This window comes from Lepisma saccharinum, chromosome 9, assembly GCF_977018435.1.
Source record: "Lepisma saccharinum chromosome 9, izLepSacc3.1, whole genome shotgun sequence".
In the NCBI taxonomy this organism is placed as follows: Eukaryota; Metazoa; Arthropoda; class Insecta; order Zygentoma; family Lepismatidae; genus Lepisma; species Lepisma saccharinum.
In genome coordinates this window covers 65,920,758-66,064,936 of record NC_139237.1, presented here as the reverse complement: position 1 = coordinate 66,064,936, position 144,179 = coordinate 65,920,758, and the positions used below count along the sequence as shown (strand labels likewise).

The window sequence follows — 144,179 nt, the reverse complement described above, 5'->3', positions numbered from 1 at the left end:
TTTTGCGGATAGTTGCTCCCCATTTTTTTGCCTTCACACTATGACCTCTTTATCCTAACCCTTGTATACCAAGGGAAGAGAAAGTAAACTTTTCTTGCACCCTCCACTCCCGTTCTGAACCTAATTACCACCAATGGCCTTAAACATACAATTGTGAGGTTCTATCTATACCCCTTAAAATATGGTGTTTAGCCCCCTACGAAAGGAATTCCTGGATACGTGCCTGACTCGCAGAGAAAACCTATGCCCATGCTGGGACTTGAACCGGGAACTTCGGAGGCGAAATCGAAAGTCGACCACTTAACGCCCTCGGCTACCGAGCCGGAGAATGAATTAGATGATGGCTATTGTATAAAGGGTGTCTTTTCGGGAAACATTCAAATAGCAATATTTCTTCCAGGTAATATATCCTAGGAACTTCATTCTTGCGGGCTTATTAGGTTCTGGCATATGGGCCAACAATCTGTGTAGTACTCTGTACTGTTTGTGATCCACATGGATTTGTGATCATCCATTTCATCTACTCACCATTCATTTTCATCTTTGCGATTAGCCAAGGGGTAAATTATACTTGAAATAAAACAAAAGCAATACAAATACAAAACAAAAATAATAGTAATAATAATAACATTAATAATGGCATTATTATTACTAGTGGTAGTAGTGGTAGTATCAAAGACGTTATTATCCTCATAAATTACGCAAAAGGTAGGTAGTCTGTGCTAAAGCATTTATTTGGAACAAACGATTTGAAATATTTTTTCATCACCAGAAATTTTACATTAGCTAATAATTGAAAACAAGCACACAAACTGTATTTTTGAATGGCAGAAAATGAATGATAAATGCATGCCGAAGATATTTTTTTGTACATATAACATGTATAACTTTCATATGTTTTACACATATGCAACATGGAGCGACATAAAATAAGAAAATACATATGCAAGATGCTAACACTAAATTATGTACGTATTCAAAGTTTTTCTTCATTACACATATACAAGACATATTATTTAAATACATCACATTACAAAAAACAATTATATTCCGAGCGAAGCGAGAAAGTAAATTTTTTGATCCAATTTTTGCAATTTAAGACAATATTGATTTAATAAGGAACAAATAATATCACATGGCGCCAAGGCATTCTCTCTTTCACATTTTTTAAAAATTAGATTATTTGGCGCCCATGGCCGACTCCCGACGTCCCCTAGCTACGTCTCTGAACTTGACGAGACTGAGAAAAGCTGGCACTGCAAGCAAAGCGAGCAAGAAAATTTTACGAAATGTATTTTTATTTGTATAAAATTTGAAATAGAAGGGGACAATTTCTCCTCTGTGCCCCCTGCAGGTGCCTTTGGCCATCAATGTTTGCCCCCCCCCTTAGAATTGACTTCCGTCGAAGGTTGGGGGACAATGCCCCTGCCCTCCCCTGAGGTTGCACCACTGAGTAAGTCCGAAATTTGGAGGAACAAATTGAATCAATCCTGCTGCAGCAACTTTTTGGGAAGCGATGATCGCTTTATTCCAGGCGATTTTTTTCTATTATTATTGCACGTGGCAAGAGCACAAACAGGTTGATTTGTTCTCATTCTACCGGCATTCAAGAAAAAGTGTGTATAAGTAAATAATCGACCCATTTATCTCAAGCTTCCGTATACGATAACGAAGTAAGTTCCATTCTGTCCTCTTAATGACGTCATAGCGCGCACAGAATCATGGGAGAAAATCTCGGAACCGCGGGAATGGCATACCTTATAAAGGTACCTTGGTCATGGACTACGAGAGAAGTAGCGACTCGGGGAACTCAGTGCTTCTCTCTCTCGTCGATCGTAATTTGTAGGACGACACAAACTAAGTTCTTCGAACATTACGAGGAATCGTTGCTTTGTTCACGTATGGTGCTAGTACGTCTGAGAAGTGTTGGGATCTTTTGGAAAGCGAATGTCAAAAATGGAAGGATGGCAAATTGGAGCTTACTTGACCATAGACCATTTTGACCGAACGTGACTTTCCTTGGTTCACCTGACGGAATTCGAAATATGAAGGACGGATGGATTGATCGCTGAGAAGGAAGGACACGAGTGAATAGAGAACAATACCATTCACGTGCGTGAAAACGACCAATTTGATGACGTTCCCGTTTTCCCTTGATCCAGTGGATTTTTGCCCCCGCTTGATGGAGATGAACAGTTGTCCAACGAACTGAGGTATGTACACCATGACTACTTTTTATAAGTGAACAGTGAATGCGTGTTTTTGGACAAGAACGTCACTCCCTCTTCCTTTTTTTGTTCTTTTGCGACGGGGTATTAATTTGAATCAAGAAAGTAACGCGTGACGGACAAGAACGAATTGTACGTAAAACAATTAATCGATTCAGTTTTGGAAGATTGGACGTTGTAATGTTGTGATCGGCATAGTGGAGAAAGAAAGTGACGCTTTGACACGTCCCCTTGCGCCCCCCCCCCTTTTTGCATAAAAGAGAAAAAAGACGAATCACTCGATTAGAATCACGTGAGCACAACCTGGGAATACGATTAACATGATTGCAAACTAGTCCATGAGCCGAGATAACTTTCACAAAAAATAGTATCTGACGTGTTTAAATAAGAGCACCAAAACAATTTAATATGTCAAATGGGCGGTTTCTTTATGAGTAACTTGAATTAACAAAAGAGTTGTGTTAAAACGCAATTGTACATTGACCTTAACGTATTTTTATTAATTGCAATATTATGTCATTGTAGTTGCCGGATGTGTTCTAAGTTTATTATCTTGTTATTTGCCGGAAACAAAGAATTGTTGATCTACCTTCAAGTCACTTACAGTTATATGTTGAAGGAAATAATTTGTTACGATTAATATTATGTGGCCGCGGTGGCTCAGTCGGTAACGCGTCTGACTACCATGCTCAAGGTCCCGGGTTCGATCCCCGGCCGGTTCAAATCCGGGAAATTTTCTAACGGTGGAAGCGGCCCCGGCGCCTACCCAGCGTCGAATAGCATGGGTACCTGGGGGAAACCCTGGGGGGGTAAAGGCGGTCAGGGGCGTGATGCTGATCACATCACCCCCACTCACGACCGGATCAAGAAAGTGTGGGGCGTTACCCCCACACCCCCTATACGCCTTCATGGCGTGGTGCTATGCACAGGGGAACACTTTACCTTTTTTTAATATTATGTACATGTTGTTCTTGAAAAAAACGCCAGCCATTCTTCGCTGCGAGGTTTGGCGTAATAAATTTCGACTACAGTCGCAAAATTAAACTAGTGTACGTAATTATCCCTGATAACACAAAACTAGAGTATTAGTTTAATTTTGACAATACGGGAAGAGAAATCATGCTTAGAAGGACGAGAGGTTACATTCATTGAGTGAGAAAAGAGTTAATTTGACTTCTGCCTTTTTTACGTGCATCGTTTCGACCACGTTTACTTTTGTCAAGTTGGTTCTCAGTAGAGACTGAGGTGACAGTCCAAAATACTGTCATTAGCCTCAACAAAATCCCTGACTATTGTAACTGATTGGTTTGCTTTTCTTTGTTTATCGTGCGAGTAATTGAATTTTTCCACGGACCTCTGCACCTTTCTTTCAAATCTTGACCTTATTGTCACGCACGCGACTATCACGTTACAGGAACAACACTATTTTTGGTGAAAATTTGCCTTCGTTTGCCCCCCCTGAAAAAAATACCTTCCTTGCCCCTCCCTGGAAAAAATCCTGCGGACGTCCATGATCGTTACTATTATCCGAAGGTATAGAAAAGCGATGTACTTAACAGAAATATAAATAGATGCAGGCTATATTCAAGGGAGCAGGAAAAAGAACAGAAAAAATGAAAATGTGAATATGAAACTGGAACGTAACATATACTGTAATAATGTAGTCAGATGTCTTAAAATTGGCCGAGTCTGCTGCCACGCACGTGTCAGCAGTAAGAATAAGCATCAAATTTGCTGCTGCCACGTAAGAGGATGTTACAAATCTTAAGAACAGATTAAGACGAGAGAAATGCAAGTTTATGATTAGTGGGAATGAATGTACAGGTAATTTAGAACCTTTTTCTTTAGAAAGCATTTAGCGATATTATTTTAATGCTAATGGAACTTAACCTAACTACGAGAGCATTTAGGTTTATTGTTAGAAGAATGCTGAGGGACCTAATCTTAAAACATTTTTGTGGAAATAATCGCTACAACTTTACAGTATGTGTTACAGACGTAATTGCATACATAGCATGATGAAATCACGATAAAACAAAGACCGAGTCTACTGTCACGCGCATCTTTTTGAGGTTCCAGCAGAAAAAGAACGTGGCAGCAGACACTGCCCTTAAAATTTCCCTGAAATTGTGATATTTTTCATAGAAATTCCCTTTTCCCTTATGGCTTAAATTTCGGTCCAAATTTCCCTGCAAAAAGGTTGTCACAATTTCCCTTTGCAAGGGGCGAAATTTGCCTTCTCGCACTGACTCGGCTAGTGTGCATGCTCGTTCGTAGCGGGCTGTGTCATGTTGCAAGTTACAATTTCTGCCGCTACTCACCTAATGGCGTTAATGCCAGCAGGTGATAACCAGTAATTCTTTGTAAGGGGGGGGGCGAAGTCAATCCTAGAGGGGGCAAATTTTTAGTGTCGCATTGGCAGATATAGCAGGGTATACATTTACTATCCATAAACAGATTTCTTCATTTTTACAGAAGAAACTACTTACGGTAATAACGGCTAGCTATAGCATTGTCTAACATCTGGAAGGTGTTTTCTGTCATGTGGGAATGTATCATAGCGGAAATTCATGTTTTTTGTTGAAAATTAAGTCTCCGACGCACAATAGCCTTTGGCGCGTACACCTTCGTACATCGTCGTGCTTGTGCTTTGTCGTTGTTCATTGGTATGCAGTGTTTCCAACTTTCTGTGTTTCCAACCAAAAATACAAATATAGTTAAAATCCGTTGAACCATTCACGATAGCCCCAAGAAACATTACGTAAGGTTAGGTTAGGTTGAGTTAAGTTAGGCAAACATAGTTAAACGAATTTTAGCTATGTTTGCCTATCCTAACTAAACCTAACCTAACTAGTTACACGAATTTTAACTATGTTTGCCTAACCTAACTAAACCTAACCTAACCTTACGTAATGTGTATTGGGGCTATCGTCAATGGTTCAACGCATTTTAACTATGTTTGTATTTTTTCGGTTAAGAAGGTTGGAAACACTGAAAATCAACAAAACACAAGCACGACGCGCGATGATTTACGAAGGTGTACGCGCCATATTGTGTCTTCCGGAAACGAAAAAACTAAAAAAAAGAAGTACTCGTAATGTGAAAAATTGAAATTACTTTGTTAAAAAAAAACGTTAATACACCTTAAAGAATGTTCCGCGAAGCAGATACTAAGGCTCTGTCCGAAAGGTACAAAGTGCAGACTTAAAGTATGGTCTTGGCGGAAGTGACGTCACCTAGTAGGCTACAGTCAAGACCATCTTGAGGTTCAGGCCGCAGCGCTCAGTCAAGACGTCATCAACTGGAGGCGATCGTCTTAACGTTGTAAACTCATTGTCGTATTTTTATTGTAGAGAATTAAGGTATATTTATTTCTTTTATTAAGTTAAATTTTCACATTTACCCTCCCGACGAATATAGTTAGAAGAAAATGTAGAATATTGAATATTTACACCAACATTTTAATTCAGGAAGTCACTATGGCCAGCACAAAAATTCCTATCATAGCACAAAGAAAGAGTTGCGCGGAAAAAATAAACATTGTATTTCTTCAGAAAGTATTATCCGGCATCTTTGTCAGGTACAGTAAAACTCGTTACAGCTTTTACATGAACATTTGTATGTAAAAATCAATGGATTAAATCAAAACCCCGCATGTTAGGTTGACCGTAAACTTGCCAAGATACTTAATCAAATTAAATTTTATTTAACTTTACCCTAAATTAATCAACCAGATAATGCAGATATTCTGTATAGCTACACAATCTCAATACAAAAACTTAATTTATATAACCTTTCAACAAATGTGAAAGAAATTTGTACAAGGGCAATGTTACATTTCTGTGAATAAGGACTAAACCTAAATCACTTGCACATTGTAATATCAATCGTTTTGACTTTATTGAACGAAAGATAAGCAAATTGAATCTTTTCATTGTCGTTAGTAAGATCTGTGACCATAACTTAAGAGTTAAAAAAAGAAAGCAGATTAATATTTCGATCTTAGCGTTCATTTGGAAAATAAACATTTCGAATATTTCCTCACACTGTGTTTACACTCTGTTAAAAAATCGTGAAGAATGTTAGTGAATTATGAAACAATAAACATTATCAATGATTTAATAAGCAAAATTACGAACATCGAAGCTTCACAAAAAACAAAAATAAAATAACAGTTCACTTGAAACAATTTTATAAAATTTACTACATTTGTAGTTTATATTAACATAACTAGGTAATAGAATGCTTTTTGTGTAAATAAAATTTGTGTTTGAAACATATGTAATGTATTCTTGGATAATTTTACACTCGAATATTTCATCGAAATTCTTGTTACACATAGTACCCTTGTATTTGAATGCATAACATATCTTCTATTCGTTCGCCTCCGATTAGCCTAAAGAAGCATAAAAGCGTGGTAAAATAAGAATGTCAGTGTACACATGTATCAATTTGGATCAGTTGTATAGCTTTATCTCATTAAGCATATTTCGAAACTGAAAATTTGTGTAAATTATATGAATATGTTATCGAATGCTTGCATAACATTTAAACTAACAGACTGCTTTGGTAGACATAACCATAATATTTTAAACGTTGATTAAATCTTGAAACAAATTATTTTGCAATCATAAGCAACAAGGCATCTTAACATTAATCTTAACGTTGTAATTCAGGGTAAATTATTTGATATTCCTTAAACAATTGTTGACAAATGATAAAACTTGACCGAATCTAAGATTATATTAGATGCCTATTCCGGATACATGAAATCTTTTGATGTAGAGATTTCATGTGTCCGGAATAGGCATCTAATAAAATCTTGAACTATTTCTGATATTTATTTATGAGTATAAAACATTTGTTACTTAACTTGTATTTTTTCGTAGGGACCGAATCACATGGAATTGCGCTAAAAAATTTCTCATTTTCAGCAACATCTTGAAGAATTGTCAACGTTACTCTTACCTTTTTCATCATAATTACCTCTGCAATTGAGCACACAACACTTACACAATACCTTTTGTACATTTACGCATATTTACACGTCATGTAAACTTGAATACAGTTCTTAAATTTTCATTATAATTCCATATTCACTAAAAAGGTCCAACATTGATTCCCAAGAAGCAAATCGAACATGGCGGCTATCTCGCCTCCAGTTGCTGACGCTTAGTCACGTGACCAGAGCAAGCCATTAGGCTTTCAGATAGAGAAGGTAATGCTACAGTTCGAAAGCGCCAAGAACAGAAGGACGCAAGTACACAGCGTGCAGTACAGGTGGTTGGTGACTAGGTCACGTGGTTTCCACACTCGTTGTTCATTTGTTTAAAATCACGGAGGTAGAAAGCGAGCAGCACAGGTAGATAGATGTACGTTATTGGCCAGCAAGTTGTTGGTTATAGTTCTTCTAATGTGTGGAAATGTGTGTGTACGAGCATTTGAAAATGCTATGTGATTACTATTGTGAAAAACAAGTGTTTAAATGGCGAGGAAAACAACGAGTACTCAGTTTTATCTCCTGATCGTATTTCGCGCTGCAGTCGAAGTGCAATTCGAAAGACAACACTTCCAGTCCACGACTTAAAGACCATACTCGGAGGATGCTCGCTTCAAGTACGGTCTTGTACCTTTCGGACATGGCCGTAAGTACGAATGTTAAAAATAACGAAACAAAGAAGTTACACGTGTTTGTGGATACAGTAAATTTTTATCGCTTCTTCTTTCATTTCTTTCCTGTACGTTAAGCGGATGTTGCGTTCGCTTGATGACGTAGGCTCCTGTAACTTTCCAACCACGCCATTGTTTTCCGAAAAATGACGTGTCGTGGATGCGTGGTAAAATTCATACCGGTGTGGAAGATCCAGTGGATTTTGTAATTGAACACGGGATCGTGAAGAAAGGAAAGGAATGTCCAAAATGTGGGAGTGAATGTAAGCTACACATAAGAACGAATGGGATGTCTTAACCCAAAAAATACAAACAAAGTTCGTTAAAGAAGCTGATGTAACAAAATTTTAACTATGCTTGCCTAAAATAACCTTGCCGGAAATGGTTCGTGGGGCTAGTAAATTTTTACCACCAAAAACCATTCACGGATAGCCCCAAAAACCATTCACGGATAACCCCACAAACCATTTCCGGCAAGGTTTGGTTAGGTTAGGTTAGGCAAGCATAGTCAAAATTTTGTTCGTACTACGCACGGGTAGCCCCACAAACAATTGACGGATAGCCCCACAAACCATTGACGGATAGCCTCAAAAACCATTCACGGATAGCCCCAAAAGCCATTCACGGATAGCCCCACGAACCATTTCCGGCAAGGTTATTTTAGGTAAGCATAGTTAAAATTTTGTTCGTAAAACAATGCGATAGTGCTAAAAAAGAATAATAATAACATCAGCTTCTTTAACGAACTTTGTATTTTTTGGGTTAAGTTAATATTTTGTTCCTAAAACAATGCGAAAAAGCTTAAGAAAAAATAAATTGAAATTACATCAGCTTTTTTTCACAAACTTTTTTGTATTTTTTGGGTTACGAAGGTTGGAAACACTGCATAACGAATGAAAATCGACAAAACACAAGTACGACGCGCGATCATCTACGAAGATGTACGCGCCATATTGTGTCTTACGCAAGCGAGAAAAGGAAAAGAAAGAAGTACTCGTAATGTGAAAAATTGAAATTACTTTCATCGAAAAAACGTTAATACACCTTAAAGAATGTTCAGATTGGTAAGTAGGAATGTTAGAAATGACGAAAGGAAGAATTTAGACGTGTTTGTGCTATAGTAATTTTTTTTACCAAATCATGCTTCATAATGATTCCCTCTAGTTTCGAGTATCCAAGATTTTTACGCACAAAGGAATCTAATGAGAATCCAATAACAGCATTGTGTTGTTATGCAAGAAAAATCGAATTAATTAAATAATAATGGACGGTTACATATTATCTACACTTTGATGAATTGTGGAAAATTTTGTAATACATTTTTTTGCACTTGCTAAAACATTAAAACATGGGTCCCTTAGTCCACCACGGACTCTATTTCCTTCAAAAGGGAGACTCTTGCATCACTACAGACCATAGGCGTAGCTACGGGGTGTGCCGGGTGTGCCTAGGCACACCCTAATGGGCTGCTTTATCAAAGAGAATTAAAGACAGATATTTCAATAAGAGAGAAAATAAGCGGCAGTTTGTAAGAAGTTAAAAATGTCATTACTTGGTACAAACTTGTGCATTGTTGCTGATGAAACGAGTGTCTATAGATTTTCGATTTTTTGATGTCATTGGAGAAAGAAGATATTTACTGCATTCTACTCTGTACTGTAGCGCCTTTCTTCTATACCTGTCACAAGCTGCACGTGTGAGAGACAGCTTTCTCCAAGGTTTCCCAAGTTAAAACTAAATTAAGAGCAACTCAGAAGCAGGATAGATTGGAAGCCCTGCTCTTGCTATTTGAGAACAGGAAAAAGCTTAGTCTATTGATGTAAATGAAGTTATTGATGAGTTTAAGAACATTGTACCTTTTGACAGACGTCTCTTGTTATAGATGACGTGTATTTTGATGTATTTGTTTGTAACATTTATGAACATTTTGTGTGTGTGTAATTTCTATGCAATTTTTTTTTTTTCTATTACATATATTCAGAAATTTTCAACACTGTCATTTAGTGAATTTATATTCCTTTACAAACATCAGTGCAGTTAAAGAGCCAAGTGATTGTGTTGCAAAATATGCTATTAAAAAGGTACAAGACCTCATTTTTTTTTCTTTGTGCACACCCAAATATAATGTTCTAGCTACGCTTATGCTACAGACAATGTTTGTGCGAAGGCAGGCGAAATCACCCCAAACCCAAAGGATAATATCCAAACCTGCCGGAAGAACGCACTTTACCTAAGTCTCGAATACGAAATGATAAGAACTTCTGGTGAGTTGATTTTAAAAAAATGTGTCCGAGATAAAGAATGGCGTGCCCAGGATTATCAGTAGGTAGACGGGTTACGAATAATATTTTTGGTAGTCAGTCCTCATTTTGCCATCTTTTCCTGTCTTTCACGTTCCTTTTTTAAGGAATACCGGATCAAATGGGGTTATGACCCCACCAATCCTCCCTTGGGCACGTCACTAGAAATTGATCATATTGGGAGACGAAACATTAGATGTGTTGGGAACGGAAGGGTTTTCAGAGGCCTGAATATGAACAATTTAGTGGGTTTCGGCTTTTATAAGAGCTGCAAACATGGGAGGACAAGACACATTAGTGGTGTTCAGGCTCGAATCAGAGAAATATTCGAGAACTGTCTGCGTCCACCTCACAGCCCACAGTTTGAATCTCGCGATGTCGAGTGGATTGTCCATCCCGTGCATGTGTAAACACTCAGACACCATAGATGTGTTGATGCCTGATGAGAAGAAATGGACTAACACACATATTCAGATAGTTCCGACACACAATGTTAATGCATGGAAACAGGGGAGTCTAATGGTAAAAAACGTTCCGATTTCACGTTCTGATTAAAATGGCAGCCTTAAACAATGGCAACGATTTAGGGGATAGTTGCTCCCCATTTTTTTTGCCTCTTAATCCTAAGCCTGTCTACCAAGAGAAAGTAAACTTTCCTTGGATTCCCCCCCCCCCCCCGTTTTGGAACCCAATCTCCACCACAGGCCTTAAACATACAATTGTGAGGTTCTATCTATACCCCTTAAAAATATGATGTTCAGCCCCCCCCCCCCGAAAGGAATTCCTTGATACGTGCCTGGTTCCTCAGTTCCTACAATCCCAAAACGTAGCTATAGTTTTGTGTTAGAGATCACACAACATAAACTTTGAATAAAATTTCCCATAACTTTTAAGGTCTCTTTTTTGACAAGGTGTGTAAAGTTAATAACAAAATACAATAACTATGAATTTCATTACAGTAACTGTATGAAATGTAAATGTATAATGGAATACAGTTGTGTTGAAAATTCATGAGGCCGAGTAGTAAAGTTTTCCCATTTATATAATTATAATAATAATGATAAATTTGGTTAATTTTATTATTTTGAAATAGTTATTATTTTAAAATAACAATCAAAAGCGTGGTAATTATTATTATTATTATTAGTATTATAATTATTTCTACTGATCAAGTTTTGACCCCCTACAAAAATTTCTGGCGACGACCCTGTATGGTTGTGATAACTACTTTACAATAAGTAGTGCATGATCTCTCTCTCTGCAGGGCGAGTTTTTTTCCCTAATAACGAAATAAGTATTGAATGTACGAAAATATGGTTAAGAGTGCTAAAACCATACAGGGCCTCCCTGATGGTGTAGAGAACCTCCTCGATGGCGTATTGGTAACGTCGTCGCATTGTAATCTGGGGGTCCTGGGTTCGATTCCCGGTGGAGACAGAAATTGGTTCGGATCCCACTTTAAACTGTAGGTTCAGTCCCGATTAGCCTATGCACAAAATGGACTTTTAAAAAAACAATCCAATGGCGTACTTCTAACGTCGTCGCTATTAAATCAAGTTGTTCCGGGTTTGATGCCCTGTGAAGGCACATAATGGTTCGGATCCCACTTTAAACTGTAGATCCAGTCCCGATCAGCCTGTGTGCACACATAGTAGTCTTAAAACAAAAAACTGAGGCTAAAAAACTGTTACGTCAAACTGTAGCAAAACATAATCTGCTGAAGGCAGAGCTGGCCCTAGTCGGGAGCAACTCGGACACTCTCCCGAGGCCCAGCGGTTCAGTGAGTCCAGCGTCAGATAATAACACTAGGGAACATGATTTTTGCCCCCGTGAAAGTAATGACTGTTTCTAATGTGTTTTGTAGTGTAGTAAGCGAAACTAATCCTCAAAATTCTCCTACTGAAGGAAGCAGGGAGTTCCATATTCATCACGGAGTCCCTCACAGCCGTACGCCAAGAGATCTTGCGTGCGGCCAAAGACAAGTTCGGCCGACGATACTGCTACACCGAGGACGGAAGGATCGTCGTCCGTACGGAGAACGGCAGAAAGAACACCATCACGTGCATGAGAGAACTGGATCAACTGTGATCGTACCCCCCCCCCCCCTTTCATGAACAGTTTGTGTTGGTGCTTAAGTGTAAATGTGTATTAAATATAGTGCATCTTCATCTTTATCTACCGACCTGAAATCGTATCAATCCGTAGCCGCTAAAGAATGAAAATACTTTAAAAACATTATTTAACAACTATCTGTGTGTGTGTATATCTTTTTTTTCTCACATTTTTACTCTTTTTTTCTTTATTATTATTTTTTATTATTATAATTTCATTTTTTTTTCATTTTTATTCCCCCCCCCTCCAATAGCAAAAGTGTGTAACCAAAGTTTAATCGGTGATCATAGTGTTAAGTGTTATGTGTCAGTGATGCTAGAAATCCGTAAAACTACGTTTGGTATGGTGTCGCATCTGCTGTATGCTCTTGGCAGAGGTAAGTCTTTGCTAACTTGTCAATCTTTTTTTTTTTTTTTTTCACTCAATAGTTGGTAGCACTGAATAGCATGAAGACAACCTGCATTCCTTGCAATTCCAAAACTGTAAACAAGGCACCCCTCTTGTCGCTCAACCCTCCAGGCGACACTGACCCATCGCCAGCGCAGACGTTGCCAATGCCAAATGTCTCCTTCTTCCGTGCGGGAGTCGCTAACGTGAGATCATTGCTTCCGAAATTGGATGAATTAAATTATGTAATACGTAAGTTGGATTTAGACGTATGTGTAATCACGGAAGGTTGGATAAGCGATTCCACACCACAGTCTGCATTTAGCTTGCCGGGCTACGAAGTAATCACACAAAGCAGAAGTAACAAGAGGGGAGGTGGAATTCTTGTGTATTACAAATATGGGTTAAAGATACAGAAAATAGAGATCGGAGTGAACAACGATGATGTCGAAACGCTAAGTTTCATATTATACTACAAAAATGTGCGACTTGGCATGTGCGCTGTTTATCGGCCACCCAATGTAGCGTACTCTAAACTGTCGGTACTCGAGGAGGTGATGTCTGAAATATACCCGTCCGTCGATAGATTCTTGTTGCTCGGTGATTTAAATTGCGATTTTTTACAACCAAATAAATCAGAAACGCGGTTTCTAAAATCGATAATATCTTCTTTCGGGCTAACACAAGTTGTAACAAAACCAACGCGCATAACTGAAACTAGCGAAACGCTGTTAGATATTATAGTAATAGATGACGTTACCAGAATGCATGCAACCGACGTCACAGTGCCTATCGGTAAATCGGATCATTGTGTCACGTACATCGACTTAGTTTACGAGAAACCCGCTAATGAGAGAAAATATTTGAGTTACAGAAGCTTCTCCTCTTTCGATATAGACAATTTTGCCGAAGACATAACAAACGTTCAGTGGGAAACACTGCAATCACTTGATACCGTTGACGAAAAAGTAGACTTTTTTAGCTCCAATATTGTACGAATATTTGATTGCCATGCACCTATGAAAACCGCCCGAGTTAAGAGGAAGCGCGTTCCGTGGATAACTCCTAATGTCAAGTTATTAATGCGTATTCGAGACAACGCTCTGAGGAAATTCAAACGGACGAACAACGTTGCCGATTGCAACCACTACAAAGAACTCCGAAATTTTACGACTACCGTTATCCGACAGGAAAAGAAGTCATACTTCTCTTTTAAATTTGGCGCTATTCAATTAAATAAGAAGGAAACGTGGCGTGAACTAAAACAGTGGGGCGTGCTGGATAATAAAAATGTCAATGATAACTTATCCTCACTTGTGAACACAGCACACGAGCTCGATGCTCTCAATAATCATTTTGGGCAAATTAGCAATCTATCTAGTATTCCCACTCAACTAAAAACCCAACAAATTGAGTACTTTGAAAGCCGTAGCTTTACCGATGAAAATAAATTATTTTGTTTTAACACAGTAGCCAAAATTGATGTGCACAAAGCAGTGCATAAAATTAAATCAAACAGTGTTGGAGCAGATGGCATAAACACTAAGATGTTAAAGATTGCACTACCATATGTACTGACTCCATTAACTCATATAATCAATTATTCTTTGTCTAAAGACGTGTTTCCAGAAACATGGAAAGAAGCACGAGTCTTGCCTCTTCAAAAGAAAAAAGAGATCAGTTCTTTCGATGACTTAAGGCCCATAAGCCTATTGCCAGTACTCTCTAAAGTACTAGAGAAAATTGTATTTTCGCAACTAATATGTTATGTTGACGCGAACAACTTGTTACCTATGGTTCAGTCTGGGTTCCGTGCACGGCATAGCACAGCAACAGCTTTAACAAAAGTTACAGACGATATTCTTTGCGAAATTGACAACCGTTGCTCCACACTTCTCGTATTACTGGATTTTAGTAAAGCTTTCAACACAGTCCAACACGATTTGTTAATATCTAAACTCAAATACTATAAATTTGACTCTGTAGCCGTAAGGTGGTTTGAATCCTACTTACTTAATAGAAAACAGAGAACATTACTTCAAAATTCACCCTCGCAGATCTCCGAAGCTGTAGTTTTAAAAGCAGGGGTTCCGCAGGGATCAATTTTAGGGCCTCTCCTTTTCACCCTCTACACCGCAGACTTAAATAAAGTTATAAAATTTTTCACACCACATTTCTATGCAGATGATACACAACTGTATTTTTCGACTAGACGTACAGCGCTAGAAAGTAGTATTTCCTCACTCAACACCGATTTAAATAATATTTACACATGGTGTACATCAAACGGACTTAAGATAAACCCTGAAAAATCACTTTATATGCTAATTGGAACGAAACAATCGCAAAAAAATTCTATTGTTGAGCCAATTGAACTTAAAATTAATAATGAAACCATTCCATGTAAAAATTCAGCAAAAAATCTTGGCTTGATTGTTAACGATACGTTGGACTGGACGGATCACATCAATGCACAATGTAAAAAAGCATATTTTATTCTGAGAAACCTCTACCGTTTCCAAGATCAACTACCTTCAGAATGTAAACTTAGACTAGTTCAATCTTTAATTTTTCCACTATTTGATTATTGTGACACTGTGTATGGGTCCAAACTTGCGAAAAAACTCACCAGAAAAATTCAAATCGCACAAAATGCATGCATCAGATATACTTTTGGCCTGGATAAACGCGATCACATCCTTCCCATCTTAAACAGACATAATATTTTAACAATGGCCAACAGGAGGCTACTACACTATCTATCCTTCATTCATGATCTGCAAACTGAACGTAAACCCGCGTACTTATTTGAAAAATTATGTAATCGCAACACAATTCACAGACACGGAACACGTCGTCACAACGAATTTGACATTCCTCACCATTCGACTACGCTATATACCTCATCCTTTTCTATATCTGCCCCGAAAGCATGGAATGCACTACCAACAAATGTTAAATCCATAAAACTCAATAAGAGTTTCAAAACTAAATTGAAAGAAATGCTTCTACAGGAACAGCAGCAGAACAGTAGCACATACTAGAAATGAACTGGCACTCAACAAACGACAAAACACTCATATTCTATAACTGTAACTATTGGAATTTTATTATTTATTAATATCTTCAAATTATTATTATTATTATTTACTTAAATGCAACCTTATGTTAACATTTACATTTATATATTTTTTTCTTTTCACATTTGTATTTTTATTTTCTTTTTTAATATTTTCTTGTTCTTTCACATTTATATAATCCTATGACTAATATTACTGAAATGAGAATATTCGTAATTGTAGGTAATGTGATTTTTTTTTATTTCTCTTTAGTGTAATCAAGCTTTTTTCCATCTGTACTCATATATTATCATATTATATTATATATACTTATATTTGTTATGTAGCTCATGACAAGGGTTAGGTGGTAGAGCAGCCTACGGCTGAACCTCGCCCGCTAAATAAAGGAATTATTATTATTATTATTATTATTATTACACGTAAACATTTTTCATAATGTCAATTTTTAATAAAATAAAATTTAAGGTATAAGGTATACGAACATTGGAAAATAAGGCTAGATGTTTACCTGGAAAAGAAAGGGAAAGAATTACTTCATTCGAAAAGTTGTTATGTAAATTTATATATAAGACACCGGTACACCACAGCGAGGAACTACCAGTTCCACCCCCCACCCCCTCCACACGCACATAGGTTGTGCAAGCACCAGATGAAGATACCGCAGACGAGCCGTCAACATCAATCGACGTAGAATACCATTGTGACGAACAAGATGATGGTGTGCACCTCATTATGCATGATGGGCTAAGTGATCTTATACGCGATTTAAATTTGGGAAAAAATGAAGCAGAGATTCTTGGTTCAAGGCTTCAGCAGTGGAAACTCCTTGCGAAAGACACAAAAATTTCCATTTATCGAAACCGTCACGAACAGTTTTCCAAGTATTTCACAATGAGAGAAAATATGTGCTTCTGTGTAGATATCGTTTTCTTAATGAATGAGTTCGGTGTTCGACATTCAGTACCCGATTGGAGACTATTCATAGACTCCTCAAAATTAAGTATGAAAGCTGTATTGCTGCATTATGGCAATGTTTTACCATCAATTCCATTATTCCATGCTCTAAATACGAAGGAAACATACGAAACAATGTCTGCTTTGTTAGCAGCTGTAAATTATAATAAATATGAATGCAAAATCTGTGCTGATCTCAAGGTTATTGCCTTGCTCACAGGATTACAGGGAGTTTTTACGAAACATTGCTGCTTTTTGTGCCTGTGGGACAGTCGCGATACAAGTCGTCATTTTGTAGTTAAAGATTGGGGAATGAAGGATGAATACCAAATTGGAGAAAAAAATGTGGAATATGTGGCACTTGTTGATCCAAAGAAGATTCTTCTCCCACCACTACATATTAAATTAGGATTGATGAAGAACATCGTGAAAGCCTTGAATAAAGATGGCAGTGGATTTCGTTACCTCCAAGACCTTTTCTCGAACTAGACAACAAGCAAAATTGAAGGAAAGTATTTTTGTGGGACCACAAATTAGAAAACTCCTGAAAGACAATTTTTTTTAATCAAAGCTGTCGAGCTGGCAGCGTGGAGTTTCTTCATAGCTGTGATGAATGGATTCCTGGGAAACAAAAAAGAAGAGAACTATGAATTTCTAGTTTCCGAGCTACTGAGGTGTTACAAAGAAATGGGTTGCCGAATGTCTTTAAAAATTCATCTTCTACATTCTCATCTTGAATATTTTCCACAGAATTTAGGTGATGTAAGTGATAAACAGGGGGAAAGGTTCCATCAGGACATATCTGACATGGAACGTCGTTACCAAGGACGATGGGACCCAGCCATGTTAGGGGATTACTGTTGGAATAGGAAACGAGAAAGTAGCATTGAATATAAGAGACGTTCATTGAAAGGTAGACATTTTTTTACCTATTCTCAAGTAAACGTATGCTTTTGTATTGTTCAAATTTCCTTATCTGAAACAAGCTAATTACTTCTGACTAGTGGTTGATTACTAATTTCCTTATAAAATGATACTTTATATTATTTACATGTACTTACATGATGTACAATTCATGGCTCTGTACATTTGTTACGCATATTTCCATGTATACTAAAATCTACCTGTAAAAATAAAATCTTGCGTGTTAGAGCATTTTTTTTGTTATTTTTGAATTCAGCACACTTGTTTCAATAAGAGGCAACTTATTTCGCTCTGGAGGCAAACAAAAAAATATTTCATTTGTTCCCTAGTGTAATTGTTGGTGTGTGCCTTATAGCCCAGTAAATGAAGGACCGAAAATGGTGTCGAGCTGAAATAATTTATAAGAAGCTATTTTTTTCAGGGTTTGTTCTTTGTTAATTCCCATATTTAATAACTTTCGATAATTTAAAGCTAAGTCATTCCTGTTTTCACTATTTTACACAAGAAATGTTGGAGAATCAGATTATGTATTAAAATATCCGGAAAATACGTATTTATCGATACTAACAACAAAAATGTTACTTTATTATTTCCATACAATTTAATTTCTCCACCTTTAAATACAAATATGTATAAAATTGAGAGAATAATGAAAAATATTCGAAATGGAATCCGTAGAGATTTTATCTGACTGCAAGACGATGCTCTTGAAAATAAAATTTAGCTTACGATAAAGTGATAAGAGACTATTTAACGAGACACGAGTGAAGCTGTTTGTTGTTCACCCAGCTATACATATTCCTCACGTAGGAGGAAGTTCTTAAAGGTTATTCTCTCCAATAATATTGCTTGGTAGGCTTAATATGTATAGTTTGTTGTATCATATCATTCACATCATTTATACTACTGCAAGATAACCCGCTTTCATTAACATGCATTAGCTCTTAAAGAGCAATTAACGAAAAATGTTCGTTCTAATCACATTCGGAAAACAAACACTAGGATTCTTGGTGCATGAGAAAATGAACTCATAAACTCTGTCGAAAGCTGTGTCTAAAAATAGAAGCATATGGAAGCATCAAACTCAGTACGATTTATACTTCTCTTCTCTTTGCTTGCGAAGAAAGTAAGAAAACGGGACAGGGTTCCTGTATTGTTACCTTTGACCAGCCTCTTTATTGGAAGGCTGTAGGAATTGTCGCATCAGCTGACCCAGACAGTGATTTAGCTAAAGTAGTAGTCAAAATGGGAGGATTTCACCTATTAATGTCATATTTAGTTACCATTGGACACATTATGTCAGGTAGTGTCCTTGAAGAATTTTGGGCTTTGTTGTATGCGCAAAATACTATTGTTCACATGTTAAATGGAACTGCAAACGCAAGAGCACTGAGAGCACATTTTTTGACGTACATAGCAGTCTACCAGCGGCTATGGAAGTATTGTAATTTAGGTGGTGAGGTAAGGAAAGTAGAATAAGTTCTAGTTGTGAAGATTTTATATCAGGCATTAAGACTTTAAATGACCTCAAGGATCATCCAGAAATGAAAAAAACTAATAGCATATCTAGCCGAGATAAAGGCACAAATTAAGGATAAAAGCTGAACAGAAAAATTGTGGCTCCAGTACCTAGAACAAGTAAGACTGAAAATGCCGAGCAGAGCGTACTGGAGACTGGGATCTTTACGTTTATACTCTTAAGTGCATGCTTCCATACTTTCACGCAGCTGGACATCTGAACTATGCAAAATCTGTACAATTTTATTTGCAACAGATGGAGGAATTGGGAAATAAAATGAAACCAGAATAACTTGGCAAACTTTTTCACCACGGATATTTTACTGTTCGAAGGAAAGACTGTTTTTGGAGTGGAACTGCAGCATATGTGGTAATTGAGCAAAGTTTGATGAGGGCGATGAAAGTTTCAGGAGGCTTGAGTCATGGCCGAGGTAATACGGATTCCACATTGGCTCGCTGGATTTTGTGATTTCCTATAACCATGGAGGTGAGTGAAACCTTAGAAAACTTCTGTAGAAAACGGTTGTCATCATCGGAACAGCATGTAGAACTTAGACCTTCCCGCCAAGCTAGAGATGATGAAGACATCAGAAAGCTTTCTGATTGGTTCAGTTTTCACAACCCCTTTGAACAGACCAACCAAAAGGAGCACCTCATCAATATTGCAACCGGGTTAGCAGCTGGCGTCAAAGTGAATTGTGATAGGGCGGAAGAGATTGGGTCAAAATCATTGTCTCAAATGACGGGTAAAACATTTGGAAGTATAGTTTTGAGGAGAAAAGATACAGTCGTGCCAATATCTGCAACACACAATACAATTAACATTCGGAATGAAGCTATTAGCATCAACTCACTTCAGCTATTCACTCGGATTGCTGCTGTGCTATAGTCACATCAAGAACTGCCGGAATATTTTAAATATGAACTAGCGCCTTACCTTCCATCTTTATTTGATGACATTTCAATGAGGAAAACCAGAAAATCTGTAGTTATGGATATTGTAGAGGCTATCGAACACTGTGTACAACCACCATCAGAATTAACTTATATTGTAGATGGTGGCTTCCTACTTCACACTGTCATTTGGTCTGATGTTGACACATACGCGGAAATTTGTAAAAAATACGTTACATATGTACAGAATCATTTTTCGCCCTGTGAAGAAGTTGTTTTTGATGGGTATGGGACAGGCAATAATACCAAAGATGTTGAACGGCAGAGGAGAACGATGTCAAAGATGTCTGCTACGATTGCATTCGAGGAAAATATGAATGTAGCAACTGATCAAGCCCACTTTTTACGTAACTCCGAAAATAAGTTTCGCTTGATTGACATGCTTCCACATTTGCAATATTCAGAGAAGCCTAGAGTCACTTAAAGACAGTTTTCTGTTCTTCCATGCCGTCACAGGATGTGACGCGACATCTGGTTTATTCAACAAAGGAAAGCAGACTACATTCAAGATTCTTCAGAAAGACCCAGAACTCTCTAAAGTAGTTACAGTGTTCAACAACTCTGATCTAGATCCTCAAACAGCAATTGAAGTAGGAGAAATATTTATTGTGAAGTTATAAGGAGGAAAGAACAATGTTTCTTTAGATGAACTCAGGTATAATTTGCACAACAAAACAGTGGCTAGGAAACTATTTTCATCATTTAATTTAGCAATGTTACCTCCAACAAGTGCAGCTGTTTCCCAACACAGTCTCCGTGTTTATCTTCAAGTACAGCAATGGTTAGGAAATAATTTGGAACCAACAGAATGGGGGGTGGCACTCAAGAGAAGGTAAATTGTTTCCAGTTACAAGAAACTTACCAGCTGTTCCTGACAACCTGCTCAACCTGATATCGTGCCAGTGCAAGATCACAACATAGAAAGGCTGTGATGATAGGTGTGAATGCAGAAAGGTCGGACTGGTATGTTCGAAATTTTGTTACTGCTGTCAAGGAAATTCTTGTTCCAACATGTCAGTTGCTGATGATTCTGAAGATGATGAAGGTTTTTATAACAAAGGAAATCTGGAGGTTGATCATTCTCAAGATTATTACATGTAAGTTTTAATATTTCAGTATAAATAATATTAAGTTACTTTTATGTAGTATGCATGTATAGTGCTTTATCGTACGAAATTTTATTTTCAAGAGCATCGTTTTGCAGTCAGATAAAATCTACGGATTCAATTTCGAATATTTTTCATTATTCTCTCAATTTTATAGATATTTATATTTAAAGGTGGAGAAATGAAATTGTATGGAAATAATAAAGTAACATTTTTGTTGTTAGTATCATTAAATACGTATTTTCCGGATATTTTAATACATAATCTGATTCTTCAACATTTCTTGTGTAAAATAGTGAAAATAGGAATGACTTAGCTTTAAATTATCGAAAGTTATTGAAGAAAAAGGACAACATGTGTTGCGAGCCCGGCCGCCATCTTTGTCCTCTATTTTAGAGGTGATGCTTAAATGGGATTTACGGGACTTTTGGGATTTCATTTGGGAAGTAACAAAGAGCAAACCCTGAAAAAAAAATAGCTTTTTATAAATTATTTCAGCTCGCAACCCCATATTTACTCGGCTATTATTGCGAGTTTATATGATGCTGGTTCATTAATTAAGCAACTGGTTTGATCTTTACTTACTTGATTGATTGTTTTCACATACTTCAAAATATCTAAAAATACTGAAACTATATTCTGAATAAAGTGTTACATAAAAACCATGTCCAAATATTTAATTCCAAAATCGTCGATATGCACTCTTCGTTTAATTGTATTAGAATGAAATCATAAAGTGAAAATATCATTTTATATGAAATAATTTAAATTCACTGCAGTGTCAAAATTCAATGAAACGTAAAGAGGAGATAATTATGATAGGAAAGTTAGCATTGGACATGATAAAAATTTGCACCCTCATAGATAAAATAGAATTTTGATATTGATTTTTTAGTTTGTTGTTATTAAGCGTCGGTTTTCTGCCACTTTTAGCTAATCATGACAATGAGGAGGATGGTGATATGGTGATATGATGAAATTGCTGAAGGGACACTCACAAAGAACATCCATACCCAGGTAGGTCGAAAACCCGTGACCAAGGAGCTCTCTGGCGTGACGCCTGGAGTCGTATCGCGCTGTCCTAATCACTAACCACCTAGAGCCTTTGGTGACGTCAGTTTTTGACCTAGACAGCGGCGAAATTCAGCAGCGCCATCTCTTATTCTGTTTGGTAGAAGAAGTGGAAGCAAAAGTGCGAGTGGTGCTCTCAGCGCCTCTTAGCGGACTATTGCAAAACTTCTTGCGAATGGCGATTCCCAGTGGGAGGTCCGTGCACCGGTTTTCCTGCCTTAGTTGAAGATCTGCTTATATACCCTAATCTGTGATCCTTTTGTGCGCCCATGCCATATGCATGTGTTTGTAAATAAAATACACAGGACTTCTGGGAAAATAAAATCGTTATGCATTATATTCATTTATTGTGTTTAAAAAAGTGACACACTCTTGAAATTTCAATGTTGATCCTCCTTCTTGGATCTCTCTTCCTTTATCCAAGCTTTCATTTTGGCAATTTGGTCTAGGACACTTGCTCTACTTGTTCCACCTGTGGATTGATATTGTTCAATGCTCTTCTCGTAGTTCCAAATGCTGGAGACATCTTCATGGAAATTGTCGCTGCAATGGATTTTAAACAAGAAATCAAGATAAAAGATAAAACAAGGTATCGACACAAGCCTATACAACATTACATAGAAAAAAGGTGGGAATAGGCACTGCTGAAGAGGCTCGGATTTATACATGTGGAAACCCGAATCTAATAACATAGTTATAACGATCAAATCTTGCCAACTATCAGGTAAAAAGATTAATCACCGTAATAAGCAATAAAAAGAATTGGGCTGTGGCTGTTCCCCGAGAGTTGCATTGTGAAATACAGAGGACAAGCCGGTTTCCCGAGCGAAGAGGCCGATCCTCGGATAAAAAAAACAACATAAAAAAACATAAAAATACAACTTTGGAGTCAATGAACGGATTCGATTGAAATTTAAGACAGCCCAGTATCAAATTCTGACCGGCAAAATCCCAAAAACACAACATGATAGGAGATTAATTAAGGGAGATATTAAAGGTTAAAGAGCGAGAGTTGATGACAATACGTACAGACTCCCCGTCGCTCTCTACGGAGCGACCGTGCAGAATATAATGGATCCGGCGAGAGGGTAGCCTCCCTTCGAGGAGTCGCTGGAGATAGGTCAAGGAACTCAAATTACACGGGCAAAGATAGAAGGGTAAGATGCCACGGTTTGAGTACGATTTAACAAGGCTTAGACCGAGAGGATATCTAACTAACTAACTAACTCACTAGCCTTCTTAAACCCGAAGGTTCATGGCTGCAGCAACACAGACCTTCCATCTGTCCCTATCTTGAGCAAGATCTATATACTGTTTTCCATCCCTACCGATTTCCTTTAGGTCCATCTCAACGTTGTCCCTCCATCTTCGTCTTGGCCTTCCTACAGGTCTCTTATCATCTGGTTTCCCAACAAGAATCCTGTAAACTCCTCTTTCCTCTCCCATTCGTGCCACATGGCCTGCCCACCTAAGTCTTCTTGATTTAATTATTCTAATAATATCTGGACATGAGTACAAATTATGTAGTTCTAAATTATATAACCTTCTCCACTCACCTGTCTCCTCATCCCTTTTAGGTCCAAATATTTTCCTAAGGATCCCATTTTCGAATACTCTCAATTTATGTTCCTCTTTCAATGTAAGGGACCAAGTTTCACATCCATATAGTAATTACAGGCAAAATTACTGTTTTGTATATTTTAACTTTTAGTTTCTTAGATATTAAACGAGAAGACAAAAGTTTATGAAGAGAGAAGTAACATGCATTTCCTGAATTAACCCTACTTTTTGTGGCCGCGGTGGCTCAGTCGGTAACGCGTCTGACTACCATTCTCAAGGTCCCGGGTTCGATTCCCGGCCGGTTCAAATCCGGGAACTTTTCTAACGGTGGAAGCGGCCCCGGCGCCCACCCAGCGTCGAATAACATGGGTACCTGGGGGAAACCCTGAGGGGTAAAGGCGGTCAGGGGCGTGATGCTGATCACATCACCCCCACTCACGACCGGATCAAGAAAGTGTGGGGCGTTACCCCCACACCCCCTATACGCCTTCATGGCGTGGTGCTATACACAGGGGAACACTTTACTTTTTTACTTTTTTTACTTTTTTTACCCTACTTTTTATTTCCTCTTTAATATAATTTTCATTTGTTAATATTACTCCTAAGTATTTGAATTTGGAAACTGTTTCAAACGAGTTGTTATCAATAATTAGATTTTGATTATTACCTAACACTTGGTTTCGGCCTGTAAGCATATATTTAGTTTTCTCTTTGTTAACTTCCAAACCTATCTCTTTAGCAGTTTTGAAAAATATTTTAGCATTATTCTTAATTGTATTCACATCATCCCCCAGTAAGTCTACATCATCTGCATATGCTAACAACTGAGTCACACCATTTAATTTTAGTCCTTCTTTAGTTTCTTTTACCTTCCTTACAGCATATTCTAAGGCAAAATTAAAGAGCAATGGAGATAATGCATCTCCTTGTTTTAACCCATCATGAATTGTAAATTTGTCAGACATATTAATACCCACACGAATTTTACTTTCTGTTTCACTGGTGCATATTTTTATCATACTAACAAGCTTCTTAGGCATTCCAAACTCTACTAATATATTATATAATTTATCTCTTTTGACCGAATCATATGCTTTTTTTTAAATCAATGAATAGCTGATGGACATTTTGATTATATTCCCACTTTTTTTCAAGTGTCTGTCTGATGTGAAAAATTTGATCTGTAGTTGATCTGTTACGTTTAAATCCACATTGATAATCACCTATAATTTCATTAGCAAATGGGGTTAGTCTTGTTAAAAGAATGTTAGACAATATTTTGTATGTTGTTGAGAGTAAAGAAATTCCACGGTAATTACTGCAGTTCATTTTATCACCTTTTTTAAACACAGGAACAATTATGGATTCTTTCCACTGTTGAGGGATTTCTTCTTTATTCCATATTAAACAAATTAATTTATGAATTTGACATATTAATGAATTTCCACCATATTTAATTAACTCAGCTGGTATTAAATCTATGCCAGGTGCTTTGTTATTCTTTAGCCTTTTAATAGCATCTTTAACTTCAGTCAAGTTAGGTTCTGGAACTAAAGGTTCTGCTGTGTGGACTTCATTTACTTCTGATTTATCTCCTACATGAACATTTAAAAGGTCATTAAAGTAGTTCTTCCATCTATTTAGAATATCGCTTGGGTCAGCTAGAAAATCACCGTCTTTATCTTTTATCAAGTTTACTTTAAGTTGCCACCCCTTTCTAAATTCATTTACACTTTTATATAAATCTCTGATATTTTTATTTTTGCTGTTTGTTTCAATTTCGTTAATTTTGCTTTTCAAGTAATCTCTTTTTTTACTTCTAAACGTGCGGTTAACTTCTCGCTTTATTCTATTATAATTACTTAGATTTGTATCATCCGAGTTATTTAACCACCTAAGTCTAGCCTGATTTCTTATTTCTATTAGATTATGACATTCATTATCAAACCATGGCTTACTTTTTCTTGATTTATGGTATCCTATACTTTCTTTAGCTGCTGATTCTATTGCATCACGTATGTGCTCCCAATTCTTATTTACGTATGTTTCATTTATACTTTCATCATCATTTAAATCCTGCAAAACATCAAATCTATTTGACAGTTTAATTTGGTAATCTTTCTTAATTCTTTCATCAGGAAACTTTCTTGTATCAAATTTTAGAACTTTTAGATTTTGTTGCTTATGATTTATCACTGAGAGTCTTTCTCTTAATTTAGCAATTACTAAATAATGGTCACTGGCACAGTCAGCACCTCTATGTGTACGAACGTCAATTATCCTAGTATGCCTTCTCTTATCAATGAGAATATGATCTCTCTGATTATGAGTTTTACCATCTGGAGAAGACCAGGTATATTTATGGATATCTTTATGTTTAAAAGTAGTACTTTTCACAATTAAATTCTTTGAGGTTGCAAAAGTAATCAATCTTATACCATTATCATTACTTAATTCATGAAGACTTTCTTTACCAATCGTGGGTTTAAATGTCTCTTCTTTGCCAATCTGTGCATTACAGTCACCTAACAGAATTTTCATATCATACTGAGAAAATTTATCAAAGACCTGTTCTGTAACTCTGCATAAAAATCATCTTTAGTATTATCATCTTTATCTGCCTTTGGTGCATGTATGTTTATTAAAATAATTTTACACCACCTACCCTGTAAAACTGCATATGATATCCTATCATTAATAAATTCTACTGTTTTAAGAGCCGAGATAATTCTATTATTTACGAAAAAGCCTGTTCCAAAATTATGATTTTCAGTACCACCATAGAAAAAAGTATAATTTTTAGTTTTACAATTCCCTTCTCCTGGCCACCTAACTTCCTGGACAGCTACTACATCTAATTTATACTTAACGATCTCATTAACTGTACATTGAAATGCCCCAGGCCGGTAAAGGCTCAGAACATTCCAGGTGCCTAATTTAATATCCTTATTCCTAACGTAGATCTTATCCTTAGTCCAGGGACCTCCCAAAGTAGTCCCCACCCGGAGATCCGAACGGGGGATATCATAACGAACATTTGGAATAGTACATAAATAGACAAGCAGAGATGCGGAAAACACAGTTTATCTTACACAACCTCTCGGGAACCTTCCGCGCTTGCAAGTACTCGCCTCTTGTGTCTAACCAAACAGTGTTGTGTTTAGTTCGCCCGGGATTGTTTACAATCACGATGGAGTAGAGAGCGGGAAAGAGCCCACGTGGGAGCGTTCAACCCCTTGCCTCCCTCGAAGATGCTGAGATCCAGAAGTGTGAAATCTTACCGTCTAGAAGCCATCTCATTCATCACGCCGCCAGGAGTATAAACATCTCCAAGAGGATTGCATCGAACAGATCCGGCAAGGTAAGCCGAGTGAAAAGTGTAAATTGAGAAGCTTCGTTCGCCCCGTCGTAACTATAAACGCCCAATGAACTCGCATATTTACGTATAAATTACTCATTGGCATTGCTTATTATGGTGATTAGATCATACCAGCGATAATTTTACCATGTAAATCAGAGTACAACTTTCAGTCATTCAATTAGGCAAAGAACTTAACCTTCAGATTGTCCGACACTATAAATTGTCCATGTAACTATATAACGGTGATCCAAGTTAACCTCAAAAGTAACAATATAAATATAAACTTAATAACATTAAAATATACCTACATAAAGGAGTAGTTTTTTCGTCCATGCTTAAGCTCCTACCTGAACATAAGATACCCGGAAACGGAAACGTGAATGTAAAAATAAGAAAAGATGTAATCAATACTACTGCTTTTTAAACATCACCCAAAACTAAATTTGTATTAATTAATGATGTCCTTTGAAATGCCGAAGTATGCGTGAGAGAGTGAATGTAGGAATGAAAGGGGCATTAATGTAAATGTTTTATGCATGTTCTCTTATCTAGCAATTATACCATATAAAGTAAACTAACCCTGTGGTGTGTAATTTGCAATTTTACATCTATTCTACCCTATACAATCTCTTGGGCTCCAACTGATGGCACTTACCCTGGCACAAAAGGTAAATATTGTATAAAACATTGCCTTTTGTTTATTTGTTCCTTGTTGGTTTACATTACCCATGTAATGTACCGCCTAAACGTCGTCAGGCACACAATAAGGTAGACGCCGTTACATAGTGCAGCAGGGATTTATGCAAAATTTTCCACATGGGGTGTGTAACGGGATGTTCGGTTTTAGATAAGTACCTTAACCTATAAATATTATACAGGGTGTATCATAAGTAATAGCGCAAACTGACACAGTTGAAAGTACACGATAATAGAAGCAAAATAGTCTTAGTAAACATGGGTCTGTAAACGAGCCGTTTTCTACATAATTGCGACTGTGTGGTTACAAGCCGCCACTGACTTCATTGTTTGGAAACGTCGTCCTAGTTGGTAAAAATGCTAATAACGTGTGCGAATGTCTGGTTAGAAGCAGTCACTGATTGCATTTTGTAAACACTGAGTGCTTTACTCCTTGCACGTTCCGAGGTTTGTTCTTGGTAACAAAACAGAACATTTCCGAGAGGTGGCGTTGTAATCAAACAGGATGGATACAATCAGTACAGAGAATTGTACATGCTTGTGACCAACTCCGAAATGAACCGGTGGTGTTCTAGAGAATCCGAAACTCAATGCGGTATCGCGCACAGTATTGCATCCAGATGAAAGGACGACACTTTGAACACCTCCTTTAACAGGTACGAGTGTACAGTAATTGCAACATGTCACATAGGTCTACTAACGTTTGTTAAAGTAAGTAGAATGTTCAATAAAAGCAAGAGATCTCCAATGACTTTTGTTACTGTATTATTAACATTTTACCAACTAGCACAAAGTTTACAAACAATGAAGTCAGTGGCGGCTTGTAATCACACATTCGCAATTATCTCGAAAGCGGCTCGTTTGCAGACCCATGTTTTCTGAGATATTTTTGCTTCTATTATCGTGTACTTTCAACTGTGTCAGTTTGCGCTATAACTTATGATACACCCTGTATAAACTTTGCTAAGAAATGAGTAGTAGAAAGGTATTGTTTCACCGACCATCCTTGTAGGTATGCCTAGTATTTAGCCTCAGTTGTGACATATTTTGATGATTTTGATGATTTTTTATGGATTTTATTGCGTTCAACGATGTTCTAGCCCTATTTTTTGCCCAATCTCATTTTTGGAGCCTCATCTTTGTAGGTATGCCATGATCTTACGTGATATAACTTAACCTATTCACTTTTTTACAGCCTTTTACGGGTTAAAATAACCTACAAAGTGTAAAATGATTGTTTCTACGCAACTCTTGTAGGTGGACTTAGTACATAACCTCAGTTGTGACATATTTTGATGATTTTGATGATTTTTTTTATGGATTTTATACCATTTGACGATGTTCTAGCCCTATTTTTTTGCTCAATCTTATTTTGGGACCTTTTTGGTAAGGTGGTTCAACGTAAACGCCTACGGGCTTTTTTGTAGGTAGGGTGGGCCCTCAGTGTAAACGGTTACGATGTGTGAGCCCCCCTTTTCACGATGTATGTCAGGTTCAATGCCCCCACTACTACTTTTGGAGGGTGGGAGGGTCTCGCAGTGTTGTCAAATTACTACACAAACATTTCACCACATGATATTTCACAGGCGAAGCTAACCTACAAATAGAAGTTGGCAACACAGACTAGTACCAAGAAATTTGCTTCACAGCCCCCCCTTTTTTTAAAACATTTTGGCATATGATATTTCACAGGCGAGGCTAATCTACAAATAGGAGTTGACAGCGATCTATGCTGTAATATTTTGTAGTCTTCTAAGATGATAGGTATGCAGTAAGGTGGAGAGTTGGTGAGTACGCTAACTGGCAATAGTGGTGGTGCAGTGTTGATGCTCTTGTTACCCCCCCCCCTGTTTTTTCTAGCATACTGATCTATTGCATGCTAACCAAAAACTCTTAAGCAATATTGGGAGACAGGCTCGTTTTTTGTAATGCCACGGACGGAAATATGCATACCTCTGTCTTCCTCATGTATGTAATGCGATTTGAGGGGAAGGGGGTCAATTAACATTATGGCTGACAATGTTTCTATAAAATAACAATTCCTATGAACTCTGTAAATTTCCGAGCATATGTTGTATTCATATTTTTACTTATCTTCGAGTGTACATTACAAATTCGCAAACAGATTTTGGCTATCTCGTACCGTTTAAGAGATAAACCTACTTCCGGTCGCCATTTTTAATTTCTGAGCATAGGTTGTGTTCACACTTTACTTATCTTCGAGTGTACATTTCAAATCTGCAAACAGATTTTGGCTAACTCGTACTGTTTAAGAGATAAACCTACTTCCGGTCGCCATTTTGGATTTCCGAGCATAGGTTGTGTTGTTCACACTTTACTTATCTTCGAGTGTACATTACAAATCTGCAAACAGATTTTGGCTATCTCGTACCGTTTAAGAGATAAACCTACTTCCGGTCGCCATTTTGGATTTCCGAGGATAGGTTGTATTCATACTTTTACTTATCTTCGAGTGGACATTAGAAATCTGCAAAACAAATTTGCCTGTTTCTCTCTGTTTTAGAGATATTCAAAAATATATATATATTTGATAAGCGACAACAACAGAGCCATCTATGCGCAAATGTTGGAACTCGATGAATGCTTGAGGGGGACAAGTTATTTTTTTCAGTACGTCAACATTTTTAACTTTTATTGCCAATGAATGGGTTAGGTGACTTGCAACGACGAAGGCCTTCTAGCAATACGAACTTAGCTTATGCCGGCGTAATTCGCTAAAATATCTTTAATTTACATATTTCTCATACCGCCGTATCTTGTTCTATTAGACCTCTTCAAGAAAATCGCCAATTAGTGAAAACTAATTGAGCTCAACAGCGAAAGAGGTGCTAATAGGGCAAGCATACAATGATATGGGGATATGTGAATTGTCGGTTTCTTCGATTCAGATAAATGGATCGAATTGAAACTGGGATATTTTGCATTTTTTTTATATGATAGCTAAAATAACAGAGATTTTGATTGGCTAATAATTTATACGTGGTGTTTTCTGATTGGTTTAAGCAAGCAAGATTTCTATTGGCTCTATAAATCTATATAAGTCAGAGCACAGTGCTGATTTCTCACCTTTGCTGGATCGGCAGAGGAACCCACATCGCGGGGGATAGAACCTGAACGGGCTCCACCAAACTATAGGAGACTAGAAGCATATAATTTGGCGGAAAAACCCAAGTAAGGTCATAGAGTTTTTCATAGGGAATAGTATTATCAGGTTGAATTTTAAGTTGGTGATATCCCATTAAATTTTATATAAAAAAATTTTAAATTTTATATAAATAACATACCTGAAATTTCTATCGTTTGTTTGCTCATATTTTAAAGCATATAAAAAAATGGAATCACCTACCTGTTTTACTCGTAAGAATGATAAGATCGAATGTGTCACTTGTGGGAAACTAATTTTAAAAAATAATTTATCGATACATAAGACAAGGTGTAACGGAGCAAATCGTTTGTTACCTTCTGAAGCCTGTGCTCAATGTGGAAAAGAAATTAGCATTCCAAATCTAAGTAGACATTTGAAAATTTGCAAACCATCGACCGGAGAAGGAACATTGAAAAGAAAAATTGATTATTCTGAAGCTGAAGCTTCTGCTCCAAAACAAATTAAGTTAAATAATAAATATAAACCAGTTAGGTCTGCATTTAATGGTCGACTTCAGGATTTATCATTTACGTCGGAAGCAGGCCGTGACGTTCCTAGTTTCTTGCGTGAAGCGAAAACTTTTGTACTGAATACTTTGAAAAGTAATCTTGAAAATAATTCCATAAAAGTATACGTTGATTTATGTTCCGAATATGAGAAAGTCGATGGTACAACAAAATTTTTTTATCATCGTACCAAAAACCAGGCTCTTTATTTGGCAGATGTTGAAAATTTGGACGAGTTTTACTCTAATCTGTCAAATGAGTTGATTATGAAACATGACACTTTCGAGGCTAAGGGGTCGGGATGGTCTTTATGTGGTAGTCCTCATACATTAACCATTTACGTGAACAAATTCATGCCTTTCTCTGCATCGAGTTATGTTCCTCTACCACCGACCATTCAAAGCAAGAAAGCAGTGTTAAATATTCAAAATAATGACTCAAAATGCTTTCTTTGGTGCATCTTGGCAGCTCTGTATCCTGTTCATTGGAAAAATAAACCAGAGCGAGTTAACCATTACAAGCAGTACGAGACAGAGTTTGAAAATGTAATGTCTAGCATTGAATACCCCGTGGCATTGTCAGACATATCAAAGTTCGAGTCGCGTGCACGAGATTCTGATGGAAAACGCATTGCTATTAATGTATATTCTTATACGTCAGAAAAACATCTTGTGCATCCCATCAGAATAAATGATATCAACGATAATAATGCTCATATAATTAATCTTCTTTTAATTTCAAACAACAATATTCACCATTACTGCCTTATTCGTTCACTATCACGACTAATCAGAAGTCAAGCAACGAAGTATGCAAATCACATCGAGGTTTGTCCAAGGTGTTTGACCACGTTTAATGACCGAAGAAAATTCAATCACCAAATATATACCGCACGGCAAATTGCTATTGAAAAACGTGTCGAACATGAAATATATTGCGGTGACAACAAACCAGCTCGAATGTTGATGCCCAAAAAGAACGAAGTCGAAGAATTCAAAATGTACAAGGCTTTGTTTGAACATCCAGCCATTATCGTTGCAGATCTTGAATCATTTCTGAAGCCACTGTCCTCCTGCAAACCAAATCCAGATATTTCCTCCACAACGCCATACCAGCTTCATGAACCAAATAGTTTTGGTTACACTGTCATACGACAAGATGAAATAAATGAACCATATGTATACCGTGGACCGAATGTTATCGAACACATTTTTGAAAAGATGGAAGAGGAGGTTGAGAAAATTGGCAGCTTCTTGCAAATATCCAAACCGATGAATTCGTTGACACCAGAGGAACAAAAAATATTTGATGAAACTGTCAAGTGTCCAGTGTGCAATCAATACTTCACAAACGAGAATCGTAAAGTGTTTCACCATTCGCACACAGACGGTCGTTTCATCAGCGGAATCTGTAATGCTTGCAACCTCAAAATTCAAAGGCCCAAATTTGTCCCCGTATTCTTTCATAATGGATCGAATTACGATTTTCATCACTTAATTCGGAAACTTGGACATGAGACACAAAAAATAGATATTCTTGCTCAAAATGAAGAACGATACATTTCCATAAGTAAGAAAGTTAAGATTTCGGGGACAAATGAAACCATAGAGATGAGGTTTCTTGACTCGTTCAGATTTCTCTCTGCAAGTTTGGACGCACTAGTAAGTAAACTCTGTGACGAACAATTCAAAATTACGAAAGCTAGTTTTCCCAACATGGATATAAAACTGATTAGAAGTAAAGGGATTTATCCGTATGAATACGTAAACAATGAATCTAAATTTAATGACGACACTCTCCCTCCTCAAAAAGAATTCTTCAGTCAACTGAGAAAAGCAGGAATTACAGACAAAGAATACGAACATGCACAACTGATGTGGGATAAACTAGAATGTAAAACATTCGGAGATTATCACAACGCATACTTGAAATTAGACGTAATAATACTTGCGGATGTTTTTCAAGCATTCAGGAAAACGTCAATGTCTATTTACAAGTTGGACCCTGCACATTTCTTCAGCCTCCCGGGATTAGCGTGGTCTGCAATGTTGTTGCAAACAAAAATTAAGTTAGAATTATTAACAGATGTAGACATGTTACTTTTCATCGAGAGAGGGAATCGAGGTGGGATGGTGCAATGTGTACAGAGACATGCAGAAGCCAACAACATGCACATGGAAGAAAAATATGATGCAAATAAACCATCGAATTACATTTTTTACATCGACGTTAATAATCTCTATGGATATGCTATGGTACAGAAACTTCCTTATGGAGGTTTCGAATGGATAGAAACAACTTCCATAAATATTATTGATTTTGACGATTGTGAATTTGGTTTCTCTGCAGAAGTGGATATTGAATTTCCAGACAATTTGCATCATATTTTTTCCGATTTACCACCGGCACCCGAACTTAAATGTCCGCCTAATTCTAATCAACGCAAGCTTTTATTAACTTTGGAGAAAAAAGAAAGATATGTTCTCCATTACAAAAGTCTTCAGTTTTTGATTGCGATGGGTGTTAAAGTATTGGATATTAGAAGAGTCCTCAGGTTTAAACTTTCCGAGTGGCTCAAACCATACATTGAAACAAACACACAACATAGAACAGTTGCCACTTCCGATTTAGACAAAGATTTTTTCAAATTGATGAATAATGCTGTATATGGCAAGACAATGGAGAACGTGAGAAATCACGTGGACGTGAGATTGGTTTCAGACGAAAATAAATGCAGTAAGTTGGTGGCTGATCCTAGATTTAAATCACGAAAAATTTACAACGAGAATCTGTCACTTTTCAATCTAGATATAAAAGTGATAAAATTCCGAAAACCCATTTATGTAGATTTATCGAAACTTCACATGTTTCAATTTCACTACAATGTTATGCATCCTTTCTACGATAGCATATCATTACTTTACATGGACACCTACAGTTTTATTTATAGCATTAAAACAGCCAATCTATATGAAGATGTAAAAAATCCGTCCTTGCTTGATTATTATGGTACTTCTTCCTACCCTCAACCGAATAGATTTGGAATTCCATCTATTAACAAAAACGTTCTAGGTAAATTAAAAGACGAGTGTAACGGTGACATCATTCTCGAGTTTGCCGGTTTGCGTTCCAAAATGTATACATTTAGAACTGACAGCAGCATCACGAAGAAAGCTAAAGGTGTTGGTAAAAATACTGTACAAAACAAACTTTCATTTCAAGACTATTTTGATTGTGTGAAGGAATTGAAGAAGCAGCTACGATTGGAAAAAAGAATCCAAAGTGTAGACCATGTGATTACAACAAACAAAGTTAGGAAAGTAGCATTAGATCCACATGATGATAAACGATGTATTTTGTCTTGTGGGATCCACACGTTGCCTTGGGGACACTATCGTTTAGATAGTAGTAAGAAATGCATACAATGCACTTAAAAAAAACCTTACGGCTGGCAATATTACTATTAACACAAGCATATAAAATAACCATGCCTATGAACCTGTTTGGCTTCAGGAAGTAAGCTATGGAAGTGCCCGTCCAGCCCACATCCTCGTCGTCGAGCTTCAACGAACTCCTGCCTTCCATGCTATCTAAACTTAACAGTCTGTTAATTACACACTTGAATAGCATTTTGACCCAGTACGATGAAGATGTGGGCAAAACTTTCTATGTATTCAACAACAACTTGAATTATTACCAGTTCCAAATCTCCGGAAAACTTAAGTTCGACATGAATCCCGAGAACGAAGGGGAGGCCAAGGTTTCCTCCGGCAAGAACATCTATCGCATCAAGCACGATAGGATGGATGCGACAACAACGTACGACGTGTCTGCTGGCGATCGCCTGTACATGGAGCTCTTGGACGACTACGACAAACTCATCCCTCTTTTTGTGAAGATGCGAATCACCTACCCTATAATAAATAACCACAGTGGTAACAATGCCTAACGATATTTTCGGCCACACCAAACGCGACGACCACGGCGACGAGCTTCTCATGCTCGACGTCAGGGTCAAGAAGTTGCGAAGCGACCTGCAGGCCCTGCAGTCCACGCTCAACTCTAGCCTCCAGTCAGAGATAGCCAGCCTGCAGTCTCAATGCCTGGACCCCGTACTCAAAATTGACGCCGAGCTTAAATCGCTGCTGCAAAAATACACCGACCTCGCGTCAATAGACAACTTCGACAACTTGGCGCTAATCGTAGGCAAGTTACAGAACGAATTTTTGAAGCTGCAGCAAGCGCAGACCTCCGATGTGGAACAGCTAAAGCGACACTTGCAGGACCAAACGAACACCATCCAGACTGAACTGCAAAACATTATCCAGAGCATCAAGACTCAAGATGACTACGATCGCGTGAATGCCAGTATTGCCAAATTGCGCGAACAGTTTCAATCGTTCGAAATTCCTACGTTGGAAAGCATCAAGACCGAGCATCAAACGGACGCTTTGCATGCAGCCATCGACGAAGTCAAAACTAACCTCCAAACGCTACAGGTCTTCATCGACAATCTACCTTCGTCCAGCGAGCTGAACGCCATTGCGCATAGTGTTGCCAACATAAAACTCCAACTTGAGACCTACGAAGATTTCGGGTAGCTGTCATCAAAAATGATCTGGCAAACGTACACGAAGTACTGGAATCCAAACTGCCTGTCATCAGGGATACTCTGGCCAGCGTCCAACAGCAAATCGCCAAGCTGGAGAATTTAAACACCGAATCAGAGTTGTCGCATTTTCATCACTTGATCGACGACATACAGGCAAAGTTGGAAACTTTGCAACAATCCACCCCCACCCAGGACGACAAAACACAACTGCAGGAAAGCATACGCGCTGCTGCTGCTGCCTCGGAGTTGGACGCGATGAAAAAAGCTTTTGAGTCGCTCCAAAACACGGTGGCCACCCTGCCTACCTCGCAGGAACTGAAAAGCGTGAAGAGGGCTCTCAACCGAATACTCAAATCCGACGACATCAAAAACATCCAAACCGAAATTGAATTGCTTCGGGAGTCTGTTGCAACCTTGCCCACCAACCAGAACATAAGCGAGCTACATGCCTTGTTTGCGGAAATTAGAACTCAGGTCCACGACCTCGCAACCCAGAGCTCCAAGTTGACACTCGTGGAAAGTCTGCAGCAGATTATCGCCAATGTGAAAGAGCAAATTGGCAGCATCGAGGCGAGCCAGAAATCGGCTATAACCAATTTCAGTACCCAACTACATGACTTAAACGAATAATTCAAGAGGCTAATTGTCGATGTGAAGATCAAGCCCGATTACGAACACCTGGAATCAATAAACGGTAGATTGGAGGATGTGGAGAGCGAGGTTCGAACCAATGTAAACACCATGAACGCCAGCATCGACAATCTGAAGTCCACCGTTGTCATCGAACTGTACAGCATTCCAAACAGGGAATTTTCCTCGCTCTTCCATCCTGGTGCCAAACTCTACATGCTGACTCCTGCCAAAGCCTATCACCAGTTTTTCATCGCTGGCACGCTTCAGTTCGTCAAGGTTTCATACTGGTCCTTGCCTCACGCAACCCACTACCCAACCATGACCGTGACGAACATCAGTGACGAGCCTAAAATAAGAGGAGTGGAGTTGGTCAATTTCACCCACCCCGAAACTCGCGAGACTGCCTATGCCGAAGATGCTACTCAAATTATCGACATAGAAGTAGGTGATAAGCTGTACATAGAAAACCCGGCATTGTCTGCAGCCAGAAATCCCATCCAAGCTATATTCTTATTTTCGCGCAATGTCTAGGCAGGCTATTGTGAACGAGCTGCACAAACCTGCATGGCGAAACTACAAACGACTGGCGGTAGTGACCAAAGGCATAGACGACTTGTGGGAAGCTGAGCTTGTGGAAATGAGCATTGGCAATCTAAAAAATTTACATAGAATCAACAAGGGATACAAGTATCTTCTCACCATTATAGACACATTTTCAAAATTTGCGTGGGCTTTACCCCTCAAGGCAAAAACAGGAACCTGCGTGGTGGAAGCATTCAAAACTATTTTCGATGAAAGTGGCAGGCAACCTCGATTTCTTCACACAGACAACGGAAAAGAATTCTACAACTCTATCTTTCGGCAATTTATTCAAAAACGAAATAATCAACATTACTCCACTTTTAGTCACATCAAAGCCAGCATAGTGGAACGTTTCAATCGTACTCTCAAAACACGCATGTGGAAACAGTTCACGCTTCAGGGGAATTACAAGTGGCTCGGCATGCTTCCGGAACTGGTTAGCAGCTATAATCACAGTTTGCATCGCACGATAAACATGAAACCGGCTGACGTCAACAAATCTGACGAGCGACGTTTAATTTCTACGGTTTATTGCCCAAAGTACAAATTTACAAGCAAGAAACCGAAATACAAAAGTGGAGATCAGGTGCGAATCAGTAAAGTTAAGCGTGCGTTCGAAAAGGGCTTCACAAAAAATTGGAGTACGGAACTTTTCACCGTAGTTCGAGTCTTACCCGGAAACCGTCACACGTATATAATAAAAGATAATCGTAACGAAATTCTGAAAGGAAGATTTTACGAAGAGGAACTTTCTAAAACAAAATACCCCGACACGTATCTTATTGAAAAAGTATTACGTAGAAAAGGTGACAAACTGTTGGTGAAATGGCTGGGACTCGAGGAAAAAAGTTGGATAGACGCAAACGAGGTGATTGTGTAACGGGTGCTTGGGACGTGGTACGGCGACTGCCAGATTTTCCATCGGAACGTCAGGATAGGAAAAATGGCGAGCTTCTACCCGACAACATTCGCTGCCTTATTGTTGGACCTTCTGGATGTGGAAAAACAACGTTACTTATTGATAATTTTCTTCTTGCGCCCAACTGGTTAAACTGGAAGAACAGGCACCTGTATGTTTTCTCCAAAAGTTTGGAGCAATCGAAGTATCGCCAGCTGTCGAAACTGTACGAGGGACTAGGCATAGCTATTTTTGCTTCTGAAGTGATACCACTAGACTGCTGTCTCGAAAATTCGGTGGTGGTTTTTGACGATGTGATCCTGGAGAACCAGAACGAAATTCGCAATTTTTTTACTCAGGGTCGGCACAGAGGCATGGACTGCTTCTACCTTGCTCAGACTTTTTGCAAAATCCCCAAGCAGCTACTCAGAGACAATGCTAATTTTATTTGTTTGTTTCGTCAAGACTACACCAATTTAAAACACGCTTACGATGATTATGTAGGTGGGGACATAAACTACAATCAGTTTTCCAAATTTTGCTCTTCATGCTGGAACCAAGATGATTTCGGATTTGTCACAATAGACATGACGAGGAAACCCAATAACGGAAAATACAGAAACAAAATTAATAATTTTCTAAACGTTGCAACGTTACAAGAAACGTCTTGATCTATTATAAATAACTACATACAAAAAAAAAATGAAACGCAAACTTGCAGACGACAACCTGAAGCTGCTTAGCTACCTGGCAAAACGGTTTAAGGGGTGGAAATCCGAGAATCGTGGAATTTACGAAGAGAAAAAGCGTCAGGACCAACCTATGATCGATGCCATCAGTGGACTTGGTAAAGAAATCAAAGATGTCACCGAGCAAAACAAAGAGTTAATCAACGAGCTTGTGCCACTTACTGCTCGAAATTATACCATACCCACACCGATATCCAGTATTCACACTACTCCATTCGAACTTGCTCCGGCTCCGAGACGTCAGGCCCTAGGCAGTACCTCTTCGGACAAGCTAGTCGAGCTGGGTCCGTTGGCGAGGGATTACCTAAGCACTGGGAAATTCGAAAAAGACGAGGTATTCGGATTATACCCAACCATGGAATATAACGAGGGTGTGGTTTGGAAGATTGGAAAATCGAAAGTCACCTTCGAGGGTGACGACGTGAAAATCAATTTGGGCGAGAAGAACAGCTGGACTAGGTATCCCGGCACAGTGGGACTGTGGGAACTTATCACTAAGAAGCAACCTAAAGATTATACAGACGAGGATTACCAAAGTTACACAGAAATTTTGATCATGACGGACGACCTGTACCAAAACAACGACGGAACACAGAATCGCGTGAAATCTAGCAGTGGAGAAAAGTACAGGAACCTCATCAAGCCAATATGGACCCAGCTCAAGACTGGCAGCGGTGTCAAACTCTACAATACCCTACCTAAAGAGTTTGTTTGGGTGGACGACGTAAGGAAGCTTGTAGATCGATTGCTGGTTATCGCAGGCGAAGAAAATGCAGGCAATCGCAACTTCCACAACGAGAAGGTGGACATCATGGACATGATTAGCACCAAGCTTAGCAACTTCATTGTCAACGACAACAAAGGTATAGGTTACCTTATCAAAATCATCCAACACCCTGCCTCCCAAATTCTGGAATGTAGCCGAGGGTCGAGGTCTCGTGAACGGTATTATCAACACAACAAGCTACCCTTCGAGATGCACCTGCCAGGTTACCAGTACTGCGGTCCGGGTACGAAACTCGAACAGCGACTGGAAAGAGGAGACAAGGGAGTGAACCCACTGGACGCAGCATGCAAGGACCACGACATTGCCTACAATACTCACACAGATCTCGACGCACGTCATGATGCCGACAGGAAGTTGGAGCATGCAGCTTTCGGGAGACTCGTCAGCAGAGATGCCTCGCTAGGTGAACGGGTTGCTGCATTGGGTACGACCATTGCCATGAACACAAAACGAAAGTTGGGGTGGGGGCTGTAAATAAATAACACCCTGTGAAAAAAAGCAACTTGTATAACTAACCTATCATTACTTCATTGCATTAGGCGGCAAAGCCTTACCTTTTCACGATATATATAAATAACATACTATCACCATGAAGCCCAAAGGTGTCGTTTACCAAATACCCTACTCAAACCTCAAGTCTCTCGGAGCTCTTGATGGATTGCTCACCAAAAAGCAGCGCGAGAAGAAACATTCCTGCTTGACAAAAGGTCATGGAATGAAATTGCTGCTTAGCATTCCTCAGTTGAGGAGGTTACAAGGTTCGCGAAAGCAGCAGAAGACTGGAGGTTTCATATTCAGCATCCCGGCTATCTTGGCAGCATTGGGCGCTGTAGGCAGCTTGGCAGGAGGCAGTGCCGCCATTGCCAAGACCGTCATCGATGCAAAAAAGAATAAGGTCGAGTTGGAAGAGCAAAAACGCCACAACCTGGCTATGGAGAAGAAGGGGAAAGGTATGACCAAAAAGCGAAAGAACAACCTCGAACCTTTGAAAAAGTTTAAAAAAAAGAAGAGCCCCTGTCCAACTTCGATATTGAATCTCTGATCGAATCGTTGGGGGTCAAGCACTTCAGGGGCGTTTTCATGTCTGATTCTCTACCTTCTGTTGAGAAGAAAAAAGAATGTGGTGTGGTTAACCTGGACAGTTACGAAAATCCAGGTACACATTGGATATGCTACCTCAAAGCCAACAACAACAAAGCATTTGTTTTCGATTCATTCGGAGGCACGCCACCTGCTGGGTTGGTAAAGTATCTCAGTGTTGCCTACCTCTACTACAATGGCGAACGCATCCAGGGTTTTTGCGATGTGAACTGTGACCATCTCTGCGTTTCCATGCTTGTCTTCCTCTCGCAATTAAATAACCCAACAATCGAGGATTTCCAGAAAGCATTGTGGCACCTGAAGCACTATGGGAGTATTCCATCTCACAAGCGAGACTTCGCTTCTGAAACTCATATTGCATGACGATATCATCTATCCTAAATCTATTGCTCTTCGTGCATTCTACAGCATGTACCTGATACCTAATGTGACGGTACACAACAATACCATCAAAATTGGCAGCGAAAAAATCAGCATCACCCCTGGCCAGTACAACCTGTCTACCTTGCAAGCTCAATTGCCAAGAAGTGTACTGCTGTCGCAAAATTCTGTAACTCACAGGGTGGAACTGGTGTCTGCCACGGAAACCGTAGACCTGGGTACCATCGGAGAGCTTTTGGGATTCGAGAACAACACAAAGCTCGAACCTGGCATCAAGCACATAGGTGCTAACATCCCTAAATTTCTAGCCATCGAGACTTTGAACGTGCACTGCAACGTAGCGGAAGGCATGATCACCTCAGCGTAAACGTAGCCGTTTACGCTGAGGGCCCGTAGGCGTTTACGTTGAACCGCCTTACCAAAAAGGTCTCAAAATAAGATTGAGCAAAAAAATAGGGCTAGAACATCGTCAAATGCTATAAAATCCATTAAAAAAATCATCAAAATCATCAAAATATGTCACAACTGACGTTAAATACTAAGTCCACCTACAAGAGTTGCGTAGAAACAATCATTTTACACTTTGTAGGTTATTTTAACCCGTAAAAGGCTGTAAAAAAGTGAATAGGTTAAGTTATATCACATAAGATCATGGCATACCTACAAAGATGAGGCTCCAAAAATGAGATTGGGCAAAAAATAGGGCTAGAACATCGTTGAACGCAATAAAATCCATAAAAAAATCATCAAAATCATCAAAATATGTCACAGCTGAGGCTAAATACTAGGCATACCTAGTATGGACCTACAAGGATGGTCGGTGAAACAATACCTTTCTACTACTGAAATGCTAAAAAGATAAATATATAAACATTGATTTCAAAAGTAATGCGTTACTATTATACTTACTTTGTTTCGAATATAAGCCAGTTCTAAATTATATGTAAGGCATTTTACTTGTATTTTAGATTTGGATAAAAGAAATAACAACTCTGTTTATCATGGTGCGTTATTTACTTGTCGCCTCGAATAGAAAAGCAACGACAACTAAGTAACAATAAGTAAAGAGTACCTGATTGACTTCAAGTCATCTAGCGTTAATTTTGTAACTGGAACTTTCTTCTTTTCAGCCAAAATAACTGCTTCTCCAGCGCAATGGTGAGCTTCTCTGAAAGGAACCTGAAATAAATGCAACAAAATAATTAATAAAGTATAAGTCACGAATATAAATAAATGCATAGAAACTTTCGTATAAAGATTAATTATATCGTAGTCATACATACACTCAGTCAAACGAAGCAAGCTCCCTTGGCAGATGAAAGTTTGTCTCAACTATCTTGGCTACGAAGATTCTAGGTTCAAGTCCCGGGCAGGTTCTGTTGTGTTTGTTCTTACCTTCAGTTATAGGGATGGTATCGAGGTGAGACAAAACAATACGAGACTTTGGCAGAGTATTAGTCTCGTCTCGAGTTGTACGTACATGGCATACCTGTCTCGTTTCCTGCCTCGTCTCGATTTACAATCAGCCTTGTTGTTCTTGTCTCGGTTTCCGAGAGCATGTCTCGAATTCCGAAATACACGATATAATCAACATATACGGCGTGTCACAGAGCAAAATTTCACAGTCCATAGAAGTCATATAGTCAAACAACTTTTCTTGATAACATTTTCTGTTTGACGCTCCGTCTCGACGCTAAGCACCCTTGGAAAACGCAATTTCATGCCAAATATATGCAACCACGCAGAAAAAGTTGGAATTATTAATAGCGCTAGAAAGGTTTTTATTCAGTTTAATGATAAGTTTAAAATTGATGATGTTGGTCAAAAGATGGGAATAATCTCGCTATGATTTTCAGGTCTTGGCATGGATTTTTGTGGTTTTAATAATATTATTAATATTCGATTTTTATTGTATATATATATATATATATATATATATATATATATATATATATATATATATATATAATAAGCAGGTTTACTACGTATTACCACTAATGGATAATGGATTGATTTCGGAAAATAATCAGGTACATATCCACTTGGAATATCTGAGCAGGTCACATCGTGAAGTTAATTTGGTTGAGCTAAATTTATCAAATATCATAGAATGCAATTCCTTCCGTAACATCAACGACTGTTCTGCATTAGCATCTTAGATGCGAGCCTCAACTTTCGAAGCAATCAATCAAGAAGTAAGCCACTGACGTCATCTCAGCCCAGCGCCTATCGCTAACCACCTGTACGATGATTGTACTGAACTCGTGCGTCAGCTGGATATGATCCTGTGGAAATAATGCGTCTCTTCCAAAATATGAAATCAGACGGAGAATCTCAGACAAAAGCCTGTTTCCTTTTGCGCTCTTGTTCCGACAAGCCTCGACGGATGTCGTCTCGTTCTCGCCTCGACTTCTACACGATTGTCTCTGGTTAGTAACATCCCTAGAGTCTATTCGATCAAATCATCATTCATCGACACGGCCAATCTAAGGAGGCAACATTACATACCAAAAATTCACACAAACAATTTTATCGTTCCAAGTTAACATACTCTAATTAAGATCTCTACCAGTCGGGAGAATCTGAAATATCTGGAAAAGTAAGATAATATTCTTTTTTCTGAAAAAATCATGAGAAAGTCAGGAAAATTTCTTATTTTTTATTGAAGAATTAGCATTTTTTAAATGCGAGAACTCTCACAATAGAGATCAGTACATCTAATGAGAAACATCTAGAGCTTATAGTTTCTGATTTCCACGAATATCTGCCAATAACTGCAAAATATTCTTACACTGAATTTGAGTTACTTTTGAAACGTTTCTAAATTCCAAATGGTTTGATCATTTTGTTATTTGTATTGCAATGAGAAATTAAGTTTTACATTTTGAACTAGAGCAAACTATATTTCAATTTGATATACTGATTAGGGATAGGATTTTTATGACTTAGCATATTTTTTTTGGTAATGATGATGTGTTCCCCAAACATATATAAATTCATATTATGAAGAAACTAATAAAATTAAGATGCTTTTTAAGGGTATATTTTGGCATATTTGACCATTTCTGCGTGATAGAGCATATTTTGATGGATTTTCGGTCATATTCAGCATATTTTTGCATCTTCAAGAAATATACAGTAATTTTCGAAGTGGATTCGTTCTTACTCCCATGTTTACTCGAGAGTTTTTTTTTTCCTTTGGACTGCAGCAAAATAGGTTTCATTTTTATTTGAAAAATTAGAGAAAGTATTTATTGTGCATTGCAACTCAGGGCCCATAAAGTGAACTAAAAATAGTCCATATGTGAAACTATCTCAGTATTTAGATATGATGTTTTGAAACAGTCCAGTTACGTATAAGGGCATATTTTTCAAATTATAGTGCATATTTTGTAAAATTTTAGGTCATAAGAGCATATTTTATTTTGCATATTTTGGTGATTTTTAGGTCATAAAAATTCTAGCCCTACTGAATTATTATCGGTACGATGGGTACTTGCTGCACTATTTCTATTCATGTTGCAATTTCTTAGTCTGTTTGGTAGATAATTAACTGAAGTAAAATATCAATAAATTACTGTACGTGATTTCCACTACAATTGCTATAAAATTAGAAAATAAATGTCTAGAAAAAAACGCGCAGAACAACCGTTACAAAATACGTAAGTTTTATTATCACCTTGCGAAAGATGAAAGAAACAATTATACTTTTTTAAACTAGTTTATCTATGAGATTCTAACCGACCTCAAATTACAAGTTTCACACGTACCCCTTTGTTCACCAAGTAGTATGCCATGTCTGTAACCAACATATCAGGAGACAATGCTTTTTCACATGCAGATTTGTTCACCTGTTGGAAAATAAGGTACGTATTATTATTAAGCAAAATGTAGCATCATATCTTTAATTATTATGTTTACTAATTTTATTGCTGAGAAACAATTCAATCCATTCTTGTATCGAATAATGTAGTGTTCCACTGTAAGGAAAGAAGTCATTAGAATTTACCCCACTGGAATTTTATAAAGTACCATACTGGGTGCACAGATATGTGCGTGTGTATGTACCCTTCATTACAAGGCGACGACGTTACCACTACAACATCGGAGACCCCCACAGTGTATGTATGTATATATGTATGTATGTGTATGTATATATATATATATACAGTATATATATATACTATGTATGTATGTATATATGATAGTAATGTATATGCATGTGGCTAACAGTGGCTCTGTCCGAAAGGTTCAAATACGGACTTGAAGTATGGTCTTGGCGGAAGTGACGTCACCTAGTACAGTTCGAAAGCGCCAAGAACAGAAGTACGCAAGTACACATCTCGCAGTACAGATAGATGCTGACTAGGTAACGTGATTTCCGCACTCGTTGTTCATTTGTTTAAAATCACGGAGGTAGAAATATACAGGTTAAATATACGTTATGAGCCAGCAAGTTGTTGGTTAAAGTTTTTCTAATGTGTGGAAATGTATGTGTTCGAACATTTGAAAATGCTATGAGATTTCTATGGTGAAAAACAAGTGTCTGAAACGCTGGGAAAACAACGAGTACTCAGATTTATCTACCGATCGTATTTGTCGCTGCAGTCGAAGTTCAATTCGAAAGACTTTCACTTCCAGTCTACGGCTTGAAGACCGCACTCCAAGACCATACTCGGGGGGGATGCTACCTTCAAGTATGGTATTGCATCTTTCGGACACGGCCAGTGGTAACCCACAGCCAACTGAAAAAAAAAGAAGACGTAAGAAGACCCCTTCATTGTGGTGTGTGTTTCTCTTACATATATATCCACATTTATTTTATATTTGTTATTGTCACAAGCTGTAAGCAACCTGTAACATATAAAAATAAACAGACAGAAATTTAAGATAATATTAGTTTATACATTCCAGAAATGTAATATTTGGAACTTCATGTGTGTGTATTTATTATGTAAAAATTAATGTAAGGGTATTCCATAATCAATGTTAAAACTTTTACAATTGCAAATTTTGACCTGTCCTATATCATTGTACTATTGTATACTATGTATGCTTTAGAGGATGGAATCAATCAATCAATGAAAATTTTCGGATAGTAACTGCCCAGTAGAAACTTTTCAAACGATCCATGTGGAAAGAGGAAGTAAGTAACTTTGTATTATTATTATTATTAATTTAATAAGAAAATTGCCATATTTTTCTGCCCTCACCTTCAGTGTCCCGACCGTGCCAGCCGCAACCTGGAGGATGGAGCTCAAAGTGTCGAAGACGTCGAACACCGCCTCCTTGTCCTCCTGCAGATCCTTGTTGTACGTGGACGGGAGACCCTTCAACACCATCATGAAGCCACTGCACTGCGGAAGAGAACAGACATGCCGAAACTCTTATCAAAAGTTCCTCTCTGCTGCCGTAAATTAATGCCTTTGCACATATAGTACTTCCTGCCATGAGTTTTACGGCTGGACTGAACTTAGGAATTGTGCTGAGACGAAGGCAGGGAACGACACTCAGCTGGGGAGGTGGGATGCAGCCCAACGTTTGAGGGGGAAAAAAGGGGATTGGAAATTTGTCTCGCATTTTGCTTTCTCTCTCTCTCTCTCTCTCTCTCTCTCTCTCTCTCTCTCTCTCTCTCTCTCTCTCTCTCTCTCCCTCTTTCTTTCACCTTCTTTATCTCTCTCTTTTCTTCTCGTTCTTCTTCATTCTCTCTCTCCTCTCATTTATTTCGCCTTCTTTCTTATTCCTTCTCTGTCTCTCCCTCTTTTTCTCTCGCACTTCCACTCTCTTTCTGTTGTCTCTGGATTTCCTTCTCTCCATTTTTTGTTTCTTTCTTTTCTTTCTCTCTCTCTCTCTGTCTTATCTAGCTTTCTTTCTTATTATTTCTGTCTCTCTCTTTATCTCTTTCTATCCTTCTTTCTTTCTCTCTCTTTTTATCTCGTTTCTTATTTTCTCATTCTCTCTTTTCTTTTGCTTTCTTTCTCCTTTCCCGCACTTTTCTTTCTTTCTTTCTCTCTTTTTCTCTCGCTCTTCTCTTTTCTGTCTTTATCTCTCTTTACTTTTCTCTAGCTTTATTTCTCTCTCTCTCTCTGTCTCTTCACTGTCTCTCATTCTGTTTTTCATTCGACGAAATAATACTAATCCAAATTTGTAGAATGTGAGTAATACTACCCAATTACCTGCCCTAGGAATCTTGCTTCTCCCGGTATGAGAACTTTAGCAACAATTCAATATTTTTTACAATACGAAAATACAGAAATAAGTTCACGACAAAACTAGAAAATGCTTTAATTACCTAAGGACCTCAGTGTTTTACATAACTGGCAAAACAGAAGAAAATGCGATAAATCTTAGTGAAGCAATTTTTTTGTGCATGGAAAATACATTTAGATCGGGTAGTAGTATTGTAGTAAAGATGGGGTGAGGTGGAGAAAAGTGCTCTTTTCTCACAATCAACAATTCCTTCAAATGAAGAGTTCCGGTTCCAACTCGATTTCTAAGTTCCAACAAGGCTCTGGCATCTGGACACTCAGCCCGTATAATCAATTATCTGTGAAACTTGTGTTGTGCCCTGTCCATGTGTGTCTGTGATTGTACTTCCATTAATTTCCTCTTATCCCCAATTCATTCCTACTTTCGAGATTAATCAAAAATGGCAAAAAAAAGTAACGTAAAATAACTAACTAAATACAAATGTTTAATAATTTACGCAAAAAGCGCAAATATAACTGATTTTTAATTTGGTATGTTGTTTCCATTTGTCCTCTTAAAATCAGCCCAGTGTTTAGTAAAAGATGCATCTAATGACTAGAGTAAAAGTTTGATAATTAGGCCACCAGCATTCAAATAAGAAATCTAGTTTCATCAGAGCTGACAATGCAGGCATCAAGCTAGTGGCGTGCCCAAAGGAGGGAGGTTGGTGGGTAGGATGACGAGACACATACATTCAAAAAAGAGGACAGAGCATGGCGAGAAAGGAGGACAAAGTCATAAAAAAGAGGACACCGAATAAAATGGCTATTCATTTGCCATTACTCATAATTTCATCAATATACAAAACTCTTACCAACATTTTGCTCACAGATGCTATTCAGATGATCTCTTTCAAGAACTTCATCTTACCTTTAAGCAAAGAAAGCAATCTCCTAATCTGTTCTTTTAATAAATTACAAAGAATGTCTATAATTTGAAGTACAGAATTTTACTCCTTTTCTAATTTTTGGATATTAGACTGAAATATCTCCACAAGTGAATGAAAATGTAACAAGTAAGATTCGCTTAACTTATTTCGAAAAGCCAAATTAAAATTTTAGGTAATTTAGATTGAGTAGAGAAATATGATTTCAATGCCACGAACATTTCTAGCACTCTTTCAACAGCAGGAGAAAGTGGAAACCACCTTACACTTTACCCCATATTCGTTTCTTCCATCCTTTAAAACTGGATATTTTCTTGCAAGATCATTGTTGAATTTACACTTTCGCTTCGTTATTTCATGAAAGTAAATATTACTTAATAATCAAAATTCTCACTACGCATTTCTGTATCGCGTATGTATAACTCGAAAAGGAACCTCTGTGGTGGAGTGGTTAGCACACCGCGCCACAACACCAGAGGCCTCAGTTTCGAATCCCGGCCTGGGCATGGGTGTCCTTCATCAAAATCATCATATCATCGCTCATACTCATCTTCGTGATTAGCCAAAAGTGGAAAAAAAGCAAAGTAAAATAAACCAAATCAATCAACCGAAAAGGAACTGCACAGACTACATGCGTTCCAGCAGTCTCAGCGCTTAATACTAATGACTGGTGTGCGAAAATTTCCCTATTTGCCTTTTTTATCCCTTTTGTAGTAAACCATAGACTTTCATGTTTAAACTTTAAATTTCGTTTCATGGAGTTTCTATTAATAAAACACATTTTTTATAGTGCCTATAAATTTCTATCTTGATGGTTAGTGACTATTTTGCTTAATCGTGCCAAAAAATGGATATTCTGCAATTTTTGCATATTTCAGCTTTTTCTTACGTGCATTTGGCTTTCCCTATATTGAAATATGTAAGGCTTTGTTGATGTTGTACTGACTGAAATGTGGAATTCGCCAGATTTGATGGTATGAATTGGAACATTGTTTTAAATATTTTTTTTTTACAATGGTGCAAATCGTTAGCACAAGCTCTTTTTGTGAGAATTACTTTAACAGACGATTCCCCGCAAATGTGAATTTCGATGAAAAAGTATTATAGTATGTTAATCGCTAGCGCACATTTATGTATAAACTAAAGTTCTAATACAGTATAACTGTACATTGTAAGAAGAAAATTGAAATAAGTTCACATCCATTGCCTATTTTAATGTCTTTTTTCTAATTTTAGGGTGCCTTTTAAGTGCCTATTTTCGTACCTTTTCTTAGTTTATAGGGCTTTTTAAGTGCCTATTTTCATCATGTAGGTGCCCATTTGACTGCCTATTTCAGAGGCTTTTAGTGCCTTAAATACTCGCCCTACTAGAGAGTCTGTCGGGAAAGTGATCGTATTGAGCTCCTTGATGCTAGGTGAGCATTGCTCGAATATTTAACGCGCCCCAAATGAAGCATTCTGTATGCAGCACATTTGCTATGGTCAATGCTATTCTCTTTCCAAAAAAGGAGGACATTTACAGATTTCTAAAAAATCCGACCGGACGCCGGACAGACACCTAAAAAGGAGGACATGTCCGGATAAAAGAGGACGTCTGGTCACCCTATTGGTGGGGTCACAACCCTCCATTTGGGACTAGTATTCACTCCTTGAAAGAAAAGAAGATGGATGCCAGGAAAGGATGGTAAAATGAGGACTGAGTACTAGAAGAAAAGTATATGTACACCCCCCCCCCCCGTTCCTGGAAAATCCTGAGCAGGCCGCTGCATCCAGAACATTATTTTGCACATTTGCAAACAGCACTTTGAGTGTCAGGGCCAGAAAAGGAGGTTTTCGCTGGTTGATGCGTGGTCGACTCATCATGTTCCATCGCCGCTGTTTTCTCGCTTTCTAGACCGAAGAGATGGAGACTCACCTGCCCGAATATCCTCCCAGCTTTTCCCCTGATGAGTTCCAAGCTGTCTGCATTCTTCTTCTGAGGCATCAAGCTGCTCCCCGTAGAATAGGAATCACTGAGAGAAACGAAACCAAATTCCTGTGTGCTGTACAGAATCAGGTCTTCACTTAAGCGACTCAGGTGGATTCCGGTCAGTGATGCCCAGAAAAGGAATTCAGCTTTAAAGAGAAAAGGCGTTCTTATAATTTCGTTTCTGTACCACTGAAAGAGCAAGATGTGACAAAATTTCGCTTCACCTACACTGAAACAGCAAGGTGAGATAAAATTGCGCCTCGGTACCACTGAAACAGCAAGGTGATATACATTTCGCCTCGGTAACATTGAAAGAGCAAGGTGAGATCAAATTTTGTCTCACCAGCATTGAAGTAACGAGGCGAGATCAAATTTCGTTTTACTGCCACTAAAACAGAAAGACAAAATCTAATTTCGCTTCAGTAGCATTGAAAAAAGAAGATACTATAAAAATTTGATTCAATCAACAACTGTGGATAGATAAAATAAATTATTCAATGCTATCATTTTTATACTTCCTGCAGAGACAAGTCACCACCCTCTCCACACACACACACACACTTATATACACCAAGTGTCCCAAGTGCGTAGTAAAATTGTATAGTAACTCGTCATCGAATTCCGATACAATCAGCAACCCGTTTAGATGTCCCGTGTTTCAAAGTTGCAAAGGCTAAACGATCAAACAATATTCATTTCACCATTTCAAATGCAAAGAGAAAAGAGGGGGTGAAGGGCTTCATGGAGTGATTACAAGATTCCGATATACCGTACAGGGTACTATTGGAGAATACTAATTTCAAACAACAAAAAGCGCGACTTGGCAACAAAGTAAAATTCATGGAAAGATGGAGAAATGGGAGGTGAAGAAGGTTTTCTACAGAAATCCAGAGAATGAAGAATGAAGAGGCGTTCCACGAAAAGGTGGATGAAGGATGCAAAAGATCTCATGAATTGACAATTGAAGCAAAGCCTTTGAACACAAAAAAATCAGCTATGGTCGTGGACGAGACGAAAGATATTTATTTATTTATTTACGACTTTGTTTACATGGCGAAGTTAAGGCATTAATGCCTTCTCTTCCACTTAACCATTAATTACAGGGATCATTTTTTCTTTGCAGTAAATTGTATACAATTAAAAAATTAAAAAAGATAAATGAAAAATAAAATAATAAAAGAAAAATAAAGTAATGAAAGTAAAATGAAAAATAAAATAAAAATGAAAGCAATACAGTTTGAATACGAGCAGTCAAGCCCTGGATTAACCATTAATTACGTACATTGCTCATTGTTTTTACTAACACAATGAAAAAATGTAGTTTAGAAGAAATTAAAAATAGAAGCAATACAGTTTCTACATGCACACATACACACACACACATTCACACACAAGTACCTACATAGAAAGCATATTTCGTGGGCTAAATGTATAACGTATTTCTTTCTGGGAATTTAATCTAGGTCCAATTGTTTAGCATGTATAATTTTAATTGTCTTTTGAATGCTACAATTGAGGAGGAGGCTTGGATTTCGGGGGGCAGTCTGTTCCAGTGTCCTGCAGAGGTAACGGTAAACGAATTGGCGTAGAAGTTAGATCTGTGGATAGGGATGGATAACAGAGATTTTTCACGTGATCTGGTGTTGCGGGAGTGGAAGTCCGAAAGATATTGAAACCGCCCGGAAAGGTATTTTGGATCTTTTATTTCTAGGGCTTTGTACAGTAGGACAAGGTTGTGGTAAATCCGTTTATCACTTAATTTCAGCCACTCGACCTTCGCATAATACGGTGTCAAATGTTCGGAATATTTTATGTCGAAAACGAAGCGGACACAAGCGTTCTGGATTCGCTGAAGGCGTTTAGCTTGCTCCCAATTAACGTCCGAGTAAACAGTGTCACAGTAATCAATAATAGGAAAAACAAGAGATTGGACAAGTTTGGTTTTTATACGTTCGGGGAGGAAGTTTTTAAGCCGGTAAAGAGAGTGTAGTGCACCGAAAGCTCTTTTACACACGGAGTTTACGTGTTCTGTCCAGGTAAGATTATTGTTTAGCGTAATTCCCAGATTTTTAACCGTGGTAGAGAGAGGCAAGTGTTTATCGTTGACCGTAAGATTAGGGAGATTTAATTCGTCAATTCTGTTCAGAATCTTTGGGGAGCCTACGAGCATACATTGGGTTTTGGTCGGGTTGACGTGCAAGCCGTGGTCTACAGACCACTTGTTGATTTTTTTTCAGGTCGTTGTTTACACGTTCGGTTGCATTCAATATTTCTTGAGGAGGGAAAGAAAAGTATAATTGAAAGTCGTCGGCATAGATGTGATACCTACAGTGATTAAGCACCGACGGGAGGTCGTTAATATACAGTGTAAACAGGAGGGGGCCCAGTACGGTGCCTTGAGGGACGCCACAGTGGATGCTTTTCCAGGATGATCTTCGATGTGGGTCGACGACACATTGTTGACGTCCAGACAGGTAGGAACGGAACCAGTTAACCGTAGAGTTCGAGAAGCTGAATAGGGATGATAGTTTTGTGAGTAAAATTTCGTGATCAATGGTTTGGAAAGCTTTGGTAAAATCGAGGAGAACAAGGATTGTAAGTTGTCGATTGTCCATAGCTAACCTAATGTCGTCGGTTATGTTCACGAGAGCCGTGCATGTGCTGTGGTTGCTACGGAACCCAGATTGAAACTGGTTTATTAGGTTATTTCGTGCTAGGAAGTCACGGGTTTGACCACTAATAAGATGTTCTAGAGCCTTAGACAGAGCTGGGAGGATGCTAATTGGTCTAAAATTCTTTAAATTGATTTCGTTGCTTGTTTTAGGTATAGGGCGTACCTGGGCGAGTTTCCAAAGCGACGGGAATGTGTCAGAAAGCAAGGAGAAATTGAAAATGTCTGTGATGGGAATAAGGACATGGTGGAGGATTTTTTTAATCATGAGAATGGAAACTTCATCTACTCCTACGGCCGACGATTTTATCTTAAGTAAAGATTTTCTAACGTGTTCCGGTGAAATCCAGGAAAAGCAAAATTTTGAAGCATTTGTGGAGTGCGTTGCGATGTTCTGAATAGTTTCACGTTTAACATTATTTTCAATAGTCGGGAGGTCACAAAAATTATTATTCAGTACATCTGGTGCAAACTTCGGAATGTAGTCGTCCTTTTTCTGTTTCCCAACACCTAGAATTTTCAACTTTTTCCATAGAACGTCCGGTTTATTTTGGTGGTTGAGCAATTCGTATGCGAATCGGCGCTTGGCTTTTCTTACCTCCTGATTGCAGCGGTTCCTGAGGGTTTTATAATTTTCGAAGCTGCATGTGCTAGTCACCTTTTTTTACGTCATTTCTGTATTTGGTGTAAGCTCTGTCTCTCATGACCATAAGTCGACGTACGTCGTCCGTCAGCCAGGGGGCGGGGGGACGTGAGACCCGTTTCTTTCTGACGGGAGCATGTTTATTGAACAGTTCAAGAATAAATGTATTTAACAGGTGAACTTGTTCGTCCACTGTTGGTAACGTGCTAATTTCGTGCCACGGAACGAGTGCAGCGTCTTCGTTCAAGCGGGTTTCGTCAACGTTTTTTATGTCCCTATAAGATACTTGTTTAGGCTTAAATTTTGGAACGCGGATGTTATATGATACGTGAATTAAATCATGATAGGAAATCCCAGGTACCGGAATTTGGCCATGGCTCGTTACGCGATTTTCGTCCGAGACCAGAATGACGTCAAACCAGGAGTCTGAAGTGGCCGTGTGGTGGGTTGGATTTAGGTGACAGATTGTAAGATTTAAGGCTGAGAACGTATCGCGGAATTGCATAGCCTCCTCTTTGGTGGTACACAGGTCGACATTCATGTCTCCCAAAACAATGGCGTGAGAATATTGTGGTAGAAATGTTGCGATATCGTTTTCGAAGTTTTCGAGGCGAGTGGTAGGTGGTCGATAGACTACGGCAAGGAGGAGTTTCTGATGACCGACGGTAGTTTCCATAATTATATATTCGGAAGATCGGTCGTAGTCGCCGGGTGATTCCGAAAGGATTTTGGCAGGAATATCTTCGCGTAGATAAATTGCCACTCCCCCGCCCCTCTTCCCGATCCTGTCTCTTCTGAATAGACGAAAACCTGGAAGGTGCACCAGTTCAAAGGTTGTAGTGGTGTAACATTATAATAAAGCAAGGACGCTTACCTACATAATCCCTATCGCTCACTCCTGCGAGGCTGTTATTGGTGATTCCTTGAAACTGGAGATCTTCCGAGATCTTTTGGCGGTCCACGTTGAAAGGGTTGCCAGCCAACGCCCCACTGCCGAGCGGTAAAATGTTCACTCTCCTGCGCAACTCTTGCAAACGGTTCTGGTCAGCCTTCATGCTCCACGCATAACTGGGAAGCAAAGACACGAAAAGTTAGAATCAGGGTACGGTGTATTCTGTGGCCTGCAATCTAATTTAGAACTATGAGACAATTTGTGGCTGGGAAGCAAATAGTTCCGGTCAACAGTTGTTAGATGTCACTAGCGTCGCCAGTGACGAAAACCACGGAATAGAGACGGCAAATCTTCATTAGCTAGTTTATAGATGGTTAAGATGCTGCGAAAAGAAGTAAAATATTTCATTCGAGATATGAGGTTTGTCCAAAAAGTAACACATTTGTAATTGTTATCATTTACATTTGAAGTAAAGTACTAATTGTGACCACTCGTGCTTTACTTTCATCACCAAGTTACCCAACTTATAGTAACTCCAAACTCTCATGAGTTGCCCTGGGGTCACGTTTCCTTCATAACGCATGGCTAACGGTGACGCCTTCTAATTAAGGTATCCGGGTTCAATTCCTGGTAGAAGTATATTGCACAGTAGTTCCGACCCCACTTTAAATTGTGAGTATTTTCGATTGGTCTATCTGAGCATAAAATGGCTTTTATGGAAGAACATATTGTAATTATTTCCATTTTAAAAATATGGTATAATTATGATTTTTCATATTACATCTTGAAGAACTTCCAAATTTGAGAATGCTAGTGAAGTATATATATTACATGATAACCTTCTGGCCGATTCAATTATATTAACTAGGTTTAGACACATTCAAGTGGTTTAACATCAAAAACTTTTTAAATATGCAAGTATTTGCACGTCTTTTTAATAGTACAATAGTTTCATATCTCATTTCTAAAATCAGCATCTTAGCCTTCCAAATCATTAAAAGTAGAAGTAATGTTTTATAATGTGTGTTCCATGCAATAATAAACGCTTTGATAGTTCAATATAAAAGGGATTAACTTTCGGGAAATAGTTCGTTAGCCTACCTCAAAATCCAGTGACTCCACAAGATAGGTTGTGCTCTCTGAAGATGAGTGTAGCCAGGCATCATAATGTCTAACCCCTCCACGGAATGTTGAACCAATGCCTGAAATATACTCATGAAATGTAATCCACCTACAGACAAACTGAAAGACAAATTAAATGTGAGTCAAGATGGTGGCTCGAAGATACTGTGTATTTTAGTAGAAAGCTGATACTACTTTCAGCGATATATTTATTATATTACGTCGCATTCTAGCTAGTCGTGACGATGAGAAAGAATAGATGAAATAATGAATATACACTCCTTAATGAACACCTATGCTCAGGCTAGAACTCAAGGGGGCCCGCATGATTTTACTCAGGGAGGGCAGGGTCACAGAAACGTTATTACTACTACTACTACTACTACTACTACTAAGGTTTTTTTAAAGTTACATATTTGTAATTTCCATATTCTGTGCATAACTGTATACTGACAAAAAAACTGTTTTTTATAGTTAGATAATCAGTGTAAAATAAATAATAATAATATTAATAATAATAGTTGCCGTAACGTACGGCCTGTAAGTCACAGAAAACAAGATTTTTTAAAATAAAATATCGCTACAATTTCACCATTCAAATTCAGTGGCGGTCCCTCCATGGAACAGAGGGAACAGGCTGTTCCCTTCTACTTATCGCCCTTTTTAGCTATTTAAATTATCTATAATTACATAATAAGAACACTTTTTTCTTCCGAAATCAACACGCCGAAAACTTTCACCGTGACTGGACGTTTGTTTACTTCACCCACCCTCGTCGTCCCACGCTCTGCTGTTTGTTGCCGAGTATTTCCGACCACGCGCGAAGGTAAACGATCCTCATGGTGCCGCGGAAGCTGAACTCTCTAGCTGTTCCCTACGAGAGACATAGCGAATTCGTTTTCCTTCGAGTTTTTGCTATGTGCTAAAGTTTAATTGCGTCGTAGTGGTAGTTTTGAGTGTAGTAAGTCTATAGTTTCCTAATCTCATTGCAAAATTGCGTCTGTCATTCATAACGAACTGGAAAAATTTTCTACAGTCTAAGCGTCTGCTAAATGCCTTGGCTAACCGCTGCGAAATAGCTTCCGAGGGAACAGCTCGCATCCACCTGTTCCACCAGCCCCAAGACGCACGCAGCGGCAGGACAGCGAATGTTGCGAGTGTTGTATGATCGACCGGCTGAAGACGAAAGATTTTAGTTCATTGAACTTTACAGAAAAGACAGCAAACCAACACCTATCCTAACCGAAATAAAACCTAAAACTAAATCGTACACAAGACATTTTCAAACAAGTTACTACAACTCTGTAACTGTATACTCTTCCAGTGGCAAATTATTGTTGTCCTTGTTTGTTCCCGAGAAGGGAGTTTGGAACAGTTCGGGTTTTGTCACAATTTCTACAAATGTAGTGGGCGCATGGACGTCCGCAGGATTTTTTCCAGGGAAAGCAAAGGAAGGCATTTTTTTCCAGGGGGGACAAGCAAGGTACCTTTTCCCCAATAATAGTGTTGAACCCTCAAAAAAACATTGCTTAAATTTGAATTTATCATATTCATGCAATAATTAACACATATTATTGTGGCTGAAATGAAATTATATGTGACAAATATATAATTTTTGGTTGACTTTCATTTTCCGGAGGGGGCGGACAAGGCCCCCCTTGCCCCCCTTCTGGACGCCCATGAGTGGACGTCATAAAAAAACTCGGCCATCTGATTGCCATTATTGCATTGAGGACGTTTGAATTACAATGCTCAAGTATAAAAAAAATGTCAACTTAATCTACAAATAGAGAGATGAAACCGGTTTCGACAAAACATTTTTTCTCTGATCACTCATAAATTGCTTTTATTAATGTTTCCTATGTTGCGCATCAACAATTTTGTTTTTAATGTTTTCTTTACATTATATCATATTTGCTTTAACATTGGTATTTTCATAATTTTAACGTGCTTCATGTATGTGACTGCTGAAATTTTTTAGCATATGTTTCGTATGTTTATTTGGTTCATTTGAAAAAGGGTTGAATTTTACTTGGTCTACTGTATTATATTACGATAGGTATGGGAGGGGAGGGGGCAAGTGCATGTCACCTGTTCCCCTGCCTGATTTAGCACCGCACGCCACTGTTGAAATTACATTAACTCTTTCCAGAAATCTCAGGGGCGGGGGGGATAAGTCCCCCACCCAGCTCCTCCTTGCGGGCGCCCTTGCTAGAACTGGAACTAGAGACTAATGTGCTTGGAAACCAGGATAGACCGAGGAAGGAGGAAGACCGTCCAGATGTCCAGAACTAAGAACTGGGAGATCATGACAATGTTTAACAAATTTTCTTTTTTTTCTTTTTAAAAAGCACGGGTCTTTTACATTATCTCTGATGAAGTTTGTAATGTGACCTTCTTAATGTGGTGTGTATGTCCATGCATGTCTTGTTTGTTTGAGTATGAGGTTTTGTTTTAAGTGCACTATATGCACAGATAGGTTAATCTGGACTGGACCTACAGTTTAAAGAGGTATCCGAATTACTATGTGCCTTCACAGGAAATCGAACTCAGGACACCTTGATTACAAGGAAGCGACGTTATCGTTACGCCATCGGAGAAGTCCTCCCTTTAAACTTTTAAAGTTTCTCACGGGCTTTACGCACCTTATCTTTCGGGTAAGGATTTTAGATAAGGGGAATTTTCCTTGTGTACTTGGAAGGGTACATGAGTTACTTGCGACGCACCAAGAAATTTTAACTCATTCATTCATTCAAAAAACTAACAACCAATTGTCAAGTGAGATTAGATATGATGGGAATCGCAATCCTATTTGACGTCTAAAAAGGTGATCGCTCCGAGCTAAGAAGGAAGAGAACACCACACAGGTTTAATTGTTTGAAACAAACAAACTTTCACCTTTGCACAAAAATGGATTCCACTTATTCCACTTGTAAAAGCTAGCAGTTAAAACCGTTTAAACTCTATTGTACAGAAAAGACTTGCGTGTTTCTCCCAATCTGCAAAATGCAGCACGTCTCAAAAACATATATTTTCTTTTAAAGAACTCAGTAGTAAGAACCTATAAAGTTCGAAATTTCTCACCACAATCAATTGCTTCTCTAGTCCTCATAGTCCTCCCTGCAGATCTAATAAATCTATATTTAAAAAAACAACAACTAACATTTAATACATTATATACAAGCTTATTACATAGTTTAACTGTAAAATTGAAGTTACAAATACTTACCTCAACTAATTCTATTAACAAGTGATTCAAGATGTCCAGGTGACGCCTCAACCACAACCTGAGGTCTGTTGTAACCTGATCATTTCGGCTTCTTCCTGTGTGAAGTTTGCTTGCAACCACACCGACGAGTTCCTGGAAAGAAATATATATATATTGATGCGTTCACACCCAAGTGAACGTGGCGTAGTGTCATGGTCTGGGTCAGGGGCGCCGACTTGTCAAAATTATTGGGGGGGCTCTGTTCACTGAAGTAAATTAATGAATGACTCACTCCCTTCCTTTTTTAAGTTTTGGCCTCAGTGTTCGGAATCTCATAAAAGCCCATGAATTCCTCAAAAATATCAAAATTTTTATTCACAGTTCGAATGCAGAATATTAATAATTACTACTAATGCAGCTGCTATTTATGAAAGAAATGATAAGTCAGACATTTTAAGTGTGAAGAAAATCCATAAAAACAAGCAAATATATTAAATTTATTGAAATAATCGAAATATGAAACTCATTCAAGGAACCGCTTTGATCCAGAGGTCTCGGGTTCGAGTCCCATCGAGGGCATGGGTGTGTTCTAATGTCCGCAACAGACATATGATGGGTTGCAAATAACGAATATTTAACAGTTTTATTGAATTATTTACATAAATGCTAACACAAAAAGCAGGAAAATAGTTTTACTTGTTTGTTCTTGCTACAATATTTTACTTTTTAAATTTAATTTTGCAATAATAAAAGAATAGCATGCACACTAAGATATAAAGTGACATACACAACAAAAACATATGAACATGATTTAAAAATAAAGCAAAAGTTGCTCTACGCACTGGGTTATTTCTTTATGAACTCATTACCGAGCGGTCTCAGGTCCAAATTATGAAGCACAGTTTGATGTATGTGGAGTACCGCTAAGCTGCTTAGTCTCTTCTGCCCCATTGTAGATCTCAAATATGTCTTCAGTCGGCGAATAGCACTGAATTAACGTTCGGCTGTGGCTGTCGTCACTGGCACAGTGCTGAGGAGCATCATGAATTTGGCTCCTGGAGAGTGCTGTCTTCCAAAAGAAACTTCCTTATGTCACGCATGGTAGTTAGAACCACTTTCTTCTGTTTGGCGATATCACCAAGCATGGACATGTGTAAGGAGAGCCTATCGGCATCCAAATCTTGTCGAAAGAATTCTCGCGTTTGCTGAAAATTTGTTGTGCAACTGTTCACAGCTGAGATGCATTCTTTCTCTACGGCTGTTACTTTTTGTAGTCCTGTAGATTCATGTCCTTGTTTAACACATGATTTTGCTGTGTCACACACGTCAGTGTATATTGATTTATAATACTATTTTGGAGTGAAGAACTTGTGATGATGTTTGGCAGCATCAGGATTTTCAAGTCTCTTAGGGACGTGACTTTGCCGGGGCAATTCTGGCCCATCAACGAGGCTTGATTTGCCCTCTGTGCTTTTCAGCCAGAACTGCTCAAAACCCATTCGCTTTTCTTGAAAGATGTCAGTCAAGTATTTTAGTTTTGATTCCACTTCTGTAGCACCAATGCGTGGAGACTGAATCTTACAGTTTACCTCTTCTATTGGACCCACCACATGGCAGTAGAGGGAGAGAAAGAAAAATGTCTTGAAGTGAAGCAATGTCTCTAGGTATCCAGCACATTTTAATGCTGCGTCAGTAGAATCTTCTTCAGAAAATTTCTCAAGAAATTTGAGAAGGTTTTCATAGTTCCTTAAGATCAGTTGCATACTGGAGGCTCTCAACGTCCACCGACGAGGGCAAAGTGGTCGCAGTCCAGTATAGGCAGCCTTCTCATTCACATTCACATTCTTTTAGGGGATTCCCAAACAGTCTTTAACAAGTCGTTGGCTAAATTCATTATGTCTCTGATTAATATATGTAAAATAGTAAATAATAATTATATACTTAGTATATAGTAATAAGTCATTTGTTTTGCTGTCTCCGGTCATAGCCCCCCCAAAGTTGATGGTTTAGCGGTCTCAGCCCCCCAAAGTTGATGGTCTAGAACATTTCAAATGTGTATTTAAAGTTAAGTGCATGTGGCACAATTCCGAGTAAACTTTACAAGAGAAGAAAAATAATACATTAGATCCTCTTGAGCAAAATTATTTGGGGTGCTCTGCCCCCACATCATTAACATTGGGGGGCTTTGCCCCCACATAATTAACATTGGGGGGGCTCGAGCCCCCTTAAGCCCCATGGAGTCGGCGCCTATGGTCTGGGTCTGTTTTGCTTGGTATGGGCTCCGGCCATTAGTTTTGGTCAATAGCAACATGAACAGTGGTGTTTATGAGGACACTTTAGACAATAGCATGCTGCCCACACTGTGGTAACAGTTTGGAATGGGCTCTTTTCTCTATCACGACGATAATGCACCTGTCAATAATGCAGGGTCCATTGCATCGTGGTTTGAGGACAATCAGGTGGATGTGCTTAGCTGGCCTGCTCAAAGTCCCGACTCGAACCCCATAGAACATCTTTGGAATTAAATGGAGCGTCGGTTACGTGCCAGATGCACTCTACCGAAAACCACCCACGAACTATTGACGATGCTACATGGTGAATGGAAAGGAAATCCACCAGCAACAATATCCCAGAACTTACAAGGGAGGTTATCTAAGTGTCCCCCTTCGATTTCCATGCAACTTGGCAGATGTATAGAGGGACCCAAAGGAAGAAATATGTTTGTTTTTTTTGTTTCGGCTAAAAAACGGTTTTAGGGGGCAAAACCTCCCTCAAATATCAAGATGAAGACAAATTGATCTGACCCCAGTGTCGCCCTCCGATTTCCGTGAAACTTGGCAGGTGTATAGAGGGCCCAAAAGAAGAAATACGTGCTTTTTTTGTTTCAGCTAAAAAATTGTTTTAGGGGCAAAACCCTCCCTCAAATGTCAAGATGAGGAGAAATTGAAGTGGGGATCTGACCCCGAAACCACGTAAATATGGCATAGGAACAACACACACATATAATTGGATCACATACAGCACAGAGCTGTGTTTGCCAGTGATATGCACTTCATATCTCAAGTGTCCCACTTGTGTATCTGCCAGTACTATTAGCACAGAACTTCAACCGCCATCGTCCTTCAGGATAGCATTTACGTGTGGTACCGACCATCCTACAGTTCTGTGCTGTGTGTGTTCCAATTATATGTGCGTGTTCTTCCTATGCCATATTTACGTAGTTTCGGGGTCAGATCCCCACTTCAATTTCTCCTTATATTGAACTTTGAGGGGGATTTTGTCCCCTAAAACAGTTTTTTAACTGAAACACAAAAACATGTATTTCTTCCTTTGGGCCCCTCTATACACCTGCCAAGTTTCATGGAAATCGGAGGGAGACACTTAGATAACCTCCCATGTTAGTGGAAATCCTGCCCCGAAGAGTAAATGCTGTAATAATAGCGAGGGGAGGTCCGATATCTTATTAGTTACCTCGCTGGTGTCTGGAATGAACAGCACTGTGTCTTTGATGACTTTTGGATATATACATATAATATATATGCTTGTGTGTGTATATACACACTTATAATTATGGTCTGATTTGTGGCGTGTTTGTTTTAGTCAAAGCAAGAAATGTAATTTTCATTTATTCCATGTGGAGTAAGCATGTTTTCAGAATCTGTATTATTTTTCTGTAGTTTTGTAGTTATTAATGTTATTGTACTTGTAGCAACCAATATATTTCTTCCTTGTCTCTTAGGGATTGTATCGGGACGAGAAAGATGCCTGGTTATGGTCTCGAGTTGTAAAAATGACCTCCCGATTGCGTAGTACTCCCTCTGTCCCATAATTATAGTCCGGTATGCCAAAATGTTAACTTTTTATTTATGTTCTTTTGGATACTTGATCGGCCAATTTGTACTGATCCTTGAGTAATAACGTTGTATGACTCATTCCCGTGTTTCATTTTCTTCTTCTGTATACACCAACGTCACAGTTTGCATATCGGACAATTATTATCGGACACCAAACAAAAGTGTACCGGACAATAGTTATGGGACAAAGGGAGTAATAAATACATATAGTACAGCATCCTCCCCACAAGCTAAAACATTTGCAACCCAAAAGTGGAGTTCCTCTGATGATATTATCAAAATTCCATTTTGTAACCTTTCCCTACCCTCCCACCTGAAGTTGATATTCTTGTGATATATGTTCAAACTTTGCAACTACACCACAATTTAAGTAAGCCTTGGGTCATTCCATGTCAAATCATCCAGTATTTTGTGAAAATGTCACCCACCAACCCCGATTTTGATGAAATTCGGTATATTGATAGAATTTTTAATGCTGATTACAAAAGTAATATATTTTTTTCAGATTGGTCAAGGGGTTCAAAAGTTACGCGCTTTATAAAATCTCCGTGTACGCCACTTGCGGCTCCACTTTCAATGACACGCATTAGGTTATAAATGATGGTATCTTCCCTCAGGTTTGCTGTAGAAACTTCAAGTTTCTTTTCTTTTGTTCAAAATAATGTAAGCTTTCATTTAAATAAGGTTTCAGATGATTGTATTAGTAACCATGTATTTTTATGTATAGTTCCATGTATTATTTTAGAAGAAAAAATGACTAAATTCAAGAGCGAATTTCGTGCAATGCCGCCCCCCCTTCAATTTCCCCCCAATATTATATGTAGGTAGCTCAAAGTATGTACGAATGTGTGATGGAAAAATTGGGATGGGCGGTTGAGAGACAGGGTGATAAAAAAATCATTTGCAACAAATGACATTAAAAGTTAATCTTATTAAAAATGCTTATGTATTTTGCACAAAGCCTGAAGTACAATATGTTTTAAGATATAATATTAAAAATTTCTGTTCACTATGTGTGAAGGTAAGCATAAGCGTAACCTGGCGAGCGCGAATGGAAGCATTTTCACAATTTTGGTTGAAAGAATCACAAAGTTTTCCATCCCATAAATATAGTGTCCAAGATTATTTGCTAAATACATTTGAAAAATCACATTTATTACTCTTTATTTGTTTGTTCCTCAAGTGCCAGAAGGTAAACAATATATATTTAACTGGTAAATTTTAATTAATTTATACATTTTGGAGGGGTCAAATGTTCCATTTGCCCCCGCCAGATTACGCCTATGCTTACCTTCACACATAGTGAACAGAAATTTTGAATATTATACCTTAAACATATTGTACTTCAGGCTTTGTTCTAAATACATAAGCATTTTTAATAAGATTAACTTTTAATGTCGTTTGATGCAAATTATTTTTTATCACACTGTCTCTCAACCGCCCATCCCAATTTTTCCATCAGGCATTAGTACACACTTTGAACTACCTACATATAAAATTGGGGGGAAATTGAAAGGGAGGGCATTGCATGAAATTCGCTCTTGAATTTATTCATTTTTCTTCAAAAAAAAATACAGGAAACTATACATAAAAATACATGGTTATTAATACAATCATCTGAAACATTATTTAAATGAAAGCTTACATTATTTTGAACAAAAGAAAAGAAACTTGAAGTTTCTACAGCAAACCTGAGGGAAGATACCATCATTTATAACCTAATGCGTGTCATTGAAAGTGGAGCCGCAAGTGGCGTACACGGAGATTTTAAAAAGCGCGTAACTTTTGAACCCCTTGACCAATCTAAAAAATATATATTATTTTTGTAATCAGGATTAAAAATTCTATCAATATACCGAATTTAATCAAAATCGGGGATGGTGGGTGACATTGCCTGGATGAATTGACGTGGAATGACCCCCGTTCAGCTTTTCAATCTTAGTTAACTAAGAAATAACTTTGTAACTTCAAGTTAGTAGTATAGCTTGAATACTTTTCAGACACATACACACCTTCAACCTCCGTTCGTTCGCTGTATGCACATCTTCGTCAGAAGGCTGAATTTGGAATTCCCGGTTCTTCCATTCTCCTGCCACCTGTTTACGGAAAAGGTACAAAGTCATCACACATAGTGCAATAATCTTATAGGTGTTATTATGACATAAACCACAGCGTTCGTGGGATTTTAACAATGAACTCAGGGCTGGAATTCAACGTAATTTTATATTTCTCTTTTTATATTTTAATATTTACCTTTCTATGTAATGGTTTAAATGTTGTTGTAAACATGGTTAAGTGGTAGAAAAGGCTACAAAGCCTTAACTTCGCCATGATAAACAAGACACAATAAATAAATAAATAAATAATCTTGGTCTGTCCGTGCCTAACTAGTGTTTGTGCCAAAGTCGGACTGGTACTCCGCTATTAACTTTAAATACATTCATATACCACAGAAACTATCCGGTAGGTGCTTCTAACAATAGTCAAAGAAATATTAACAATTTTCTTTTGGAGCCAAATTATCGTTATGCACCTAGGTAAAGAAGTATTCCAATCCAGCGTACGACCAGAAGTGGGAGGATTGTTGGAGATTGGTGTTATTTGTGAGTGTCCTTCCATCAATTTCATCATATCATCACTCATCCTCATCGTCGCGATTAGCCCAAAGTTAAAAAACGACGTAAAATATCCTAAACCAATCAATCAATAAAAACTAATCATTTACTTTGTAAAGATAAATTTCCTCTTGTCTCTGCAAGTGGTGCACTCATCGTTCCTCACAAGACAGCGTAGCAACTCTACCAGAATTTAGATCAACCTAATTCCTCCATCAACACTTTTAGGCCCTCCCCGATCGCTGTGGCCTTGTAATAAAGGGGTCTATGTAGAGGCACAGTTGTCACAGTGGTTCAGATACCACTCTAAATTGCATTGCTTGATATTCATAAGAGCAACAAAAGAAAGAGAAGGAAATGTTATCATGAAAGCAAAATAAATTTGAAAGTATAAGCGTATAGCTATAACTTAACTTCATTTTCCCAACAACGGGACAGATAGAAGAATATTGTGTGAGTGAATCAATGTTTTCAAGCACCATTTGCTTTGCTTTACCTTGTCTAGGCCCTCTTGAATGGCACTTTCTTCATTGGGTGTCAAAAGTCCAACATCCTTAAGTGCATTTGCATATGCTTTACTTCCCTGAAAAGGCAACATAAAATGTTATTTCACTAGAAATATAAGAAATGATGCAAATGACATTGTCTAAACAACTCCACAATTCAATATCAGTTGAAAGTATTAACTACAAATATATGCTCCAGGTAGATTTATAAATGTTCACCTAAGTGTAGCTTCGTACATCATAGGAGATTGGTGAATTTCTTATTTCTCCTGTGTACAATTAGTCTTGTGTCCATAACCAAGGAGGGTTGGTGAGGATCGCGATTCGCGACTAACAAGACAAATACCACGTGCGATGCAAAGTTGCCCCATCGAGATATAACTTCACTATCAGATTAAAGATGAAAGATTACTAATGAAGAAAAGGAAGAACATATACATTACTTTGCAGGCTTCAACCGATTACATACACGAGTGAATCAAAAAGTAAGTTATACCCCCCTGTAAAAAGCAAACAAAACACATTAGAAAGAAAAAAAAATATTGGACGAAAACTCATGAACATTTAACTTTTTTCGACATAGTCACCAAGGTGTTCCAAGCACTTTTTGTATCGTGTGACCAGTTTTTCGATTCCTTGGGTGTAAAAATTCCGTCCAATTTCTTTGAACCACTTTGAGACTGCTTCCTGCACTTCCTCATCTGATGCGAAACGCTGACCCCCTAGGTCTAGTTTGAGAGAACCGAAAATATGGTAGTCACAGGGTGCCAAATCGGGGCTATAGGGAGGGTGAGACCACACTTCCCACTTGAATTTCTGCAGTAAATCCTGTGTGACACCAGCTTTATGGGGGGTAGTGTTGTCGTGAAGAAGAACAACCCCATCACTCAATCTTCTGGGCCTTCGATCTTCAATGACTTTTCTCAGCTTCTTTAAAGTCTCACAGTATGTTGCGGCATTGATTGTTGTTCCTCGGGGCACAAACTCACTGTAAACAACGCGTTCGGAATCGAAGAAGATCGTCAACATGACCTTTCGAACCGTTGGACAGGTTTTGGCTTTTCTTGGTGGTGGCGAATCCTTGTGTCTCCATTCCATGGATGCCCTCTTTGTGTCGGGAGTGTATTGGTGCACGCAGGACATAGTGGAGGCGATTGGGTTCCAAAACCGAGGGGCAAGGTGCCAAAATGGGAGGGGCAAAGACAGTATATTTCCCTTTGTAGATAAGATTTAGTATAGTGTGGGGGCAAAAGTGGCAAAAAGTAGGGGGGCAACTGCCTCCTCTCCCCCCTAATCGCCGCCACTTTCTCCTGTGATGATTTTGCTCAGAAACTGCGGACCATCCGTGGAATAACGCAGAAGAAATAACAGCTCTGCATCAAAACGTTGATTTTTGTGCCCGTCGATTAACAAGCGCGGCACCTAGCGAGAGCACAGTTTACGATAACCCATCTGATCACGAATTAGACGCACTACCATAGGATATGTTCAGTTCACTTGCAATCTCTTTAATTTTCACGCGGCGCGGTTAGCAACAATGATTGCATTCACACGCTCCGCGTTGTCGATAGTGTTCACAGTTGCAGGCCGCCCGACACGCGGTTCGTCGTTCACGTTCGATCTTTCCTCTTCGAACATCAGGAACCATTTTGCGCCAGTGGCGCAGTCACAGGGGGGCATTGCCCCCCCAAACTTGGACGGAAATCGATTCTAGGGAGGGCAAGGGGGCAAATATTGACTGCTAAGGGCAGCTGCAGGGGACACAGAGGGTCATTTCCCCCCCTCTCGATTTCAAATTTTATGCAAATAGAAATACATTTAGTAGATAGTAAATGTACCTTTGACTGCAATTCTGATTTCTTGACCAAACGACCGCCAAAACCTCAAAAACTCACTTTCTCTCCACGTTCCGCGCCTCATTTATTGCGCTGACGATGTTTCACGGCGCAAAAAAGCCGTGATGAGTGAAAGATGAGCTCTCATCCTCTCATCCTCTCATCCTCTCATCCTCTCATCCTTGAAGGACCAAATGTTTGTAGATCGTGACTTTTGTAAACCTTTTTCTCGGGAACGATGTGGCACACACATACACACGCGCGCGCGTGTATTATTTTCTCTCCACGTTCCGCGCCTCATTTATTGCGCTGACGATGTTTCACGGGCGCAGAAAAGCCGTGATGAGTGAAAGATGAACTCTCATCCTCTCACCCTTGAAGGATGAATGCACCTTATTGTAATTTTCCAAATCCCGGTCAAATGTTTGTATATCGTGACCTTTGTAAACCTCCCTCTTTCGGAAACAATGTGGTGCACACACATACACACACGCGCGCGCGTGTATCATTTTCTCTCCACGTTCATTGCCATCCGCTTCCGCAGTGGACGACTCCACCCTCGGCAACCACAAACGGCAACAAACTCCCCGAACCTAATTATCTCGCATCCGCTTCCGCCCGAAGCGAATCTGTAAAAGGATGCGAGGAAAAAATGATCGAATACCATGATAAACACGCATGAGGTGGAACTGTCAACGGGGTTCATTGCCATCCGCTTCCGCAGTGGACGACTCCACCCTCGGCAACCACAAACGGCAACAAACTCCCCGAACCTAATTATCTCGCATCCGCTTCCGCCCGAAGCGAATCTGTAAGAGGATGCGAGGAAAAAATGATCGAATACCATGATAAACACGCATGAGGTGGAACTGTCAACGGGGTTCATTGCCATCCGCTTCCGCAGTGGACGACTCCACCCTCGGCAACCACAAACGGCAACAAACTCCCCGAACCTAATTATCTCGCATCCGCTTCCGCCCGAAGCGAATCTGTAAGAGGATGCGAGGAAAAAATGATCGAATACCATGATAAACACGCATGAGGTGGAACTGTCAACGGGGTTTATTGCTAGGACATTGACTATAGCGCTCATTGTGTTTTCACCAAGGGGGTCGCGTGGGATGGGGGGGTTCCTATATAACGCACCAGTTTCTCTTTTTGTACATCATTATCATAGTGAACCTCAATCGTGGCAGTTCAGTATTCTTAATTGTTTGTCTGATAGTATACATATATATCATCGTGGAAGTTTTAGTGAGCTACAAGTTTTATTTTGAAGTCTCTCTATCTTTCTTGAAAGGTGAACGTCAATTGTGGCAGTTCAGTATTCTTTAATTTGTTTGTCTGGCAGTATACATATATATCATCGTGGAAGTTTTAGTGAGCTACAAGTTTTTTTGAACTCTCTCTATCTCTCTTGAAAGGTAAGTTGTTTTTCAAGTGTTTTTTTTCATCATATATTTATTTTGTTTTGCGTCTGACACACACACACATATTCAGAGGAGTCATAAAAATTGACACACACCTCCTACAACAGTGCACACACTGATCGCGTCTAATATATATATATATATGCACTTGTGGAAAGAAAAAAACTGTCTAGCATTTTTGATCTATTTTTTTTCCTTCTGTTTCAGTGCGCTTTCCCCTACCACCACCAACCCCAAAAAATTTCTCTGTATATATAAATAACAGAGAAAAAAAATGGAACCGCAAGCAGGTCCCTCCGGTCTTTGCGGGAAAGTGGCATGTCGTAACTGTGGAAAATTAATTTCGAAACCTAATATTGCTAGGCATTTGAAAAAATGTCGTCTACCGGAACATGATGACGCCCCCCCGGCAAAAAAATCTCGCACTGATGCAGAAGAATGGGGTGCTTTGAATAAAAGCGCACGCATCATGACGTATAAATCTGGAAGTGACGAAAAATGTGACTCGAGTACCTTCCTCGACAATGTGAAATCGCGGGTAGTTGATCAACTAGGGGATTGCCTCGTTAATGTTGCAATTAAAATTCATCTCGTCTTGACCCTGCTGTATGAGAAAGTTGTCTCGTCCGAGTCAAGCACTTTCAGCTTTTACGTAGGGTGTGAAGGCTTACATGAGGGCAATCACGAGGATCTTGACGAGATAGTGACACGGCTTTTTGAGCATCTGACACAAAAACAAGAAGTGTTTGAAGGTCGAGGAAGTGGATGGAGTCTTTGCGGTCGCAGCCACATGTTAGAGTTTCGAGTGTGCAATTTCAAACCCTTACGCAGTGCTCAGAAAAAACAAAAACAAAAAAAAAAAAAAAAAAAAAAAGCAAAATGCAGTGTTAAACATACAAAGTAATGATCAGAAGAGTTTCTTATGGTCTGTCATCGCCGCATTACACCCAGCTAATAATGTTAACCCCGAACGCCTGTCCAATTACAGACGATACGAGAGGAAATACAAGAATGTCATGCGAGGAATTTCCTATCCTGTGCCTCTGAATGAGATCAATCAATTTGAAAAAAACTATAGAGAGGAAAAAGGAGAAGATATCGATATTTCTGTGTTTGGGGTTGACGATTGCGACAACATTCGTGTGTTAAGACCTGCGAGAAGCCAGAATAATGTAATTCGACTCTTGCTTGTAGATGGTCGTTACAGTTTGATACGGAATTTCTCACGATTAGTAGGAAGACAGATGAGCAAGCATCACGATAAGATCGAAATTTGCGATCGGTGTTTGAGAATTTTTCGCGTGGGAAAGAAGATGAAAGAACAGCACAAGTGTTTTGGCTCTGTGAATGCAGAACCCGAAGATGTCATGCCGGAACCCGGAACCAAGATGAAATTTCAGAAACACCAGGCTCTTCTCCACCATCCTGTCGTCCTTTATGCCGATTTTGAAAGCTTCCAAGTTCCCATGACGTCTTGCGACCCTGATCCCTCTACCTCAAGCACGATCCAAATTTTTCACCACGAGCCTTGCAGTTTCTCCATCTACGGAGAAAAATTAAATGATGTCATCTTGTATTGCGGACCTGATGCGGCAAAACATTTTGTTAAGAAGATAGCGGAATGCGCGGGAGAACTTGCACCCAGCCTGAAAGGCTCTTACGTTTCTCCACCTGCTCTCACGACGGAACAACAACGGAGACATGACACGGCAACGAAATGCGCGGAGTGTAACCAGGCTTTCACCCCCGAAAATCACAAGGTCGTACACCATGACCACCAGAATGGATTATTCCTGAACACGATCTGTAATTCGTGCAATCTTAAAATTAAGGAGTCGCATTTCGTTGCCGTGTTTCTGCATTACACGGAAAAATACGATACGCATCTGTTCGTCAAGGAGTTGTACAACATCACGACTCGAATCAGCATCATCCCGAGAACGAGCGAGAAGTATATTGTGGTGAGAGTGTGGATCCCTCTCGAAGAAGGAGGAAGCGTGGAAGTGCGAATCCTGGACTCTTACAATTTCCTGTCCTCCAGCCTGGCCACCCTTGCATCTCAACTTGGCGACGAAGATCTTGTGGCCACCAAGCAAATGTGTTTTTCGGGGAGAGATGAGAATTTGAATCTGTTGCGTCGCAAGGGTGTCTACCCCTACGAGTACGTCAACGATTTCGACAAATTTGACGAGACGGAACTTCCACCCCGGGAGGCATTTTATTCTCATCTCACGGAGGACGTCTGTTCCGAAGAGGACTACGAACACGCTCGTAGTGTGTGGACGGCCTTCAATTGCCAAACTTTTCGTGATTATCACGATCTCTATCTTAAATTGGACGTGACACTTCTGATGGACATTTTCGAATCGTTTCGCAAGAGATGCATCTCGATCTACAAGTTGGATCCTGTGTATTTCTTCACGACGCCGGGATTGACTTGGGAATCGATGATGAAATACACCAACGTGGAACTGGGTCTCATCGCAGAGAAGGAACAGTATGCCTTCATGGAGAGTGCGATACGTGGTGGCATCGTCCAATGTCCTCGACGCCATGCTCAGGCAAACAATCCTCATACGCCTGGTTACGATGCATCGAAGCCCAACACCTACATCGTCTACTGGGATGTCAACAACCTGTATGGCCACTCCATGTCCCAGTGTCTTCCCATCAGCGACTACGCGTGGATGACCGAAGAGGAACTCTCCTGCGAGGATTTTCTCAACTGGAGCGAAGATAACGAATGGGGCTGTTTCTTGGAAGTGGATCTCGATTATCCCGAAACACTTCACAAGAAACATCATGGATTGGCCCTGGCCCCCTCCAAAGAGAAGCCACCTGGAGGATCGGAGCCAAAACTCATACTAAGCATGGAGAACAAGCGGAATTACGTTCTGCACTACCGACTCCTCCAATTCTATGTGAGTCACGGCTTGCAGCTGAAGAAAGTACATAGAGGATTGAAGTTCCGACAGAGTAGGTGGCTCGAACCCTACATAGCCGAGAACACGCAACGCAGAGCGCAATCGACATCGCCTGCAGACAAGGATCTGTACAAACTATTCAATAACGCCATCTACGGCAAGACGATGGAGAGCGTGCGTAATTACATCGACGCAACGTTGGTCACGGACGAAAAGAAATTTGAGAAAATTGTCGCGTCCCCCTATTTCAAAAACTTCACCATTTTCGACGAGAATCTAGTATTCGTCGAGAAGAACAAGAAGCAAGTGATGCTCAACAAGCCGATTGCCATAGGTGCCACCGTCCTTGAACTATCAAAATTACACATGTACCAATCGTACTACGATCAGTTTCAACCCTTTTATGGAGATAACATCCAAATATGTTACATTGACACGGATAGCTTCATTTTTCTAATCCAAACACCAAGCCTCGAACATGATCTGAGTTCGATGAAGCATCTTTTTGATTTTAGCAACTTACCATCAGGCCATCACTTGCATTCGACAGAAAATAAAATAACCATAGGAAAGTTCAAAGATGAAGCGGCTGGTAATTACATCAGCGAATTTGCGGGGCTTCGTGCCAAAATGTACTGCGTCAAGATTGCAGAAGAAAAAGAGATCAAGAAAGCGAAAGGGGTAGGAAAAATAAGTACCAGCAAATTTAGCATGAAAGACTACAAAGAATGCCTGTTTCAAGGTAAAAGACAACTCAGCACCGATCATCGCATTGCGAATAAATTACACGAATTGTACACGACGCGCGTAACCAAGGTCGCATTGGATGCCAGAGACAACAAGTTACGTGTTCTCGATTGTCAAATCCACACGAGAGAGTGGGGCCACTGCAATGGAAGCGATAAATGTGACGTGTGTTAACCGTAACCCCATAGCCATGAAGTCCGCTGTGTTTTTGCCATTCTTCAAAAACATACGGAGGAAAAGAGGGGCCCTCGGGCGATGAAAAGTTGGAAGTTGTTATTATGTCGTTAAGCTCGCTCTAAACGAGGCTTATTAAATTCAACTCTTACTTTTTTTCTTCTTCATCCTGATCTAATGACATAATTTCATGTTCGAGTCTTTGAATTGCATCGCCGCAGATAAAATCTTCTCTTCTCTTTATTCGATCTACAAAGGGGCACAGCATATAGAAAATTTAAATAACTAACAAGGACAATGAATCTCTTTGGTTTCCGGAAACAGATCAACATGGAAAGTGCACCACCAAATTCCAATAACCTCTTACCTTCCGTGTTACCTAAACTCAACGGTCTGTTGATCATTCACCTCAACAGCATTTGGACGAAACTGAATGACGATGTGGGCAAGATGTTTTATGTTTTTAATAACAATTTACATTTCTACGAAATTCCGATCGACGGAAAACTTCAAATCACCGTGAATCCGGAAAACGCAGGCGAAATCAAAATTTCTACCGGCAAGAACATTTTTCGAATTAAGCACGACAAGATGCTTTCTAACATTACGTACGATGTGTCTGCAGGAGATTATCTTTACATGGAACTCCTCGGAGATTACGACAAACTTATTCCTCTCTTCGTAGAATTACGAATCGTCTATCCTATTATAAATAACCGTTAACCAAAAATGCCTAACGACATTTTCGGCAACACCAAGCGTGTAGACCACGCAGAAGAGATTCTCATGTTGGACATTCGAGTTAAGAAGTTGAGGACCGATTTGATCGCTTTGCAGGAAACCTTAAACAAAAGTTTAGAGTCGGAAATCGCTACGCTCCAAACGCAATGTCTCGACCCCATTCTGAAAATCGATTCCGAACTGAAGACGCTGATAAAAAATTATGTCGACGTACCTTCTTACGACAACGTTCAAAATATACAGTTGAGCGTGGATTCGCTTCAAAATGATTTGGCCAAATTACAGCCATTTCAATCGAAAAATGAAGATTTGGAAAAATTGAAACTCGAAATCGAAGAACGAACTTCCGCAATCGAAAAGAATTTCTCCGAACTTCAAACCGTGGTGAACGATATTGATGTAGAACGCTTGCATGTCGTCGTTTCCAAATTACAAGAAGAATTCACCAGCACGTTGGAAGAAATTAAATCCAAGTTACAGACTTTGGAAGATACCATGACGAACCTACCATCGTCGGACGAACTGCAGGTCATCGGTAAAAGCGTCGCGAACATAAAAATTCAATTGGAGGCCTATCAAGATTTCGAACACATTCAAACCACCATCGCTACGCTTCAGGCGTCCTTGGAATTGATCAACGAAGAAATTAAAAATATTCACGCTGAAGCGAGAGCGTTGACGAGCATTCAAGACACGTTGAGCACGGTTCAGCATAAAATCGAATATTTAGAAAATTTAAACGTCGAATCCAATCTTGCTCATTTTCATCACGTACTGGACAACATACAGGGTGACTTGGAATCGTTACGGATGAGCGTGCCTTCGAGCGAAGATTTGGAAAAATTGAAAACGGCGGTGACGGCACTATCCGAATCGAGCGACATCAAAAGTTCATTGAGCGATCTCGAGAGTAGGGTGGCCAATCTCCCCACCTACAAAGAATTGCACGCTTTGAAAAGGAACATATCTCGAATGCTGAAACGACTGGAAACGGAAACGGCGAACGTGGAACAGATTCGAGACGAAATCAGTTCGCGGGTGTCGACGCTGCCCACTTCGCAGAGCGTCGCCGATCTTCACACGCAGTTTACAGAGATGCGAAGCATCGTGAACGATCTTACCGAGAAGAGCTCGAAATTGAATCAAGTCGAGAACCTTCAGAACATCGTCGTCAACATCAGAGATCAAGTCGGAGTGCTGGAATCCACGCAGGAATCGACACTGACTTTTTTCGGTGCCAAGTTGCAAGAACTCAACGAAAACTACAAGCAGTTGAACGTGGAAGTGAAAATCAAACCGTCGTTTTCTGCCGTAACAGATACCATAGTCGAGCATTTGCTGCCCATCGAAAATAAACTCGGACAAGTTCACAGTAATCTGCTCGGCGTCGACACTAAATTCGCTAAACTGCATTCTCTGCAAGCCATCGAAATCAACAGCGTACCCAATCAACAGAGAATCTCCACGTTCGTCGAAGGTAACAAACTGTACATGTTGCATCCTTATCATCCGTACTACAAGTTTCTCCTCGATGGCACGATTCAGATAAACGAATTTTCGTACTGGTCTCACGGTAGAAAAGCTAGCGTTCCCACCATGACCTTGATATCGAATCGTGGTGTCCAGAAAGCAGGAAACATTCCTCTGGCACGTTGGAACGAAACGCGCAACATATATGAAATACACGAAGACGAAGATCTTACCGTTTTCGACGTGAGTGCCGGCGATAAGCTGATCATTCAAAACACGAGCGAAGTGCCACCCTCTTTGAATCCCATCACGCTTGTGCTTCTCTTGAAACGTAATCTCTAAAAAAAATGTCTAGGCAAGCCATCGTCGAAGAATTGCATAAACCTGCACACCGTAACTACGAACGTTTGGCTGTGGTAACCAAGGGCATCGACGACCTCTGGCAAAGTGACCTCGTGGAGATGAGTAGCGGCAATTTGAAAAACGTACATAAATTGAACAAGGGCAACAAGTACCTTCTCACCGTCATAGACACGTTTTCGAAATTCGCATGGGCTCTACCTTTGAAAGCCAAAACGGGAACATGCGTCACGGAAGCATTCAAATTAATTTTTCGCGAAAGCGGCGGCAGACGACCACGGTTTCTGCAAACAGACAAGGGGAAGGAATTTTACAACGCCGTATTCCAAAAGTTTATTCAAAAACACAAGATTCAACATTATTCGACCTTCAGTCACATCAAAGCCAGCATCGTGGAAAGATTCAATCGAACCTTGAAAACACACATGTGGAAACGATTCACGCTTCGGGGAAATTACAAATGGGTCGACATCCTGCCGGAACTCGTCGACACCTATAATGATACGGTACACAGAACGATAGGCATGAAGCCAGCTGACGTTACGAAATCTGACGAGCAGCGTTTAATTTCTACAGTTTACTGTCCAAAGTACACACCCACGACAAAAAAAACTAAATACAAAATTGGAGACCGGGTGAGGATCAGCAAATTCAAACGCACCTTCGAGAAGGGATTCACAAAAAATTGGAGCACGGAACTTTTTACGGTGGTTCGAGTTTTACCCGGAAACCGACACACGTATATAATAAAAGATAGTAGCGGCGAGATTTTGAAAGGAAGATTTTACGAAGAGGAACTCTCTAAAACGAAACACCCCGACACGTACCTCATCGAGAAAGTATTGCGTAGGAAAGGTGACAAACTGTTTGTCAAATGGCTGGGACTTCCGGAAAAGAGTTGGATCGACGCGGACGAAGTGATCTTGTGAGTACGTGGAACGTGGTGAAGCGTCTACCGGATCCGGAAAATCAAACAAGAAAAAAAAGAACGGTGAGTTGCTTCCCGACAGCATCCGCTGTCTGATCGTAGGTCCTTCGGGGTGTGGGAAAACGACACTGCTCGTGGACAATTTTCTCCTCGCACCGAATTGGTTAGATTGGAAGAACAGGCACCTGTACGTGTTCTCGAAAAGTTTGGAGCAATCCAAATACCAGCAACTAATGAAACTGTACGATGGTCTGGACATTGCAACGTTCGCCTCGGAAATAAAACTACTCGACGATTGTCGTGAAAATTCAGTTGTTGTGTTCGACGACGCCATCCTGGAAAATCAAAATGAAATTCGCAACTTTTTCACGCAAGGTCGTCACAAAGGAATGGATTGTTTTTACCTAGCTCAAACGTTTTCCAAAATTCCAAAACAGTTAGTGCGCGACAACGCTAATTTCATATGTTTGTTTCGTCAAGATCACACCAACCTTAAGCACGCGTACGATGACTACGTAGGCGGAGACATGAACTACAATCAATTTTCGGAAGGCTGCTGCTCTACTTGCTGGAACGGTGACGATTTCGGATTCGCGACGATCGACATGACGAGGAAACCCAACGACGGAAAATACAGAAACAAAATCAACGACTTTCTAAACGTTGCAACGTTGTGAGAAACGACGTATATAAATAAACGTTATGACGAAACGAAAAATCGAAGACGAAAATCTCAAGCTTCGCGATTACCTCGCGAAACGCTTCAAAGGTTGGAAATCCGAGAATCGTGGATTCTACGAAGAGAAGAAACGTCAGGATCAACCCGTGATCGATGCCATCAGCGGTCTAGGTAAAGAAATTAAAAGTGTCACGGAACAAAATAAAAATTTGATCAACGAACTCGTACCGCTCGCAGCTAAAAGTTACGCTGTACCCACGCCCATTTCGAGCATTCCTTCGACGCCGTTCGAACTGAAGGATGCACCGGCACGACGTCGAGCCATTGGTAGCACATCTTCGGATAAAATCGAGTTGGGGCCTTTGGCACGAGACTACCTGAGTACGGGGAAATTCGACAAGGATGAAGTGTTCGGATTGTATCCTAGCATGGAAACCAACGAAGGCGGTGGTGTGGTGTGGAAGATTGGGAAATCGAAGGTGACCTTCGAAGGCAACGACATTAAAGTCAATTTAGGCGACAAGGATAGTTGGAACAGGTATCCGGGTACGGTGGGACTGTGGGAACTCGTCGCCAAAAACCAGCCGAAAGATTACACCGACGAAGATTACCAAAGTTACAAGGAAATTCTGATCATGACGGATGCCTTGTACCAGAACAACGACGCCTCGCAGAATAGGGTGAAATCGAGCAGCGGCGAGAAGTACAGGAATCTCATCAAACCGATTTGGAACCAGGTCAAAACAGGCAGCGGCGTCAAACGCTACAACACGTTACCCAAAGAATTCGTTTGGGTGGACGACGTGAGGAAGCTCGTGGACCGATTGTTGGTGATAGCCGGCGAAGAGAATGCAGGCAACCGTAATTTCTACAACGAGAAGGTTGGCATCGTGGACATGATCAGCACGAAACTTTCCAACTTCATCGTGAACGACGACAAGGGCATAGGTTACCTGATCAAAATCATCAACACGCTGCCTCCGAAATTTTGGAACGTGGCCGAAGGAAAAGGACTCGTGAACGACATCATCAACAAGTTACCTTTTGAGATGCATCTACCTGGCTACCAGTACTGCGGACCGGGTACCAAACTCGAGAAAAGATTGGAGAGAGGAGACAAGGGTGTGAATCTGTTGGACGCCGCATGCAAAGATCACGACATCGCCTACAACACCACGCAGACGGATCTGGATGCACGTCACGAGGCAGACAGAAAGTTAGAGCACGCAGCTTTCGAAAGGTTCGTGAGCAGAGACGCATCGTTGGGTGAACGGGTCGCCGCACTGGGTACCACCATCGCCATGAACACAAAACAAAAATTGGGGTGGGGTATATAAATAACATACAGTAAAAAAAACAACATGGCTTGCATAACTGATTTGCCGCACGAACTACTATCTAAAATATTCAAAAAGGTAGTTAACGGGGATGTTAATAAACTTGTGATCATAGCTAAAGCGACGCCGGCATTTCGAATTCCGTGTGAAATAGTTCTCAAGGACCGTCTTCGGGAGATCAGTGGAATGAGGTGCGGTGATCTCGGCACTCTTCTGTCGGCCGCGGGGAAGAAATTGAACGAGAGGTTGGACGAACTGCACGAGGCGAGGCAGGGGAGAAGACGGTATACTGATGATTGGCGTAAGTCCAAACAGGAAACTGAAGAAATCATCACGCACATCATCGCGTTCTCCGAAGCACGAACTTTCTTCCTCTGTTAAAAAAATCTTCGATACAAATCGTGAAAAAAAATATATATAAATAACACACATCGTGAAAAAAAATAATCTTCGGTATATATAAATAACACACATCGTGAAAAAAAAATTAAATTTCTCTAACACGCACACTGAAAATTTCTCTTCTTCGATATGACAACTGAAAAAATGAGTGACCTCCAAGCATTAAAACAAATGCTAAATTTGTCAGTCGAGTATGTAAAAATTCAGGAATTGGAAGTCGACAAACCTTACACGATAACTTCCGGTTCAATCGTTTCTACCCAGTATGGTCCCAAGGTGTGTCTGTTGCTCAACGGACAATACAGTCTATTTTTACCAGATCGATACGCTATCATGTTATCCGACGAGAAGCTAGCTATCTTAATCGAGAACAAAACTCGAATCGTGTACAAGAGGACAAAGGAACTTCTTGGTAAGAAAACAAAGCATGTAATAGAATTTGTGTAACGGGGCTACGCGGAGTATATATAAAATAACATCTATTAAAAAAATCTCAGAACATTTATATATAAATAACATACCGTGAAAAAATAACACATAGAGCATCAACATGAAGCCCAAGGGTGTCGTGTACCAGATACCATATTTGAATCTAAAAAATCTAGGTGCCCTCGATGGGTTACTCACCAAGAAACAACGTGAGAAGAAACGTTCTTGCTTGTCGAAAGGACACGGAATGAAATTGCTGCTCAGCACACCTCAATTGAAAAGATTGCAGCGTTCGCGGAAACAGCAAAAGATCGGAGGTTTCATATTCAGCATCCCGGCCATCCTAGCAGCATTGGGGGCTGTTGGAAGTTTGGCTGGCGGAAGTGCCGCCATCGCGAAAACCGTCATCGACTCGAAGAAGAACAAGGCGGAATTGGAAGAACAGAAACGTCACAACCTGGCCATGGAGAAGAAAGGAGGAAAGGGCGTAATGAGAAAGTTTAAAAAAAAAGAAACAGCAGCACTCACCAACCGAGATATTGAATCTCTGATCGAACCGTTACGAATCAAACACTTCAGAGGAGTTTTCATGTCCGACTCGTTACCTTCAACCGTCAAAAGAAGAGAATGTGGAGTAGTCAACTTGGACAATCAAAAAAATCCAGGCACGCATTGGATATGTTACCACAAAAATGATGATAAAGCATTCGTTTTCGATTCTTTCGGAGGTGTTCCACCTACAAATTTAGTCCATTATCTGAAAACGAGCAAAACCTCTATATACTACAACGACGAACGCATTCAAGATTTCGGAGACGTGAACTGCGGTCATCTCTGCCTCTCCGTGCTCGCGTTTCTCTCTAAAATAAATAACCCTACGGTCGAAGATTTCCAGAAAGCATTGTGGAACCTGAAACAGCATCACAACAATGGGCGTGTTTCATCTCACGAGCGAATCTTCGATCTTGAAACTCACGCTGCACGACGACATCGTCTATCCTAAATCCGTGGCTCTGCGTGCATTCTACAACATGTACCTTATACCTAATGTTACGCATCACAACAACAAAATTAGCGTCGGAAACGAACATATCGTCGTCACGCCAGGCCAATACAATCTTTCCACTTTGCAAGCTCAATTACCCAAAGGCACATACCTTTCTCAAAATTCGGTCACGCACAGAGTGGAAATCCTATCCGCGACGGAGACCGTGGACCTGGGCACCATGGGAGAACTTTTAGGTTTCGAGAACGACACCAAACTCGAAGCTGGTATCAAGCACGTGGCAACCAACATTCCTAAATTCTTGGCCATAGAGACTCTGAACGTACACTGTAACGTGGCGGAAGGCATGATCACGAAATCTTCGGACGGATTGTTAGGAAGTCACAAGCAGACGGGAATCATAGCCACTTTCAAACCAAGTTCCGAGTTCATGGAACCGATCATCTACACGCCCTCTCCGCCGATCTATTTTCCAGTATGTCGCAACCGCATAGACGACATAGAGTTGGTGGTGACGAACGAGAAAGGAGACGTGGTGGATTTCGCAGGTGCCACTACGACGGCCATCGTGGAGATCAACATATAATAAATAACCATACATGTAAAATGGAGCAAATCGAAAGTTACGAATTGCAATCTTTCCCTCCCAACCGTCGCACGTTCGCCAATCTGAACGAAGCGAACAGGGATATCGAATACGACGTGGACGTAGGCGACGGGTTCATTCATCCTCACAGAGCGGACCTCTACCTTCAATTCGACGTGGTGAAGAAGGAAAGCGGAGACGCGTTTCCCGCAGCAGCAAACTTGATACTCGTGGACAACTTCGTGCCTCACCTGTTCTCGCAGGTGGAGGTGAGGAAACACAACACCGTCATCGACAGAATAGATTATCCAGGCATCACGTCGACGGCGGTGGGAACGTTGAAATTATCCAAAACGGACGCAGCGTACTACCAGGCCGGGGGATTCGAAGCCGGGACCAAAATATCGACGAGAAGTCACACGGTGCTCTTTCCCATGCGTCTGCTGCCTGGTTTCTTCTCGGACTACAAGGAGATCATGTGGAAGGGAGGACTGAGGATCACGTTTCGAAGAGCGGCCAACGACAACGACGCACTGATGCGATACGCTACTTTGGGTCCGGACGGCACCACGCCGATAGCCAACACTTTACCCGAAGCAGCGAAATGCGTCATCCGGAGCATGGAATTGAGAATGCCGGTGGTGGAATACGAAACGAACTACGCCCTCAAGTACAAAGCGGAGATCTTGAAAAATCCGCAGGTGCCGATTCACTTTCACGGTTACCAGTGCGTGCAGAAGATGGCGTCGGGAAGTCACATGGAATTCGACGTGATGACGCAGTTCAACAACATACAGTTCGACATGCCAGATTTCGTCGTAGTGCTTTTTCAGACCGGGAGGGACAAGAATCAGGAAAAAGATTCCAGCAAGTTCGACGACTGCAAGATCAAGAACGTTTATCTGAAGAACGGTAGGAACGAAGTGTTCCCGCGCGAGAATTACAACCTCGACGTGACCAAAAACGATTACCTCAAACTTTACGAAGCGTTCTCGGCTTACAAACGCGTGACCGAGGGAAGCGTGGACATGTACTACACGCCCAGCGAATTCAAAGCACGGAGACCCATGACCGTCATCAACACATCTAAGAGAAAGAAGGTTGTGGTCAACGATCGAACCAACATCAAGATCGTCTGCGAGTTCCACGATGCCTTGCCCGAGGATACCCTATGCAGCGTCATCCTGATTGCAGAGAAGTCCTTCGCCTACGACGTGAAGAACGAGAGGGTCACAGAGCAGTTTTAACAGGCTTTTTTACATTTTTTCTTGCACAATAAGGAATTTTTTGTACTAGCACAATCAGTTACAATAGCACAATACAAATTTCACTAGTTCAGATCAGTTACAAATGTCAATTTCATCAGTTATTAGTTACAATATCTTTTTTTCATTACTATAGCACGAGACAATCAGAATTTGCACAAAATTTGTTGTTGTTTTTACACGTGAAAATTAACAATAAAATTTTTTCTTTTTTTATCGTTTCAGATGCTGTCGAAACATCAAAAACACATACACACACTAGAAAAAAAAAGCATGCAATTTTATTTGTAACACACACATATTCTCCATCTTCATCAAGAAAATATTATAATAAACATAATTATTTTTATCTATATCACACAATAAAACTCTATATCCAAAAATATCACAACATCAAATAACACTAGAGTCGTTAGTACACGTTGCATGCATTACGGAGGTCCTCTGTAGAGTTTCATGGAAGTTTGAGAAAAAAAAAACACGTGAAACTCTACAGAGGTGCGGTTGTAGATAACCGCAGCCATTAGAAAACCTTTACTTTTTTTGGCTGGGCACCACGCACCCTGGCGAGGTTATAGGGGCCCAGGTATCCTAAAAAACAACAATTATTATTTTGTTTGTTTGTTTGCGTCACAATACACGCGCGCGCGCGCGCGCGTGTGTGTGTGTGTGTGTGTGTGTGTGGGGCACATTGTTCCCGAAAGAGGGAGGTTTACAAAGGTCACAATATACAAACATTTGACCGGGATTTGGAAAATTACAATAAGGTGCATTCATCCTTCAAGGGTGAGAGGATGAGAGTTCATCTTTCACTCATCACGGCTTTTCTGCGCCCGTGAAACATCGTCAGCGCAATAAATGAGGCGCGGAACGTGGAGAGAAAATAATACACGCGCGCGCGTGTGTATGTGTGTGCCACATCGTTCCCGAGAAAAAGGTTTACAAAAGTCACGATCTACAAACATTTGGTCCTTCAAGGATGAGAGGATGAGAGGATGAGAGGATGAGAGGATGAGAGCTCATCTTTCACTCATCACGGCTTTTTTGCGCCGTGAAACATCGTCAGCGCAATAAATGAGGCGCGGAACGTGGAGAGAAAGTGAGTTTTTGAGGTTTTGGCGGTCGTTTGGTCAAGAAATCAGAATTGCAGTCAAAGGTACATTTACTATCTACTACTACATTTTGTAAAATTTTCTTGCTCGCTACGTTTACAATGCCTCCTTTTCTCAGTGTTATCAAGTTGTTCAGAGTCGTAGCTAGAGGGCCGGATGCGGTCATCTTTAGATCATTCGGCGCCTAAGCCCGACAATAGGTTTTTAAGACACAGTAAATCAATTTTCGAGCCCAACTTCGCGACCCACCAACCCCCCCCCCTCGGGACCCACGCCCCATAGGTTGAGAAACAATGATACAAATTAAAACAATTGTGAAGTAGAGAATGTAATGGCACCCCATTTGCACCCTATTAAATCAATATTGTTTTCAGTTTGCAAAAAAATTGGATCTAAAAAATTTCTTGCTCGGTTCGCTCGCAATTTATAATTGGATTCTGTAAGGCATTGTAAATTACCAGAGAGAGAAGAAAGACATATATCTTCATTGATTTTGTCTTAACTGCATGAACAATTGTTTGAAGGAAAAGGAGAGTGTACATTTAAGAGACAATTTATATAATTTTTACTGTTGGTTTATTATGAGGTGGATGAATCGATTATGTAATGTATTTAAATAACATATGTTGTATACATAAAGAAATTTTGAATACGTACTACACAATTTAGTGTCAGAGAGTTGCAAATTGTATTTTCTCATTTTACGTCGCTCCATATTGCATACCTAGGTATGTGTAAAACATATGCTCTACATGAAAGTTATACATGTTACATGTAAAAAGGAATTATATTCGGAATGCATTTATCATGCATTTCTTCCTGTCTTTCAAAAATAGAGTTTTGTGTGCTTGTTTTCCATTATTAATGTGAAATTTAACGTTTTGAAAAAAAAATCAAATCGTTTGTTCCAACACAAATGCTTCAGCACCGACCTCTACCCCTTTTTTGCGTAATTTAGGATAATAACGTCTTTGATAATACTAGAGGAAAAGGTCTATATATGGGCCCCCCTTTCTATGTTGTCATTTTCGGAGGGGAAAAATTAATATATCAAGCACCTACCTTCAAAATGCATATCTATGAAATATATACTTAAATGTAATAGCATGCTAAAGAATAGAAGGTCTCCATTTTTTGTTTTAAAAAAAGCAATTTCCAAAAAAATGGTAAAATGATGTATTTCAGAATTGTGGTCTAAATATGGGCTACTAGTGGCAATATCACAAAAAGCAATTAGAAATTTAGAAAACAGTCATTTATCGCTAAAACATTATAAAATTCATATTTTTGAATAATCTGTTGTTTTGAAAATCACGCGGAATGGGAAAAATCAAAATTAAGAAAAACATCCAAATATTTGTTGAAAATGTGATCTCAACATTAGACCTCATGTCATAGCCCATATTTAGACCATCACGCTATGTTTCTTCTTCAATTTATTTTCGCTCTGTGTGGTACATATTTCACAAACAAATCATGGCATTATAAAAGCCCACATTTGTTTTATGTACCGCTAATATCATAACCTATACAAAGCAGATGAGAATTCAGAAAACGCTGAGTTAAAACATACCTGCAAAAAGTTTTCGGAGGTCGCAATTCTATAACAGCGTCCAAGGCCGAAACTAACCACCACTTTCTCTAGCGAATTGGCGCCGCAACCTTTGTCCCTGACAGATAACCAGTTCCAATAGCCTGGGAGCGCTCATAACTCCAAAACCCATATTTAAACCTTCGCCCATATTTAGATCTTCTCCTGTACTACTGCTACTACTAATAATGTTATTGTAATTATTCCCGGGTTCGAATCCCGCTCGGGCTTGGTTGTTTGTGAATGTTCATTATTCACCAATTTCATCATTTCATCACTCATCCCCATCTTCGCAAATTAGTCAAGAGGCACAAAACGTGAAGTAAAATAAACTAAATCAATCAATCAATCAATCAATCAATCAATCAATTGTTCATATTATTACTAGTGTTATTGTTATTGTTTTCATTATTATTATTACTGGTACGTCTATCCTGGTCTGGTACCGTGATCGAGATTTGTAAGAACATTGTCCATTGCAGTTTCGGAATTGGATGTTATTCTGGTAGGTTTTGTAATTAAATAGTTAATATTGTACGATAAAGTTAGTGTCAACAAACGGTTTCGCTTAGGGCAGTCTTTTAGAAAATCAACATTGAAATCTCCACAAACTAATACCCTTTTCTTATGAATATTTGGTATGTTATTTAGTGCATTTTCAAGACGTTCAAGAAATATTTCTAAAGACCCTAATTGGTTTGATTGATTGATTGATTGATTTGGTGTTTTAAGTCCACTTTATGCACAGTAAGGCTAATCGGGACTGGACCTACAGTTTAAAGTGGGATCCGAACCACTTGTGCCTCCACCGGGTATCGAACCCGGGACTCCTTGATTACATAAAGACCGAATTGGCTCCGGTAGACCGATAGTATGACAAGGTTCAAATTATCTATTGTAACAGCAGCACATTCAAAATTTAATTCCGAGGACTCGTTACACAGTTTGTTAGTTTGGGTAGCATGTGGCAGCAGAGAGTTTTTTTAAATTAAAATTAGAGAACCACCTCGTTGGTATGTCACTCTACAAAAACCGCTAATTATTTTATAATTACTAATTTTCAAAAGTTTTATATTTTCACTTTTGAGCCAATGTTCTGTCAAGCATATTACATCTGGTTCCGTGTCGATCGTGTTGATCAATACTTCGAGTTCTGCTATTTTGGAAGTTAAGCTTTGTATGTTGTGAATTAGGATGGTAAAAATATCACTCTGGGTGCTTACCTGCTGTCCCGTTGGGGTCACCGATCTCCCGCTCCCCCTCTCTCACTTGGAAACACCCACCGCAGCCCCTACCGGGCTCTTGCCCCCCCCCCCAGATAAAAATTCGTGGTTGCGCCTCTGTTTTGCGATCATGGGGTGTGACATTGCATTCTCACCATACACCTCGACAATTTGGCGATGGATTTCACTCCGATTATGCCTTTGTGCCCACAAAAATCGGACGACAGAGCGCACCTCAATGTTAGACGCCACCTCAATACGACGCGCTATATTGACACTGTGACTACTCGCTACTAAGCCAGCTGAAGCACGGCTGCTTCTGGTGTGCGAAGAAAACATTCCAGACAGTGTTGACACCAAGCGTATTTATTTTATCTCTCTTAGTACAGGAACACGGGTCGGGTGTAACTTACTTTTTGATTCACCTTAGTACTAGCAGGAGAAACATGAATCATGATTTCAAATCACAAATTGAGTTCTGCTTTTTAATATCTATTATAATTCGTTCGAATCGCGCATTTCGAAAACCTTGGCTACGTCCACTCCGAGAGCTGAGTATTAATAAACATGTGATTATCTACCTGAATATCTTCCAGCCACATTCTCTGATCGTACTTAATGGAAGCATTGAGTTCTTGCATAACTGGGTCCGTGGCGCCTTCAAACCTTCCGCCCCAAAGTTTGGTGGTGGTCATCCTCTGTAAACATATATGTCACAAAAAGAAAACATGTTTAGCAGTATTGTTAAAAATGAACAAGAACTATATGTCTAACTTATATTCTTCATTGTTTTTACTGCATCTTACAGGGTGGTCCGAATGTCTTGGTGGTTATCAAAGTGGAATTAATGAAATTTGTCTCCTGCTTTCAGATGGCTGACACAAATAAATATAGTGCGGAAGAACGGGCGGTTGGTAGCATGTGTATGAACGAACACCTGAGCGTCCACAGACCGGTAAAACAATAAGGAAAGTGCAACGTGACTTCAGTGCAAGATTCGACAAGATTGATAAGGTTTATCTCCGCAAAATGTTGCACTGAACATGGAGAAGAGTTATTTTGTTTCACAAAAATGAAAGTAGTGGCCTCCTGGATTGGTAACTTTGTAAGCTGTTCTGCATAGTGTAAAAAGACATTCAAAGCACCCTGTACTTGCTGTTCTTCATTACACCCAAGGCTGTTGTTGAGGTGAAAACATGCTCGCTCTAATGAAGATTATCATTATAAATTATACATAAACAGAGTCGTACAGATTAAAATTTTTAGGGATAGGTTTTGACAATCATGAATTGTCATAAACAGTACTGGTATACATGCACACATACATGACGATATCTCTATGATGGATATCTAAACTTTAGATCAGCCGGGTTCTGTTTCGAAAGCAATTTCAATATCAGGATTTTTCGGAGAATCCTTTATCTCAGTGGCTGCCAACCTATTGTTTTTCTTTATATTTTGACTATTAATGTACCTAGGTACGTATAATTGCATCATTAATAATGAATACAATATCCATTAACTTTTGAACTTCTATGTACCCCATCATAACTGCCACTCAGGCTCTCCCGTCTCCCTCCCCTGTGGTTGATCCAGATATCCGGAAAAAATATTATTCTGATCTGGAATCTGGATGAGACAGAATCATCGATATCATAATGGGATTTCATTAGGGGTTGACCATGTCTACTGAATATGATACATAGCGTTATTAGCTACTTATTAGAAAGGAAATCAACTCACGGTATAATATTGACAGAGGAATGTGAAGAGACGCACACGAAAACCGGCGTAGCAGCAAGATGAAGAAACTTTGCTGCGAGATTCTCTCTGACGTCACAGTAGGCGTGTTATCAGCTCTGTGCGAACACTGGCCCTGAGGTCAAACTGTGACCTTCGCTCCATCGAAAAAAGAAAGCATTTCATTAAGCCAACACGTCTGCCTCCTTTCAAACTGGCAGGCAGGGACGTCGTTAGGGGGGGCATGCGGGGGCACTGGCCCCGGCAAACGTCCACATGGCCCCGGGAAACTGTTCTGTATTTGCTGGCAATTTTACTTTGATGACAAATATTGCAAAATAATTCTTCAGTAAATTTTGCTTACAGTTTGAAACACTTCTTCAATTTTCAGTAGCACGAACCCAAACAAGGCATTTCTTTCATATTTTAATGTTTCTTGCTTGTTGAACACAAACAGATGTATTGGGAGGGGATGCAGTTAATGGTTTTGTGGTCCGCCCCGGTCAGGAAAGTCTGAGACCTATTGAAAATGCAATTTTTCTCCCTGCTGCACATCAGATCCAGTATCCCCCTTCCTCTTCCTCTGGCCCTGCACTGGCTCCATGGGCGCCGAAAGGACGACACAAACAGGAAGATTTAGCTACGGGTGGCTAGAACTTTCTGCGTTAATTATTTTATCGTTCAGTAAAGAAATCCCCATGTGATTCAAATTCCAAGAACAGAATTCTATTGCTTGTCCCTTTTTAGGTGCGGGAATGAATGACATAGCGGTTCTTCTCACGTGCACTCAACCCTCCTGCTAATGACCTGCCCTGCAAGGAGGGAAAGGCCACTTTCTGAAAATTCGGAGAAACATCCAAGCGGTCGGTTCAGCTGTTGATTTGGTGGACAGTTGATATCTGTCAGTTTGAAGTAGGATTTGTTCTCCAAGCGGTGGTAAACTTCTGTAAACGGGAGAATATAGCATCACGAAGTGTTTGTGATCTCGTTTTCCTACATCGCGAGTAAAATGTCGAATGAGAAGCTGCCAGATTGTCTTCCTCTGGAAACAATGGATCAGGATCGACTGATCGACCAAATATCCAACATATTGGCATTCTAAAAGAGAGTCTAACTACCACACAAGATACTCACGTCAGTGGAATTCTTAGGAAGAAAAACTGTAAAAGTAGGGTGAAAAGAAGCAAAGTTGTACGATGCATAAAAAGCCATGTTTAGTTCTTCTAAAACCTACCAATTATCGAGTTCGTGTTTTAAGTCCACTGTATGCACAGTAAGGCTAATCGGGGATCCGAACCACTATGTGCCTCCACCGGGTATCGAACCCGGGACCCCTTGATTACAAAGCAGCGACGCTACCACTGCGTCATCGAGGAGGCCGAGAAAAAACTTACAATTAGTCAGTAAAATTAATATTAAGGGTTAAGGCCTGCGAAGAGTTCTTTCATTCGGTTGCACGTGGTTATCACATCGAGTCCCATACTTTCGAGAGCAGAATTTGCTTCCATATCGCTTTCAAGTACTTCCCAAATTGTCCTCACGATGTTGGAACAGCACAGAATTTTTGGAACTAATACAATCAGGCACATACCCAGGGAAGGGGCTCGGGGGCTGCAGTACGATCCCGAAATTCTACAAATATCTGATTTGAATAATGTGTAGTAGTAATTAAATTTACTTCATTAACAGGATTAAACATCTTGTATATGGTAAGTTGCAATATACCAAGAAATTCATCTTCAGCGCACTTACTCCACCCCCCAACCTTTTCGTCTATAGGTAGCTGCCGATAAGGGATAATTCTACCGGCCTGACCACCAGGGATCGAACCTTGAACCTTTAGATTGATTGATTAATTGAACTGGTGTTTTAAGTCCACTTTATGCACGGTAAGGCTAATCGGGACTGGACCTACAGTTTAAACTAAGACCCGAACAACTATGTGCCTCCATCGGGAATCGAACCCGGGCAGGTTGTTGAACCTGCCGAACCAAAGACGAGAGCGTAATTATTTGAGCGTGTGGGAACTTTGTTTTATCCAGTGCCATCATATGATCAGTTTTTCACACACAAATAGGATTAATATTAAGAAATTAGACGTGTGCATCAGATGCCATAGAGGACTCGGGCCCGCCCTTGAATTAAGAGATACCGGATTCGATTCCGGTATGAACTGTATACATGAGATCCCTAGCTTGAACTCATTACGCACACATTTCATATTTGCACTGTTTCCAATACTTGTAAACCTGGTTCCAGGACTTTATATCTAAAACCACGGAAAAGGGTTTTATCTACTTCTCATTTTTTTCAGCAAATTTACAAATCTAAAGACTAATAACATTGTTCTTGGTGTATCAGTCATTAAGTTAATGAGTTCATTCTGCATCTAGTTTCCCGAATAATGTGTATTTCGCGAGAGTATATCCGTAGACTGTTGGGGGCTACAGAAGAAAATCATATTCCTTTCCAATTTATTGATTGATTGAGTTGGTGTTTTAAGTCCACTTTATACACAGTAAGGCTAATCGGGACGGGTTCTACAGTGTAAAGTGGGATCCGAACCACTATGAGCATCCACCGGGTATCGAACCTGGAACCCCTTGATTACAAGGCGACGATGCTACCATGCGCCATCGAGGAGGCCCTTGCTCCTTTTCTTTCCAAGACTATATATATATATATATATATATATATATATATATATATATATATATATACACACACACACATACATATATAATGTATGTATACAGCATAGGCCTATATGGTGTATAAATAGTTTGTTAACTTATAATAGTTTGATAGAAAAAATCTTACGTTTGGGCCCCCCCAAACTGATCAACCTAGCTACGTCCCTGCTGGCAGGAAAGCAGTACGTTAAGCCTTGTGGTGGCGGCCCTTCCATTTTTTTTCTCCTTAATTCAGAAAGAACACTCGTTTCTATTTTTGTACTACAGCTAAATAAATGTGAAATTGGAGCAAACGATATTATATAACTTATCGCCTTTCAAGTAAAGCATGCTTTTACTAAATGCACATGTGCATCAGGAGACCCCAAGACACAGATAGAATCATAAAATCGTTTGTTTGCCCTTGATTTACAAGAAAATGAACCTGAAACGTGTGCCAGCCAGGCCGTAGTGAGGGGTAGACAAGAGGGTTAAAGCCTTGGACGCCATTCAACCTTTTAATAATAATAATAATAATAATAATAATAATAATAATAAAAACAACAGAATATGCGGCGGAGAAATTTACATTTGGTAGAGGTATATTCTGGTAACACACTACAGATTTTTTCTGTTTCGAAAAGAAGTAGCACAGACAAAGATGTGGTAGTAGTAATGGAGTTCCGACATTTCCGACACCGTCATTTGCGACACTAAGGCAAAAACTGGATTTTTCCTGTCATAAGCGACACTACTTGGATTTTCCCCTACAATTTCTAATTTATTTACCAGAATTAGCGACATTTGCGTACGTGCAGCAGCAATAGCGTCTCTGAAGAAAGTATTTCCCGAGGCTCAGATCAGTGGTTGTAATTATCACTTTAACCAATGTTTGTGGCGAAAGGTGCAGGAGTTGGGACTGACAAACTATTACAAAACAGATCCAGAATATAAGAATGTGTTCAGCTCTGGCTTACCTCCCTGTGGCTGACGTCGATGATGCATGGCTGTGCGTGATGGAAGATGCGCCAAACCACGACATATTGAATTTTTTTTGGATTATTTCGTTGAGCAGTGGATGAACAACTCTGTTTTCGACATTTCCGTGTGGAACTGCTCCCAACAGCAGCACAGCACTAACAATGCAGTCCTAGCAATGATTTTGAGGAGAATGGCGTACGTTCAGAAATTAGAATGAAAATAGTAAAATGTTGGTTCAACTACAAGAGAAACGACGCATTCTACATTTCTACATTGCAGACTACTCCGATACTGACAAGGGATCTAAACAATCCGTCACTGACAAAGGATAAATCCATCCAGCTTTTAAACACCCAGCTTCCATGATGCCAGTGTGAAGGAAAACTAATAAAGGTTTTAAAAAATCTCACAAGCTTCCATGATGCTGCCAGTCCTAAGCCTGGATAAAGTGTGACGGGAAGCTATTTACACTTTGTGTCGCAGATGACGGTGTCGCAACTGTCATGGAATATATTTTCCATACAGTGTCGCATATGACGGCAGAAATGCTAGTGTCGCATATGACGGTGTCGCAAATGTCGTGGATTCAGTAGTAATAATATTTTATATATGTTTTTCAGACACACTAAGACGTGACTGAAATATTCTTAAAAATGCTTAACCTTTTTTTTAAAAAAAAAAACAACAGAAATGCAAACTACGAATCTTTAAAAATAACCTATTTTGTTTTTAATGAGCTTTCTTTTTGTTTCCTCATTTCAAAATTTGTAGGATGGAAACAAAGGGGCCCTCGCTAAGATATCTGAGAGCACTTGATATTGTATTTCGAACAGTGAAATTGTAGCGTGAAAACATGGACGAGGTGCTTCATGAAAAATAGCAGATCTCTGATATTTGAGCTTTTATTTTAAGTCCACTTTATACACAGATAGGCTAATCGGGACTGGGGGGGGGGGCAAAATCATGGCACTCACCTGGGCTTACAACGTTTTAGCAGAAAATCTCTGTGGTTAAGTTACGGCAGTGATTTTATGACATACAGGGCAGGACCATAATTTTGGGAGCGGGTACATGTCGGACAGCGAAAGTTCGGCGGGGCAGCCGATAGGGCATCTGCTCTACGGAAAAACGTCTTTAAACCGCTACTGTCCTGAATTTATTATTTTCAGGTTTCAGGAATCAAACCTCCATTCCCAAGGAACTTCCAACAGTTATAGTGTACAAAACGTCTAGAATTAATCACTTTGTCTCACACACCCCTAGTTTTACGTGTTTTGTCCACCAACGAGTTGTATGATAACGATGGTGCTGAACGGTAGGGGTGTGCTGGATTCCGAAAAGTCGGGACCGGGATCGGGAAGAAAATTGTTTGTTTTTATTCCAGAAGTGCAAAAACAATCACATAAGTTGAAAAAGACGTGCAGAATTCGAGATTTTCAGAGCTTCGGTAAATTTCGAACATTTCCCGACAAAGTCGGTAAATTGTGATTTTTTTCCCGTCCCGAATGTCGGGATTAGAAAAATTTCCCGTTCCGATCCCGTCCCGACCAAAAAAATTCTGGGCTGAGCCTGCTGCCACGCACGTGTCAGCAGTAAGAATAAGCATCAAATTTGCTGCTGCCACGTAATTCGTCTGCTAAGAGGATGTTACAAATCTTAAGAACAGGATAAGACGAGAGAAATGCAAGTTTATGGTTAGTGGGAATGAATGTACAGGTAATTTAGAACCTTTTTCTTTAGAAAGCATTTAACGATATTATTTTAATGCTAATAGAACTTAACCTAACTAGGAGAGCATTTAGGTTTATTATTAGAAGAATGCTGAGGGACCTAATCTTAAAACATTTTTGTGAAAGTAATCGCTGCAACTTTACAGTATGTGTTACAGACGTAATTGCATACATAGCATGATGAAATCACGATAAAACAAAGACCGAGTCTACTGCCACGCGCATCTTTTTTGAGGTTCCAGCAGAAAAAGAACGTGGCAGCAGACACTGCCAAAATTCTGTCCCGCACACCCCTACTGAACGGGTTTGCTGTAGTAAGCTTGTTCCGCTCAAAACAATGGCGCCCACTTGCTTAGCATTCACAGAACAAATCACCGAGCACGTACGTAGCGGTTTACACCTTCGAACGCACCCATTTCGAGTTTTGCCATGGCTGCTCTGTATTTGTTGTGCGCAAAGATACACGCAAGTTTCGGAAATGTCAAGGAAGTGACATCTTGTGTTTTTATTAATTAGATGGGTATTTAATGAAAGTATTGCAAGAGTAAGAAAGTTTCCAGGAACCTCTCTGCTTTTTAAAGAAGACAGTTATATCAGATGGAAAAGATCGTGGCAAGTAAACTATTTGTGGAGTCGCAATAACATCTAGTGTGTTGCGTTAGGAGGTGCGGCCATGTTGACTTGTAGCAGAAGACTGTGAAATAATTTTTTGGATTTTTGTACTGTCGTAACAGGATGCCCAAATGTAAAGCTAAAACAAGATTTATACCGGCTACTTTCGCTTGGTCTCTACTGCTGGGTACTACGGCATTATTCTTCTATTACCCGTAAGTACCTATAGGAGGCAGACTCCTCTATTTTTCTTACGATGTTTTTAAGATTCTTACGTTCTTTCGATGTTGAAATATTAGATGGATGACTGAATAAACTGTGGAATTAGTGTCTTATACGGGGCTACATGAGAGACCTTTCAAAGACGTAGGCGTGGGCTAAAATCTTTGCCAAAAGATTTATTGGGAAACAGTGCACAGGGGTTTGGTCACCCCATACATGCCCACACTTGCCTAAGTTGTCCGGCTATTCCAGCTGAAGTTGGATAAGGATTTTCTTTTACTATTGAGTAACGATATTAGTTCTATGAACATTGTTTTTGGTTCTTGAAAAGGTAATATTAAACAATCTGAAAAACCGGGTCATACTTTCGTATGATGTGAATTCTGTTGGTTGAAATGATTACTCATAGACTTAGTCATTCTGTGATATGTTATTGCTGCTTACAGAACTTCAAATTGAGGTTACCAAGCAATTACTATGAATACAAGAATCTGGACGGTAATTTTTTTATGTACTGCAAAATTTGGTAAAACTCGTAAGTTTTTTGTATGCAGCTATCTACATAACCACCTTCTTTTTTAAATTTTTGGAGTGTATACAACTGAAAGCAATCAGCTGGTGTTAATATTAATTTATAGTATTAGTAACAAGCGAAAAAGCTGGGAGCGATTTTACAATACCGGACCCTTCTCCAATTTCGTTCATATTTCGCAAACTCATTAATTTAGGGTCCTAATCACGAATCTCAAGTTAAAATTTGGCGCTCACATGTTGAATTTGCAAAAAAAAAAAAAAAAAAAAAAAAAAAGGGGGTCCTTGATCGCAACCGGCAATGCACGATTGCTCATTATTTACATGTTTCCAATACTGAAAGAACGAAATTATGACCCCAAATTGTAACAGTTTGCCTAACCTAACCTTTCCGTGAATGGTTTGGGGGGCTATGGGTGAATGGTGTGTTCGGCACCGTAAAAAAAAATATTCCAATACTTAAAGAACAAAATTACGACCCCAAATTGTAACTATGTTTGCCTAACCTTACCGTGAATGGTTTGTGGGGCTATGCGTGAATGGTGTGTGGGGCACCCTAAAAAATCTGTTTCGTAGCACTTAAGCGACAAATTATAACTACAAAATAGTGATCAAGTGTCCTAAAATATTGAATATGCGAAATATGAACGAATGGCCTTTATTATTAATATGTACGAAACTAAAATTTATTAAGAAAAACTTACGAAAGAAAGAACTTTATTTCCTACCTTCAAATTCGCCATCTTCCTCACACCACACAGATTACTAACTTCCGCCATTCTTGCGTGAGTGATTCGCAACAAACATGGTTTTCATTATTGTATACGGGTCATTCCATGTCAAATCAACCAATTTTTTAAAAAATGGTTGCATGACCATTTTAGAAAAAATTCATTTTTAGTACATAGGTTTGTACATGTTTCTAGACATCAAAGCGAATGTTCAAAAAAAGTTATTGTCTTTAGTTCTCCTGGGGCAGCCATTTTTCCAACATGGCGCACGGCTTTTTTTGCTCATGTAGCAGTATACAGAAACCTTAATATCTCAAAAACCATTAAAGCTTGAGACCTGAAACAAAATTCATTTTGTAGCTAATGAAGTATACTTCCTATGATATTCAGGTATGTTTTGCTTGAAATTGCATCGTAAGTACGAAAATTAGAGTGGAAAATGGGGTAAGAATAGTTAAAAATTGCATTTTTAGGCCTGATATTTTAAATGAAGGGGTTTAGTCTAAGGCTTGATTTTTTTTTTGCATGTATAGACCTACCTGCAGGGTGTCTGTAAATAAAATATTAGTGCTTAGAAATGCAACCCCTTTTTTACAACATGGACTCAAACATGGCCGTTCATTGAATTTTGACAGTTTTCGGGGTTAAATATCTCCCTTTAAGAATTCTGAAATTTGGCACATAGGAAGCCCTTCATGAACCTAACTCGCAGTAAAAATCTCAACTTTTAGATTCAACTCGTTTTGGTCAATATGAGGTAACGTATGTCACCTAATTTCTGACGTTGCAAAGTAAGGTTAAACTACATTCGATACTTAGAATAATGAAGTCTTTTCTTTTTCTTTTTTAAATTTGGGTTAAATAAAGCCTCAGAAAATATTGTAAGATAAGGCTTTAACACTTGACTTACCAGAAATTGAAATTACAAGGTATGACAATTGAAAATCTGCAAAAATTCATTGCAAAAGGTTTTGATTTATTAGGTACCCATGACCAGTTGGTATTGTCAGCTCCAAAACTGAGCTTCCCCCATATTTTTATCAATGTAGCAGTACATGCAGCTTAAGATAGGCAGTGGCATGCCCAGGAATTTCGAAAGGGAGGGAAGGGGATTACATATACTTTTTTTAGTGTACAGCCCTGTTTTTGCCACATTATCCTGCCTTTGACGTAATTGTTTATGAAATACTTGGCCAAAGGTATTGGGTTATGACCCCCACAAGCCCCTCCTTGGGCACTCTACTGAAAGTAGGCTATTTATTTTGGAGTTTCAAAGCTGGTAGAATACATTATCTTTTGTTTACTTTATTTTCCACTTTTTTTCTTCCAAGAAAAGACATTCGTTGAAATAAATGTGAGTCATGCACAGCAGAAGATTAAGAGACTTGTTTTGATAGGATGTGAGGCAAGCCTGGAATTGATATGTGCATGTACAATCTCTACTGTCATTCTTTCTTTGCCTAATGTGCCGAGAGTAACGACGTGTGAATGTTCATTATATGTGACAGGAAATGTAGTGTTCTGTAGAATTTTTAAAACACTTCTTAGGTCTCAAGACTACAGGTGGATGGCTTAGAGACAATATGCAAATACCATTGAAAATAGTTTTTTATATGGTAAAGTATGTTTGTGATCTTCCAAAAGTACCTCTTAAAGAAAAAGTTAAGGGAATTTTTAAAATCAATTTGCATCATATGGTAAGGCAAAAAAATGTCAAGAAATCCTTATACCAGTTAAATAAATATGCTTGACATGTTGGAGTAAAATATTCATATCTGAAGAAAGTGACTCGCTTAAATGCCAGAATGGAAATTACGTCTTTGTGCCAACACAAAAAAAACTAAAGGACATGCATGAAGTCTGTTCTGTTTTTTATGTATCTCCTGTTTCAAAACTGAGGAGGCTGATTGCAAAAAAACAATAAAGTGCTCTTCCTCGAAAAACTGCTCACATCATACAAGGAGTGCAAAGGAAACTGGAAAGTTGCTTTCACAAAGTATTAGAACTGAAGAAAAGGAAGCCAAGTGTGACAATTCTTTGCGTGGCCAGAAAAATCATATAATGGCAATTATAAGAAGAAAAATGTAAATTAGCAAAAACTAATGTTGAAAAGGTCAGAATCATCAGTTTGACTGCTATCACTTGGTCAAGAAAAAATATATGTGATGAACTGAAGGTTTACTTAGGAACTTAGTGAAAGTACAAAGAATTCTGCCCGATTTAACAAAGAGAATGAATAGGAAACTGGAGCTAAAAACACCAACTGGCTATGGGTACCTAATAAATCAAACCTTTTGCAATGAGATTAATTTTTCAGGAAGTGTCTCCTTGCCTTGCCCCTTCTGGACATCCTTGGTGTCGTTTAAACTCCGAAATTATGCTACATACTACTAAATTGTTCTGTGATTTTCATATTTTTAATATTAATTTATAACAAAAACATAAATATAAATTCGAATGGTTCAACCAACGGCATGGGTTCGACGTTATACGTGAAAAGTTTGAGAAAATTCAACCACAACGAAAAGTGGCCATCTTGTTTTATTTATATCCCCAACTTACAAACGACTTTTTAAACTTGTGCGAGATTTAACACCATTATGCTTGGGTTGGCTTCACTGAATACGTGCCAGAAAGACACAGGTCCTGCAAGTGGAGGGGCTCCAGTGTTGTCGGGTATGAATGGTTGACTGCAAATGAAATTTAAGCCAGTGATGCTTCAAGGAGGTTTTTTCCAGGAACAGGGAATTCTGAAGCAAAAATCTAACAGGAAGGGGAAAAAGGAGAAACCTAAAAATGAGCGGGATAGAGGAAAAATAGATACACATTGATGTGCTAAATTCTTGTTTCTGTTTGTAGCTTGTAGGAGAGCATAAACATCAGAAATATTAAGATCTCTGTTTTCCGTTTATGTATGAACTCAGCTGGTAATCATTGAGCTAAAATAAATAAATAAATGTTAATGAAAGCTGAAGATTGAAACAATTTTACAAATCTCATGTCAAATGTGAACCAAATATTATTAATTACGTAGTCCGTGATTCAAACACTCTTCGAACAGCATTTGAAAAGCCTGTTTATGATCTTTTATGTGCTAGATTTGCTTTTACAATATCCTAAGAAAGCACTTACATGTCCTTTGATAGACATTTCTGGATATGCCCCTACAATTAGTGAGCATATCTTTTATAATTAATATTGTATTTTTTTTTTTTACTAAATATAAGGAATTTTAAGGCAAGAGAGAGAATTTATTTATATCCGAAAGCGATATTCCCCTCACAGTCCAAAAGATCACTGCTTTGAGCAGTAAGCAATTTTGGATCTGGTTTCTTTTTTTTTCCCCGTTCTTGTTGTCGAGGTATTGCTTTTGCGAATTCCATCTATTGAAAGCGGACTGTCGGCCCTGTGCTGTGGTGTGATAGTGAAGTGCATTATGGAATAAAATGAGTGTGATTGTGCGGTGGGGTGGAGAACTTGTTGAAGATGCCGTTATCCAGCAAGGATTTTGCTGCCAAGAAGAAACTTCCTTCTCTAGCAGGCATAGTAACAGAAACTGAAAATAAAGTGCGCAGATTTTGTGATTCAGGGTATGAAGCTGATACTTGGTTATGCAGTTGTAAAAAGTATTCAGCACTTTTCTGTTTCCTTCTGTTTTCGTTTCTTTATTATTATTATTATTATTATTATTAATTTTATCTAACTTTGCATATTTTTTATCATTACGTTACTCATTGTGATAGGAATAAGACTGACTTAATTATTAGTTGAAATGTAGGAGATACAAAGCCTAGCAAAGAAAACACCAATCCCAGGGATTTATCCAGAATTTTTAATTTGGTAAAAAATTCCAGGGAAGTGTTCTGAAAAAACGGAGGAGGGGTCGATGTGTGTGGATAAATCACTAACCATGTCAGCCCAAAAATAAACACAACGGGAAATAACCTCCATCATGATAGGCTTACACTGTTAGAAAGGTCACGCTCCGCCACTGCACCAGACAGATGAATACCCAACCCAATTGATTTCCATTTATATATACAGGGTGGCTCAATAAGTCACTTAACACCCTCAGTACAAGGCCACTGCGGCATGGAATTTGAAATTGGCGATGACCAATCGTTATCTGTCCAAGGGGGAACCACATTGACGCCACCCACACGGTCGGCGGCCATCTTGAATTCAACTTCAGAATTTTAAATGGGAAGGGGGTCGTGCGACATATCAAAATGGGCTAGAATTTCACGAGAAATGCAATGGTGAAGGTTTTTTTGACGTATCTTTAACCAGTAAAAAGTTATGACTGAATTCTTGTACCAATTTGCTCCTTTTCGAGGTGTTAGAAAAATGCCTTAAAATTTGTTTAGCGCTTCGGTAATGCATCGAGATCAAAGTGACGTCTATGGAGAGACGTTCGCATGCCATTGCACATTATTTTAATCGGATACATCCATGAAGAGCTGTGCATTATGAATGGTTGTCGCGAACAATTTACAGTGTGACGCTTCCATTGAATTAAAAGTCCTTCACAGTGACAAGGCTAATGTTTATGTTCATAAGGAAGTTTATAAACAGAATATGTGACCCTTGTCATCTGATAACTAACTTTGGACAAAAACTGGTTCATAACGTTCCCATAAGTGTTCTGGTGTTCTTTCCTATTGAAAAAACTCTGTAAAAAGTACCTTCTTCCATAAGCAAGGTTGAAAAAACCTGTTTATTTAACAAATCCAAGTAGCCCTAAGCATTTAAGGTTCCGTTGATGCAAAATTGACTAACCAATCGTGTTCCACACAGCACACCACACCATTAACTTACCAACACTAACCATTCAGCTTTGATCTGTCGAAAATGGGTTATCAGATAAAAATCATCGAATATTCTGTTTATGAACTTCCTTATGAACATAAACATTAGCCTTGTCACTGTGAAGGACTTTTAATTCAATGGAAGCGTCACACTGTAAATTGTTCGCGACAACCATTCATAATGCACAGCTCTTCATGGATGTATCCGATTAAAATAATGTGCAATAGCATGCGAACGTCTCTCCATAGACGTCACTTTGATCTGGATGCATTACCGAAGCACTAAACAAATTTTAAGGCATTTTTCTAACACCTCGAAAAGGAGCAAATTGGTACAAGAATTCAGTCATAACTTTTTACTGGTTAAAGATACGTCGAAAAAACCTTCACCATTGCACTTCTCGTGAAATTCTAGCCCATTTTGATATGTCGCACGACCCCCTTCCCATTTAAAATTCTGAAGTTGAATTCAAGATGGCCGCCGACCGTGTGGGTGGCATCAATGTGGTTCCCCCTTGGCCTGATAACGATTGGTCATCACCATTTCCATGTTGCGCGCTGCAGTGGCCTTGTACTGGGGGTGTTAAGTGACTTACTGAGCCACCCTGTATATTAACATTTCATATACTTGTTGAAAATATTCTCTCGGGCTATCAACCAGGTGAGTTGTGGAAAAGATTGCAAGCTTTCGAGAGCTAACGTCACTCTAACTTCTACCCTGAAGATGAACAATATATTATATTGTTAACTTGTTGAAGTAGTGTGGGAACATGTCAGGGGTGGGAGTGGTCAGTAACGTCAGGGTTTTTTGTGTTCATGGCTGCAATTTCTGATTTTTTGTTATTCCATATTGGGGTATACATGACAACTTCTCAGTGAGATAACTGATTTGCCCGTTTGTTAAAAAATAAGATATTCTATTTTTTTCCTAGTCTAGTCATAACTATTAATTGTATTGACGAAGAAGGCAAGTTGTGAAAGTGTTTCTGAGGGCCCAAGTTCAGATTCAGCAATTCCAATTTTCTCTAGCCTTCTTAAACCCGAATGCTCGTGGCTGCAGCAACACAGGCCTTCCATCTGTCCCTATCTTGAGCAAGATCTATATACTCTTTTTTCCCTACAGATTTCCTTTAGGTCCATCTCAACGTTGTCCCTCCATCTTCGTCTCGGCCTTCCTACAGGTCTCTTACCATCAGGTTTCCCAACAAGAATCCTGTAAACTTCTCTTTCCTCTCCCATTCGTGCCACATGGCCTGCCCACCTAAGTCTTCTTGATTTAATTATTCTAATAATATCTGGACATGAATACAAATTATGTAGTTCTAAATTATGTAACCTTCTCCACTCACCTGACTCCTCATCCCTTTTAGGTCCAAATATTTTCCTAAGGATCTTATTTTCAAATGTTTTCTATCTTAATCTAATTCTATTTATGTCTATAGGCACATAATGAATAGGTTTTCTAACTTACTGCATTTTTTGTGCAGTGAAATTTTTACAGTTGCTCCCAGTGTTCTCATATTAGTAAATTAAATGGGTTAGGTGTGATATTCTTAGTAGCCTATTTTAATTACTCTTGTACATGCTTTCGTTGTTACTGTTTATACATTTTAAGTAGGTTAGGTTCAATTGCTTCACTGTTTACATACTTCTTTTCTTCATCTTGAAAAAGATGCTTCAGACAGTGCAACTTAAGAGTGTGCCTACTTGCACAACATGATCCTTTACAAATTACTATAGCCTGACAAGTTAAATCCCGATATGCGCAGATCGCTGCAGAGCATTTCCTATTACGTCATCCTCCCCCACCACTCTTCTATGTACTGGTCTGGCCTCTAGACTACGAGTGGTGCCAACTCAGCAAAATTAAGCTAAAACAAATATGACAAACTATTTTTACTGTGTAGATTGTCGGTGCCAGCTCATATCAGTTTATCAGTGGTTCATTTGATTTAATCCGGTCTTTGAAAATGTGTGTGGTGTGCGGATCGTAAACTGTAGTATTATGCACGCGCGTTAACATTTATAATGAAGAGAAACTACTGGGCAAATGACTTCATTTTCTGAATGTGACATCGAGCAGTGGCCTTGTTTTTTTTTTAAACCAGAGTGGGGTGGGGGTTATTTTGTTTATCGCACAACAATCAATACGAGAAGGCAATCTGATAACATGCTTGAATGTGTTCTTTTTTAAAGCATTGAAATGTTCTTGCTCTTTACTCTTGGCTGCATATTTTTGAAATGCAAAAATCAAATCATGCCGGGTCCAACAAAATCCACAATCTGCTCTGGAAAGCCCCTTAGAGGACAGGCCAGATAAATTGTTTACAATGTTGCAACATATTTGCGAAATCAGAAGGAGTCACATAAACTTAAGTATAATGTTGTTGAGTCCACAATCGCCGCCACGGGAGTATCTAAATGCATGGTTTCTCAAGTTTTAAAAGAATTGGATTGGATTGATTTGTTGTTTTAAGTCCACTTTATGCACAGTAAGGCTAATCGGGACTGAACGTTACAGTTTAAAGTGGGATCCGAACCACTATGTGCCTCCACCAGGAATCGAACCTGGGATCCCTTGATTACAAGGCGACGACGCTACCACTGCACCATCAGGGAGTTCAAGTTTTAAAAGAAGGAAAAGAGTCCTTGACGAAAGGTGAGCTGAAGTTCTGTACTCCGACAGGTAGAAAACAGCCCAGGAAAAAGCGAATTCAAATTTCGTTGAAAATCCTCAGACCTTTCCTCTCCCTCCAGGTTGTAACACTGCGAACCAACGTCGCTGCGGAGAATGGAGTGGGGAAATGTGGTGAGAGCTGCGCAACAGCTATTTGCAGCGTCTTGTTGTCAAGTTATATTTTCGGCTCTTACAAATGCACAAATTAGTGTCTGTGAACTTGAAAGAATAATTCTACACTCACTTCCAATATTCCCAAAGCCTTCCTTATCTTCCTGCGTAACTTGTAGAAATCATTACACAGTCAGAATCATTGCACCTCTGCAAGTGATCAAAAATTTAAATATTATAGTTTGGGGACTATGTTTTCTCCTTTGCTTCTTGTTAATACCTTACAGTACATTAATTCTGATTTTTGTTTGAAAAATTGAAAACATACTACAATAATGAAAATTATGTTTTCATATAAATATTAGTTTTGTGTTCAATAAAAAATTATATAATGACTGACTCTCTATGTTGATACGTGATGCTGGATAATATTTTTATAAAGGAAGAAGAAAATTCCAATTTTATTTGTAAAACATAGCATTTTTTGGGCCGCAGTTAAATTGGTCAGTATTTGGTTAGTTTATTTCTAGTGAAGTCTATAATTTTTACCCTTTTTCCACCCCTGGCATATACATGCAAATATTAGCAAGCTAGTATTTTAAAAGTCCTTCGATCCATCAAATTAAATTTTTGTATTTATGTTATTTACATGGGCTGACCTTTGTAGTTCCATTATTTCCTTTAAACCGGCCTCCGTGGCAGAGTGGTTAGCATAGCACCCTACGATGCCAGGGGTTCTGGGTTTGAATCCCGGACTGGGAATGGGTGTTTGTGAGTGTCCCTTCACTGATTTCATTGTACAGTCACGGACACTGCCGGCTTGTAATGAATACAATGACTTCCAATGGAATCGTTACAAGCTGGCAGTGTCCGTGACTGTATCATCACTCATCCCCATCTTCACAATTAGCCAGATGTGGCACAAAAGCGAAGTAAAATAAGCCAATTCATTCAATCGATAATTATTCTCTTTGCGATCATTGAATGACATGATGTAGGCTGTTGATTCATGGGACAAAATGAAAATTTATTTTAGAATATTCTAGTATTTGGAATGTCTTTTGTTTTAATAAATTTCATCATTAGATGTGTTTGAAGGAATTTGAACCTGTCTTTATTTCACACAGACACTTCAATAATTTAATTGAGCTTGCAATTTGAAATACATTAATTTTTCCATTCTATGAGGTATGGAATTTCTGTACAATATGTCACCTTTTTTCTATTGTTTGATCCCAATAAAGAACTTCTTTTTACTGCTCCATGATCATAAGTTTCAATGTATAGTTAGTTGCACATATAACTGAGAATGATTCTAGTGTATTGCAGAGAATTTCTGCTGCTGTTATTGCTTCTCAAAATAGTTACCAGGTAGTTGTGCAGCCTGTGTTCTGATGTATTGATGGATTACTTGATGATGATTATTGACACTGACAGTCCCTCAGACAAGTTTTTATGTGCTAGTATTAACAAATCTCCCAAGTTTTATGTATGTAGGCCTAGCAGTTTTTGATATGTTGATAGTTGACTTGAATAACAGACAGACTTATTGACTTGTCATTTTCTGTTTCGGCTAGAAGTTGTTGAAGGGTAGAGCACTTGTTATCTTGAAGCCAATCAAAAACCTGGTCTGAGAAGTGTATACACAATTGTTTCTAATAATAATAACCTGTGGCGCAACAGCCATGGAGGGCCTATCTACCTACTGTTGGCCTCACTCCCACATGCGTAAGAAAATGTGGGCGATCTTTCAACCAGTTATGGGGTGAAGTGTAGTCAGCATGATGAACCTCCAGTCATTTTTGTAGGTTTCCATGTCCAGGTTACACTACTCATTCGTAGCTCCCTAATTTCCTCACGATGATTGGTAACTTTCGGTCCCGTACACTGGCCGAAATCTGAGGAAAGTTGTTACACTTTGCCCCGGAGACTCGAACCAGTGTGTGTCCTGTATCCTGCGCTCAGTGTGTGATGCCTTAGACCACATGACCACAGTGTGGGACAGTAATAATAATGACACTCAAAGCCAGTTGCATATAGAGTTTACTTTCATTCATGTATGGGAGAAGATTGTTTTATGAAAAGTCCACAGTGAAAGTTCCATAGCTTTTTAAGGTGGAAAATTGGCAATTGAAGCAGTGCCTATTTGAACTATGTCCATTTATAGTTCAGGAAAATGTAAAAATCATGGTCCTACTGTATTTACTTGCTAGGAAATACTGTATTAATTCTCTTAATACCTGACCTTTTATTGTTTCAGATGTCAGCATTATCTATTCAGTTACCCATGGATTCCAGCATATCAAGCTGTAATCACTCTATTTGTACTTGCAAATTTCACATTAGCCACTTTTATGGATCCCGGTATCATACCAAAGGGTAAGTCTTGAATTACATTGTTTATGTGTAGTGAGTGATAGCAGTATAATTACATTTAAAATCTTGTTTTACTTTTCATTGTTCATGCATAAGTATGTAGTAAACAATTTCAATTCTACAATTTTGTGAAGTATGTTTGAATTTTAACACACAATCATGACAAATGTGTAAAACTTTAATTAAGTTTATAGTTAGTTTGAGAGGGAAAGTTTTGACATAATAAAATCAGGTTAGGTTTTCTGACTTTATGATTTGCTTCTTTAAGTGCCTTTATACTTCCTTTAGCTAGTTTCAATATATGTCATTAGAAACCTCTGACTTGAAAATGCATGTGAAATACGTTAGCTGCATTTTAAAAGTCCTGGAGGATTCTAAAAACCTAATAGTAATAGGTTTATATCAACTAAATATTGTTTGTTACTCAGAGGAATCTTTAAAATTAATGTTTGATGTGGTTTGGTTCATTACCAGATCTCCAGCTGGACACCATTCACGTCCAAACACACTTGCAATCTTCGTTTGAATCGGAGAATTGTGTTCTTATGGTGCTTGTGGGAATGTTGTGAATCGCATCACGTATCTTGAACTTCAGGTCGTCAAGATCTGTCGGTTTCTGTGCATACACGTGGGTCTTGACATGTTTCCGCAGCCACTAATTGCAAGCTGTAAGGTCTGGTGACCTTGTGTGCCAAGGTGTGGGTCCTCTGTGGCCAATCCATCTCCCCCCAAATTGACCATCAGGGAACTCTCGAACTTCAAGGGCAAAGTGTGAGGGAGACCCATCTTACTGGAAGTGGACCTTATTGATTCACTGGCCAACACACAATTTGCATTTGAAAAGAAAATAGCCATTTCTTACTAATTTTGAGGTGAAAAACACGAAAATGACAATTATAATTGTCGATTGGCTCTTGTTTAGGAGGTACGCGTACTTTATTTGGTGTTTGTACTCTGTTCATATCGTAAACACAGGCATCACAAGCTGGCAACACTGTTGTGTTTTGTGAAGGTGGAAACACAGATAAGAACAACAATCAGTATTTCCTTACTTTCAATTGTTCATTGTTGTTCATCAAATTTCACAATCGGCAGGAGATATTGCACAACATTCAACTGTAAGATGCAATATCTTCTGCTGCTGTCAGTGAATTAGTTCTTAGCGGAATTTCTTTATTTGAGAGTGATTTCTTGTGCTGCACTTTGAACTACTACTGTGTGTGTTTTGTGTGTGTGTTAAAGAGATTAATTTATTTGTGATCCGTGTAGTTAGCAGATACACTAGTGATGCCACATAACTGTGTTAATAGTCCAAATCTCTTTTGTTACGTTTGTGGAGAGGTCACGTTTTCAACACAGCGAAGGCCTATCACCCCGATAGTGAAGAAAGTGCACAAACTTTATTTTGGGTGCAAGATTGGAGACCAGGACAAGACCTGGGCCCATCACGTTTGCTGCAGTATGTGTGCTATAAATCTTCCTAAGTGGATGAAAGGGGGTAAAGTTTCTATGCCATTTGCTGTTCCAATGGAGTGGAGAGAGCAAGTAACCATGTAAATGATTGTTATTTTTGCATGGTTCCACGTCTTTCTGGAGGAATAACAAAGAAAAAGAAAAGGACAATTCAGTATCCTAGTATACCATCTTCTATTAGACCAGTTCCTCATGGTGAAGGACTGCCCGTTCCCGTACCACCAACAGAACTTTCCAGCGAATCAGAAGATGAAGATGAGCCAATGATTTTGGAATCTAATGACATTCCTTATGTTGACAAAAAAGCTTCATCTGTGCCACACAAAATCACAGTTCAAGAGATAAATGATCTTGTTCGTGACCTTGAATTGCCTAAAGATAAAGCAGAGTTACTCGCCTCAAGGTTTCAAGAGTGGAACTTGCTGGAGAAAATTGTCCGTGTAATGTAATTTAGGTCTCATCATGAGGAGTTCATGCCTTTCTTTCGAAAAGAAGATAACCTTGTGTTCTGTACCAATGGAGATGGTCTGATGAATGCCTTGCATATCACACATAACCCACAAGAATGGTGTTTGTTCATTGACTCATCGAAATTAAGTCTGAAGGCAGTATTGTTACACAATGGCAATGAGCTTTCATCCATTCCAATTGGACATGCTGTCTACAGGAAAGAAACTTACAGCAATCTTAAAAATTTTTTAGACTGTCTCCAGTATAGCAAGTATGGCTGGTATCTGTGACTTGAAAGTAGTCGCTGTGGTCATGGGTCTTCAGTTGGGATATACAAAATACTGCTGCTTTTTGTGTGAATGGGACAGCCGATTGAAAACACAGCATTATGTGAGGCGTGATTGGCCAACAAGATCGGAGAGAAGAATGTGCAGAACGCCATTGGTTGAATCGCACAAAATCCTGCTACCTCCCCTACATATAAAATTAGGTTTAATGAGGAGCTTTGTGAAATCCATGGACCAATCTGAACCAGCTTTCAGGTTTCTCTTGGAAAAGTTTCCTCGACTTAGCAAAGCTAAAATTAATAAAGGAGTTTTTATTGGGCCACTGATTAGAAAACTCTTCTCTGATGACACATTTGACAGCATACTTCAAGGTGATGAGAAGACAATTACAGAGAACTGGTTGAGAACATGTTGTCACTGTATCATAAACGTAACTGCAATATGTCTCTGAAGATGCATATTATTCATTCACACTTAGACTTTTTTCCAGAGAATTGTGGGAAGGTTAGTGATGAGCATGGAGAACGCTTCCATCAGGCAATCGCAACAATGGAAAAGAGATACCAGGGGAAGTGGTCGACTTCCATGTTGGCTGACTATTGCTGGATGATTGCTAGAGATAACCCTGAACAACGTCACAAGCGACAGGCAAAGCGATTCAGCAAACAGAAATTCAAGTGAGCTCCAGAAACCACGAACAGGACCATCCACCGACACAGAACAACTCATAACCCACCCACCCAACATCCCATTTCCATGATAACACTGTATAAAGTTTAATTATGTACTAATTATAATGTATTCTATTTCTGGAAACTATGCTCATGATTATATATGGGCAGTTACGGCCTGGATTTTATCACAGGTGCAGTGCCGGGCCTCGATATGTGAAGCATTATGAAAACACCACATACATTAAAGGCCTATCTCTCTCTTAAACCAGAGCCAATTTTCAATTTTAACTTTCATATTCATGTTCAGCAGGTTCAAATCTATAACAATTGGCTTATTTTATGCAGAAGGCAAAAAAAAGTTGAAAATTTGTTGTCCAGTGATGCCTAACTTCTGGAGTTCCGAGACAAGACATGTCTGTAACCAGGTAGCTGGTGCCATTCACAGTGTCCTCCTCCTCGAAGAAGAATTGACCAATGAGGTTGTCAATTAAAACTGTGCACCGCACATTGACCTTGGGGGCTATCCTGCTTGTGTGTCTTAAACTTGTGTGGATTCTCAACCCCCCAAATTCGGCAATTGTGTCTATTCACTTTTCCTGAAACATGGTCTCATCAGAGAAAAGAATAAGAGACTGAAGGGCATCTCCATTTAATCAGTTAACATTAATTCACAAAATTCCTTGCCTATGTCACAGTCCTCTCCTATGAGATCATACACACATCTCAACTTGTAGGGCCTGGCTTTCACTTTCTTGCGTAAGATACTGTGTAACATAGACCTTGCCACTCCCAGTTCCAAGGATCTTCATTTAGGAGATTTCATTGGACTCCGTTGCATGCTCTCCTGCACTGCATCTGGAACTTCGTCACTCAATCTTGGCCTCCCACTACGTGGCAGATCTGCTACGCTTCCCGTAGCCTTAGACTTTTTGTACCATCTCTGGATACTTGTCTCTGCTGGAGGTGTTTTGGAACCTTCTCTGCACCAAAACACAAGATTTTAACTTGGCAAGCCGTAACATGCACTGAGCTTTTTCCTGCATCAATGCCAACTTGGCTTTTAATTGAACAAAAAGGCTATTTTTGCAACTTTAGTCCCAGTTTACTGTTCCATTAAATAAGTTGTAAGATCCTAAAGTTCTTTTTGAAATCTTGTTTGAGTTATTTAATTTTTTTTCCCCATAGCCTCTTCAGAAGAAGACCGGGAAGATGACTTCCGTGCACCATTATACAAAAATGTAGAAATCAATGGTATCACAGTGCGGATGAAATGGTGTGTTACATGTAATTTTTATCGCCCTCCAAGATGTTCTCACTGCAGTGTATGTAATAATTGCATAGAGGTAAGTTTATTTTTCATAGCTTTTCTTTTCTACAACAGTTGCATTGAACTCTGTTTTAGAATAATGATAGGGAAGCTGTTGTTGGAGTCATACTTGACCTTTCACATCAAGGGTCTTTTTGACCTGCAGGTGGCAGTTGCTGTGAATCTACCTTCATTACCTTCATCCTTTTATCAATTATAGCACAATTTAGTTATGTAACTTTAAATATTCAGTGAAATATAAATAATTTTGGTTCTGGATGAGGTTAAAGAAATATGATTACTTCCGTAACGTACACCAAAAAGTTGGAAAGTATATTATCATCATTAGTAGATTGAATTTTGCAGTATTTAATAGTAAAACTGATAATTGCATATTTTGGGGTTCTATGCCGTAGACTATTTCAATTTTTTAAGGTATTTAGGTTAAGTAAATTGCTTTTAGCTGACCTCCACGTCAGACTGGTTATCTTGGCATGCTACGATGCCAGGCATCCTGGGTTTGAATCCCTGCCTGGGTGTAGGTTTACTTTTGTGAGTGTCCCTTCATCAATTTCATCATATCATCACTCATCCTCAACTTTGCTATTAGTCAAAAGTATCGTAGAAGCGAAGTAAAATAAACCAAATCAATCAGAAATCGTTTTTTATCTGTGACATTCAGGAATCTTCTGTACACACAAATATATATGTATTTCTTTTCATTTCAGACATTCGATCATCACTGCCCATGGGTTAATAACTGTATTGGCCGTCGCAACTATCGTTACTTTTTTATGTTTCTCATATCACTGAGCATACACATGGTCAGCATTTTCACGCTGTGCCTAATATATGTTTTGGAGAAACAGGACCAGTTGCAAGAAGTGGACACAATTATTTCGTATCCTTTTATTAACGGAATGTCTAGGTTGTTTTTTGTAAGAATTGCACAGTCATATTTCTGCTTGTAATATGATTTAAATAGAGAATTCTGTTGTGATGTGATGGTAGAATTTCTTCAGTTCTTTACATAAAGAAGTAATAATCTGTATTACTGGTGGAACAATATTGTGAGCCTAAGATAAGTACATGGTGTTGGCAGAGAAACCAAAATTGATAGGCAATTACAGTTTTTTATAGGTATTGTTATTGTTTCCATTTATTACATAATTTAAATTTTATACATTTCTGCCCTTAATATGATTATTGCTTCTTGCACTTTTCCTTTCCCCCTTCTCTTCTAGCTTTCTTTGTCCATACTTTTTGTGCTCAGTTAATGCTGCCATTTCTTAGCTTAGGCTTTTCTGTTTTTTTCTCCTTCCGCTTCTATATCAATGTGTACTTGCAAACAAAGGTATTATTATATTATGATTTTTATTGTTATTATTACCATATTTCTTCAAATCTAAAGCTCGCCTTTCGTTGGGTTTCGAATGTTGAAAATGTACGTGCACCTTGGATTCAATAGTGTCTTGGATCTGAGTATAAATCTATAATTATACCATGGTGTAATATAGAATGTAGTATTTACCAATTTCAGTGAGCAAGTTTTTTCCGAAATGTTTTACTGCAATACCGGTATTTATTAAAACCGCCCTTAGTGAAATTTTCTTCCCTTGAAATTGCTACATTACAATCATCAACATTTCACAACAAGGAGTCCCAGTCTGTTTTTAGCAGTGAAGTAAGAAGGGTGTCTACCTCAGTCCAAACCCAGTGTCTCAGAAATAATAATAATAGTAGTACCAATGTGCAAAAAGTAAAGTGCTCCACTGTGCTTTGCACCACGTCATGAAGGCATATAGGGATGTTGGAGTTAGAGCCCCACACTTTCTTGATCATGGCCGAAGGTGGGGATGATGTGATCAGGACCGTACCCCTGGCTGCCTTTACCCCCCAGAGTTTCCTCCAGGTACCCACTTTATGCGATTCTGGGTGAGTGCGAGAGCCACTTGAACAGGTGGGAAAAAATCCTGGTTCTCCCCCATCGGGGATCGAACCCAGGTCTCTCACATGGTAGTCAGACGGTAACAAATGTGTAAATTAAAATAATTATAATTATGTTAAATTATAATAATATTAATTAAAATCTGCAAATTAATAAATATTGTATTATAAATAGGTAAAAAGATTTACAAGAATAGAGATATAACAACACATATTCATTATGTGGCTTTCGTGTAGTTAAGATCTCCAAAATTTGTATAAAAACAAGTGCACCCGGTGTCTTGGATTCAAGGAAATATGGTATTATTAGTATTATTGTGTTGGTAATAGACTTAGACCCCTGAAAAGGAAATTTCAGTGATAAAAATCGTGGAAATTTTTTCCAGATAAATGTTGAAACTGCATCATTTGTTGTTAAAAACTACTCTTTCCTTAACTGTATATAGTATGGTCATCATGGGTTTAATCACATTACTTTTTATTCCCATTTTTGGCCTCACGGGGTTTCACATTGTTTTAGTGTCCAGGGGAAGGACAACCAATGAACAAGTAACAGGGAAATTTAAGGGTGGATACAATCCATTCTCAAGAGGCTGCTGTCGGAACTGCTGCTATGCTTTATGTGGGCCACAGTATCCTAGGTAAGCAAATGTATTTAGGTACTATACATATACACATATCAAGGCTGAACTCATACTCATTCTGATGCCGATGTTCTCACCAAAAATTGTAACACTTAAAAGTTGTTCAAAATATTGATTAACCCTTAAGGACAGCTTGTGCAGTGTCACAAGCAGCTTTTTCTCGTAGTGTGTTACTTTTTTAACATACTGTAACTTGGATAATGATTTGAGATACATGTTTTGAGTTCTGCATAAGTCTAGAGGTATGTAATTAACAATTAGTAAAGTTTTAATTTTTACCTTTTGGAGATTCACGTCCTGGCGTAGCCTGCGTGGTGGTCCGATGAATTTCAAATTTCACGTATAAAATATAGTTACTTTCCCTTTTTTTCTTCTTCTAGCTGATTACGGATCTTTTTTTTTTTTGTTTCCATCAGGATTATAGACCAAAGTATACTGAACGAAACGGGACATCATTTGTACCTCTAATGTTCTTAGTCCCGGAAATATAAAATTTCATTTAGAAGCATGCAGAATTTCAAATTTACTGCTGAGAACACGTTTGGCGTTAGTGCAAATACCTGGAAAATTAGTGTCGGCGGCTAAGGGCGAACATTCCACTCCAATTACAAGCATTAATTTACCAGGGTTTTCCATTAAATTATTCAAGAATTACATCAGAATATTAAAATACCGATTATGTAATCACAAAATAGAGGTTTTCATGCAACATTGGTGCAAAATTAATGGATACTTCGAATTTTTCTTGATATCCAGGATAATTTGGCTCCGTGAAATTGTCACATGCCATTTTTGTTTATCTCTGGAAAACCAAAATGCCAGAAAAGTATTGCCTGGTATTGCTAGCGTCTTGAAATCGGAATTGGAAACTACCAGTTGAGCTTTCATCATCAATATCATCCCAAACTTTACCAGCGTACAGGAATCTTGCAGAGTCCTCACAGTGCATAATTTTGTTATTTTGGCAAACACATTGTGGGGAGAAATATAATTTATTAAAATCTAATGTTACATGAAAATATGAATATTTTAAAGTCAAACTCTGCACTGATAGATTGATGTGCTGTAGGTCAAATTAAACTATTTGTTAAAATATTCTGAACTACTACAAAAATATTTCAGTATTCCAGTATCAGTACTGGTGGGAATCAGAAGGGACCGACATTGGTATCAGTATTGGGTCAAAATGACTTGATCCCTAATGCTACATATTTGGAGGCTTTAAAAGAATGACCTCTTCAGATTTTGTCCTTACATGTACTGAGTACTCCTTTACAGATTCACCTGTATGAGTGTAGAAATATTAATTGTAGTCCTTACAGACTTACAGACTAGGCTAAACTTCGCCCATGAATAAAGAAATTCTAATTTATTCATGGTAAGGTGTTCATGTCAGCATAAGTTGAATGAATTTGTTATTTAATTTGTGGTGTGTCTCTCAAGTTAAACTATTACTAAGGATCTTTGCCTCAGATATCACTTTGGATGAAAATAGCTTCAAGTATTGATGCCCTGAAAATTTTAATTGCAATATATCATTGTTAATTGTTTCATATAAATTAATATCAGCAAATTTTGACATAATTGTCAAAACACACTTCATTGATGAATATAAAAATGAAAATTTCAGAATAAAATTTTGTAGACTGGTTGAGTTCAAATGTAGAATATACATTATTATATTTTATTATTATGGTAAATAAAATCCATTTTGTGATTGAAAAAATTGTCTATTAGAAATATCATTTTCTGTTTATTTTATTGTTACTGCTGCTCAGTTTTGCTCCTAACCTTCATATTCTAGGAAAGTCTGATTTACATAAAAATTCTGTAAAACCTGTTAAAAGCCCATGGAATATAAATTATCATTGGTGTGCACTTGACAAATATGTATAATTCACATATTTGTAGAGATTAATATTTTTCAACAGGTGTTTTGTAATTTCCAACAAATACTTTAAAATTGCCTCTCTTGCATCTGAAACCAGTGCCTTCATATTTCCACAGTGAAAATACCATTAACAGAGTTAGAATAAATCCAACATGATCAGAAAATTTACTTCTAAATGCCTTATAAACCTGGAAATTTCTGAGCAAATATGGTTGGCAAAGTTCAGGTGGCTTTCATACAAGCACCTGCTACCATGAGAATAAAAAATAATCTGAAATGCCCAATTGATGTTTTTTCTTTACTTTCAGCTTATTGAAACCAAGTAAATACGTTGGAAAGAAACCTAAACACTACAACTTTCCTGTAAACCCTCCTGCCATATCGACAATAGCAAGTGATAGTCAAGTTAAAACATATATGGATAATAGTAATGGTGTTCGAAATGCTAGTTCTAATGCATATAACAAGGTAAGTCTTGTTGCAAAAAATATAATTGTAAGTATATTAAAAGTATGGTTTCATAAGATGGTTTATATCATAAGAAGTATTATGTATAGTCATTGTCAGTATTTTACTGGCCAAGTGGGTTTAACTAAAGGCTAATATAATTTATACAACTCTTGCTTGGAAAATGTACAAGGTGTAACCAGAAAAGCATGCAAAGAATTTTGTCAGATACAGTCTATTTAATAATTATGGTATTATACGCTATATATTTATACCATGCATTTTCCACATATAACATGATTTTTTTATATAATCAACATATTTGGTGAATAATTTGTCGTAGAAATTACAACTTGCTATGCAGCATGGAAGAGCAAGACACTGTTGGAACAAGTACAATTCTGAATTTTTGTATTCACATTTCTCTTCAAATTATGCACTTCGTTCGTCATCATGAGCATTGTCGTTCCGTTCATTAAAACTCTTCCATCACCATTTCATTCATTCAGCAATCTGCCTGTAAATTTCTGCTGGAGGTAGTTCTCAAGAGGAATATTACTACCATGTAATACAGGACAGTCAAAAAAATGAAACAATTTTACACAGTTATCATGACATAACTATTTACGAAATCAAACATTGCCCCAATATAAAGAAAAACTGAAAGTTTTACTCACGTGATTCATATTACAAAGATTCAATATGGGAATTACTTGCCAAACGTAATCAAGCTCTTGCCATACACGAGACAGCATGTTGAAGACACTAACAATTTGTCGTTGTAACTCGGTGGCAGATTTTTCGGGTGGGTTGAAACATACACAGCATATCCCCAAGGAAGAAATTGCAAGAGGTAAGACCAGGTGCATGGATTTTCGTGGGCTTTTTGCAAACACTTCCCTGATTCTGTTCACAGACTCTTCGGCAATATGGGGCTGCCCAGTGCTCTTCTTTTTACACACAGACCCAGTCTCATAATTGTTTGTACCAACAGCTGACGTTCTTCCGAGATAGTTGATTACTATTGCAACACATCCAGAAATGTTTTTGCACCATTGTGATTGAATCAGTCTTTTTTAACTTCAACACATAATATGCCTTCTGCTGATCACTTGCAATTTTACCACACTAGATTTTTAGTTTAGTTCTCTGTCTGTGAAAGACCCTAATATAGGGTGGAAACGTAATGTGGAAAGTGCTTTTATTTTAATAAACTGCCTTCGTCAGCAACTGTAGGTATTTAATATGGAACCAACGCTTAAACGTGTCACACTAGTGATTCTAGCAGAGCAGCAGCAAACCAGCGTAAGTACACCAAGTGAAAATAAAACTTAGTTTTTCTTTATATTCATGCCTTGTTTGATTTTCTGTCATAATATCTGTCTAAATTTGTTTCATTCTTTTTGACTTACCCTATATAAACACTACACTGTAATTTGACATTGAAGATGAATGCATGCACAAACAACTTGGAATGAGGCGGTGAGACAAAGGGGTTGAGAGGATGGACCAGCATCCACGTACCCATCTGCATGTCTCTCCTATTGTTTGTCTGTGCAGTATAGACCATAACCAGGAAGAACCACAAGTTCATTAGGGCATAAATGAGTCTCTTGAAGGCAAAACAAGAAAGTGTGAAATTTATTAATAGGTATGTGAGGTTCCTCTCGAAGCAATTAAGATTCCACCATGATTATTATTTTATGATCATTAAGCTTATAGTGAATAATTTTTTTTTGTGTTGCGTAATGATAAATAAAGCGAAATGGCAGTGATTTTATAATTCTTTGCAGGAGGATAACCTTTAATCTTCCTCCACAAAATCTCCAATCTTGTCCATGTGAATGAACTCCTCTTCACCTGTATTTTCTAACCTAACCTAGCCTGTAGTCTGAATTGGGTAAGTAGCAAACCATCTCTCCCCCTCCTACCATTTCTCTTGCATTGATAGTTGTAAGTGGCATTGTATCAGTAGATTATGGTATTTAAGCATGCATGAAACAGTTAGCTGGATAAGTTCTATTTTCTTTAATATTTGGTGTACAGTGAAGTCAGAATCACTGCTTTCTGCACAGCAGTAAATGTGCCACCTTTTTGTCTGATATGTTGAGTGGTTAACTTATGGCCTCTCCACTGAAAGTTTTGAGTCTTGAGTACTACTTTCCGAATACATGCAGTAGTTCCGTAGCTCAATAGTGCCAGTGACCTACTGAACATCTTTACTTAAAAGTATGCACTCTACAACAAAATCATTGAAGCAATAATTATTTTTATAAGTACAGTAGAACCTTGATTTTACATTTCTCAGGAGAGCAAGCTGAAAAACTTAAAATGCGTGAAAATGTAAAATCAGGGAAAACATTATAACATTTTGCTATGTTGGAACCATTGATTGATTGATTGATTGAGTTGGTGTTTTAGTCCACTGTATGCACAGTAAGGCTAATCGGGACTGGACCTAAGGTTTAAAATGGGATCCGAACCACTAATGCGTGAAATCCGGGAACCTAAAATTGGGGTTCCACTGTAACGCTTTAATAATTGCATATACATAATGTAATAATGTTGAATGACTTTTCAGTTGATTCCTTTTGAACTGTCAACTTTTAAATGAAGGGCTCGAGGGTAAAACATGTGTTTACCAATTTCGGAAGTGTTCAATGCAAATTGCACGACATGGCAAGTACATGCAAAAATTCAAGGATGGCTATTTTTACTTAATAACTCATTAATGATCAAAATGTCACTTACAATGTTTTACCGCCGAGCCCTTCAAATGCATTCTGAATTCAGTTATTCTACTCAAGTAATTTGTACAGAAAGTAGCATTGCCACAGGATTTATATGTATGAGTGATATGACTCCCTTTTGTAGCTTGACAGTATTATATTTTACTATCTCTTTGTTGAAGGACATAACTTATTGCTAGTCATGTCTTAAGTTCATCCATTCTCCACATTGAAAATTCACACGTGTAGAATTTATATATGGAATTGATGATGTCTGTGAATGTTGAGGTGGAAAATGAGTGAGGAATTTTGGGATGACCATCGTTTCCCCTATGTAAATGTCCTCACTTGAAAGTGTAGAACCCTTACTCTTGTAGGTACCGCTAAAGATATTAATTTCATTCCAGTTATCACCAGGACACGAGGGTTCAGACATGGATATGGAACCAACAGCATCACAATCTCAGGACTGCGAACCAACCCCTCCTCTTCAGCGTCACGGTTCGAAGAACAACTTTTTCTTGCCTCCAGTAACAGGTCAGGACGACCAGAGGGCGATGGGAGGCCACCCACAGATTCACGGTCAAATAATGTACAGTGCAGATTCACCGCGGAAAGGTGGTGGACCTCAGATAAGGGGCCCTTACACTCGTGGATCACCACATCCTCGTCCAAGGTATGGATTGTTTAGCTTTGTATCAGGGTTGCTTGCAATTAGTCATAAACCATCCTATGTTATTTACTCCATCTTAACTTCGATTGCTGCATGCTTTATATCATATAAATTGGCTAAATGCACTAAAAGAGGCATTGTGTTGGTAGGTTTAAAGTGAACCATCGTAAAATGTGGTGACCAATTTTGCTTGAATGCAACTCCAGACCAGTAAATGGTTGTATGTAGCTGTAAAGTCACCTTGAGCTCAGGACTTTCCTGATGGTGTAGTGGTGATGTACTCTTCTCGTAAGCTAGGGATCCTGGGTTTGATCCCCAGGGGAGGCAGGGACGTCACTTTAATTTGTAGGTCTAGCGTATCTGAGCAAAAAATGGACTAAGAGAAGAGATTTTCAGATCAAGAGCTCTAATTTGACCAAAATTAGCATGGTCAAAGAACAGGTGTCCTGTCCCCCATGTGACTCCTACACCTCTCTTCAACCACTATAGTTTTATTACCAAATTATGATCCAAGTGATTACCTAAAAAAGTTGAGGTTTGTTTGTTGCTTTATACATTATATCCGTACATTTCTGCAGTGCAGGAATTCCATTCCCCATCTTCAATACAATGTTTTCATTTCAATGCAGTTCAAGACCAGTGGTCTGTGGTATCTAGATACAGTCAAACCCAGATTTTATGTTTTTCAGGGGCCCTTAAATAAAAAAAATGTAAAGTGTGGGAAACGTAAAAAGCGGGAAAGCATAATGGAGGGGTGAAACTCAAGTGTTAATAATAAATGACTACACAATCGACTTTTTAGGGGTTATATTGTGTCAAAAATTATTTAACAACGGGAAAGAAGTATGATTATGAATTTGTAAGAAAGAAAGCAAGACCTGTTGTGAAAGTCAATGACTGACGGATTAACGGAGGACCCACTTTCGAGGGTAGGGACGGTGAATGACCGCTTCTTACTGGTACCTATTAGGTTCAGTTTGTGCATCTGATTGTGTGGGATCTCTGTTTACTCTGTAAACTGGTAATTAGTTTCTAGTTTTAGAAGGGGTGATCATTTATAGCTGGACGTCAAGCATCTTTATATACTGTAATCAAAGTGTCCTGAAGACATGCAGAATGGTTCAGATTCCACTTTGAGCTGCGTATTTATCCAATCCCGATCAGTCCAACAGCATGAAGTGAACAAAACAAGCTTTGTCATACTTATGCATTTTTAGACATAAAAAAAATTATCAGTGACGCGTGCAGGATTTTTGAAAGGGGGATGGAGTTACGTAAAGATTTAGAAGTTTTGCAGTGAGCAAACACCTCTTCCACCAATAGTTTCCCCGTAAATAACGTGTATCCTTTTTGTTTTTTCAGTCAACATTTAATATTGCATGATTTATTTTCAGCTCGTGAATGGTTCCGAAGAAAAGTGGCGATTATATTATTCTTAGCATCATGTGCATTTCCTTCCTGCACTGCTCTGTGTGTTCAAGGTGTTTATCAAAAAAAAAATAGCTTTTCTTTTTTCAACTCCTCTCTTTATGTCTGGTGCTCCTGTTTCCTCATCGTCAAAGCAAAACAACCTTCTGAGACAAGATTCAAAACAATGCTGTTTTTCTTTCCTTCAGAGTAGATGAGTCATAGCTCTGGAGCCACAAGACAAAACATTGGCGCCTGTTGCCAGCTGCATGCTTCTCGTAGACACCCCTTCGATCGGTTTGTAATGGTGTAATGGCAGGGAGGAGTAGGGGGAGACAAACAGTTGGTGGAGCGACACCATTTCAGTTGAACAAGTCTTATGAGAAGTGTGCTTATTCCCGGCCAAGTTGCAGGAAGAAAGAAGAAAGAGGGCATTAAAGAATGAGAAACTGGCTGAATCGTTCAATTACTGCATAGCTGTGCACAGTGACAGATTAATAAGGTCATGTGGGGGAAGATGGGCATCTTTTTTTTATAAATACTTGCAGTGCACTATGTTCGTTGAATGCATGTATTCAGGTTCAAGAGCAACTGCATAATTTTAGACGTCAGAAGAAAGGAGACGGGAGATCTCTTTTCGCCTTTAATGTTAATTTGTTAAGATGTCTCCTGTAAGGGGCTCACTTTCACACGAGGAAGAAAATTGGGTCAGAAATACTTGGCACTTTTCAGTAATTACAAGACTAGTGATGATACCCTAGGAGACATGAGAAAGCACCCCTTCCCCACGCAAATAAGGAAAAGGTGAAGGTACAATTTGGTTTGGCAATGGTGCAGTTGTTGTCTGATCCTGAGACAGAAGGATCGGCCCATTTCATCTTCAAGGAGAATGCAAGAAGTGCCGTTTTCCCTTCCTGTTCCTCAAGGGAGGTAAGACAAATGCAACTTATGCTCCTCCTCCCCCCACATGGAACCATACCTCTTCCCTCCCTCCTCTCGCATGAGAAAAGTTGCGTGGCCAACAGATCAGCCTTCTGGCAAATTTTACATCAGAACTGCTTGGAAAATGTATAATGCGGCAAACGGGAGTTGGAGCGAATGTAAAATCGAGGTGAACGACCTTTTATTTAACATAGCCTTTTGCCGGAACCTAGATGGCTGAACGTATTAAGCGGAAAAACATATAATGCAGGAACGTAAAATCAGGGCTTGACTGTACACATTTGCAGCAGATAACATGATCACAATATTGGTGATTTCCCAATTATTGTAAATCAGGTACATTATTTTAAAGATTTCAATTTTTAAAAAAAGCATTCAGTATTTTAAAATTTTTCATTTTTTTACTTTTATCATTTTTCTGTATCATTGCACTTAATCTAGAGGGCTGAGAAGAAAATCATGTTAAACAAGATAAATCCAAATGTATATATTTGAAATGGACTGATATGAAATTCTCTCCGATAGTGTTAATGTACCAATATAAAGTTTACCAATAAGCTGACTATTAATGTGATATAAAATTCCAAATGGTTCGTTGACCTTCTTAATAAATGTATGGTACCAAGTTTTTGCAATGGAAAAAAACTTCATATTTAGACATTAACTTTAAAAAAACTTACTTACTTACTTACTTAGTCGCGTCCTCTTCTACCTGCCGGTGTCGAGGGGTTACAGAGAGTTCTCCAGACGTTTCTGTCCATCGCCTTTTCCTGTGCCTCTTTCCATCTTATGCTTCGTTTCTCCAAAATCTCTTTGACACTCATATTCCATGTCTTTCTTGGTCTTCCTTTTGGTCTTGTTCCTTGTGGACGTGCTTCCCATATCTGCTTTGGCAGTCTCGTCTCACTCATTCTGCTCAAATGGCCGAACCATCTAAGTTGATTACGTTCAACTGTTTCTTGTAGTGGCTGAGCATTTAAAGATTGCCGAATGGTTTGATTCCTTATCCGATCTTTCCTGGTTTTCCCACTTATTCTTCGAAGGTACCTCATTTCCATTGTTTGTACACTTTGCAGGTGTTTTCCAGTCAATGTCCAATTTTCACTGCTATATGTAAGTGTTGGTATATAAATTGTTTTGTATACAGTGAATTTTGTTTGGGTAGATATTTCTTTTTTGCCTATAAATCCTCGGTTTATCATTTGATATAGCTTTCCTGTCTTCATGATTCTATCTCTTATTTCTTCCTCTTCTTTTCCTTGACTGTTTATAATTACTCCAAGATACTTGAAATTTGTCACTTGTTCTAAAGGTTCGTTATTCAGTTTTATCTTATGGTTTGTCTTTTCTCTGCTGATTATCATTGTTTTAGTTTTCTCCGTATTTATTTCCATATTCTTCTTCTTTAATTCTTCATTAAGAATATTTAGATTATATTGTAAACTAGCCTGTGTATTAGCTATTAGTATAATATCATCAGCGTATATGAGCTCTGTTAGTTTAATTGATTTCATATTCCAGTATCCTACCTGAAATTGTTTCATTTTTATATGGCATTCCTTTATTACTTCATCTAATAGTATTATAAATAGATATGGTGATAGTATATCTCCCTGTTTAACTCCTGTTGTTATTTCAAATTCCTCTGACTGGTGGTTTCTCGTCCTCACGTAACATCTGCATCCTTTGTACCAACTTTGGATTGCTTTTATTAGGTTTTTATCCACTCCTTTCTTCTCTAGAGATTTCCATATCTCATTCCAAGGAACTCTATCAAAAGCCTTTTGTAGATCTACAAAACATACATGTGCCTTTTTATTGTATTCTATTGTCTTGTCTGTTATTTGTTTGAGGGTGAAAATATGGTCTTGTACACTTCTTGCTGGTCTAAAGCCTGCTTGACTTTCTTCCAATTGCTCTTCGACATATTTTCTGAGTCTATTCTCCAGGATTCTTGAATATATCTTCCCTGGCACACTGAGCAATGAGATTCCCCGATGGTTTCTACAATCTCTATTATCCCCTTTCTTGAAGATTGGGATTATTACTGATATCTCCCATTCCTTCGGTACAGTTTTCTTTTCCCACATAACATATAACGACATGGCGAGAAAGTGCCGCCATTAAATAAGCACTGCCCCTGCTGCCTTGCAGGGAGGAGAGGGATCTCCAAAGGCTAGGGGAAGGTCACCCCAACAGAAAACCAAAGGGTGGAGGAAGGAACTCTTAGGCATAGAGAAGCCGATCCTTCTAAGGGGAGTAAACCCCTATCAGAAAATCCCAGGTCCTCCAAGGAACTTTAAAAAAACACAGAATGGAAATTATGTTTATTATCCATAAAAATTATAATAAAATGTCACAATATTGCACTAAATGGTAAGATATTTACAGATGTATCGGATCGGTAAAATTATCAGTAATTTTACCAATGAAAAAATACATCGATATGCCTATATCGACCAATTCCAATAGAGTAACTAACAATTAATCTGTCCCATCCCTAGTTTTCAGAAAAACATAACAAACTTCAGATGAATTTAAATCTTTCATGGACAGATTCTTTTTTATGCAATCCAGAAAGTGTTTGTGTTTCATGTAGTGAGCTTACAGACTAAACTGACAAGTAATATGGCCACAAACAGCTTGCACCAGAATAGGCACTTCTCCCTCCAATCTGTGCATGCATGAACAACAGACCAATATGATCCATGCAGCTTATCACGTCACTCCGCTGTATATATTTCTGAAGGTTTGTTTCCAAGAAACAAGTTTCACTTCCTGCTTGCCACTTGTTGCTTACATCTGAAAGCTCCCTTACTCTCACACTAATGAAACCAGTTAAAAGTCTTGCTCGTTTTGCCAGAGTTAACCGCAGGTTTGCCAGATAAATCTTATTATATCTCTGCATTCCTCCCCTGCACCTTGAGATAAAATACAAACCCAGCAGAGTGACCAGTGTAACATGCTACAAACCAGAGGCCCCAGTTTAAACTCTGAATAAGACATACATATGAGGTTTGCCTGAAAAGTGACGGGACTGGTGTCACTGACAATTTATTTCCATGCCAAACGGCTAACTACATGGTGTCCCCTTCAAAGTAACCCCCCTCCATTCTAACACACTTTTCCATCCTTCTCTGCCATGTCTCTATGCACTGCTGGTATGATTCTTCAGGGATGTTCCGCAGCTCCGTTGTTAGGACCCCCTCTTGATGGCCTCCATCCCTTTCAAAATGTGTCCCCTTGATAATCCCCTTCAGCTTGGGGAAAAAAGTCACAGGGCAAGATCAGGGTAATAGGGAGGTTGTTCCAGGACAGCGATGTTCCTCATGGCCAGGAACTGCCGGATGCGGTGGGCGTTGTGACTTGGTGTGTTGTCCTGATGCAACAGCCAAAATTTGTCCTTCCACAACTCCCGTGTCTTCTCGCACACTGAGCGAAGTAAACGTTGCAGGATCTCTTCGTAGACTTGCTGGTTAATCGTCTGGCACTGTGGCAAGAACTCACTGTGGACGATGCCTCTCGCATCGAAAAACGTGGTCAGCATGACTTCCACTGACAACTCTGGTGCTTGGATTCTGGGTCGTCATCACCACTTCCTTGCGCCCCTCTTTGAATCTCTTTTGCCACTCAAACACATGTCTGCATGACATGGTGTTATCTCCATAGAGTTGCTGAAGCATTTGAAGTTCTTCTGACGGACTTTTCCCAAACTGGACTAGAAATTTCAGGTTGATTCATTGCTCCATGTTCTTGGTTAGTTCCTCAGTTCTCACAGCTGAACAACGTGCAAGGACATAGGTGTAAACAAAAGTATGTTATTGAAAATCTAATGGTTCCAGAAAGCTGAGATTACTGTCATATACTATCAAGACATCATATTACTTGATTACATAATACGCTTATCCCTATTTTGCTTATAGCCCACACAACAGACCCAGTCCTGTTAGTTTTCAGACAAACCTCGTATATCATTGTGTTTGTCCAATAATCCATTTCATTAGTTTATCATTCTTCCTCATTGTTGTGATTAACCAAAGTGGTAGAAAGGCAACATAAAATAACCAAAAGAGACTAGAATGGAATACAAGACATGGTTAGAAACTATCTGCCAGTTGCAGCACAAAAACACATCTTGCACTAATAACACGTTTTTCTATGTTCTATGGTTATCGAACAGTTAACAGCATGCCACCATTAAAAAGTATGCCTAGTTGTGTAATGTATGTAGATATACAACATGAATCAATAAAAGTGTCTAGTGCTAATGTACAAATAGTTTAACGTATGCTTTCAGGATGGTGGAAGTTCCCCAGTCTCGCAGCCACACGCCAGATCCCCTGTCTCCCGAACAGCAGTCGCCGGCACGGGGAGCCTTGCCGAGCCCCACCATGCAGCAGCGCATCAAAGCCATCGGTGTGCCTACACCTTTGGCTATGTCAAGTCCAGTTCGAAGGTAACTTGGTGTAGCTTTTACTCTTCTCTTTTCGTAGTTCTGGTATTTGTAGTTGATAGTTTATTAAGACTTGCACAGTCCAAGCCCACTATTTAATTAAATATTGATAATTGTCCTTTATGGCACAGAATGCATGCTTAGCATGTACTGTTTTTTTTTATTTTGTACAGGAACTTGAAAAATTCAGTTATAATATGATGTTCTCAGCATTCTTACTTGACCTGGAAAACTTTAAATCAGAGACTTTTTGACCTTTTGATGTCTGGGCTATTTTCCATGGCATCAACACACAACCTTTCTTTCAGTGCATAATAATTTGAAAATAGATACTGCTCTGATTAAAATTTCATATCTTTGAAACAAACAATGATATAATTACAAATTACTAAAAAAAAGTGTATATACCTTTGTATTTGAAGAAAAAGTAAAAATAGAATTTGTACTTAGTCCCCCTTATTTCCTGGAGAGAATGTTGTGATGTCAACAGTTCCAAAATATTGGCTGGTGCATATGTAAATTGTTATTGTTATTTTTACCTTCTGATAGGAATGAAGTGACATAAGTAGAGATCACCCCTAGCACACAGCTGTTCTCAGATAAAGTGGTGCTTCAACTGTTCAACCCTATAAAGAGTGCCTCTTTATGTGAACAGAAGTATGCATAGCAAAACGAATGTTTTGAAAAATGATTCACCACAGAAATGATGAATCCAGACAAAAGTGGGCTGTGATACGGTTTCTCCAGGCAAAAGGCAAATGTCCAGTGGACATTCGTTAAATTGCGGCAGTTTATGGGAACATTATGAATCGTAAAGATGGACAAAGTGATGTCGTACCTTTGTTGACAATGAATGTCTGCTGGTTTTTCACATTTTGCATTGAGAAACTACATCACAGCCCGCACTTAGCATTTGGTGGGATTCTTTATTGCCGCAGCTATTTCCAGCATGTGTGACTCTCACAAGAATCAGCGCAACGCTGCGAATGAATGCTACTGGAAAGAGTAAAGATCAAGGTTACTGTCAGTGTTGTCAACTTATGCCTTGCATATCTTCTCTAAGATATATATCAGTTGTATCTTTACTTTCCTGACATACGTCGTACAAGATGTTGAATCTTGCTAAGAAAGTAAAATTAATTACCACTATACACTATTTCCAACAAAACATTTGTAGGATTTCAGGAAGGGGGCTTCAGTCTCCAGAGCCCATCCCCTGCCTGACTGCCATAAAGTCACATAAGGAATATGGAGGTATCCCACTTGTGTGTCATCATATAACCTTGCCATTTGTGTGCTATGTTGATATTTCATGATTGCTGAGCTTTGGCTAGGTGGTTGGGTGCAATGGGGTGGTAAGAAGCAAGTGCCATATGCACTTTCCCCATGAACTAAATCAACAACAGACAGGGCTGACATATTTGGATTGTTTTCATGGAACAGTTAAAACCAAGCAACTGTAGACAGTGCAGCAGATGAACTGACAATGGTAATGTCGCTATCATCTTTTGACAAAAATGCCAAGGAATAAAGTAACAAGTTCCAAAGTAGATAATCAGTTTTGCTGCTAAAGTACTTGTTTTGAATATATTAATTTATTAACCACATTTTTTGTTCCCTGAAATGTAAATATATTAAGAATAACCTGAGCTATATTATCTTTCCCATGTCTCAAACTGCATTCAGCAGCTATACGTTCAGTAAGAAAAGTACCCGGAATTTAGCTGGTAAAAATGTCCCACATTGGCTGTATCAAGCATTCATTTTGTCCGTAGAATGGCAGCACTATACTGAATGACCACGCAGAAGGGTAGAGTAATATATCTATCAGTTTGTGCACAGCAGCTGTTTACGTTAGTCGTGTTGACGAGTGTCTTGCGATTTGCAGAATGGACACAAATATCGAGCAAAGAATTAGTTTGAAATTTTGTGTTGCCAAGGGACTGTCGTGTGCTGAATTGTTGAAAATGCTACAAATGGTCTTTGGTGATTCGTGTCTGTCGAAAACACAAGAGTATTCATGGTACAAGGCTTTCAAATAACTCAGAGAAGTTGTTGCTGATTTGCCCCATTCTGGTCGACCTTCCACGTCTACGACTGACGAGAACAACTGAAAAATCAGGACAATGGTGCTTGAAAACTGGCATGTGAGTGTGTGAGAAGTGGCTCGTGAGCTTGGCATATCACACATGTCCGTTCACAACATTTTGACTGATGTGTTAGGCATGAAACACATTGTGGCACGACTTGTTCCAAAGGAGCTGAATTTCCTGCAAAAAGCACATCGTAGGGATGTTGCTGAAGACATGATTTCGCGAACCTCTAGTGACTCAACCTTCCTGAAATGCATCATAAATGGTGATGAGACATGGGTGTATGAGTATGACATGCAAAAAGGTCAACAATCTTCGGAATGGCACTTTGAAAATGAACCAAAACCCACAAAACCACACCAAAGTCGATCAAAAATTAAGGTCATGCTCATTGTTTTCTTTGATTATCGTGGTGTTGTGCACTCAGAATTCCTTCCAGCGGGACAAACTGTGAATAAAGAGTTTTATGTGACCATTATGAGGCATCTGCGTGAGAATGTTTGCCAGAAAAGACCAGAGTTATGGAAAAACAATTCTTGGATTTTGCACCACGATAATGCATCGTCGCACACGTCGACTCTTGTTCGCGAGTGTTTGGCCAAAAACTCAACACATGCCGCATTCTCCAGATATGGCTCCGTGTGATTTTTTTCTCTTTCCGCGACCCAAGTTGCCACTTCGGGGAAGGCATTTTGAATCAATTGAATCCATTAAAGGAAATTCCCAGAAGGGACTCAGGGCGATACTGTCTTCTGCGTTTGAAAAGTGTTTTGAAGACTGGGTTAAGTGTTGGCATATGTGTGTTGCATCTGATGGGGCCTATTTTGAAGGCGACGAAATAAATTATGATCAAGCACGAATTTTGTGTTTCATTCACACATTCCGGGTACTTTTTGTACGTAGTAGTACAACAAAGTTTCACTTCATATAAATAATGATTATATGTGATAATTACAGTAGAACCCCAATTTTATATTCCCAGATATTACATTTTTCCGCATTATACATTCAATATTGATGGTACCAACATAGGAAAATGTTACAAAATTATCCTCGATTTTACAATTTACTGTATTTTAAGTTCTTTCAGTTTGGTCCCGTAAAATACATAAAATCAAGGTTCCACTGTATTCATGCTCCACTTTTCCAAATAAATCAACTTATTACATTTTCCATGAATTTTACAATTCCTGCATTATAAGCTCTGTTGTCACAACCTCCTGAAAAATATATAATCAAGGTTCCACTGGGTTTTTTTTTTATTAGAAAATCCAAAGGTATGTTACTTAAATCACCCCTCTCTCTGAAGTTTATTCTCAATTATCACCCCCCCCCCCCCTTTTACCCAATAATTGTATCTCTATGATGTATATCACAACAGAAAATGGTTTAAGGAAATGTCCTTTTCACAAACAAGACCCATTATTTGTGTGTGTGTTTCTGATATGGAATAAGTTGTTTAGTGTTGTAGATGGCCACATATGTAAAGAAATGTGGTCAACATATCAGCTTTCGTTTGCTTGTCTGTAAGTTCCCTTCAAAAGTTCTATGTGCATCTAGGAATCTTACTGTCAACACTTCCAATGTCTCACCTACTGGTCTGTTTTTCCTACTTCAATTTACTGTGTTTGAAACTAAAACATCAGTTTTTGAAACTTTTTTCCTCGTATGCAAGTTGTTATTCTGGTATATTGCTTTAAAAAATAATTATATTGCACAGCCAGAGATAATTCCAAGACTAATTAAGTATAAAAATTAACCATGCACTTTCCTATCAATAAAATGTACATAAAATTGACTTACATTTGCCAGAATAACAAATGAATTTTTTAAGTGAATAAAAACGGAGAAAGAAAAAAGAGAAAAATCTGATTTCCTTTTTCTGAACCTCATACTAACATATGATTTTTGATATCTTTCAAATACTTTGCTAACCAAGGCGGGATCTAAGTTTGAATTTCTCTCAGGTACGCACATGCATCTTTGCCTTCCTCTGCTTTTTCGTTTTTCAGTTCAAAGGAATTCTATTATATTTCTGGACGTTTTTCACAATTCTGAGTTGAAGAAAACATTTCTTTATTTTCTTATGTGTATGCTTTTGATGATCCCAACTGGCTTAGATTAGCATTTACTTTGTAGAGCAAAGTTCTGTGTTTCTAAAAGAGAAATAATCCCAGGAACATGAAACAATTTTGTTTAATTTGAATGCACATTCATGCATTAGGAATTTGCAGAGGGAAAGCTCGAATCAAATGCATCTTTTCCTCTTTCCCTGCTGTGTTTAGTGTATCTGCTTCTATACCAAATTCAGAAATTTTCAAGGAACATGTTAGTGTGTACAATGTGATGGCTATGAGCCAGGATAATGGAAAGAGAACAAATTTGTTGCAGCCCTTGCATGGTATTTCAGTTTGTTAAAGCATAAATTAACAGCATGTGCCACCATCATCTATGTAATACACAAAGTCTTCTTTTGAAAATGACTTATTCTTTAGTGGCGTTCATTTCAGTTTTATAGCACAACCAAAATATCAGGTGTTGAGTGGAGGACTTGCAATCTTATCACCGAGTATGGTCCAGAGTCCAGTCATTTGTGATTCACCTTATCATCATTCATCCTCAGTGTTGCAATTAGCCAAAAGTACCAGAAAAGTGACGAAGACATGTACAAACTTACATTAGTTACTGTAGTGTACAGCAATGTACTGTACATTGACTAGCTCTGTAAGATTGTGTGTGTGTGTATATCTTGGTACTGTTGGGTTGAGTATGTTCTGGTAAACTGCAATGAAATGTTTCTGAAAGAATAGAAGCCACTTTCAAAATAAGATTTTTTGTAATGTACAACAGTGGTTAGGGAAACTTATAAGAACAACAACATATCATTTGTGGTATGTGTATATTTATTTTTCCCTTTGAGGAAGATTACTTGCTTGTCAGAAATGACACCATGATAAGTGAATATGTTTGCCCAAAATGAACCAGTAATGGAATTATTTTAATAGTATCACCCCAAAAGTGTAAATGACAGTATGAAGCAATAAAATTTCATGATTTTTGCTATAGTAACATGCTACAACTTGTCTCCTGCATGTTCTGTCACATTACCAGCATATTTTATGCAATGAATTGTAAGATTTTTGTAGAAGCTCTTAGTGAAGTAAATATTATTTTCCATGTACATCCTTTAGCTGTGGTGCCATAATGGTACTCACAGAACCTGGAGCGTACACAACATGATATTTCATCAAGATATAAATTTAAAACCACTGTTAATAGACCTAGCAGTTTTTCAGTATTGTAGTTATCGAGTCTTGTCTGTGATGGGGTAAGTTTTGCGAGTCAGTGTTGACCCAGAATCTAGAATAGAAAGCACCTTCACAGAGTCAGTGTTGACCCAGAATCTAGACTAGAAAGCACCTACACACATTCCCCCAAAACATGTACGAGGCGCATCCAGAAAGTAAGTTTCCCTATTTTTTTTAAAAAAAAACCCAACACAGTTTCAGGAAACCATTTATTGGCAACAGGTACAGCAAAGGTTCAGCTATTTTTCAACATAGCAACCACCAGAATTGAGACACTTGTCGTATCGTGTTATCAACTTTTGGATCCCACTGTCGTAGAACTCTGCCGCCTGTGAATGGAACCAGCGTGTGACAGACGTCTTCAGCTCTTCGTCGTTGCCAAAACGCTCACCGGAGGACAGGAATTTCTTGAGGTGCAAGAAAACGTGAAAATCGCTGGGAGCCAGATCAGGACTGTAAGGTGGATGATCAAACAACTCCCAGCCAAATTCCGTCAAAACAGCTGCTGTGCACCGAGCCGTATGTGGACGAGCATTGTCATGGAGGAGCACAACACCTGCAGTAAGCATGCCACGCCTCTTGTTTTGAATGGCACGTCGCAATTTCCTTAGTGTTTCACAGTAATGGTCAGCGTTCACCGTTTCACCTCTGGGGAGGAAGTCAATGAGCAAAATGCCCTTCCTGTCCCAAAACACGGTGCACATCACTTTCTGTACCAACAGCGTCTGTTTGAATTTCTTCTTGACCGGAGATCCACTATGCCGCCAATGCATTGACTGCTGCTTGGTTTCCGGGGTGAAGTGCGAAATCCACGTCTCATCGCCCGTGACGATCCTGTCGAGGAAATCATCGCCGTCATCATGGTACCATTGCAGGAATGTCAGTGCTGCTCCTGAACGTTTCATTTTGTGTTCGGGTGTCAGGTTTTTCGGCACCCACCTGGCACACAATTTGTTGAACAGCAGGCGCTGCGTGACAATCTCATGTAACACGGATCGCGATATCTGCGGAAAAAGGCTACTCAACTCCGTAATCGTGAAGCGACGGTTCTCTACGATGCGCTGCCGCACCAGCTCAACCAGATCATCAGTGATGAGGGACGGACGCCCACTGCGCTCTTCATCATGGACACTTTGACGACCTTCCGAAAACTGCCGACACCAGCGATGCACCATCTGCTTACTCATAATGTTCGGCCCATAGACCTCACAGAGCTGACGAATGTCAATTGGCGCAATGCTTTGTGCATTTAGGAACTTTATCACCGACCGAACCTCGCATGCGGCGGGAGAAGGAATACGAGCTTCCATTTCGGACCACTGCTGCCTCGCTACTGGCACCGGGCGGGATCTGTCCGCCTGGCATATGATTGATACGTGTTAGCTCTGCTGCGCATGCACAATTTACACGGCTCATTATGTTTACTTTCACGGGAAAAAAATAGGGAAACTTACTTTCTGGATGCACCTCGTATTTAGTGATCTTTTGGTCTATGTGATATGTAAATACAATGTATTCAAAATCGTCTTCTAACTGACATGTTCTTTTACGCATTAACTTGCAGTTTTCAGACTGCTGATTTAAAAGGAGAGAATTATAAAACTCTGATAAAGGCACCAGTAAACATTTTCATCTGAAAATGAAATGTGAGTACCCCATCATAGAAATTTGTCAGGATTATATTAACATTTTTTAGACTATTTGTCTAAATATTATTCATTACTTCACTGTCAGCATCTCCAGCAAGCTATTTAACTAGAGCTAAAACCAATGTCAATGGATTGACATCACCTTATGCTGAAAATCATTTAGAAATATCTAAATTAAATACACGATTTTTCACAATGCAGAACACCCTGTCTTGCAGTTTTCATGTTGTAAGTGTTCAACGTTAGGGGTGCGCAACTTTTGAAACATGCTGTATTTCCAACAAGCACATTGCAAGGAATGCTCCCTTGGAATACAAATAAAATGGGATAATACATGGAGGAGACGTGCCACTATTGGCAAAATCATGGACCTTGAATGCCTCATACTGAAGTAGTTAACAACAAATCTAACATAAAAAGCAACGATTTGCAGCAACTTTGCTCTCTCTCTCTCTCTGCATTTCCCCTTCCCTTATGTTGCAGAGTAAATGACTCGTCGTCAGCTTCCAGGCTTTTGTAACATGCTATTTTATGTGTGTCTGTTTTTCCATTACCAAACTAATCTTTATACTTAGGTGAAAACGTGCTACTTAACAGTAGTTTTTACAGTCTAAATTCCTAACCCTTGAACATTAAATTGGATATGTTTATTATTTGGAATATATTTGGAACATACTGTGAGCAGCTTCTTTTTACTTTTTGATGTAAAAGTATATATTAAAGAAATAATGTGACTGTGAATATATATAATTAGAAGGTGATTCAAAATGTGAATACTGTGTTCCCAGAAATTTGTGACATAAATTTGATTGTTCTATGGCCCCTAATATGCGTATGTATGCCCATTCTTATTTTGCAACACACTTGAACAAGACACTGAAAAATTACACAAGTCCTCGAATATGCAGTTCAGTGCCATCATCAGGAAATATAAAATTATTAGTGAGGCTCATAAATTTATTCCCCCTCCTGATGGTAAATTTGAATATAGAATAAAATACATACTGTCTAATTTTTCCGTACCTCGTTCATCAAATTGACATGAGATATATATTTTATATATATATATATTGTGGGATATTATATATAACATTTTTTAGCCACAACCTTTGTTCCTTGTTTATTGTCACTCCATTTTTATTTCTTATATTCTTACAGCTGTCCACCCCTTATAAACCTAGCCATAAAGCATCCTATACATTTCACACATTTCTGGAACATTATCTGCATCTTTTCTATGTAATGTTCCCGTTAGTATATGTGTTTATGTGCATGCATGTATCATATACATATTGACTTCCCTCCTACTTGCTTGTTATTGACCTTGCAATAATATTTTCCAAAACTTCTTTGTTAAAATGATTTCTATAAAATGTTCAATGTTCTTCTTTCAGGCTGAAGAACATCCACATGTCACATGTTTCTGAAGCTGTATAACATCTTAAAATTTGATAATTTATTTAGTTTATTTTATATTTATATTTTTATTTTTGGCTCCATTTGTTCTTAACCTTGTAAAATGATCAACACCATTATGCCTAAGGTAAAAACTCACAAAGTGCATGCTCCTTTCACCACATTCCAATATATAAAAATAATACCTCACTCAATTTGTTCTGCTATGTAGTATGCCAAGTATATCATCAAGATCCACCCATTGAAAGGTAAAATGCTTTTAAAAAGTCTATTCCAAACATTTAAGGTGTGGAAATTGTTTGGAGGTTAAAACTTGGCTTGATAGCTTGGTGGTTAAGCATTAAGACAAGTTCTATCTGTGTTTTTGGTTGCAATTTTCACACAACTTCTCAATAATTTGGAATTTTTACATTCAGAACCTTATCCCTCCACTAGAAATGGCTTTGAACAACAAACTTATCTTTTAAAATTCATTGAAGATTTTGTTTGCAGATGGAAAGGGTGTTTTTACACATCAAAACGTGTATCTTCAATTGTACGATTATTGCCTTGGTGATTTGATTCCTTACACACCTTAATTTTTAAGAGCTATGCTTCTACCCATTATCTATCTAACAAATAGTTATCTTGGAAACAATGCAGAAATTGTTCTGTGAGCAGTAACACATAAAACTGTTAAAACAAATACTTTGCTGCATTTATTTTCTCATTCACATGTAAAGAGTTCATTTAAAATCAACCCAGAAGACATTTCCGGATCCATTAATTTTTCAGTCTCGTTATTACAAGCCAGAATTGTCCATGGCTGTACCAGAGGTGCTGGGAATTACAGTAGAACTTTGATTTTACGTTTTTCAGGAGATCAAGCTGAAAAAACTTAAAATGCGGGAAAATGTAAAATTGAGGAACGTAAAATCAGGGTTTCACTGTACTTTTAATTTTTTTATTATTTTGGTCTCTATGCCAATATTTTCATGTTCCTGTTTTCTTTCTATATAATCATTACAATCTTCACTTGATATCTGCTTACAATGGCATCCTCTCTCTGCCTTCTTTCTCGATCCCATTTGAGTGTTCACCATTTTTATTTTATACTTCCTGTATCTCAAAGATATCAAATTTCATATCCCTTAAATAATATTCTTCCCAATCTTTTCTGCTAATCAGTTTGTATTGGGAATTTTATGTGTGTGGTACCAACTTCAGTAGCAGAGTGGCTTTGTTCTTTGTGACAGTACCTTCGTCAATTTCATCACATGATCACTTATCCTCATTGTCGCGATTAGCCAAAAGTGGAAGAAAAGCGACGCTAAGTAACAAAAATCAAATCAAATTATAAAGTGGTAAATCTTTTTTTATATTCATGTTCTGACTATCTTTACCTTTATCTGCTTCGGTCGTTTTGTTTGATTTTCTCCAACATATTTTTGTATTATTTCCTTTTAGATCTATTGTTTGTTATCCTATGAATGGCATTGGCTCAGCATATTGTGTGTTGTGATTCCCACCACTGAAGGTTCTGAATGAGACTATCAAAATTGTGCTCAACAGTATCATCTAAACACCGTTCATGCTTATTGTTGCCAAAATAAGGAAAATAATGATAACTTTCCTCCATGTGAACCCAACTTAGTTCCAATTTGTTAATGTGATTTTGGAAGGTTTTTCAGTAATTGGAGTACTTGGAAAAAGTGCAAATTTGTGGCAACCAAATGTCTTCAAAATTTACTTTTTAGCACTTTTTCCCCTCTCATATTTAATGAAAATTTGTCATTGTACATAATTCGTCGGATGTCTGGACTCAATGAAAGCATCGAGCCAGTATTTTGAGTACCTCATAGGATATACAGGGTGATCCGTTTGGGTATGGATAAAATAAAATATGTGAAATTTTTTTGGAATTTTTTTACCTGAAATATTGTATACAAAAGTCTGAAAGGTGGGAGTTTTTATTTTTATACACTACTAAAAGTTTGGTACAGTTTTCTACATGGCCTCCATTGTGAACTCTATGCAACTCATAATGGTGATTTAATTCATTCCACATCTGGTGTAACCTCTCTGGGGGTGATTCTGTCGAAAGCCTGTGTGATTTTGATAAATCATAAATCATCAATATCTGTGGGTTTCTGTGAATAGACAATGTCTTTAACGAAACCCCAGGTGAAGTCTGGAGGGGTTAAATCTGGGACTTGTGTAACACACTCACACTTAGCTTACCAAAGGACACATTTAGCCCGTTGGTGGTTCGTAAACGCCATTTTAACAAGAACGAATCAGTTCAAACTTCATTGTTGACAACACACTACAGCAAAATTCCCATGTTTCACGCACGAAAACACCAACACGAAAATTTTCCTAATGTTTTATTTTATCCTTACCCAAATGGATAACCCTGTATTATTAAAACAAAATTTTGTGGTGCAACAGCCCTTTGCAAGTCAGGACCTGTCATTTGATGATGCGTTGTTGGCAGATAGAGACCCATTGCTGCAGTTTTCTGGCTCTTGAGACTAGAGCCTGTTACTTCTTTTTGTCGAGTAGCACCCCAATTGTTCTCATGATGCTGGGTCAACACTGATATATTAGGGAATCCTGGCAGGAATTGATATGGGTTCGCTCGCACCAAAGATGAGAGTGTGAACTATTTGGCTACATGGGAATCCTATAGGATAGGATACTATTGTTTTTTAAAATATTCAATGTCGGTAATTAAATTGAGTTTGAGTTTTTGCATTGAGTCCGCTTTTTGTATGGATAGACTAATTGGGACTGGACCTACAGTTTAAAGTGGGATTTGAACCACTATGTACCTCCATCAAGCATTGAGCCTGCGACTCCCTTGATTACAAGGCAATTTAATTTAATTTCAGCAATGGAATATTTTAGACATTTTCATTATGTTGTGGTCATTGTAGGAAGGATCAGCTTACAAGATGAAATATAATTCATATCTTTTCAATATTAATTCATTTGACTTGATTGGGTGAAGTTTTAATAGTGCATATAAATGCATATTTCAGCCTTAGTACATGTTTGCATATAAGAAGGCAATTTTCATGCAATCGTTCATTTCACCTATGTCACTTGTGCATTTGTGTTCTTTGTGTCCAGAGTAACCTATGTGGGTAGCCTGTTCTGACTAGGTAGGCACTAGCTGGATCAAAAACTGGAAAGTATTCTTGTTACCAAGATCAAGAAAGCACATTCCCATGAATCAGCAGCATCTGAAGAAATGAACTTCCTTCATCTTGAAATATGGAAAATACTATACTGGTGTGTGTGTGTTAATTGGAAATATGTAATAACCAAAAGCGTGAATGTTGGAGTGCTTCCACAGTGAAAAGAACATAACGATGTAGTCATCTCTGATGCCAGAGTTATGTAATGTGAAGTATTTATGTTTCGCAATGGAAACTTACATGTGCTATTATTGTTACATGTAATTAAAAAACATCTTTCAGCCACATCAATTTCTGGCCATCCGTCATACACTTCGTACTGCATTTAGAAATAACTATTGGTCTGTGTGGATGCTTTCACATGTTGACCGTGATTGCATGCTGAAAGGACTAAGCATGTTGGATAGAGGGAGGGGGGGGGGGGGCTACAGCCTGGGGCTTCCATCTGAAATAGGTCACCACGAGGGTAAAGTGCTTGTAAAAGGGCCAAAAAATTAAAAATTGAGATATTAAAAACATGGTAAAAATATAAAACACAACCCACCTGACATTATGCTCCATAAGGATATATCTGAAATTGTATATAATGGGCCTCATGAGGATGTTAAGTCTCGCTACCATATGTATAGAAATCCAAGCCCAGGACTAAGGACAGCGTAGTTAATTTTTAAATTGGACTTTTAGTCAATGTTCTTTTGTCCAAAGGCATATTTTTGGTAATTTTTTTTAAAGAGAAAGTCTGAAGACTACAATTGTGTGTAGTATCAATGTGGAAAAAATAATTTTTGTGTTCTGAATTATTTGATTATCACTAGTTTTGCCCCTGTATCCCTTTACAGTTGGAAATTGATTTTTTAAATTTTGGCCAATATTTCAGGTCTTTGCAGTCCCTGTGTGTTGGAAAAATTGACACTTATTTTCTCTGTGCCCTGTATGCTTTGTGGGGTTCAGGTGAATTGAATTTTATTCCTGGCATTTACGAAAGTAATTATTTAATTAATTGTTGTACTTTTCTCTTTAAGGTCTAACCCAGGAACACCTACCCAACCTCGACGTCCCGATTTCATTGGTGTTGGCATGAATGAAGCGAGAGGGGTTCCACCTTCATATTACGACTTCCAGATGGCAACGCATAGAGGCTACGACCCAGCAGTTCTTGGTGCCATTACAGGACAAGGCCCACCTCGTAACATGAGCCCACAGCGACGATTTATGTCTGAAGGTGAACTTGTACGCCAGAGTACAGGAGAGCCATTCAGTTCCTATTCTAGAACTAACAACACAGTGGATAACATTAGAGAATTAGCAGGCTCTCCACAACGAGGTGTGTATATGTGGAAGGATACATCCCCTGGAGCTTACACAAACAACAATCAGTCTAGAAGTTACGATCGTTCCACATCTCAGGATTATAGGTCCAATCCAACAAGTCCTACGCAGAACTTTCCACCTCCTCGACCAGTCTATTACCCTCCGCCACCTCCAACGCACGGCGTGACGAGAAGTGGTATCGTGGCCAGCTATGGTGGTGGGTCATCTGGTGTCCCTCCCCAGTCTCCGCAAATTAAAAGAAAGAACTTCGGACCCATTGGTGGACACGTGACCCCGACAACGCCAACGGATGCCCATCGACGTCCAAGTCCAGGTTCACGACGTCCAATGTCGTTTGTGCGTGCTCTTGAAATGTCAGACTCGATCGAGATGGCATCGCGTACGTCGCGCAGTCCAAGCGGAACCCCGAAATGCGAACATAAGTTAGGAACCCCTCAAGACACGCCGGATCGCGGGAGTGTGTACGATATGAATTATGAGATATCCGTATAGGGAAGGCAAGCTGGGGGTGCGGTAAGATCCAGGGGGACAACATTTTGGAAGGACAACCGCAAAACATCTTGGACATTCCCAGCTTGAAAGTAATTCTTACCGAAATTGTGTCGAAAGGATGTGCACAATTCCGATGTGTTCGTAAAGTGTGTTTGTATGTTCTGTGATTGTGTATGATAGTGCGTAAATCACTTGAACCTCGTCGTGGATTGAATAACAAAAAAGAAGGAAGAAACCTTGAATTAATTCCTCAGTATTTGTCTGCATCAAAGTGAATAAAAAGTGCTCAAACACTTGAGTCGTGGGGCATCCCATCTGAATGGGATGCCCGTTTCTTTTTATCTCTATCCATGCATTTTAGATGTACAGTTACTGTTCAGGAAGGAAACACATGTAAAATATTTATGAAGTGTGTCTTTTTGCGATTATGATTTTTTAAGGTTGTGTTCGTGTGTGTGTGTGCGCGAAGAGTAATTCATAATCTAGATGCAGTGTTAACAAGAGGTTATGCATGTGATAGATTTGTATATAAGAACTATATACTGCAAAAAAAAAAAAAAAAAAGGTTGAAGAAACTAATGATTCCAATTTGTGAGTTGTTTTACAAGAAGGAGAATTGATTTATATATACATATATGTGTCATGGTGCCATGATTTCATCGTACTGTGAGAGTGATTGAGGAATAATACAAGACCCTCTGCTACTTCTCTTCTGAAAGTATTGTAAAATCTTATTTCTCTCAATTTAAATACCCATGTTACTTTAAACCGCAAGATTTTTTTGTCTTGGTAGATATGCTTCTAAAATATATCTGTTATTGCGGTCGCGAAAAACACAGGGCAAGATAATTGGTGAATGTTTTTAATTTATTTTAAACTGTTTGGTCATTAAGTGTTCAGACATTACTTAAGAATGGATATCAATGAACTTTTACATTTGGAAGTTTCCTTGTTAATGCAAAATGTACAATAATAAGTAAACGAACAATCTATTTTACTTTATTTTTTTTAACATGTTGCCAATTTTATTTTAATTGTATTCACTTGAACATATATACATAGTGCCATGTTATTGTGGAGTTTAACATATGAGAACTGAAAATTTAATTATGTTCAGAAGGGCATTAAATTGTAATTTTACTCTAAACAAGCAGAGGACGAATGGAAAGATTTAATATTAACCAACAAATATGGAGGTGGAAATAGTAAGTGTATTTATGTATTTGGCTCAATTGCTATTTATCTAATTGGTATATAACGAAATGTAATATTGTTTTTAACTTGGACATCTGTGTTAACATTATAATGTTTAATGAACAATTTTTACAAGTATTATGTGACTTAATAGATTGTTTCCCCAATTCAAAGAGCAAAACATTTCTGTATGGTTGGGTAAAGGAAAAGTTATATTATCTATTATCCGTAATGCACACACAAATCTTACGTATTCAGTGTAAATGGAAGTGAGAAACCATACTTTCAGTTCTGCAGGTATTGTGGTACTGTGAAAAAAATGTACCTGCTGTGCTGTGAGTAAGAAAATTCAAACATTAATTTTTTGTGCTATAATAATAATAATACCTGCATTTCAAGAAACTGTGGGCCACTGGATTTAAAGAGTGATACATATTGAGCCTGTGGTTATGTCGTGTGCAAAGTAAAACATACGATCGGTTTGCAAATATATTTTACATTTTTATAGATTTATAAAGGTAACAAAACAAAGAACTGTACTTATACACAAGAGAAAGTTCATATATTAATGTCTTCTAACTTGTACTATTAGGCCGTATCTGCCAAATGATGAAGTGCATTTCTAAGACAAATTGCAAATTATAATTGAAGGGCTCAAGTGCAAATGTGATTTTTTTTTGTATTTATGTGAAGTAGAAGTCTGTGCCAACACAGTAGCGAGAGGGGAAACTTATGTGTATATATAGTCCTGTTTTCTTTATTGCCTAAAATCACCATAATTATTCTCATTTTCTACCAACAAATTTTGAACAATCCTTACACAAATGAGAGAAAAAGCGGAGCGTAACATTTTGCCTAACCACTTATGTGTAGTGAGTGGTATATACTTATAAATGTGTGTGTGCGTGCATATGATAATCTGTGCAAGAAATTGTACGTTGTCTTATATTTGTTATTTTTTGAAACATATGCATTAAAAACTTAAGTTTTTTGTGGAGTGTACCTGTAATTGACAGTAGAATTTGGGTGTATGGCCCGTGAGGAGGTGACATTCAGTATGAAAGTGATTTAGTTGGTGTGTACATTCTGTTCAAAAAAACAATCTTCCAACGGATACCGAGTTATCTGGAAATACAGAGTTGTAATTAATGTGTGTTTTGTTTGACCTTAACTGTACAAAAAACAAAATAGTTGTTGCTGGGACCAGTAATCAAGAAGGGCCACTGTACGAAACGATCGAATTCAGAAATTCCCCGGGAGAACACCATGCTGTATACTTCTGTAAGTACATACGCAACACTGTATCTAACATTTGCAAGTACAGCGTGGTTATAAATCATGGAGCACATTTGATATATGAATTAAAACACGCACACGCATGGTGCCAAGGTACGGAACTGCAGTACCATGCAAGAGAAAAGCTATGTGCGTTCTTTGGTTGCATGAACCAGATCTGTGGCATGACACCTCTGGATTTCTTCCTTTGTGGCTTTGTCAGACATGGGGTGTACACAATGAAAGTGACATTGAACTAAAAAAGATGAATCAGTGAGGTCATTACAGGAATAACTACAAAATTGAATACCACCTGGACATTTTACGGGCAACATGGAGCTCATGTGGAAGTTATTTAAAGAGGTAGAATGATATGCGTGTGGTAAACAGAATTGTTCAACATGGTGCAATAACTAACCTTTTTTTTTATTCACCAAATGTGCTCAATAATTTATAACCACCCTATATATTGTGGGATAAACCTAATTGTTATAGAAGAGTTTTAGAGGTAGGCTTACCATATATTTTTGGGTCCAACCCAGGACATATTCACGATCAACTCGTTACTGCTGAATTTCAGTTTTTTTTTACAAAAATAAATTGAAAAGACTTAAAAGCCAACATTAAACTATAAATTTTACAAAAAAAATATTAACATTATTTTCTAAAATCAATTAATTTTCAAATGTTTAATTGAATAATACATTTTCTGATGTTTAGGAAACCTCTCTGTTCTAGGTAGCATTATCTGTTAGTTGACTCAGTTGCACTTTTCACTAGACATGACTTTTTTCAGAAATGTTGTTTGTTTTAATAACATCATAAAATTCACAACATGAAAGTTCTGAATTAATTTTAACTTTCTGCAGACCAAATATTCCCCATAATTGAAAATACTCTCTCAACTGGAGCACATGTTTCAGGCAAAGACATAGCAAACTCAACCATTTTAGAAATGTTGTTACATGAAATATCAGTCTTTTGAAACATTTTAAAAATTGCTTGCCACTTCTCTTCAATAGTATCTGGTACTTTTTCAGAACTTGAATCACAACCTACCTTTTGATTTTGAATTACCTTGTTCATCAATATTTACGGCATCTTTTACAATTGCATTAATAACTTGTGTACTCTCTTGTAAATCAGAAAAGGTATACCGATCCTTGCCGGTCATGAATATTCTATACCGGTAGCTATTTTCATGTTCAGATTCTCAAAACCCCGGACAGCTCTAAAAAAAACAGGACTGTCCGGGCTAATCCTGTACGTATGGTAAGCCTATTAGGGGGTTCTTGGGAAACCTGATGGTAAGGAAGGCAAAGAATGGATTGATCATGCCGAAGATAGGGACAGGCAGAATACGTACATTGCTGCTGCTGCAATAAATCTTAGTCTAGAAATGCCAGAGTGTTAGCTATTACTTTAATTAATTGAAAATTGTAGTTAGAGTAAGGTGGCTAAGTCAGTAATACAAATTCAAACTTTGGCTTTGCAATAACGTTGATACTTTGGATGTCTCTGTGTGATTTTGTCTATCTGTCGAGGTGAAGTTTAAGGTTGTATTTATAGGTCAGCTGAGGTAGATAACATTTTGCAACTTTTCAGCCACTTCCAAAGAGTTTGTGCACAATTCTGATTTGTTCGTAAAGTGTGTATGTATATTCTGCGATTGTCTGGTAGTGCATAAATCACTTGAAGCTCATCGTGGATTGAAGAAGAAAAAAAAAAGTAAAAAACATTGAATAAGTCCTCAGTATGTAGGCACTTTTTCTACTTTGATGCCAACAAACATCAAATTTGAAATAAGTCTGCTTTATGCACAGATAGGTTAATTGGGACTGGATCTGCGGCTTAAAGTGGGATCCGAACCACTGTGGAATGTGCCTCCACCAGATATCAAACCTGGGACTCCTTGATTACAAGGTGATGACATTACCACGACATCAGGGAGGCCAGCTCAAACATAATCATGGGGCATCTGAATAGAATGCAGGTTTTCTTTTGCTCTGTATAGAAGAGTGATGCATAATCATTATGCAAGAAATAAATTATTGCCTACATCTGTTACATTCTGGTAGCAAATCAGAATTGTGCACAAACTCTCTTTGGAAGTAGCTGAAAAGTTGCAAAATTTTATTTACCTCAGCTGACCTATAAAGACAACCTTAAACTTCACCTCAATAGACAGACAAAATCAGACACATCCAAAGTATCCAAGTTATTGCAAAGCCAAAGTTTGACTTAGACACCGTACTCTAACTACAAGTTTTCTAAGCATGGACATTCCACACCAAATCAACCTTTACAAAGTCAAAATGTTACCAACATGCCATTTAATTTTTAAGATAAATCAATATACATTTGAATTATGGAGTAAATTTTTTAATTATAATTATCATTAATACAACTTTCGATATCAACATTTCATGCAATACAATGGAATGAAAAAGTTTCTGGAAAAAATGGCAACACTTGAAACAGTCAACTTATGAACAAAAAAGAACATTGTAATCCACAATTTCATGCAAACAGTTCCTAATATTCATACACACACACACACACATGATCATTATGCAAGGAATAAATTATTGCATACAACTGTTACATTCTGGTAGCATACATGAAGAAAAATATAAATATATCATCCATATGGGTCATTACATCTCAAATCAACAAGGTCCTCAATCTTCATTTTTTGATTCATTTGAAATTTGGCATATTGAAAGGAACATCTGAGAGAGGGACCTATTGAAAGTTGCAGATCCATATCTTTTGTATATCCAAAATTAAAGGGGTGCAAAATTTGCAATTTCTACCTATTGTTTTTTTTAATTCAAAGTTTTCGGCCATCACATACTCCTAGAAGTGATTCAGGAAAGGTCTTGAAGAGCTCCTTCACATTACCTGTGTTTGTCAGGGAAAAAATTCTGGAGGTGGGGTGATCAAAGTTTGGGTAAACTTGGGTTTTTTTTTTTTTCCCCCAAAAAATTAGTCTTAATTTTTTCTATACACTATTACCATCCCACACCATGACCTTGCAGTCTAATGTGTCATGTTTTGGGTTCTACACACATGTTCAAGTCTCCTGGGGGAAGTGCAACAACTTTTCTCCTGAGATTTCAGCCTGTGTATGGGACCAGTGTCCACCCACCATCGTGATGAAATTGGGGAGCTACAAGGGAGTAGCATAATCTGGTAAAAGAAAACCTACAATGACGACTGGGGGTTCATCATGCAACTGTTTATGATGATCTCCCACCTCAGCACCTGGGAGTGAGGGTGGCACTCTGTAGGTAGGCCGTGGCCCCTACGGGTTGTTGCACCACGTTATTTTACTTTTATACACTATAGTCAGGTTTATTGATAGCAAAAATATGAATACATCTTTGAGCAATGACCATATGCATGTGTTATACTATGGGAAAGGTTCAACTTTCAGTTGCCCAAAAATATTAATATTTGTTATTATTATTATTAGTGCTCCTGCATAGCCAAAATGGTTAATGCTTTCATCTGGTGCATCATGGGTTCAAC

The 144,179-nt window shown here is 38.7% G+C and overlaps 2 protein-coding genes across 3 annotated transcripts; one reads left to right on the top strand and one right to left on the bottom strand.

The window, feature by feature from the left end:
• Positions 1-22,637: 22,637 nt before the first annotated feature.
• Argl (Argininosuccinate lyase) lies at positions 22,638-88,014 on the bottom strand. The gene is made up of 12 exons (XM_083129081.1): positions 87,934-88,014; positions 86,772-86,888; positions 65,942-66,028; positions 64,843-64,926; positions 58,998-59,129; positions 55,748-55,848; positions 54,629-54,822; positions 50,387-50,586; positions 46,550-46,693; positions 45,107-45,187; positions 42,409-42,515; positions 22,638-22,847 (listed from the first exon to the last, which is right to left on the bottom strand). The coding sequence occupies exons 2-12, from the start codon at positions 86,883-86,885 to the stop codon at positions 22,685-22,687; spliced, it is 1,407 nt and encodes a 468-aa protein (XP_082985207.1). The 5' UTR covers positions 86,886-86,888; positions 87,934-88,014; the 3' UTR covers positions 22,638-22,684.
• A 5,719-nt stretch (positions 88,015-93,733) lies between these two features.
• Zdhhc8 (zinc finger DHHC-type containing 8) lies at positions 93,734-140,519 on the top strand. Of its 2 annotated transcripts, none has more exons than XM_083128315.1 (9): positions 93,734-94,140; positions 105,266-105,384; positions 109,451-109,608; positions 110,300-110,472; positions 111,965-112,159; positions 114,362-114,521; positions 117,637-117,905; positions 124,549-124,707; positions 137,375-140,519. In XM_083128315.1, exons 1-9 carry the CDS (start codon positions 94,049-94,051, stop codon positions 138,174-138,176), a joined length of 2,127 nt encoding a protein of 708 aa, XP_082984441.1. In that variant the 5' UTR covers positions 93,734-94,048; the 3' UTR covers positions 138,177-140,519. The 2 variants fall into 2 exon arrangements, with proteins under 2 accessions (XP_082984441.1, XP_082984440.1); XM_083128314.1 differs by having other exon boundaries at positions 124,531-124,707.
• The last annotated feature ends 3,660 nt before the right edge of the window (positions 140,520-144,179 follow it).

What these genes read in the sequence shown, in the direction of transcription:
- Argl (XM_083129081.1), bottom strand. Translation starts at nt 86,885, where the DNA reads ATGACCACCACCAAACTTTGGGGCGGAAGGTTTGAAGGCGCCACGGAC. An exon ending in TGTGGCTGGAAGATATTCAG is followed by an intron (nt 66,029 to 86,771) that starts GTAGATAATCAC and finishes TTGCCTTTTCAG; the next exon opens with GGAAGTAAAGCATATGCAAA. An exon ending in GCACGGTCGGGACACTGAAG is followed by an intron (nt 45,188 to 46,549) that starts GTGAGGGCAGAA and finishes ATTTTCCAACAG; the next exon opens with GTGAACAAATCTGCATGTGA.
- Zdhhc8 (XM_083128314.1), top strand. Translation starts at nt 94,049, where the DNA reads ATGCCCAAATGTAAAGCTAAAACAAGATTTATACCGGCTACTTTCGCT. An exon ending in TGTGGGCCACAGTATCCTAG is followed by an intron (nt 112,160 to 114,361) that starts GTAAGCAAATGT and finishes CTTTACTTTCAG; the next exon opens with CTTATTGAAACCAAGTAAAT. An exon ending in TCACCACATCCTCGTCCAAG is followed by an intron (nt 117,906 to 124,530) that starts GTATGGATTGTT and finishes ATGTACAAATAG; the next exon opens with TTTAACGTATGCTTTCAGGA.